This window comes from Cyprinus carpio, chromosome B12, assembly GCF_018340385.1.
Source record: "Cyprinus carpio isolate SPL01 chromosome B12, ASM1834038v1, whole genome shotgun sequence".
NCBI lineage: Eukaryota > Metazoa > Chordata > Actinopteri > Cypriniformes > Cyprinidae > Cyprinus > Cyprinus carpio.
In genome coordinates, this window is record NC_056608.1 from 22,057,482 (window position 1) to 22,201,660 (window position 144,179).

At 34.8% G+C, this 144,179-nt stretch overlaps 1 protein-coding gene and 1 long non-coding RNA gene across 3 annotated transcripts; one reads left to right on the plus strand and one right to left on the minus strand.

Moving 5' to 3' along the window:
- The first annotated feature begins 24,631 nt into the window (after positions 1–24,631).
- LOC122139279 (transcription elongation regulator 1-like protein) lies at positions 24,632–105,717 on the plus strand. 2 transcript variants are annotated; one of them, XR_006156176.1, is made up of 15 exons: positions 24,632–25,183; positions 26,083–26,415; positions 30,886–31,032; positions 31,624–31,804; positions 49,011–49,187; positions 89,544–89,669; positions 93,666–93,748; positions 94,881–94,969; positions 97,156–97,307; positions 98,919–98,994; positions 100,240–100,348; positions 100,564–100,653; positions 100,992–101,110; positions 103,086–103,681; positions 104,871–105,717. XR_006156176.1 is itself a non-coding variant. In XM_042735970.1 (14 exons), exons 2-14 carry the CDS (start codon positions 26,152–26,154, stop codon positions 103,240–103,242), a joined length of 1,770 nt encoding a protein of 589 aa, XP_042591904.1. In that variant the 5' UTR covers positions 24,632–25,183; positions 26,083–26,151; the 3' UTR covers positions 103,243–103,811. The 2 variants fall into 2 exon arrangements, 1 of the variants encoding a protein (XP_042591904.1); XM_042735970.1 differs by lacking the exon at positions 104,871–105,717 and having other exon boundaries at positions 103,086–103,811.
- A 32,294-nt stretch (positions 105,718–138,011) lies between these two features.
- Positions 138,012–139,412, minus strand: LOC122139092. Its single transcript, XR_006155987.1, has 3 exons — positions 138,899–139,412; positions 138,405–138,465; positions 138,012–138,072 (listed from the first exon to the last, which is right to left on the minus strand). It is a non-coding gene; the product is annotated as an uncharacterized LOC122139092 (long non-coding RNA).
- Positions 139,413–144,179: the final 4,767 nt, after the last annotated feature.

Here is a 144,179-nt window from a genome sequence, read left to right on the forward strand (position 1 = left end):
CTGGGAGACCAGCCAAAGCAGCCAATCAGCTTAGGCTGGTTTTAGCTGTTTTTTTTTCTTCTTTTCAGTAGGCAGTTTTTAAGCTTTGCTATGGAAATAGACATCTTAAAAACACCTTAAGTCTCACTGTATAAAAGTTTACACACCCTCAATGAAAGTCTATACGATTTTAGGTGGTTTTGATAGTCTGGTTTACGAAAACCGTAAGTCGGATCAGTTATCAGAAAAGATATAGCACACTGAGTCAGACCAGTCTGAAGGTCTGACCCAAGTTTGGTGGTTGTAGCTTGAAAGCTATAGAAGGAGGTAGTGTTTACATTTTGGAATATTAATACGTTTAAATAGTAGATCAGTAAGTTGGCTTTCTCAATAAAAAAAAGAGAACCAAAGACAGAAATCTGATACTGAAGTTGAAGCAGATACTGAATTTCTGTCAGATTAGTCCAGATTGTTTCTGACATGAGTGTTGGCAAATGCAGAGCCAATGTTCAGCACTATTTGATTAAAAATAAATAAACTGTATAATTAAAGTACCTCTATTATGGGTAATGAATGGTTCATATTTTGGTTTTGGGAGTCCCCAACAACAGGTTGACATGCATGCAAGGTCAAAAAAACACTTTCATTGTCTTATAATATATTTTTAATATTTACAATTTTTTCTTCACTTGCTCAACGACTCCCAAACCATTCTCAACGATTCTCAACCATTCTCTTGGGTTTCTTTTTGAAAACGACTCGTGTCAATGATTCATAGTCAACTCTTTCTTTTGACAATTACTTTATACACGGTGCACTTTCAGATTTAAAACTTTGCAGGATGTTTTCATTCACTTAGAGCAGTATAACCAAAAATCCATATTATGGGTAAAAAACATGCCCATATGAAACTAAAAATGTCCCTGAAAATAAACTCCAGGGTGGCAAGTCGTCCCTCCATAAAAAGTCAATTTCTAACACTGACTTAAACAGCCAGCTGCTCACTTCTGGCAAAGACCCATAAACAATCGACTGTTTCTCATGTCTGTTTATGTGAGAAAATGGTTTAACACTACAGGGGACAATTCTTGGCTCAAAATATATCAAAATATCAAAATAAAAAAAGACAAAACATTCTGGGCTAATTGTTAATCAGTAAGCTTGTTTACACAAAAAAAAAATGAAACTAAGAAAAAATAAAAATAAGCAATGAAGTAAAATACTCATTAACCATTTGCAAAGGGTTTGTTATTGATGAATGGGGCAGTGCCAAATACCTTAGACGTGATGACAAACTCACAACCCATAAGTCGTTATTTCAATATTTGATAATAATTGAAGTTTATTTAGAGAGAAGTCATAAAAGCACCACTGGACAAAAACAGTCACCAAACAGTGGAAAAATTTCATTAAACATTATGCACTTCTGTCAAAAAGTTCAAAAGTTTGGGGTTTATGTTTTTTTTGCAGATTTGACATTGGTTATTAAAACCCACAATCTTTGATATTTAACAGTTCAAGTAAATAGTTGCTGTGCTTACCTGACTGGAAAGTAGCTGCCATCTGGCTTAGCCAAGATGGCCACCAGTTGCACTGACTTCCCTTTGAGGGACTTTTTTTTATTATTTAAAAACTTGACATGACTGGAATTCACTCATGCCTTTGCCAAATACCCGCACTTGCGGTCTTTGCACTTGACCACATTTCCTGTATTTGGCCCAACTGTTTAACTAAGGATGAAGACCACAAGTGTGTGTATAACGTTTCATTACCTAATGGGACACACTTATAGTGTTGTAAAAATGCAAGTGTTTACGTAGTTTCATTTGGATTTTAAATACTTTTATTATATTTAAAATCAACTTCTAAATGTCTGATTTCAGTTCCCTGACCTACATGCACTGGCAAAATTTAATTTGTGGTGCTTCTACTTAAGTGATAAAAAGCTGTTGCAAATGTTGTACAAAATAAATATCATCACTTCTCATCTTTGCACCAAAAAAAAAAAAACATGCAACACTTAGTTTTTCTATCAAATTATAAGAAATATCTAATTGTTATATTAATATTTAACTTACCCTGTAAAGGTTTCCCTGACCTCTCGTGAGATCTTGGCAAAAAGTCTCACAATTTATTCCAAAACATGATGCATGATGGGATACACTAAGCATCGAATAGCGCTCCAGAGGTACTGCAGGCACTCTCAAGAGGCCAAGACTGCAAGTGTTGTTTAAAATTTTGAATGCAAATCCATTGATCATACATTTAAGTGTACCAACCTCAGAATTACTGGTATGTTTTGGTCCCTAAACTACAGGTTTATAAGTGAATTTAAATTACTAACAGATAAACAGATTGTGTTGATTCATAATTGTGATGTCTTGTTTAATTAGCCATAGTTTAAATCGACAACATAAACACATTATTCACTCAGAATGGCATGGCATGTGACACACCTCAACATCTGCGGAAGTACAGCACATAGATATATTGAACATAATTATATTAGAAGAGGCATACTGAATGTTTTTGCAGCATTTTTCCAGAAAGGCAGCTTGTTTGTTAGTTAAGTCTTCTTACACACAAACAGCATGACTATTGATCCTCAGAATTACACAGGCAGGATATGATGTAGTAGTTTTAAGGTTTTCTATTAGTAAAACTCTGCTCTTATGTTATGCTAATACTGAATAGAGATTGATATGTGAATGTTAGTGTGCTCATGGCTATGGTGTCAATATTATTACTGTTTTTTAAGTTCTGTGTATACAGTATGTATGTATGCATGTGTAGACATATTAAACAATCAAAAATGTAGAATCATCACAATACTGATCTACTGTAAGTCTCACAGTTGTTAGCGGCTTGTGTTTGAGTCACTGAGAAGAATTGACTTTCGTTTCGTTGAGGAATCGGTCTTTAGTGATCATGCTGTATGTTTTTGATTCACTTTAAATAATAGATTCATTAGAGCGATTCTTTCCGGAATCATTCTACAGTGGTTGTGCTGTATGTTTTTGATTCACTTTAAAGAACCAACACTTAAGAGTCATTTGGTCGAGAAGTGAACTAAACTCTTTGCACTATATGGTTTTGATTCACTAAAAATAAGCATCTCATAAATGTCACTTATTTAAGAGTCAGATTGGTTCAGCTGTACGTTTTTGATTCACTGAAAAGAATCGGCTCCTATAGGGACCTATTTGTAACTTAACAGATGCAATGAATGAATCGTTCATGAATGATTGACCACTAAGAGCCATTCTGATTGCGCTTGTCTCTTTAATGCTCTATGTTCCTGAGCAAAATAGTCCAGAAAACTCAAGAGTATTTTAAGGTACATTCACACAACAACTGCTGTATATACTACAAAAATGGAATAATTTTTCCTTTGCATTTTTGAAAAGTTTTGCATACAGATAACAATGTTGTCAAAATGATCCCCATTCACACAGATCCACAAAAACAACTAAAAAACATTGTATTATGCATGCCAAGCCAGTTGTTGGTGGTCACTTTGTAAAGAAACTAGCGCATGCCTATAGATTAAACATGTAGGCTACTGTATGCTTGACATCACCATTTCCACTGATTTGCGCATTCACAAACCATTAATGTCATTTGCAAAGTGTCTGCTGGTTTTTGCACATTAGAATCTAAGTAGATGCATTAGATTCATGAATGCTGAGCATCTGGACTGTGTTTGCATACTGTATAAAGCGTAGGCTAGAAATGACTTAGGCCTATGCATATTCTCACAAAGTATATTCTTACTTGGAGTTTGTTTATTAAAGTTAAAAAAGGTGATTAAAGTTTAATCAAGAATGTCACGTAAGTTGGGGTCCCTAGGAGCAGGATTTAGAAATATGGATCAATATGAATTGCACTTGAGCCCTGAGAATTGTGGGAGAAGAGGAGATAGAGTGTGTGGTAATGCTAGGGGTGTATTTTGCCCACGGATGTGGGTAGACCAGAGATATCATTATAGGATTATTAGCTCTCTAGACACAAAAACACACACATTTCCCATGGGTCATCTATAAAGGCAATGTTCAAATGCTGTATTCCACTGTGCAGCACTTCTTTTCCTAATTTCACCGAAACGATAATGTGAAAGGCAAGAAAAAAACATTAGCAAAGTTAATTACATGGTGTCTGGAAAATTGTGAAAAGTAATAATTATATGCACATCCATCTGGACAGGTGCTTGACACAGATTTTCAGCTTATAGGAAGATTTAAAAACCTGCCCACTGACAATCTGCATCTCAGAGTCTCTGAGGGACTGAAATATTGTTCGTTCACATCAACAGGATGTTTGAGCATGTCTTTGTTTCATTCCAAATGTCTTAGCTAAAGAAGAACTGGAGCGTATACAGTCTTAGACTGGGAGACAACAGGTGAATTTGTGGATTAGAATGCAGGAGGTGCATAGAGACCTTCTCAAACCCGCTCTCTTTCTCTCCCTTTGTCTCTACTTCAATCTTCCATATTGCTGCTGCCCTCCAGCAATGCTCACAGCGACACTGCTTGAGGTGCACCACATCTGAATTTCTGTTGGAACATGAGTATATATTGAGTAGGACTGTGAATGATTTTATATAAGTGGCTTTACAAGTGAATACATGTATTATTTGGAATTATTATGAGGAATTTATGCAAGGATAGTGTTATTCTCTTTTATGTTAACATGTTATGTTGAGAGTCATAAAACTGCTATACTATTGCTTTCTCACATGAAAAGTTGTCTGAATCAGGAGAGAAATACAAACAGATCAAGCACTGTTTACAAGCCCAAACAGCCCAAAGCAGCTCCAAACAAGTATGTCAGATGATTTTAATGTGAGAGGACAACAGACGATTGATTTTATTTATTTTTTTTCCACTGGAATCTTAGTATGGATTACAGACTTTTATTTTGGCTAGAAGTGACTCAAAGTTAAAACCACCTTAATGATGGATTTGATTCTTACCAACACACAGCTTTTCACTTCACAAGATTTTAATTGATGGACTGGAGTCATGTGGATTATTTGTGAATTAATGTGATGTTTTTATCAGCTTTTTTGGACTCTCTGACGGCACCCATTCACTACAGAGGATCCTTTAGTAAGCAAGTGATGTAATGCAAAATTTCTCCAAATCTGTTTAGATTAATAAACAAACTCATCTTCATCTTGGTTGGCCAGAGGGTGAATAAATTTTAATTTTGGAGGGAACTATTCCTTTAAGTGCGTTGATGTTAATCCATATGGAGTACTATTTTCACATTTAAAAAAAAACAATTACTCGTTTACTAATTACAGATTATTAAATCAATAAATCAATCATTTGATGAATTACTGCTTTGATTATCTTTTTTATGTCATTGGACAGTTCATCATCAGTCGCAATAATTAAAAACGATTTACAGTTTTTACTTTATTTTCTGGGAAATGCGACCCTGCTATATTGTGATTACATTTGTTGAAAGAGCAGTGTGTATATGCGCAAACAGAAGTAATTTTATCTAAATAAGGACTGTAGATGCGGTTGACAGGGATATTTGTGCAGAAGGAGCTTTTGAAATATTGTTGAAATATCTGTCAACAGAATGTGTTGGAAGATATGACACACGTCAGAGTCCTAAGCAACAGTTAGAAGGTTTTTGAACCATCTCCCTAAAAATAAAAGGACTGCTGCGGTAGTTTAAGATGTTGAGATGCACTTAGTTTGAAAAAAAACGTACACAGCTGAGATTAGCCAACAGCTACTTTAAACTGCAAGTGAAGACTCTGTCTGCTTAAACTGCAAATGACCTCCTGAGGTTCCAGCAGATGAAGAAAAGGTCCGGTACCTCTGAAAGTAGCGCTCTGGATGTTAACAGGAGTTGGCATTTCAGGCCAAGACTCGCTCTTCCCTCGGCACCGACTGACATAAATGTGATTTCACAGCAGGTTTAAGCTACACTCCAGAACAGAACCAGTAATAATATTATTCCTCATGCACTCTCTTTTTGTCATTGAGAAGGTTCATCCATGGACTGCATGATTTTGTTAATTCATGCTTTTCCTTGATTTTGGTCCAGGAATTAGTGAGGCAACAGAAAGCTCTACTGTAATTATAGTGCTACAAGGCAGCGCTTTATTCATCAAACATTATTCCAAACTTCCACAACTAATTCAGCCAGAACTGCTTCATGTACAGACTTTGTAATCCTGAGAAATTTAAAGTTTAAATTATCCTAGAATGTTTCCTACTCAAATCAATCCATCAGTTATGTCAGTATCTCTATAATGAATTGTGATTGGTCTAGGATCTACGGCTTGGATGCTAAAGCATGATTGTTGTTTTCATTTTTGCATCTGTTTAACCATATCTGCCTTTGTGCTGCATAGACGATGCTGTGTTGTTTTCTAGTGGCTTTTTTGACAAAAATCAACACATATGAGTGTCATGAAATTGCATTTCGTTTATGCACAGCCAAAACTTAAAAATGTATCTAGCACTTTAAAGCTATTCTTTGCTTCAAGCGATGCAAATTTAGCTTTATTTGTGTTAAAGTGTATGTGTTGAAGCCTAGACTGTAAAACTTAGTGGAATGCGAAACAAAAAAGGTGTTTTTGGTGCCAAAGCAAAAAATAACGAGTCACAAGATAGTTTACTTGCGACATGTTCGCTGAACATCTCACAGCGCTCTTACACAGGTAAATAATTGAGAAAGCCAGAGGCAAATCACTCCAATCAAGGTGCACTCAGCTATAAAATGCAATATTAGCTATTCTTATATTGTTGATTTCTACATCACAGGTTTAATCACACAATAGAACGGTACTCTCATATTTCATTGCTGATCTTCTCACATGAATCAGTTTGGTTTTACTGTGATGAGTTCCATCATTCTTTTCACAGCTGTGTTACTTCTTGTCAAGACCAGCAGATATTTCTGAAAACATTTATAAATCCAGATAATATGACAGAATAAATGTTATTATTACTCTCTGTCACCCAAATTGTTAAGATATTTTGTGAGATCTTCAGAACACTTCTTTCATTTTAAAGTATTTTTAATAGAAATTCTCATTAGTAGATCATAATAAAATAAAATAATGTTTTTTTTCTTATTATTTTCAGTTTGTCATTGATATAAATTGAATATCAGAATTGTCAATGTTTATAATAGATATTTGGTTTTATTTGTTGATATTATAGGGATCAATTGATACAGATTTTTTTAAAAGGTTGATAATATCGATAGTTGAGTAGCAAGTTATAAATAATACAATTTGATGGAAAAGTTTCAAATTATGTATGTACTATGTTATTATGTATGTACTAATACATGATAATTAAATATATAGAAGAAACTATGCAGGTTCCATCCAGTTGTGGGTGAATGTTGAAGTGTTTAATGCAAAATTATTGCTTGTACTTGTACTTTTTACAGTCATGTAGCTTTTCTTGTGGCTTTTTTCCCCAGTACTGAAGAATCATCAAGCACAATTTCTAAATGTCTTTATTATTGCCTCCAAACCTGCAAGTACTGTATGTTCTGCAGCATCAGGCCCGTTTTCCTTAGATACATCATTTTCCTCACAGACCCTGCCAGGAGCCAATGTCTATAAGCATTTTCAGCTGTTGTTATGTGAAGCTTTTTCCTCAAAATTGACCGCACGGATTTGCCAGTAACGCTGCTACGAGTCATCTCAAACATCCTTTTGATGTGAGTCTCATCCGAAACATCAGCTCTCGGAGTTAATTCCAATCTTTGAAGGTGGCGTGCACTTCAAAGAGAGGGAATTGAAACAGGAAGTGCAAGGGAAGTCTTTCTTTACAGGCAGAAAAAAACGGAAAAGGTAATGGAGACCCAGGGTGTGAGCAACATAGTTTAGCAATATAGTTTAAGCATTCTTTGTCAATGTAAATACATTAGGTGGTACTTATTTTCATGCAATATCATAGACTAGTTTTGTGACAGGAAGGTGGTTGTTCTCAATTCTTCAGTATGATCAGGATCAACAAGACTGATCCGTGATTCACAGGAGTGAGTTTCGCTCGGCCTGGTGGGAGGAGGCTAGGAATTTTGATTTGGCAGGTTATTTTGATGTTATTGGCCGGAGACGTGTTGAACACAAAGAGCTTTTGGAAGTGTCTGCAGGAGAGAGCCGTGATGGGGACGGGGAGACTCTCACTGATGTAAGATTTAATATGACATGACACAAGAACAGAATGTGAGTTCTTCTTTCATCACCTGCCTGTGGTCTTCTGTCCATTTAAACGATGAGGAGCATGAAATAGCAACCGCACTCAAGAAATATTTAGGCATAGATTTAAGATTTATGTATTTGAATTACATATAAAATGTCCATCCATTTGGAATATACACTCTTAACCTAAAATAATAAACTTGTGATCTGCTAAACTTATTTTTTTCCTCCATCTTTGTTACACTTGTGGTGTTCCCAGTAAAAAATGACCGGCCCTCAAATATCGCTAGACTTTATTAATACCAAATATTGGATTTTTTATTTATTTATTTATTTATTTATTTTTGTTTTTTTTTTTTTTTTGAGTTGGTTTTGTATTTATTTGTTTATTTATTTTTATTTTTTTTTAATCCACAAATATTATTATTATTTTATTTTATTATTTTTTTTATTTTATATATTTTTATTTATTTTTTACACAAAAAACAATCACTAGTAGAAATACCACCCAAACATGTAGAAATATAAATAAAGGAAAACTAGTTGACAAAAAGATTGAATCCAAAACTTAATCCATAATATAGCTATTTGAAATATAAATAATAAGATATCTACAAGCAATTTAAAAAGGCCAGACAATTTTGACCAGAAACTTAGGTAAAGGATTTTCAGCACAAGGTTAAATTATTAAATCATATTTTCATAATTAATTTATCAGACCAATGTAAAATCATTGGCAGAAAAAAATAATATTACTGATAAAAAAAAAAAAAAAAAAAAAAAAATCTAACACGTTTCAAGATTTCAAATATTTGTATTTTTTTATGTATTTATTTATTTATTTATTACTTTTTTAAATATTTAATTACAATTACATGTGGACACCTTTTAAACTTTTACTCTATTTAATTGTTTCACAATTAAATAAATAATAAATGTTTTACATAGAATTTGTACTTTTTTTTTTTTTGCTTTTTTTTATTTATTCTGTTGTTCTTTTGTTTTTTTTTTTTTTTATAATCCATCTTGCTCACTTTTCAGTTGTCACAAAACAATTTTTAACAACTTAATATTTTTTTCATTATTTATTTTTATTTACTTAATTTTATTTATTTGCATAAAGTTGAGCTCTGCTTAACTATGTTCCATCACCGCTGGTTTTTGTCGCTCGTATTGCAGGCCTGGAAACCACCAGATCGAACTGAAAAGGATACTTTTGTACTTTCACTAAAATATTTTTAGTGGTGTCCTTTGATTGATTATAAATTTTGACATATCTGCACTATAAGTACACCCCTGCATTAATGTGAGCAAGTGTTAAGCAGGCAGAAGGGAGTCCACACCACAGTAATGCATATTAACTTGACGTCCTAAGCTCGACTAGTGTTTCTCAGTTGTGCTCCAGGGATCCTCCCCAGTGCCAAACATCTCAGACATGTCCAACGTTTAACAAACCTAATTAAACATATTGGCTCATTAGTATAGGCTCCATGAGCTGAACCGTGTGCTTCAGATTTGTAGGACAGCTAAAATATGCAGTGCTGGGGGGCTGCTTGGAGCAGAATTGAAAAATGTTCAAATATAAAATTATAAAAAAAAAAAAATAAAAAAAAATAATTTACTCACCCTCATCGTATAGTAACAAAAAAGATTTTAGAACTAGAGTGAAAGTGTAGATGTCAGCGAATAACTTTTTAGTCTTCCTCATGCAAATCTGTCTTTAGTACATGTAGGAATATTGCATTTGATGAGCAGCAAGAAATAATTTTGATACAGCACCCCCAGTCTCTTTTACTGTATGGAAAAGTGCCTTTGTTTTTCAGTGAATGAAGGCATACATATTTAGAGTGACCTAAATGGGGTGATATTATATTATTATTTTTTTTATTTTATTGTATTTATTTGTATATTTAATTTTTATTTTCAAAATTATTTTTTTTTTTGTATTATGTTTTGTTGTAAAGTAAAATTTTTCAAAATAAACAAAGTCTAAATTGTGAGAGAAAAAGCTACTTTTTTTTTAATAACATGGTGGAAACCTTTTAAATTGTGTAACTGTCCCTAAAAATCAAATCCCCTGCAAATATAAATATTCCAGTCTGGGTTGTCTGGTTTCTGTCTGCAATCAAATGCAAATTTACTTAAAATCATGGAGTGATAGCAGCACCTCTTTGCTTCTGCCTGTAATAATCTCAGCTCCCTGACACTCATCTGAGCTCTTGATGAGGACTGATTTAGCATAATGCTATTTAACAGCACATCATTCCATTGATTGACTGTCATTATGTGCTAAACTGTGACCCACTTACCTGAAAAGTAGGGCATCCCTCAGTTTTTTGACACAATGAGGTAAAACTGCATTTTAATCATACACACTAGTAGTTTTATTCTAAAATAATGCACATATTTTTAGCTGGATCTAATAATGCAATAAACGTAATAAAAAAGTGACTGATAAACAAGCAGACTGGCAGTGATTTGAAGCAACAGAGCGACAGTTTTCCCCATGACATGAGTGACTGCATTTATTGCCATAAATGCTGACATGTCCAGCAAAGCGACACCAGTGAGAAAAGTGCAACTTTATGCAATACATACATCTATTTTGTGGTCATATTTTAAAAACTATAGCAGCCAATAATACTAGGGCATCAAATGGTAAGACTGCACACTATGATCAACAATACAGCATAATGGTGTTGTTTGCATGAACGAGGCTTAAGAAGGTAGTTTACATAATCGGATAATATTCTCTTCCTCCGCTAAATTGGTTTTAAGGAAGCCGGATCTCTATCCTGAACTCCAGGTACCTTTTGAATCATAAATAGCTGATTCTGACAATTCACGGGCCCCAACTCTCCAACCCCTGGGCAGTTTAACTAGCACAAATGCTTCAGTGGGCAAGACTTCAGGAGCAAGTTTTCTGATCCTTTCTGCCCTCGCTCACCGGCTTCCTTCGACTTTAACAGCTGTAGCAGCATCTTTTAAACACACAGTGGGGATTTAGATCAAAGTGCATGTTATCGCTGTCAGGCAGAGCCGTGTGCTGTCGGTGCGCCGTGTGACCAGTGGACAGGGCGCAGCTTTGAGTTTTGCTCCTCTGCGGTCAGTCAAATGTGTCACTTTGACTGGAGCTGCCCGGGAAATAGCACCGATATTCCCACTATCTGCGAGACTTTCAGCTCAGCACCACCTGAAGAGCTATTTAAAGATGAAAATCCTCCGATTCTTCCTGGCTGAGCGCAAAAATTTCAGAGGAGGCCTTTGAAATGCATTTCATGTTTTTTTTCTGTCTTCTTCCTCACATCTGGGATTGGCAAGAACTTTAATTTCTGATAACTATGCCTTCATGAAAGCATGGTAATGAGATGTAAATGAGCAATCTAATTATCAACTGTTTTTCATTTCAATTCTTAAGTGCCCTTGATTGAATTTCTTCCTAACCTGAAAAAAACTCACCTGATTTTAACACTTTACTAATAAACCACATTTTAATTTACTTTTGCTAGTGTGTTTAGAATGATAATGTACAATGTAGAAATTATTTAGATATAAGGCAGAGATAGACAGACAGATAGACAGATAGACAGACAGACAGACAGACAGACAGACAGACAGACAGATAGATAGATAGATAGATAGATAGATAGATAGATAGATAGATAGACAGACAGACAGATATTATAAGGTATATTAGTTATTTAATTATAAGGAATTTAGCGGGTCTGGTCCCACAGATGACCTGACAGGCGTGTGGACAAAACTACATTTCCCATAATTCTCTGTGCAAGCCAAGAAGGGTAAAACAGTTGCTTCAGTAATGAAGCTTCAGTAACATATGCACCCCGCCCCCCATCATTTCACTAGCTTTTCGACAAGAAGTATAAAAAGATAAAGATATATGAAACTGTCTAAAATGGCAATTTTATTCCAGCCAAATATGACTTCTGAACTCTTAAGTAGAAATTTCCCCGTAGGAGCTCTTGAAGGGTTGACAGTCCTGTGCTAAGTGAAAACTGCACATATACACCGCTGATATCTTTTGCTAGTAATTGGGAATACATTGACAGAGTGCAGTGAAAATATCCAAGTAAGATATGCCACATTTCAAAATGAAGTCAAGAATCTGAAGCATCTATGATACGCTAATTGCCTGTAAAGAGAAAGGAAGACATCAACCACGCATAACAAGCTAACACGGCAAGAGGAGCCAGTTTGCTAACAACCGTATAATGAAAAAAATCTAATATTTTACCACATAAGCTTGAAAACCATGTACATTCTGTATTTCCAAGGTGACTTTATTTTCAAATCTAGATACTTTGTTCATTACATTCATCATGTCAGTAGCCAAGCATTATAAATGATACTCGTCTGCCATCTTTGAAAGATTAAATGCAACATTATTCACAGTCTGGAACATTTTGAAAGTGCGAGCTAAGCAGAGCAGCCTGTGATATACTCACTAAACATTTTGGAAGTATGTTTTGAGACTAAAACTTAGAGTGCTACCAAGGGATTGTGGCAATGAAACAAAATAAGGAAGGCAATTATGTACTTTCCGAACAAAAAGACTGCACTGACTTCAACAAAAAACAACAGCAGTGGCATATTGTTCTTGCTTTAGCTCTGTTGAGTTTTATTTGATCTGAGTCAAGTATAAACGGCTCTCAGTTCTTCTGATTATAGAGATGTTGAAGAATCAGTCTGCGACATGTCTCGCGTTGCCTTTCAGAAACACTCGAGGGGGTTCGCTGCTATGACAGCTCAGTGTTGCTATTGAAAGTAAATAAAGATCCTTTATTTGCTCAAGTCAAAAAAATCTGTCTAATCTAAAGCAGCAAGGACTTTTGTGTTTATTGGTAACTGTTATGCTGAATCTCACCAGGTAGATCTTCCAGAGGGTTCATATGTATATTTTATGAAGTAAATCATTAATGCCTTTTATCAAAACATCTGTATTATCTCTCTGCAAACTCTAATTAGGCAAAACTGAGCTGAGTAAACCAAAATTAGTTTCCAGGTATTAGAACAGTAATCTCTCAAACTGCCAAGTGTCTCTTTTCGCATGATGCTGTTGCCAGACTGGGTTGATTTTCATTAAAATGTGAATTGTGAGTGGGTAGACAAAATCTGGGCTGGTTTGCCATTTTAAAAATATATAATGTATTCCTTTGCTTAACCCTATGAAGCCTACTGCATCATGTCTGATGCACAAATTTCTAAGGCCTCTAAAACTTTGCAGAAAAACCTGTTGTACACAATCTGCTACATGCCTTCTGTCATCTCGTTGATAGTTTGTACTTTTTTAGCAGGTAGCAACCTTTATGTTATGGAACACAGGTCTTTTTGCAGTGAAATCTAATTTTTATTGTAAACAATCACTTTTATATAGTAATATTTTTTGTAATTTTTTTTGTGGTAGATAACTTTTTGTTATGGAACGTTATTTGTGTTAGTTGAACCCCACAATAAAAAAAAGATTATTGATGGATTATTGTCTACTTTATTTATCCTAACATTTAAATATCACCGCTATGACATTTATTGGGAGATAATAGAGTGACAGCTGATATTTATATACATTTTGCATAAGCATGCACAAGTAGTCTACTTATAAAGTGCTCACTGATTTACATTACAGGCTATCAGAATGTCATCTTACTTTTTGGCACCAAACTGCATATTTTTGCTCAGTCGTGCCTCTGAAAAAAAGGTGTTTTTTATTTCTGTCCCTCAATTATTGTAATTCAGTAGTCCATAAGATTGGTGCACCTAAGCATTCGCCAGTAGTCTGCTATTGTGTTATTTGGTGCTATAGCTCTAATTTTAAAATAATGGCATGGATTTTATGTACTGTATATAACCTGAACAGCCAGATGCATTTACATAATTCATCATAGACATGAATATCTGTAAATATATACCCATATTGGTTTTCTATGAACCGCAGAGCATCTCAGTATAATAAAACCAGCAAATTACAATATCTGTAATGAATTACAGTATGTGAATATGGCCTGTGTGTCTTATAATACCTGCTGCTCTTTTGACGTGACCTGGTCATTGACCATTACTGTATGTCTCTCACTAAAAGTACAGGCAAATATTTCTCTCTGTGTTCTGACACTTACATCATAGATTAACATTCAATTCTATTCAGTTTCATTTGTGTCTCTCATTTAATGGTACAGTGCAAGTAGAAGTTTATTGCAGTTTGTTATTGTTAGCACTTAAGTGCAAGTAGCAATGTATTATTAAAATAATATTGCTTAAAAATGCTGTCTGCAGCAAAATAGCATTTGGAACAGACCTGCATCCCCTAAATACTCAGGTTAACCAATTCCACACTAGCAAGAGTGCTGTTGTTTTGAATATCGCAGTGTTTGTGAGGGTAATGTCCCTTTTTTAAGTATTTTTTTATTACACATTTCTATGGAAAACTTTATGCTGATTAGTCAACCATGGAATTCAGTAAATGAACATAACAGTAATTTTCCAGACTGCTTGTTTTGTAAATTGCATTTTTCTTCTAAAAGTGGAAGTTAAGATAATATTTAAATAAAAACAAGTTGAAAAACTTACATTTCCCTCAAAATTGTCCAGATAGTTTGTATATTTATTCTCCATCAAGTTGTTTTTGTTGAAATTCGAACTCATCTGAGTTTAAATATTATGTGTGTTGGTGATTTCATATGAATTTAATACAAAGTGACTTTGCATTGAAAAAATGTATGATTTGTTAATAAAACGTCAACATGAAGGTCAACGCCTAAATGTAACCCTTTGGGACCATAGTGACATTTTACCCAATTCTTTTCATTTTCTTTCTAAACCTTTTCATATGTGACAGATTGTACAACTTTATAATAATATTCATAATAAGTTAGTTAATAAGTAAAGGTCTTATAAACGACTACAAAAAGTGGGTTAAAAAAGGGAAAAAAGCTGATAACACTCCCACCCACATAAAGACTCAAGCTTTCAGCTGTCCATTGAATAACATTAGTCCCTTTTGAAGTTTTTTCTTTCATTTTTCCTCTCTGAGTAATCCCATTACCTCTTTAAAGTGTGTACATTATGATAGAGTTGGGCTTGAAGCATAACAAATGGTGTTGTCGCAATAACAGTAGATCAAAATTCATAGTAAATAAAGAGAACAGTTTTGCTATTGAATCGGTGACAGTTTTAAAAGTAATAGCTGTGTTTGTTTACATTACCGTTTTTCTTCCCACATGTGTTTATTTTCAATTCTTTCCATCATAATTTCGTTACTCTTGTCAGCTAGAACATAAAGCTGTTTGAGTTGCTTCCGGGATATATAAAAATGTCACGTATATTGAAAGTAATGTGCGGCACTGTTGGAAAGCCGTCCATCGATGTGCAGATTCGTCATTCGAATGCTGAATGCTAATATAAGAGGCAGGACAAAGGCATTATCGTTTTCCTAGAAGATTAAAGCAGTGTCTCTTCAGAAAGTGGGCCACAGGCTCTCTAAGAGAGCATCATCGATCTCCAGAGTTGAGCTTGGCTGGTTCCTCCGTTCAGCTGAAGAGGCTCATCACAGGCTCATTCTTACCAGGTCTTCTGATGCCTTGATGCTGGGTGCACAGGGACAGAGAGTCGGTAAAAAGCCTGGAATTTAGTATTCAGCATCAGCAGCATTCGCCTGAAAGAGCAGGCAGTGAAGAGATGAGCCGGAATGGGATTGGATTATTTCAGAAGCATTTTTATGGCACAGAAATTGAATTTGCCTTGCCCAAGAGCTCATGAGACATTAGATGCAGGCAGTCATCAGCTGAATATTATTATGAGTTTAGAACAGAGACGGCTAATGGGAAGCTAGTGGCTGCCAAAGGAAGAGCGCAAAACTGCGCATAGCCAATTATCTCATTAAACTAGCCTGCTTATTAAAGCAAAACATGGGCGAAACCATGTGTGTTGGTGCCGTCTGCATTATACCTGATCACCTCTGTGCTTTCTGGATTAAGATCTGGGACTGGCTCCAAAGCTTCTTGTTTGTTTCTGCAAATATGTAAGGCAGGACATCTCATTCCAGATTGATTTTCTCTAGTATAACAAGTCCTGATTCCATTCAATTACATACAGCAGAGAAATGATGGATCTGATACATGATTGAGAGCAAGGCTAAGATTATAGATGTAGACCAGAGGGTCACGATTCGACTGATTTGTCCCTGCTAAAAGATCCTGGAATAACATAATTATGTGGGCAAAACATTGATAGACATTCAAAATTAGCCATGTATATTCTGAATAAATTCTGATTTATTTTTTTCTTAAATAATTTATATTTTTATTTAGTGAGGGTGCATCAGATTGATCAAAAATGACAGTAATGGCAATTATAAAATTACAAAAGATTTCTATTTCACATAAATCTGGTTGTTTTCATCAAAATAATCCTGAAATAAATATATAATTTAAAATAATAAATGCTTCTTAACATTGCTGAAAAATCAGCTTTGCCATTACAGGAATTACGTTTTAAATTTAGAAAAATAGAACAGTTATTTTAAATGGCAATAATCTTATAATCTTTCACAACATTACTGTGTTTACTGTATTTTTCATAAACAAATGCACCCTATAGGTGAGCTTAATAGGCGCATATATATATATATATATATATATATGTGATTTTAAAACAACCATGTGTGTGTGTGTGTGTGTGTGTGTGTGGTGGGATGACCTAAAGAGGTCAGCAGTAACTAGGCGAAAGGGGCCATGAGGTGACTTTGATAAACAGGCACATTTTTATTCAGTTGGGTCAAAAATATTAAAACATCACATCACCAATCTTTGATGCAAATACCCACATGAGAAAACAAATCAAAATAAATAAGAAACAACAAAAAGAAAACCAACTATAGTTGGCCACAGGTTACCTAGAAAGTGAAGACAGAAGTGGCACAAGAGCAAAAGTGTTCTCACAGCAGTCAAGCTCACAGCAATCACACTGCAAACCTACAGAAAAAACAAAGATAAAGTGATCAAACCACCACACAATCTCAGCCACCTCACTGCCGCCATCCACACAGTGAGGGCAACTCAGTGGCCACCACTGGGTTAAGAAACCAAAACTGAACCTACAAAAGAAAAAAAAAAGAAACAACTTAATTAACAGTGGGCAATGCAGGTGACACAAACAAGTCAGCATTGCAACACAATCACTATTAACCAATTTTCTTTGGGGCCCAATCTCTCCTCTGACACTTTAGGTCCCAAATTCCCCAAAAAAAAAACAAAAAAAAAAAACAGTAAACGGTAACCGTGCATCCCTCTATCATCCACTATTTTCAAATGGGATGGTCAGGCAACCATCAGTCAGGCAATAATCCAGCCACAACACTCCTTAATCGGTACATCATATGTTCAGTTCTCAACGAAGCTCCGGCAGTATTTAATGTAACTGCTTATCTGCTGCCATTCATTTGAAGTGCTATATCATTCTTTTCAAAGTTCTTAATCCGCCACGGCATTCCCGAAATCAAGAGAGGAAGCGATAGAGCAAACAAGCTTCACTACTTCCTTATATAATGCTGGGGCTGCTGGGACTTGTAGTGCCCAAACCATGGTACCATTACATTACATTTTGTTAAACCTTTATTACTTAATAATGCTTATTATTATTATTAATTTTTATATCAGTTTTAGTTTTAGTTCAGTTTTATTTTTTATTTTTTTACAGTTAATAAGTTTTAGTGCTTCAACTTAAACTTATTTCATTTAGTTGCCAAGCCAATTTTTTTTTTATTTTTTTTTATTTTTTTTACCTAATATATTTTTTTTTTTTCAGCTTTATTTTAAGTAACACAATGTTTAATATTTTTAGTTCATAGTTCATAATGCGTAAAATTGTTAATTGTGAGAATAGTTTTTGCATCATTTCCTGCATAGGCCAATTGCTTTGATATTTTGCCATCTAATGCTTTAATATTCAGACATTTTTAAGTGTCCAAATGCTTCGGGCCACTGTATACAATTTACAATGTGGAACATTTATATATCTCTCTTTCATTTCATAGCCCTGACAGCATTAGCAATGAAGCATCAAAGTGTCTTTTGATTATGGCTAAGATCAGAAAGGAAATGTAGGTCGTTTATAATAACTGCAAACCCATAGTTTTGCTTTTGGGTCTTTTTTTTGTCTAAATGGAGCATTAGCAGACGTTCCTCGGCTCCTGCATGGCAGGTTAAGCAGATGCCTGCTTCTTTAGATGAAGTGTGACAGAACCTGAGCGAAAGGTAGGAGCTGATTTGATCTGAGGCTTTATGAGACCCTTGGGGGCTGAATCTACCCTGCCAATTCCAGTAACAGGCCTCCCGTATGACCACTATCACAGATGTGCCAGGGTCCACAGGGTATCATGGGTAATTGTAAGTGAAATAGAGCAAGCTGGCTTCATGATGGAGTAGCCCTTGACTCCACCGTGTGCAAGATAGAGTTTAGAGATGGAACGCTGAAGGAAGAAAGGAACAATTCTCTTGATTTAAGTTATCAAAGCTGACAGGTATGTGGGACAACAGTCCAATACATGTGTCATTTGTGGTCTGTCTCAAACTCATATTGTACAACACAATTAATTACTGTGAGAAACATTCATCAGTCTAAAGTTTTCAAATGATATCTTTATCACACACACCATCCAACATAGCATTTGTTCGGGCATGGTGTTTGTTTGTTTATTTAACTCTAGACAACACGTTAACATTTGGGTCCAGTAGGTGTTTTATTTAGTTTATTTTTTATTTATTTATTATTTTGGGGGGTTAAGAAATTAATGCTTTTATTCAGCAATGATGCATTAATTAAATTGATCAAGTAACAGAAAAATGTATAATGTTAAAAGATTTCCATTTCAAATAAATGTTGTATTAATGCTTTTATTCAGCAATGATGCATTAATTAAATTGTTGATGTATAGATAGATAGATAGATAGATAGATAGATAGATAGATAGATACTGTAGATAGATAGATTTAAGCTGCTAAGCTGATTAGTGTATATTTTATTAGTTATATCAGAGCTAACCGACTTTGATAAATATAAAAATCATGCTGGTTTATTTGGGGAATGCACATAAAATACATGCACATAGTTACCCTTCTGACTTTAATAATTACACAGAATCATAATTTCCTCGCTTTCATTATAGCATGGGCTTAAATCCCCCCTTTGTTTCCCACTCCTAATGGATGCATTTATCAAACCTGTCTTTCCACATGGCAAAGGTGTCACCTAGCCTTCAGAGTCAAGGACCACTCAGAGTCGACCGGAGTCCTGAACACAATGGGTAATGTAGTTATGGGTCGGTGTGCGGGCAAAGCCACCTACCTACCTTCCCCAAATAAAGTCAGGCTGTAATTTGTCCAAAGTGGCAAGGGATACGGAAAAGCACTGAAGCAGTTATCTGCACAAAACACATTTACACACAACTATCCTCTTTTATGTTTAATTGCCCAAAAAAACATTTTTTACCTCACAAAAACAAACACTGACTGCTACAAACATGCTTGGAAAGGAATTTGTCATGATCATCTGCAAAACTCTGAGACATGATAATGCAAGTATAATAAAATGTAAAATGCTTTCTTATGAGGTCAACAAATTCACAACAGTTAATCAGAGTCACAAACACGCCATGTATTCCCTTACGAAAAATAAGTTTATTCAATTGTACTATTAGTATACTTCTTTTAAACTAAAAATAGTATGCTTTTAGTTTACTTTTTATGTACTTCTCAGAAATGGGCTTTATGTACTCTTTATGTTCTTCTCAGAAATATATTTAAAATGACATTTAAGTATACTTGACTTATACTTACAAAAAGTCTAAATATATTTGAACTATACTTGTGTTCCTAGAATCTGTATTTTCATTGTTATACGGTAGAGGGCGCTAGTACACATCTTCTGTACAGAATTTACAAGAAAACACAAGTGAAGAAGAAAAAGAAACAACAGATACTAACACATGTAACATGATCATCTGACATGAAACAGCATCAAAACTGTAACTTTATGGAATAAAATGTCTACCGATCAAGAGGTACTAATTACAGTAAAGCTTTGGGGTGTTGATCGACTCCATCTACATTTTGATTATCATTCTGAACCCAGTTCATAGTCTTTTTTTCTGCTTTTGTTCAAAATGTTATTTCTTTCTTTCTTTCTTTCTTTCTTTCTTTCTTTCTTTCTTTCTTTCTTTCTTTCTTTCTTTCTTTTTTTTTTAAATGAAACTTACCCACATTAAAGTGTTTAAAAAAAGAATTCATGAAGCTAGAATAAAATGTTTTTGTTTACAAGCAGATACCCTGTTCTTTCTTTGGATGTTCAGATATTCATATAACAATATATATATACAAATTAAAACCTAAATAGGGGCATAGTAGTATACTTAAAGTATGATGTAAAGTTCACTTAAAGAAAACTTATGAGTATACTTGCAGTATAAAACTACTAAACTAGTAGTTTACTGAGACTATACTTCAAAGTGAAGTTTAATTAGTAAACTGTCAGTATACCTATAAGTTCACTTAGTATAATTGCAGTACAAATTACAAACATAGAGGTAAACTAGTTGTGTACTCAAAGTTTGCTACTGTTATACTTAAAGTATACTTAAAGGTATACTTTTATATACTAGAAAGTGGGCCAATTTAGTCCCAAGGAGTATTGAAACAGTACACTTACAAGTATACTACTAGAACACTGATATTTGTATACTTGCTATATAAAGTATACTTAAAAATATAATTGAACTTTACTTAAGTATACTTAATAAAATAAACTCGAAGTATACTACTTTTTGGTAAGGGTTAGAATGTCCTTAAACAAGCTTTATTCAAGGACAAAATGGAGAGAAATGGACTACCATTGACACTTGGTGTGAAACGCACACACACACACACAGTTATATTGGATCGTGTGGTGTTTAGGTGCAGTGTTTTAAGGTGTCAAACACGCTGTCATTGGCAGAGCGAGAGAGCGGAGGGAAGCTGTCCCTAAAGGAATCACATCCTGTCTGCGTGTCACACCAAACTGCTGTTCAACCACCTGTACTTTGCAAGCAGGAGGAAAAAAAAAATGTCTAAAGGAAATCTAATTTTCTGCTACTTGAAGATGCTGTTTGATGGATTAATGGTCAAACACAATTTATATTTAACAGAAAAGTTTCAAAGTTTCAAAAGATCGCAAAAGTGCTGTCATGTTTACATTCTGTGTCCTGTTACTGCTTACCTTACTTTTTAAAGTCGTATTCATAAGTTTAAGTAAGATTTTTAAGATATTTGAAAGAAGTCTCTTATGCACACCAAAGCATAGTAAAAAAAAATAATATTGTGAAATATTGCTACAATTTAAAATACCCATTTTCTATTTGAATATATTTTAAAATGTAATTTATTCCTGTGACGCAAAGCTAAATTTTCAGCATCATTACTCCAGTCTTCAGTGTCACACGATCCTGCAGAAATCATTCTAATATGCTGATTTGCTGCTCAAAGAACATTATTAAAGTTGAAACAGATTTGCTATGTTTTGTCACTATGTCACTGTTTTCATCCTAGAAGTCAGATGATTCTTCCTGCACAATCAACACTTTCCTGAAGAGGAGAAGCGGTACATCAATTTTCCAGTGTCTGCGGCAGCTATGATATGAACAACCACTTTTGTGATACAGCACCAGTGAAGGGGAATATTCCAACGCCGGAATCTGGCAGAACAACAAACAGGCTGAGCAGAGGGAAAACCTCTAACTGGTTCCCAAGTGATGTCTAATAGAGGTTTGTGGATAATCAGAGAGCACATGTAAATGACCAGGTTCAGGAAGAGTGGTATCCTCTTTAACATCCTGTTTACCTCAACCAAAGAAAAAGTTCAGGCAAGACTTATTTTGAGACTTATTATTGTTATTGATCCAATAACATATTGGAGAAGTGTTGGGAAACCTGTTCGAATACAGTTATTTTGCCAATTCCTGTTGGTGGCGTGGATGGCGTAGAAATCACACACTTTAGATTTTATTTTTACACATTTTTGTGCAATCAGTAGCAAGATTTTTTTTTGTGTGTGTGTCATTTTATTAATATGTGCACTAAACACATAAGCATTCTCATGAGTATGTTTCGCTGTGCATTAAAGAATCTTAAATTATACAAGAGTATGTAATTGTGTCCAGGCCAGGCCATAAATACACCAGAATGACCCTGTAATTAACCTCGCCATGTGTTCTGTCTTAGCATAATCATTCCTCCAGCTGTGAGGGCATTACCATTCATGTTTTCTCTAAAACAAATAGCCCAAAGCATTTCAATGTCAAGGCAATATGTTTCAATAGTCTTGCGGGCCCTTACCAAGCCAGTTCCTCTGGGTAAGACACCATTTACAATGGATCGTGTCTCTTTTTAATACTATTAAAATATAAATGAATGTCCATGCGTTTATAATTTTGTTATCTGCCTCTGCTGTTGCTCATGTAACCAAGGTGGTGATTGTGGCACCCGCTTTTTGAATATTATTGTAATGCTCAAAATATTCTGACACGCTTTCCTCACGCTCACAGAATCTAAAGTAAGACCGGCCTCAGGCATTAGACACACTGTGTGATTGAGGGTAAGGTTTTAACCAATCAGAAATGGTTGGAAAATTTCATTTCTGCATCCAGATTTTCCCTTCAGAGAAATAGCGGGGGATGATCCAAACAACTCCTACGGCAGACCCCAAAACTGGAATATCACAACAGAACAGCCCCAGTCAAATAATCTCTATCGCCACAGCACTGGCAGGGCCATATTCTGTGCTGCGGACAGCTGCGGGTATCCAACCAATCTAGGAGGACGAATGAAAAGGGCAACAGTCTTTAATTACGAGCGCAGATCCATTTTTACAAGGAAATGAAACAGAACCGCTGGAGAGCCTGTGGTGTGAGACCACACAGCTATGAAAATCAAGATCTTTGTTGGAGAAAATTAAGAAGTCTTGGCCTAAGGGTTCCCCCAATTTCAAGTCAGATTGTTGAGTTCTCACTTACTCCAAGAACTCGAGAACCTACCCTAGTTAGAAATTGATTTGGACCACTTATCACCATAAATGAAAAATAATTCACAAAAGCACCATGAAGAACTGGACTTTAGGCAGAGCCCATGGTTGTGCTGTGTGTTGTATTCAATTTTCTTTATAATTACCTTCTTAATATTCACATTCTACCGGTGAGTCAAACAATCAACATTATATAAACATAACATTAAAACTTAAAATATTTAACATATATGACAAATATGTATAAATAGACCTACACTAAATACTCTCAACATGTGGGCCTCATGCCATTAAAGCTTAAAAATGGAGCTCTGAGCTCAATAATCTCTGAAATAATTGGGCGTTTACACAAACACTTACTGTAATCAACATCATCACATCTACATCCTCTTAAACATCATAGAACATTATTTCACACGTATTAACAGATAATTAACCTTTACCTGAAACACACAAAACCCAGGGTTATGTGCATACTTCAGGGACACAGTGGTTTGGTTCATGGATTATACACTGTGGGAACCAGTCCCCATCCCTGTGCCACTACACCATTTCACACTAGACTCCAAACTAAGACTGGGATGTCAAATCCACTTGAGATATCATTTTTGTTTGCACACACACTGCATTTTGTGACATTCACGGGAGTCTGGGTTGATCCACTCACCAGGAGACGCCCAGTTGTGGGCAAAAGAGAGGGAGAAAAACAACTTTGAATAACCTCAATTTTCCTCTAAATGGCTGTTCAGACATCCCCCCTGGCGGTATAAGAAAAATATGATGACTTGTGCTTCAAAGTCACCATTGAGTATTGATTGATTGTTAAGGAAAAAAGAAAAGAAAAGCTCTTTGACTCTGAAGCCCTTCATTGACCAAAGCAATATTCAAATGTAGACGAAGATATTTCCTGCTGTAATGATGACAAGGCTGCGTGTGTTATGGCTTTTATGACCAGAAGCAGTAACAATAGATTAAAATAAATAACCATGTTTCAAAAAGTTTACAGCTATATATTCATATATATATATATATATATATATATTATATATATATCTGTCACTTTTTATATATATATATATATATATATAGCCTATATGAATTATTATAATTCTCGGACCTAATCACAAACTGGCAAATTATTTAAGTTGTATAATTTATTTGAATGTTAGCTTCAAAATCTCATGAACTTTTCAGATATTTGACTGTTGCCCATTTTAAATAAGTTTAAATAAAACCATAGGGTTCCAAAACAGAACACGAGAGTTAAAAAGAAAACTTCCATAGGTTTTAAACAAAGTAAATCGTGTCACTTTTAACAGATTAAAACAATTGTCACAATATTCTGATCATCCCAGTTTATCAGAGTGCGAGGTGTGCGTCTTTGCGCGTCCTGACGCACTGTGTTGTGCTGCGCACGGCGCCATCAGATCCGCTCAGAAAGCAAATGCACCCGGTCTGGACTGCCAGGAGGACTTTCAGCAGAGCAGAAACACAGTCGAATCTGATCATCATCGAGGATTGTCTACAGAACATACACAAGTTCTACAAGCATGAATGAGAAACAGAGGATTATAATGTAATGAGGGGTGATTTTGCGATGCTTTACGAGGCACCACTGTGGGAGGCTGAAGAATCATCGGCTTGACAGTGAACAGATTTCCACGAGATTCCCACGGAGCTCTTGTGAGCGAGATGAACAACCCGCTGGTGTGATCGTGCACATGGAAAGCGCGATCCACGGCGCGTGAACGCACGCACGGAGATCCGTGTATTCTTTGCGCTTTGGACACTTTGGACACCTTTCTTACCGGATATTCTAAGAAATCTTTGTCTGTAGATACGTTTTCATATTTAACTTATCTGTTTGTATTTCGCGTCTTTTATTTATTTCCAGCGAAACACTAACAGACAAATTATGATGAACTAAAGGGATTTTTCAAACCCCTCATAATATAGGTGAGTTTGCATGTAATGCTTGGTGCATCTTTAAATAAATAAAGAAATAAATAAATGAATAAATAAACGCCAGAATAACTTTTTTTTTCTGTTTAAGTTACACAGAAAAGCTCTTGATAAGCTCTGTTTAAGTCCATGCATGTGCTGCAGAATTTTAGGAGGGGGGTGGGGGTCTGTTTATTAGATTTCTATTGGCTTTTTATCAGAATCTGATTTCCGTGACAGCAGTTTAATGTTTAGGATTATTTTTGGAGAAAACAGGCAAGTCATGTGGTGATGTTTGAGTTCTGCTTATGTGGTTAATATAATTTATGCATATGCGTTTTTGTGCTTTTGTGATGTGCTTAAATATGCATAACTTTCCGAGACTTTTGGACAGTGCATTAGAAAAAAACTCTCTCTCTCTTTTTTTTTTTTTTTTTTTTGGCAGTTTCATAGGCGCACTCATGTTGGTTTATTTTAGTGAACGAGCCAGAATAACTTTTCCATTTAATTTAATTTAATATAATATAATTTTTTTTTTTTTGATAGCGCGTTGCATCCACCTGTTTTAGCCCATGCGCATGCATGTGCTGCAGAATTTGGGAGGGGAGTCTGTTTATTATGTTTCAGTGGGCATGTGTTTTATTCATATTCTGAATCTCAAATGAGGCCTACCCTAACAATATTGTCTGTGCCCAATGCACACATTCGCTTATACAGACTCTTACGGGGTTCTGTGAGTTTTTGCCATGCATTTAAATAATGCATGCGGAGTATGTGCTAAATTATGAACACAACTGACTTCTGGACAGTGGACCAGTATGATAAAGCTGTCTATTTTTATCGCTGGGGTGCGGATAAATGTGCGCTATTTATTTATCTGTCTGGTTTTTTTTTCTTTTTTTTTTTTTCTCCAGTGTCACTGCACGGACAGCTTTCTTGGTATCCATCCATCCTTCTTTTGAGCTATATAGGATGCAGCAGTAATGATCCCGGTCCAGCGCGTTAAAGCTCAGCCTCAGCTGTGGCACGTGAGCGCCGAAGCTCCTCCGTGGCTCTGGATGGTCCCGAACACCTCCGGAATGTGTAGGGTGGGTTCTGCTCCTCCCGTGCTCATCTCCTCTCGCCCTCCTCCGGTGATTCAGACGGTCTCGGGATGGCAGATGTCCTGCGATCCGTTTGTGCCTGTGATGCGCGCTGCCGCCGCGGAACCCGCGACCATCAGTCAGTTCAGTCTGCCCAGTGTTCAGGTAATAGGGCTTGAAATAAAAAGCCTTGCTTTCTCTACTGAACATTTTATAATAAACTGAGTTGATACAGTACATATATAATAGTAACAATAATGAATATGATAATACAGATAGCAATATGTAGAATATAGACTGGATGTTCAGTCCCCCATGTTTTTGGAGACCATCATTACTTTTCAAAGACCTATGCCTTCTATTATTAATCTGAATCAAAATTTCAGAATTTATGTAGATGTTTGATATGATGTACATGACAAAAAGAAAGTAAATGTATAATAAATCACATGGATCAGAAATATTTGCTTCAATCAAATCAAATGAAAAATGAACTCATAGGGCCACTATGACTTTGTTGAAAAGATTTGTCTTAAAAGTTTTTGACTTTTACTCCGTTGCTGCAGGGTTAGGCTTTAGGACCTCTACGGAGTTACATGATGCCAATAAAACATAGCCTACCTGTACTTTATGCCTTTAATTTAAGTTCTGGCTGCAGATGTCTTGAAAAGTAATGAATTATTACTGGAGATTTTACCTGAATGTAATGTTTAGATACAGTATTATTCAACTTATTACAACACATTACAAGTGAATGTCAGTACTGAAATTGCTAATGAACAAATATTGCATGAGCTCTCATTAAAAGCATTAAGATACCATCTTAATGCATTAAACACACCAAGTACGATTTTCTTTTTCAGTGTTTATGTGATGACGTGTGATTTCGTATTTGAACCAGGAATATGGGCTAAAAACTGAAGGGCTCATGCTTATTTTTAAATAGCCAGAAGCCTTTAGTTTGCATCACACCTGTGATTAATGATTTGCTACTTGCTGTTGAGATCTCAGAGAGAGAAACATTCTCATTCCAGAAAGTATTTTATTGGGGGAAATAAAGAAAATGTATACAGCCCTGTGGAAAAAGATGAGTCATACATATTTGTGGTCAATTTTCAAAGAAAAGACTATCAATTTTATATTTTTGTTAACTTGTAAGAGAGCATTTAGAAGCTCTCAGAGGAAACAAACAGACTGAAATCCACAAAACTTCCTTTTTGATCTTAGTTTGTTACTGCTGTCTTCACATGCTGTCTGAAATTTCTTATTTCCCACTTCTGAAGTCATAATTATAAGTTTATCATGTTCAAGGGCTTTCTTGTTGGAAAGAATATGAATCGTGGAGGACAATAGGTATATTGTTTGCCAATTGGGGGAATTCCAAAGGGAATTTGGGAAATCTCATTAAAGCCAAATGTATTAAACATATTTAATATCCAATGGATTTTTTTTTTTTTTTTTTAATCATCCCATTCACTGACAAACATATAAACATTACCCACTCTACTGTATACTTCACATCTATTTTCGGTAAAATAAGTGTTGTTTTTGCTGTATAAAATACAAACAAAATGCATCAAATGGTTATTTATATATAATATACATGACTGTAATGGCAAGAAAAATCAGTGAATATGTTGTAGGAAAAATTAACAAAATGTAAGTCACTAGAGCAATAGTTCTTGTAGTAAAAGTTTATGGTTCACCCAATTCACATGGGAAACTGGTATTTACGATTATTACAATAGCATGTAAAGGCAGCATAAATGGCTCTCTTTTTGGCCAAAGGTCGGAGGTCATATGCCACAAATTAGTGTGTGTATGCGGTGAGTAATATTTTGCTATCTTAATCTACTTACTTTTCCTTTTTATACTTTTTTTTTTTTTTGGTCAAAAACATTACTTTTCTGTGGTATTAGTGATCCTATAGTAATTTTTGCATCAAAAGGATGTGCAGCTACCATTTGTGCAGTAAATATAAATATACTGTAAATCACTGCTTTAAAAGTAGTGTTTTCCAATCACTGGCACAAAATGAAAAATCATCATCTGAGCATTTTGACTTGCTGTGGTAATGAATTAGTCAAGGTGCCTTATTAATGAAATGATTCGAGGTCTTGATTAAATCTTGAAACAGTAGTTGTTTAAAAAAAAAAAAAAAATTATGGACTTGCAGCTGCTAGAATATATATGCCTAGTAATATGGCCATGAAGGACTGAAATGTGCAGGACAATATTTGTTTTTAATAACGTTTAATCACTTTTGGTGAACTGATGCCACCCTTAAAGCAGAAAATCTAAATTCCGTGCATTACCTCCCTTCATCTCCACTGCTTCACCACTAGAGGCGCTGTGCTCAAGATGACCCTCACATCCACAGTTGCTTCCCTCTCACGACTCAAACTCAGCGTGACATTTAATCTGTGTTCTGGGCAGAGGCATGATCACCACTGCTCCACAGCCCTGGCATTGAGAACTTTCACATCATTAAAGTGCCGTTCAGAGGAGGTGGCAAGCATGAACTCAGTCGCACTGTACTGGAACCAGAGAGAGAGAGAGAGAGAGAGAGAGAGTGAGACAGTGGGAGGAAAGAGTATATTATTTAAACAGAGACTTTGAGTTGCAGACAGCCTTCAGAAGCCTTTGATTGACTGCTGCTGCAGAGAGGCATTGACGCAGAGCAGAGCGTGATAGAGCAGGATGATATGTTGAACGCAGAAGAATACAGCATTATGTGCAGAGAACTTTCCTAGCTTCAAAGTTAACATGTAATAATGTCCACAAGCCATTTTTGCTTGTAATATGATGTGTTTTGAAGTGATACTTATCAAAGTACTGTATGAAAGGTGATTTGGATCAGGAATGGGTATTAAAAGGCCAGTTTTGATTTCATATTGAAATAATTGTTGTGTGTTTAAACTGAGTTTGAAGGGCAGCCAAAAATAACAGTATCCAACAATGAAGATAATCTTGAATGCATGGCCTTCAGATCAGCACATTTCACATTCTTGAAGATAAAAGTTGGCTGTCAAAGTGCCTTGTTTTACACAAAAAAGTTCAACAAATAACTTTCAGTTCTTTAGAAAAACATCTATAAACTGGTGATTCAGTAAACCCAAACACCAATAGTCTTGCACTCATAAGAATAAAGTTCCCAAAAGTTTTTATTTTTTTATTTTAATTTTTTTTGCCATATTGCCAAATAGTCTCACCTGTGATCCCATTATTATTATTATTATTATTATTATCATAATTATTATTATTATTATTATTTTATTATTATTATTATTATTATTTTTTTTTATTATTATTATTATTATTATCTTATCACTGTCTGAAAATGATCAATTAATGCAGTTTTTTTTTTTTTGGGGGGGGGGGGGCTTGGTGTTATTTTAAAATTTCTTTACCTCTAAAAGTACCATATTTTTATGTAAAATATGCTTATTTTTATGTCATATTTAATATTTCTCATACTTCAGTTAAATAATAATAATAAAAAAAAAAAACTTCCCAGTAAGTTCAGACAGCCAAAACCTAAAATTTTGGTGAGTTTGGTGACATCTGGTGACATATGATGGTATAAAAATATAAAAATTTAAAAAGTATCAATAGCCACTAGAGTATATGGCTCTAGTACTCAATGGCTGCATATAGGCTGAAATCTATAAACCATTGTTGTAACGAACTTAACCTCTTAAGTTTTAGATTTTTATTATAGTTAGTTGTGTGTGTTTAATTAAAAAAAAAAAATTTTGTTTTGTGTGAGTGTATAAAGATGCCAAAATATGCTTACAGGCAAATCTGACCATGCTATAAGGAAAAGAAAAAGCAGGAGACAGACTAATCATTTATTAAAAATAAAAAAAAAGTACAATGGAACCAAATGGTGCCAAACAGGTAAGAATAAAAAATAAACCTAACAAGTAGCATGTTCCAGACATTACATTTTCATCAGCAAATCGTGCAGTAGGTCTTTGATCTGACTTTGAAGTATGTGTGTGTGTGTGTGTGTGTGTGTGTGTGTGTGTGTGTGTGTGTGTGTGTGTGTGTGTGTGTGTGTGTGTGTGTGTATATGTGCGTGCACAGTGGCTCAGTGGCACACAGACACCCACACCCACACACACACACACACACACACACACACACACACACACACACAAAACCATTTTTTCTTAGTACAAAGTACATTTTAAAATTTTTTTTAGAACCTTTAACAAAAAAAAACTTTTTTTGGATTTGAAAGGTTCCATGGATTTTAAAGGTTCTTCGTGGAACCACTGATGCCGGCAAATGAAGTCAATTTCCCAATCATCCCACAGTAAAGAACCACTAACAAGAGGTTTAGCGGTTTCTCTGTTCCAGAAAAGTCTGCTGCCATAAATGTTATGAGGAAAACCGAGAGGAAAAATGTTTTGTGCTGATACTTGGGGATTTATCATTTATTCTGTTGCAATTGGTGAAGAACAGCAAGTGTTATTCCAAAAAGACTTCCAAAACAAAAATGACCAAAGTGATTTCTTAACAGCTTTCATTCCAGCCAGGCCTGATTCAGTTCTTCACTTCTTCGTAATGAGATGGACCAGAATAGATTTCAGCAGTAATTTGTTCTTCTCTTCTGCTTGGCTGTTCCAGTGGGAGATCCCGTCCAGGCCTCATGTGTTGGGTTTCCAACCTTCTGCAAGTGTGGATCTACTTCCAGTGTTTCCTCATGTATACCGGAGAGTCCTGCCTCCACATTACGGCAAGGGCTGGGTGGAGAAACGTGTGCCTGACTACAAGGTAAAAAGAAGCATTCATGGTATTTGATTATATTTGGTAAATCTCACAAAACCTGCCAAGAATGCCATATTTCACCTCAAAATCAAAAGAAAAAAGTAATTATTAGCCTAGTTTGATAAGTGATGTTATTTTTTATGATAATTCAGAATGTTTTCTCCCAATTTTCTGTCATTACTGATGCAAAAATAAATAAATAAATAAATAAATAAATACATAGTATTTATATATAAAGTATTTATAAAATGCATAGTTTTTGTATGTAACATAATACAATATAATATACTGTAATATGATTTGGGTCAAAAGTGTAATTATAAATGTAATTACAAAAATTTATTACGGATGTAATTACATATAGGTATTTTTAAAAATATAAGTACAATGTAAAAAACATGTATGTACACAATAAGTGCATTGTATGATTCATTTGAATGTAGGTACATATTAGTTAAGGCCACCTTATATGTGGGACCATGCAGTGCGTATTTAATGTAAAACTCATATCTGCTCTTGGACATGTGAGAACATCTGTTCTGGGGAAACGCCATTTTTTCACCATTCTGTAACTGATTTCTCTTTTCTCATTTGCAGTTTTATCTAAACAACACCTTAGCTCTTGAGACCACCTGGATCAGTCCAGAGGAAATGGGAATTTTCCAGCATCAGGAAAAGCCACTGCTGCGGACAAATCAAACAGCGTTGAGCATATGTAGGCCAGCTGCAGCCTCCAGGAATATCCACACTCTACTTTTGACACCCAGGCGCGTTTCAGGTAGGAGGGAGAATTTATGATCCCAGCACCCATTTTCCTATACCTTTGTGATTCTGGCTTGCTGTTTGGCTAACATTCATCAGAGGGCTTTATTATAAAGATTCTTTCTGTTTTCTGTTTACTTCCTTGGATTTTTTAGGTTTTTGTTTTTGTTGATTTTGTTTGGCTCATTGGCTTCTTTTTAAACAGCTTTTCCTTTGTAACTTTAATCTTCTTATTTAACTTGATATAACAATATCAGAGGATTGTCAGCCTAGATTTTACAGAGCGAATTACTGAAGCGCAGCTGTCTGTGTGTTTGTGTGTGGGAAGAGAGGGGGTTTGATTTGTGCTTATGAAATGAAGCCAAAATTAGTTCAAATTTCAGCCCTTTTTCAATCATAGTGTGGTTTAATCAACTAGAGCGTGCACTGAAGTCTGCTTAAGAGGGTGTAATGAAGACCCATAATGAGTATGCAGTACAAACTAATTATGCTATTTGATTCTGGTAATCTGACTAATGTATACTACACGCTTTATATACCATGCGTCTTAGGGTCATTCCTGTTTTGCAGAATCTTTTGAACTCTGAACCTTTGAAATATTTAATAATGCATGTGTTTAAACTAAAGTGTTTCTATAAATGAGTGTAGCTGACCCTTTTATCCCTCTGTGACTGTTAGTATGCATTATAAATAAGTTTTCAGACATTTCCAGAGTGCAGACTTTGCAAAAAAATGCACTTACACATGATTTCATACATTTAATAACATGCTGACCAAAAAATGCAGAGAATGGAAATATAGAACTAAAGTTCATTGAACTCAGTGATTGACCAGCACAATCCAATTCTAACTATTTTACATTTTGGTGGCTTGGAATTTGAATTCTTATGAGTTTGTACGATTTCATTCATCATTCGTTTTACACCCCAGTGGTGTTTTGTTTAGGGGTGGACCTTGATGCTTAGACTGACAAACCCTGAACTAAGCGAGAAGCAGCATTTACATAATTCACAAAGATGGTGACGAGTATAGCGTGAAAAAAAGTTTATAATGTCATAAATGAAGATGCTTGGATTTGCATTAAAACCATTTTTAATGCAAATATGAGCATTTTCTGTTTATGAATTCTATTTTGGCCAGAACTTGCATAAAAAACATAAGGTGTCCTTGTTCAATCATGGCGCCACCTTTTGGTGTACATGTAACAATAACGTGATTTACTTGAATGCATTGAGTTTGGAATGGAAATTTCAACTCTGGTATTCGGACCAACAACTCTCAGTTGTTTATAATCAAAGAAATAGAGATGTATGATTGGGACAGGAATCTGCATAAACAGGTTAGCAGTCTGATAAACCCCAACCTCAACAAGAAGCAGCATTTATGCAATTCGCAAAGATGATGATGAATGACGAGTGCGATATTAAGTTTATAGTATGTTATGCTATAATGGTATATGCTTTAACAAACTATTTATTGCAAATGCATTTTATGTTCATGCCTGTTGTTTTTGCCATTATTTTTAAATTAAATTTAATTTAATTTAATTTACTTAATTTACTTAACTTAACTTAACTTAACTTAACTTAACTTAAATATTTTACATAATAATAACAACAAACCATTATGTGATTAATGAAATCTGAAGTTGGAAAAAAAATATATATTCAAGCTTGTTTCCATGGAGCTTACTTTACTGACTGGATAGTTATCCAGTCTTGAAAAGACCAAGTGTAAATACCCTTCAAGATGCAATCAATACATATGAGCAGAATCCAAAGTGGTTTAAAACAAGGCTGTAAGCTTAGATTTACACCAAATAAACTTTGTTCTTTACAAAAGAAAAATCATCATGCAAAAGTTTGGGAGCTCCGCAATTCAAAAATGAGCGAGCAGTGGCACGGGAATACTGAATCAGATCCATTTTTTGGAGATGCATTTATGTTGCAAAGTGTAAAATCTACACACCCAGCAATCCAATCAATCAAAGCGCATGAAGTGACCCCTTAAAATATAAAATTTACCCACAGTGAACAAGTTAAATTGAAAACAGACCAGGGATTCAGATGCAGCTGAGCGGTGTATCATATAGTGCTGCATTTAATTCCAAACACTCTTGCCCTCCAACAGAGTGCCAGTGTGCTACACCTGTGCTCTTCCCTGATCATAAGTCTTTAGCTGCAGACACTTTCAGGTAAGCAGTGATGAATTAGATTGCAGATGCACTCATGTGCCATTCAAAGATTAGTCCTTGAGAGATGAAAAGTTCACTCCTGTAGAGGGTTTTCTGTCTTTCAGATGGCAAAGTCTATAATGAGAGGAAGTGAATGGAATATCTTAGCAGGACAGATCCTGCACAAGCTCTCTGAGACTGAGGCTGAACTGACGATAAAGATTTGACCTTTGCTACTACGCCTTTACATGTTTAACACTTCAAGTGTGCTTTAGAAAAGTGTCAAGGTTTGAAAAGTATTAATAAAGAAAATAGATATTCTGAACAATGTAAATGTTCTCCTGGTATGCTTCAGTTCGTCTCGACTTCTGAAATATAATCAACATCACTTGAAAAACTACTTGCTGTTAACAATTTTCACAACTTAATGCCCATACAATTATTTAGCAAATGAATGTTACTATATAAGAATATATGAATGCAGATTCAAATTAGATGAAATTATATTTGTATTATATATTTTATAATGTATTTATAAATGTTTAGTGGTCTGTTTGGACAGGATTTATTATGCAAATGGTGCAAATAATAATAATAATAAAATTTTATTGTATTTATTAATTTTATGATGTATTTAAAAAAATAAATATTATTTTTCATATTTTTATTACATTTTATAATATTATTATATAACTATATGGTTATTTATAAATATTTTTAAAATTAAGACGTTGATTTTGAGGTTGAATATTATATTTAAAAAGAATGTTATGTAAGACTTATAAAAAATAAAAATACAACAACAACAGCAATAATAATAATAATAATAATAATAATAATAATAATAATAAATGCATATATAATTATGACAGAAATTAATTGTAAATATTTTTAAATCATGGTATTGAGATTTTTAGGATAAATATTACAAATATTTTAAAAGAGGGTTATATAACCAGAAAAAAGTAAACAAATATTTTTCAGTAGACATGCAATGATTATTCATTATATATGAAAGCTTAACATTATTTATCAGACATATTTCAATTTAATGTATTTTAATTCAGCTTATAAGACTGCAGTTAGAGTCCAATCTAAAGATGTCATATTCTGTTGTGTCTTCTTGTAAGAATGTAATTCGCTCAAGGTTGTCATGATGTTCTCCAGCAGTTGTCTCAGGGTAAGTTAAACTGTTTGAAAAGAGTTTTCTCTCTAAACGCTGTCTCATTTTCTCTGTCTCCGAGCAGCTCAAATTTGTATTGCCATTTGCGGACCGTAATTAAATTAGGTTAAGAAATTGTACATCAATGTTACCTTTGTGCTGTAAATGTGCCTTTGATGCATTAACTTGCAGTTTAGGTAGAAAGCTCATTTGGGGAGAAGAACTATTGAGTAGTATGTGTGTCTTTAGTCCACCCAGTTATGTCCAATATACATTATAGATCCTGTTTTTTAAGTTCTATGAAGTTAAAAAATAAAATAAGTTAAAACAGAGGCTATGAGAGATTTTATCCTGACAGTATGAGAGAGACTATACAGTATATCTGTGTGTGTGTGTGTGTGTGTGTGTGTGTGTGTGTGTGTGTGTGTATAGAGGGGGGTGAGTCATGGTCAATATACTTTTTTAACACTGAATCACACTGGTGCATCTCGAATAGCAACTGAGCTTTGAAAAATGGTCTCTTTCTATAGCCGATGACAGCTGTTAGACATACTGTATACCTCCCTGAATAATCTCTCGCTCAAGTTCAGACTCTTTTCACAGGCGAAGCAGTAACCCAGTTTGAGTATCTCCAACCTGGAATGTATATGTCTGTACCCTACAGTAACGTTATAAAGATATAAAGCCATAGAAAATGCTGATTTAAAGGTTTCCTTCAGGTCAGAGAGATGAATCATACTTTTGACTGGAATCAGATCCAGACTCTAGCTCAGCATTAGAACTGTCTTCAAATTCAGTTATCAAACTTCAAAATCAGTCAAAATGAATTTGAAACCTACTTTACTATACTATAATATATGTCCATATATGTGTCGTCATTGCATGTTTTGAAGGAGCAATGTACAAATGTAAAAATTCTGTCCATTTTTGTGAGGAGCATACCAAAAATAAGTCATTATTCACTGAAGATATCTCAAATCTTACTCTTTATTTTGTTTATTTAGAATCATAATGGGTTAATGCATTCAACAACTGGTGTCAATCTTCGATGATTTTCAATTTAATTAGGGACACAAACATGATTTAAGAGCTTCCATAGAGCAAAAGATTATCAGATGATCAAAAAAAATTAAAAAAATAAATAAATAATAATAATAATAAATAACATATGGAATATCCATATGCATAAAATGGAATTTTGATATGAAAGAAAAAATGTTAATAATAATTGTTGTAATAATAATAATAATAATAATAATAATAATAATAATAAAACATTATTTTGCACTACAGTTCAAAAGTTTGGGATTGGTGAGATTTTTATTTAATATTTTTAAACTATATATACTTATGCACACCAAGATTGCATTTATTTGATTTAAAAAAAAAAAGAAGTAAAAATAGCATTATTTTGAAATATTATTATAATTCAAAATAACTGTTTTCTATTGGAACATATTTTAAAATACAACTTACTGAATTTTCAGCATCATTACTCCAGTCTTCAGTGTCACATGATCCTTAAGAAATCATTCTATTATGCTGATTTGTTGCTCAAGAAACATGATTTGTTGTTTTTTTTTTTTTTTTTTTAGCAGTTGTGCTTCTTTATATTTTTGCTTTAAGTTTGCAACATGACGCGCTAGACAAGAAATCATGAATCTCTACACGTGAGCAGGTATTGGAGCTTCTGTGTAATGTGCGCTTAACCTAAACAATTGAGGTTTATGTGGTTTTGAGGTATAAAGGAAATATTATGATGGAAATAACAGATGTGGCTGTGGAAGTAAAGTCTACTGCCATCTGTCAAACACTTCTGCGGTTTGTGGTTGCGTCTGTACGCTTCATAAAACAAAAATCATATCTCTACACCCCATAACCCAAAAAGCACCAGGAGTCTGTTTCTGTGGCTGAAAAATGTTGAGATGGGAGGAAATTACTTGTTTCTCTTGCATATATCGATGCAAATCAGTTTGTTGTGACTGATGTTTTTGCAATGTATCTGGAGCATCTTATTTAGAGCCATGCCTACTGGGTTAAAAATTGAGGTATATATTTAAAGTAAGATTTATGATTAATGTTTCACTCTTGCATGCTATGAAGGTCACGAATGAATGATGAATGAAACAAATTAATTTTTTTATTTTTTTTTATTGGATGTATGTATTTATTGTGAGCCCATAAACTATTATTGTATGTTCAGGAATAGGTTATGAACATCTACATGGAGTTTGACAGGCAGTGTGTGACTGAAATGTATGGAAACTTGTTTCCACTACAGGATGAAAAAAAAAAAGGTAATCGTGAGTTTGTGTGTGTGTGTTTCCACCACAATAAAAATAAAAAACATAACTGCAAATTTTACGTCCCTCAATTCTGACTTTTTTTCCTCTGACTGAGTTTTTTCTTACTTTTTCCTCTGAATTCTGAGTTTACTTCATTCTTACCTTTTCTCTGATTTCTGAGTTAAAATTTCTCAATTCTTACTTTTTCTCAGAATTCTGGGTTTACAGTACATCTCGCATTACTGACTTTTTTTAATCAGAATTCTAAGTTTACAATTTGCAAATTCTGACTTTTAAACTCAGAATTCAGTTTACATCGCAATTCTTACTTTTTCTCAGAATTATGACAAGTCTGAATTGTGAGATATAAACTCAGAATTGTGAGAAATGATTACAATTACCAATCTATAGAACTGCTAAAAAATTGCACTGGGCCCTCAAAACTGTTTTTAAATATGCAAAACTTTCCTTTTATAACTCTTTTGGGGCATTAAATAAGCATTGACTCCGTCTGTTGCCTGTCTTTTTCTTTAGGCCACTGGCAAGTTGCCTGAGAATTTAAAAGTTGATCTTTGATCTGGAGAATTACAAAATCTTCTTGATATTTGTCTTCACCTTTGATGAGCTTATCTCGACATGAAGGTGAATGGATCAAACCATTTTTTGAACACACCTCAGTTACAAAGCGATAGTTATTCACCCTCAGCACAGCAAAGCTTTGGGGAAAATCTGAACTTCAGAAGTTAGATGTCTGTGTCCGGGAATCAGCTGTGGAATTGTATTGAGAGTTGTTCTTACAAAGTCATCCTCACGGGCTCGAGCCGTTGATGAGCGTTAGCCGAGGCAGTAATTGGTGCCAGAGGGTGTGCGGGGTTCTCACAATCGAACAGTGTGAGGAAGTCCAATTTATGTCCTCGTAGTCACACTTCCTTACCGCAGGGAGAAGGAAGTTCTTGACATCTGCAAACACATCCAAACAGGTCAGCAGCAGTTTAAGAGCTTTTTCCCCTCAGGTAACAGCTTACTTTATTAGGGGCGCTAGATATTCTCAAGATAAATTGATGCGGCGCTCACAGCATTTGCCTGTCTAAAAAAAGGACTGTGTTGTTCCTGTCGTAGTGCTGATGTCTGTCATACTGTGGTGTTTTCCTCAAATTTCTCGATTTTAATAAGCCTGCTTCTACAGTCTTAGCATCACATCACGCCCACAGTTCTTTAACAGATCGGCTGATGCATGTTTCATATAAAACTGCTTAATACAATTCATTCGGAAGTTACAATCTGCTGTCTGGTACTGGGTTGATATGCATGCTCTGAAGAAGAACTAATCACTGGATTTACCAAAGTTATATTGGCACATATTCTTTTTTAAAGATACTTAACTGCAAGTAGAAATATAATATCCAAAAGCAGAACTGTACATTATGCTATTACTATTCAGATATAATCATGCTGAACTTGCTCATTATGATTCTCTTCAGACACACCTGAAAGAGACAGTTGGCAGAAAGTTCACCTGAAAAAAGATAATTGGTAGACTTTTCAAATCAAATTTCACCTGAAGGAGACAATTAGCTAAATTGTCACCTTTCACACTAGAGTGACCACCTGGCAATAGATCTATTGCGGGACAGTAGATGTGATTTTGTGGGACACATGTGAGACAGTTTTTTTTAGACATTTACTATACTGGTAAATACTGATTTACAGTGCAGGGCTGCCAACTCTCACGCATTTGGTGGGAAAATCACCCAATTGACACTTTTCAAACCCTCTCACACTCACACCACATGTCCTCAGTTAAAACTTTAATAATAGGATATTGGTGAAACAGATTTGGTAAACGCTCTAGTGCACATTTGTGTTTGCGCTCTGGAAAGCACCAAAAGATTCTGTTTACAACCTGTTTTCGTAGCATTGAGCCCAGTCTTTACTAAAAGAACATTTTCTCTTTTTTGTTGCCATTACGACGCCTTGTAATTTACAGAATTATCCAGAACATGGGCAAGTTTGTTTTCTGACAGGGAACACAGGGAATCACCTGCTCCATATTTTGATTGAATGCCATCACAGCCTTTTAGTGACCGTATTTACTCATTTCTTTTCAGTTATAGGTGAAACTATGCTGTAAAAAGAATAAATTAAAAGCTTTCTTAAAAAGGCAATATAATGCATGCGTGCTTTTTTGATATGACAATTAAAAACCAACAGACTGATGAAAATGCAGGACATTTTCTCAATATGCGACTTGTGGGACAAGGAGGGAAGGTGCTGTTCAGTATAACATAAAGCGGGACGGGTGGTCCCTAATTAAAAAAAGAGATGAATAGCAGATTGTTCCCTTAAAATCCACCTGAAAGAGACAGTTGGCAGATTTTTCACCTGAAAATTCACTTGAAAGAGACCATTGGCCAAGGCACATTATTCTTTCCTGTAGCTCAAACTATACAGCTTGGTGCTAACAACTCCAAAGTAATGGGTTCGATTCCCAGGGGGTTGCATGAACTTAATTTAAAGTTTTTAACCTGACTTGTTCAAAATGTAATCAAAACAAAGTCCAATTTGGATAAAAGCATCTGCCTAATGTATAAACGTAGAAGATGACACTTCACTCTTTAACACCTCTTGTGGGTTATGAACTTCAGTCTGACGTTTTTGTTTGAGGTTTAAGATATTGGTTTAATTTATTGTACAATTTGCTTGCACACTTGTTATTGGAGGGAAACAGGTATTTGCCATATGCTGTTCTACAGATGTAGCTTTTGATTTGCATGTCATATTAATTATAGGTTTTTTAATAATATTCTTTTTTTTTTTTTTTTTCAATAATCTAAAAGCAAATTAAAATGAATTTAGATAAGATTATGTTCTGAAAATGACTGGTGAAGCTGCAAGCCTGAAAACTCCAACATTGAATCGTAGCATAATGAAAACAGTGCAAATCAATATCTGAAGCAAATAATTTCCTGAGATTCAGGCATTTTTCATCCACCCAACACAGAATCTGCCGCCAGCCATGCATTCCAGGTCCAGCATTAATAATGTGTGCTCTACAGTGTTTACATCTAACCAAAGGAAATAAGAAATATGTTCAGTACAAAACAGAAGGTGTTATAGCTCAGATGTATATTTCCATCTTCAGTACAGAATCATCCCTCAGGGCCAACTCCACCAAACTCCACCTTCTGAAGGTTTACATCTCTGTTCAGCGGAGTAAGCTATGTATCGATCCATATCCTGCTGGCTGTCGTGTACCGATGAACCAATATTTTACTGATTTATTTGTCGTATGTTCGTCCTTTTTGATTTATATTAGTGTTAAAATCAATAAGTACAGGTACCGTGCCTTTCAAAAGTATTCAATCCCATACCATTATAACAAAGCAAAAACAGAACTGTCACAACTTTGTACATTTTTAAAAATTAAAAACTGAATTAATTACATTGCATAAGTATTCAAACCCTTAACTCAGTACTTAGCTAAAGCACCTTTACAGCCTCAGCATTTGGCAATTATCTGTCATTCTTCACTTCACCTCTTCACCTCTCAAGCTCTGTCAGGTCGGATGGGTGCAGGTGCATATTTTTAAGTTTCTCCAGAAATATTTGATTGGGTTCAAGCTCAGGCTGTGGCTGGGCAACTCAAGGACATTCACAGTTGTCTATAAGCCACTCTTGCTGTCATGGTCCTGTTGGAAGGTGGACATTCTGCCCAGTCTGAGGTTCTGAATACTCTGGACTGGGTTTTCATTAAGGCTATCTCAATATTTTGGTGCACTGGGCTTTTCTTCTTCTCTGACGAGTCACTCAGTCCCTGTCACTAAAAAAAACAGTCCCACAGCATGAGGCTGCGACCAGCACACTTTACTGTTGGGATGGTACTCTGCAGGTGATAAGCAGAGCTGGTTTCCTTCAAACATGATGTTTGAAATTGAGGTTCATTAGACCATAGAATCTTGTTTCTCACAGTCTGAGGGTCCTTTTTTTGGACCTCAGGGTCAATATTTCAACAATGACATGTAATATACTGTATGAGAAAATATATTTTCACTTGTATGAGGATTTTATTGTATTATTCTAATTAACAATTAAATGTATAAAAATGTATAAAAAATGTATGAAATTAAATTTTTATTAAAATAATAAAATTAATTATAAATCTATATACAGACCAGTCTGAGTCACTAACCTAAGATTTGATGGCTGTTTTGTGATTGTTTTTGATTGATTCATCAAAAAGAACTGCCTAAAAAAGGCAGTTTTTTTTTTTTTTTTTTGTGCAACCAAGATAAAGATGATTTTTCTGTTTCAAAACTGTCTGTATTATTTCGCAGTGGCCAGTCTTTTCTTATTTATTTTGCTGAATCACTGTAGAGATTCAGTATATGTGCACAGCACTGCTGAATAATGGTGCAGGAAACATTGAAATTTACATGAAAATTATTTGGTTCCTGTATTTGTATTTATTTATTTATTTATTTTAACTTAAACTCAGCAATCAGTCCAAACATAATATGTTTTGTAGCAATTCATGAATATACAATTGGAAATTTTAAAAATGGCTTCAAATAAAAGTGATTGAGGTGACCAGACTAGTCCAGGCTTTATTTCAGCTCGCTCACGGTCATTCATTTATCATCTAATGGGTGGAAGCATTGAAATACTTCCTTAGGGCTTCCCGAAAAGGACTCGTTCTGTTGTGTGCATTTTCAGGATCTACAGTGTGGTTTCTAGGCCAAAAAGTCATTTTTACTTTAACCCACTATTCCTCTGCTTCACAGACCTGCTCCGAAATCTCATTTTTCATCTTCATGAATTTTAGCCTGGTCTTATTGACAGGACCTAATGGAACGTGAAAAGTCACTCTGGTTGCCTTGTCAAGAAATACGCAGCTTCTGGAAAATAGAGTTTAAAAGTTGAGCAGGCGATTTAGAAGTGCGCAGTGAAGCGTTTTGGCCCACCTTGAATTGATCACGCCGAAGCTCTCGTGGGAGCTTTAATGAGGCTTTAAACACCTTCACATGGAATGTTTCATGCTTTCATTTTGTGCCACAGTGAGATTCATAACCAAGACTTTAAATTTGAGAAATACTTCGATCTCATTAGAGATAAAGGCTGAAATCAATAACACGCCATCCATGCTAGCACATCAAAACATGTAGAAAACAGAACAAAACTCTGTTTACTTTAGCTGTGCCAGAAGAATCCACCGCAGTGCAACAGTCACACGCTCCTTCACATATGACTACAGCTAGTTCAAACAGAATTCTTCCCATTTGAAATAAGAAACATTGATTTGTCTGACACACTTTCACTGCAGACTATGTGTGCATACTAATTATACACTGTGGAACTTTATTGGTATATTTCAGGATGTGAATGAAAGAATGATTGTGAATGAAAAAAAATGTCTGCTAAAGAGTTTTTAGGTCATTTTAAAGGGCAGAGTCTGTTGAGCAGTGTCTGAAGCAAACCCATAGGAACTGAATTGATAGTTTGCTCTTGTATAGTTTAAGAGACATAATGGAGCTCATAATGTTGTTTAATTTAAGTATATCAACAGATGTAGATGTTTAACTTAAAAATACTTGGAAGTAAAATTACACACAGATGGGACTAGTGTTGATACATACAAAATAATTTAATGAGAAATGGTTGAGTTTTGACTTTTGATTGCACACTTGTGACCCTAATGTGAGAGATGTTATGTTATTGAGCTTTTATATGAGATGCATTTGAGTTTATTTATTTATTTGGGTCTTTCTCTCAAAAGAATCCACAAGCGAGGCTCATTAGAAATACGTGACTGCCTACGTACATTTCTGAAAAACCTGAAATGTGTTCCTCTGGGTAAATTTTGATGCATTTTTCAGGTGACATGACATGACTTTTTCTCCATTGCACAAAGTCACATATTTCCAATGAGCCTGGCTTGAGAATCCAACCTGGCTTCTGGTCACTACATATCAAAACGGTTTCATTTGGCCTGATATTTATATGCCATAAGTCACTATTTGAATGCATATAATTCACAAAATCCATGCAATAACTTTCATTGATTGAAAATGTATATGCAGAGCACGCAGCAATACTCTTGCCCTCCATTAAGACAAACATATGTTTCTATTTGTATGCGGTTTATATTTCATTGATTCCTTCCTGGGTTTTAATTTTAAAGATCCCAAAAGCATCCACAGTGCCAATTTTTTTTTTTTTTAAGTTTGTGAAATCAGTAGGTTTTAGTCCCATGGAATAACATTTGTTAGTTATATTAGCATTAAGTATTTATTTATTTATTTGTTTGTTTAAGTAGTTTTTCGTTTTAGTTTTGTATTTGGGTGGAACAACATAAGGATTAGTGTGAAAACCAGGTTTGCCATCTGGGATTTTTAAGCCTCTATGTTAATGAAAAGGTTAAAACACACAGAAAGAGCTGATGAAACTGTCAGAGCTCAGAGGAAACAGTGGAGCTTTAATAACATATGAGCAGAGTTAGATGATGGTTATTAGATTTCCTAGTATTACTGGTATTAGAACTGTAGTCAGTGGTAAAAGACAGAAATGAACACATGTTGGATTTGTATAGTTAATGGCTCATTGAAAGTCATTTCAGAGGCAGATAAAGTTATTAGCTTTAACAGGCAAACATTATTTTTATTCTAACATGGGCAGATTAACTGTACAAATTATGATCAAGAATAGTTGACCCAAAAATGAGCATTCGGTCTTTATTTTTCTCATCCTTGTCTTTTAAATTCTGATTTTCTGTAGCGACTAGAGACTCATAAAAGTTGAAAAGATCTGGTTGTTCTTTTTCCATGTAATTACAGTGAATGGAGGCTACTTTTAAAAGGATGTCAAAGCAAAAAAATCTGGTGATTTTACATCCAGACAGGTTCAGAAACACACAAGTTAAGAGTGAGTAAATGACAGATTTTCATGTTTTGGTGAACTAGTAAGTAAATGGTGCATTTTGATTTCATGTTGACTTTAAAACCATGTTTACTAAAATTGTTGTGCTTCCACCAAACTTCTTACTCAACTAACTTTATAAATGACTGTTGAAAGCCTCTTCTTCAGGCAGCTACCGTCGATCCACTTTTACTCTGAAAAGAGGTGCTCAGCCTTATTATCTGGCCTTTGTGTTGCAGGAGGAGTCCGGGGAGACAGATAGTATAATTCAGCAAAATAAGATGTTTTCAGGGAGAGGGTATGAAGCAGGTGGTTTGTTAACCAGTTAAATGAGAGAACAGTGGGAGGACAGTATAGTGGGAGAGACAGAGACTCCAACACTGAGCTTCTTTGTGAATCAAGATGATGGCAGTGTAGTCTGAAGCACACATAAGTGGCCGAAAGTCTCATAAGTGCAATCACTCGCCATTTCAGCTCCGCAGCAGGACGGACAGTTCTAGAGCGCTGAAGGCTCCTGCTACATTTACCCTTGTCTTGGCCTGAATCTTTCTGCTCAATTTCTCTAAAACAAGACCCCCTGAGAGAGATGGGAGAGATTGCTAGAAACATGTCACACTCAGACATGAACACACACACAAATATAAAAGGGTGTTTCTGCAATTTTGGCCCTGTGGACTTTTAGAAAATAAGCTCTCTTAAAAGTTTGTGGGTTTTTCTCAAAACACTTTTTACACTCGCACTAGTTTATTTAATTTGTCTACTGACAAATTCCAATGTATACATCCATAACAGGAGTATTCTGTCTTTTTTCTGCTACTGTGTAATTTCTCCACAGTGTTATTTTATGCTTATTTATATACTACTTTAGTATTTATTAATATTCTGAATTATCTTACATTTTTATATTTCAGTTTTTATTTTCATTTTAGTGTAAGTTTAGTTAAGTTTTAGTAATTTTGTTTGTTTATACATATAGAATTTCTATTTAGCTGTAATTTATTTTAATTTCAGTGATTGTAATAATCCAACTTCAACTTTTGCCACGGCAACATTTCATCCAATATTTATATTTAATAATATTTCAGCTGTTTTTCAGGTATTTCAATTAACAGAAGCATTTTTTTTTAATAATGATTTATTTAATAATATCACCACCATTTCCACCAAATCCATAATTATGTATACATAATGCTATGTTGGAAATTAAATTTGAAATATTTAATTTTAATTTGGATTTTTTTATTCATTTCATTATGTGTCCTATATTTTCACGTGATTTTGCATATTTTGATCTTTAATCTTTTTATTGTCTTGTTGCATGCTCCTTGTAGTTGTTGTACTTGTGGAAAGTTCATATAAATATGTATTCACAAAAATATTAAAATAATATTAATATTAAATATAAAAAAAATGTTGTTTGTTTTTCACATTTGTTTAGATTTTCATGTTTTATAAATATAGGCCTACTAATTAATATGTTAGATGACAGATATAAAATGCTACTATTTAAATATTACAGTATTTGAAGTATCTGGGACAAGGGTTAAACCATTATATCTAAAGGCTCATATTTCATATATAATAAAATAAATATAATAAAAATGAAAACAAGGTAAAAAGTTTCCATTTTAGATTTAATGCAGCATTCCTGTGACAAACAAACAAACAAAAAAAAAAACTTTCACATTTCTGGGACAATTCGTACTGTAGCTTGAAGGATCTCTATAGATATACTGTATATTATCATGGGGAGTTGTCAAAACAATCATTGGCTGTGGTTCAAACATTACTTGTGAAAGCATAAATTATAAGGACTTGTTTTGGGCAGGTTTGAGGACACTTAAAGGAGCACAGCAATAATTGCTCCCCTGGAGACTGGAAAAAAAAAATGGCCTCATTCCTGCAGCCTTTGGCCACCGCAGTATTTATAGTGTCTCTCCCTCTTTGTTAAGGCGGAACCCAGCACCAAAATAAAGAACGATGTTTTTGTTATATATATATCTTGAGTGCATTTTCTGAACACCTTGTTACTTTTGAGGATTTAACTCTGTTGAAGTCACATGGCGTGCTGGGCTTTCAAGATTAGCTCCCGGTGGATGTATAATTCAAGGTTTCTATTTCATGTCATGTCTGCAGAGAGCATCTCTTGATGAATGATGCATTGTTTATGTGATCTGTGCACCTGTCACTTCATCTCCAGCGGCTAGGTGTTTAAGTGAAGCGGTTAGATCCACATTTATCACTACTATCAAGCTAAAAGGTTAGTAGAGTTTAATCCACAGTCCCCATACCCTTTGCTTGGGCTGTCAGATGACTGAGTATTCCTTCCCCCCAACCCTATGTTGTTTTTTCGCCTTCTAAAGCGTTCTCGCAGTATGGGAGAGTCGATGTGCTGGAGCCGTTCCATATGATATATTCCCCAGTGGCCTGATTTCCAGTCCGGTACATGTGCATGCTAACTGCTCTGGTTGGCTCTGATCCGCCCACTCAGTACCATTAGATGAAGTGTTTCAGCTGCGCAGCGTGGAAGAATCACCCAGCCTGCTTACTCCAAAGATCTCTTCAAGGTTTCGTTAAATAGCATTTCCCTCGCTCAGGGAAGGCAGGAGCTGAAGTCAGTGGAGATGAGATGAGCACATGTGTGTTAGCTCACCCAGTTGACTAATAATGGATCATCATCATGGTTTTGACAACATAGTGATGTTTGGAACATTTAGAGCATGACTATTACCAGCTTTGAGCTGCCTTATTTTGACTAGATATGGATATTTATCATGGTTTTGACAACATAGTGATGTTTGGAACATGCAATAACAAGAAAAAAAAAAAAAAATATATATATATATACTGAAATATACTGTATATATATATATACTATATTGCATAGCTCATATATATTATATATATATATATATATCTAATATAACTCTATATATATAAGGCGTTTTACCTATATATATACAAAATTTAGTGTATACTTTTATGAGTAAATATACTACTTATCCCAAGAAGCTTTGCAAATGGAAATAACTGTCAATCCAAAATTATTGACCATTAGTCATTATAATATAAAATACAATATATTTGTTGTTTATTGCTAAATATTCAAACAAATACATACACAATTTGCGGTGTGGCAAAACACAGTTCCATTATCTACAAGCTTTACGGGACTGTCATGACTGAATATAGTTTCTGTTTCCACACACAAGCTCTTTATAGAATTATGCATAGTTTTGATTTTAGATCTTTCAATCAAAAATCCATATGGTTTTGATTTTAGATCTTTCAATCAAAAATCCATATGCTGAAAAACTAATTTGATGTAGAAACAATTTTCACTCTGAAATTACTAAATTTTCATATATTATTACAAATTTTGGGTTTTCATGAGCTGTATGCCAACAATCAAGTAGAAGGACCTGTATTATTACAAACCTCAAGTAACACATTGATTTAACTTGAAATATTGAAATATTTTTATTAACAGTGTAGTTATTAAAACTAGGTTTTGGTTGTGTTTTGTGTAGGATATAAGGAGGTGGGGGCTTTGATTTCCAGCAAGTGCATCCTGATAAAACACATAACTGGAATGCCATGTAACTTCATCCACATTACATTCATGTATGTGCTGCAAACTATATCTGTCAAAAGCATAAATGCATTTTTGCTTGCAGGGTGTTCATAACATTACTCAGTTACAAACCACATCTTTTCTAATGTGCCTATTGTGCAGTTATAGAGTTTGTCTTGTTCATGCACTCACATAAAGTAGATATTAGTATTTGTGAGGGATTGTATGTTCAGATTTGATAAGGCTTTCAACACTTCGATGAAAAACAAAGGCAAAAGCTCATGAAAATGTTTGGCAGCCAATTAAACCCCAGAACAAAGACAGGCCTGCTCAGAGTATCCAGTGGGAAGAATACACATACTTTATGTTCAAATCTCCAATAATGCACATCATGGAATTATCTCTATTTATAGGACTCTTTATTGTAATTTTTTTTAATTCTTCTACATATGTAACACTGTAGAGTTTGAAGCCAAAATTGACCCTATTAAATTTCTTACAGTAGCATGTTATGTTTTTTAGGCAGATTATAGATTATAATGATTAAAAATGATTGAAGTCACTTCAATATACCTAACATTAACACCTCTAAAACATTTTGCATATAATGTCAGCGTTAGAGGTTGTGATAATCATTTCTTCCCTATTATGATGTATATTTTCAAGTGAAGCTGTTTTTTTTTAATGAGAAAAAAATGTATTGCGGGATTTGATTTTGTCCATTGGGGACTGAATGGATTGTTATTTGTTAATTGCTGTGCTCTCATATGATTATGCTGTGGTATCATTTGATTGAGTTTATGAGGGCACATGAATTAAAAATAGTAGTTATGTGCACAGATAAATCATAAACATTGCATTATTCCATAAAAAAAAAAAAAAAAATTAATTTAATGGTAACTTTAAATAGTCAGCATGATAGAATAAAAAATCCACACAGACTTACAGTACTGAATTTACTAAGACCATTTTCCCATCCTAGTTTAAGAGCAGCCATCAAAATAAATATTTCTGAGCGCATTTCGTTAGAAAATTTCCACCAGAAAATACTGTTAGGTATTATTCTGCAAAGCACAGTAATGCACTTCTTTTATCAATCTTTATTTCTCTTTTCAGGTTGTCCCGTGTCCATTAAGCGAGTAGGAAGTTCTAAACGGATCGCTCTGGCAGCAGCAGCCATGATGGCGATGGATTCTGACGTGACACAGGGACCATCTGTCTCTTCTGCTCACCCTCTCCACCTGCTCTCGCTCTCACCCATCAAGATTCCCTTTCTGACAGCACCTCACGCAGGTAGGAGTGCAAAAGAAAATGCTTTCATTAGTGTCCTTGTGCTCATGAAAAAAAATCCCCAGTGGTCACCTATCAAACGCTGCCGCTGTCCCAAAGGATTCTATCCTAGCTGCGGTTTTGGGGAGTAACTAAATAAAAGTAGCAACCCTTTAACACAATTATGTTTTGCAGTGACAGAAGCTTGGCTGTTTTCAAAATTGTGAAGCTTTTCTAGTAACATGGTGTGATATAACGGTACAATGGTACGATTGCAAATATGTTATTGCTTTTATACAACAGTTCAAGATGTTAAATGGATAGTTCACCCAAAAATCTATACGCTGTCATTATGTACTCTCCAGGCTGTTTCAAATCTGTATAATTATGATGATCAGTGAAACATAAAATACAATTTTTGAAGAATGTTTTTGAAGACAGTTTTGGTTCCCTCTGACTTCCATTGTATTTAATGCAAGTCAGTCGAAATCAAAATGGTTTGGTTACCAGCATTCTTAAAAATGTCTTTTTGTTTTTTCCTTGTGGAGAAAAAGAAATGCATACAGTAAGCAATAACAGAATTCATTTTTATTTTTTTATTTTTGAATGGATCATCCCTTTAATATTGAGTGATTTTAGTTAGATTTTTTTTTCCTAAATAGAAATTATTTATATAAGAACAATCAGTAGTGGTGTTACTGAATGAATTAGTGTTGTTGAATAAATCAGGTAAGTAAATGATTCAATGAATCACTGGTTTGTGGTCCATTAAGGCACAATTTATGGTGTGGTAGTACAGTATGTCCCAAAACGTACCTACTTTTCTGCTACAAACTCAAAAGCATGTACTTTTTCTTCGCAAAAAAGAGTACATTCATGCATTTAGGGAAGACAATAAGTATGTGAATAGTCAACCTGAAAAAAAAAATCAGTGATGATGAACAAATCACACAATGATTCGATGACTCACTCATAAGGTAGCTTGTTCAGATCCTGATTGAATGAGTGTGTCTTAATGAATTAGATGCATGAATTATTCAATTACTCACTAACTGTCACTTGTTTTGTTACTGTATGAATCACTGAGTTAATGATTCAGTGACTCATTCTTAAAGATTGAGTCAGTTCTTTAATTCCTGAGCATTATTCAGTGTTGTTGACCGACTCAGGTGAGTGAATAATTCAATGACTTACTTGTAAGGACACATGCTTTGTAGCTGAATTGAATCAAGGATTCAGTCACTTTCTGCAACCTACTGTGACATAATGATTAGACCAACAGAAAGAATCACAAAGAGAACATGATTTTATTATTATTATTATTTGATTAATGTACTCATGATTGTGCATGAACCAAACATTACATATTTGTTTTGGTGCGCACTAGACTGTCTTGACTAAATCATACCAGTAAATCTCTTTCCTCATCATTGCTTTTTTTCTTCTGGCTCAGGTTTAAACCAACCTGCTTTGTGTTGTTTTGTCTGACCCACTTGGTATGATTCTTGGATTCATAATGAGGGCCTGCTTTCTCACAAAGCTTCTGATGTCCTAATTGGTGAATTGTAATTGCAAATGCCTTTCGTTATGCAAATATCACAGTTTTTTAGTCAGGGGTTGTCAGAAATAGTCTGCATATTGTCTTTTTCCATCACTTTAAACTCAGCACGCATGAAAAGCAAGGTTTTACAGCGCATTTCGGTAAAAATGAGTTAGTGTGTTTGTGTACAGTGCTTTGATGCAGAGTTTTAGAGGAAATTTGAGGGTTTTATGGTTGTCGGTTTGGACTTCCCCAAGCAATTACAAGAAATGTTGCTGCTTGAGCACCCATCTTCTTGCTGAGTTTGTTTTGTTGTTCTTACTATAGCTTTCACATTTCTCTGAAAGAAGTAAGAGTTTCACTTTGCTGAAGTGGACAGGTTTAAATCAAGGGTCAGTGCATAATGACTGAACTTAATGCAAGTACGGCCGTTCGTTTGGTGAAACAGACAGAGCATATCCTTTTTATTTTCCTGTCTTTCTTTTTCTCACTTTCTCTGCCTTCATGCATATTGATGAACTGTTTCCTTTCTTTGTTGTTCAGTGAACTTCTTCAGTCCCTCTTGCGGGTGGATTGCCTGAGGTGAAAAACCATGCGTGTGTGTCAATAAGATCGTGTTCATGAGTCTGAGTGCAGATCTATATATTTTATGACCAAATGTACTGTTGTACTCTTGTACTGTATGTGGGTGTGAGGGATGAATTCTCTGCTGTGAATCAATAGGAAATGCGGCTGTGGTTGTCAACATGCCCTGTATGGATGACAGGAATCCTCCCCTGGAATTACTTCCTTTTAGCCAGGCCTCCAAAGCAACATTAAAGCAAACAGGCCAGCAAACCCCAAAGGGCTTTTAATTTAGCTCTAATGATGTATATGCATGTTTGTCTGATGCTGTGGTAACTGGATCACTCTTCACGTCTAGTCCACGCAGAATCAGCCCAATGCATTTGAACTGTACTGATGCTATAATTTATTCTGATTGCAATCTAATAGTTAAGGCAGGAATGATCGTCGTACAGTTTGTGTGAGAGGAGATAATGCAGGTTTATTTCTCTCTCTGGATGCAGGGTTTACAGATTCTTTAACTTATGTAAGACACAGAAGGGAGCTTTTTTCAATGACCTAAAATCCAGCTGAAATACCACTGCACTGTGATCATTTTTATATTATCAAATCTCATGTATCATGTATTATATATAATGTTATATAAATAATATGTACAGTTATTTTACAATGTCTATGACTGGCTATATAGTATGCAAATGTAAAAAAGCATGTGCTCTATAAAATATTTATAAACATATGTAAAACAGATTTTTTTTTTATGTTACACGTTTGTAATGAATTTGAAAGTTTATCATTCATTTTAAATTCATATATTTGAGCCACGATTCAGCCACATTGCAGATGTCTTGCTGTCTACAGCCTACATGGGTAGCTGACTTTTAAGTTAGCATCTTAATGGAAATGGAAACTCAAGTTTGTGTCTTCTTGGTACTTTGGTATCTTTTTTAAATGATATGATTTGGATTATTACAAAATCTGAAGTGAATTGAGCCGGATAGTGACACCAACATGCAAAATCGACACGGTTATTAAACTGAATTGAAACAACTTTGAACTGACTTGAAGTCAATAATGGCACTATTATCTGTACTCATTTCATAACTGATGAACATTGACACATTATTGAACTGAATTTAAACATGATTATCTTCTGTAGAACTGCTTTACAGCTAAAATGTGATGTTTTATAATTGATACATTTTTAAAACATTTACAACATTATTTTACTGTTTATTAATGTGAAGCTCCTCTGAAACAATCTGTACTGCTACAGTATATGAATAAATATGAAATTTTTTTTTTTTAAACATTTTCACAAACTAATGATGCATAAAATTTCACAGCACATTTAAATACAGTCAATTTTTAGTCACAATGAGATGAATTTTAGTAATACTTTTTAATTCTGAATAAATTATAAGTATATATACATCAAACGATTTCTCTCACTTTGTCTGGCAACTAAAATGCATTTATTTCCATCCTAGATGGCAAGCGCAGTGCATGCTTTTCATGCAACGCTACCTTTGGAAGCCAAATGGAAGGTATTTTAGAATAATTATGCTGCCTACCTTTTGGAACAACCTTAATGACAGGAGCATGTTTATGATGCCTTAAGATGTTGCCTATGTATGCAGCTCACTAGGTTTTGAAACAGAGCCAACAAGGAGTTTTGTGGATGCTGAAATATGTCGTAATAGATGCATGATTTAAAAAGCAGATGTTGACATTACATTAATGCACATGAGTTGAGTTTGGTCTCTTATTTGTGTTTATCATGGCCTCAGTCAGTGCCAACGCTGTGGGGAGTCTTGAATTGGCTGTACCAATGAAGGCGGCTTTGAGCTCCCTTCAAATGCCTGAATTATAGGAGTCCTACACATCTGTGCTGAGAGATTAGGCTTTCAACCAATGCCCTGAATGTGACGCCATTGTTGCCAAACCAATTTTTTCCCTGCAAGTAAATGATAGAGGAATAGTATTGTATGACCAAAATCATGTATCACAGTGTGAAAGTTTTCATGCAGGATAACAGCATCAGCATGAAGTTGAGTAAATGGAGACAGAAATATTTCTGTGTTTGTGTCAGAGGCTTTTTGTCTATTTATGTCGAGATGTTACACAATAAGTTGAACTAATATGTTGTCTGCCAAATTCCCAAAGCTCATGATGTCTAGATGCCTTGTACTGATGTGGGAGAAGTTGTTTTTGGCTCAGACATAAAGATGTGCTTCTGCAGTGCTAAAAATGAAAAGAAACAAAACTGCAAATATCTGAGACATAATTACAGCACATTACGTCATAAACAGCTGTGATCAAAATTGTTCATACCCTAGGTAAATATGATCAAAATAGGCTTTGAAAATAGATCTACATTGTTAATCTTTTTGATCTTTCATTTAAAAAATAATAATAATAATAAAATAAAATAAATAAAAAAATTATAATAAAAAAAAAATCTAACCTTTCATTGGAAAACAAGAATTTAAAATGGCAGGAAAATCTATTTTTTTAATAATTATTTTCGTCTAATACACATTGGTCTCAATACCTTTTTATTTAATATGAAGCAGCACAATTTTTTTCAAAATTGTTTATAATCAGAAATGTTTCTTGAGCAGCAAATCAGAATATTAGAATGATTTCCGAATGATCACGTAATAATTGAAAATAGTTATTTGAAATTAAGATTGTTTGTATTGTTTAATGTTTATTGAGTATTAAATGATAATATTTTTTTTGGTTTTTAATTTTTTAATATATAATAATGTTCTTTTAAAAACTTTTAAACGGTGATGTAATTCTGTCTCTGACTTAGAAATGTGGATGGAGTTTTGAGTTTGTGTTATGCAAATCCACTCGTGGAGTTTTTATGACTTATACAAGGTGTGAACCACCAAAAGCCAAAGGTCGAAATTTAAACAAGCTGGGCTGCTGAATGAGGGGACAATTATGCAAATTACATTATGTCTGATAACAGCAGCATTAGTAGGTCATGATTTACATAAGAAGTGTATTCACTGCTTGGGCACAGAGATAACACTTTAGAGATTAATTTGGAGTTTTCTGAGAACTCTGATAAACACCTTCACTGATAAATCATTACTGTGAACGACAGAGATAGAGTGGAGGAGTCTATGCTCTCTCTCTCTCTCTCTCTCTCTCTCTCTCTCTCTCTCTCTCTCTCTCTCTCTCTCTCTTTCTCTTGAGAAGTTGATTTCCTAATTACAAACTTATCTCAGAACAGTAGTGGGTCAGTCCAGAGGGTCAAGATGGTTAAATACCACAACTTACAACATTCTGCGGACAAAACGTGTTGACATTTTATATATACGTATACGTATATTAGGGGTGTTATGGTTCACAGAATTCACAGTTGGGTTCGATACAACAGTTCGGTACGTTTTACGTCGCAATATTGGAAATATTTCTGTTTTAAACCTGGACATGTAAAGACATTTTGAATGTCTTAATCTCACTCAATTCATTATGCAGAAAGTGAAAGTAAAAACGGAGTGACGGAGTAATGACAGAGCTTTCGGCATCTGACACCACATATTCTATTAGAGACGACAAGAGACGAATCTACTTCATTACGGTAGGCTATATGACTAACTGTTTTAATTTATTCCATTAATATTTCTCTTGTGGCCCATACATAGTGCAAAAAAACAACAACAAAAAAAAAAACATTGAGAAGAAACGTATTTCGTGTTAAACTGGTTGTTTTTGAAAGTCGGTGCTTGAAAAAAATATTTCTCTAAAAGATTTTATTAATGACTGCAGTGTTAATATTTTAATTGTAAATATGTTGAATATAGGCTTATAATTCATTGTATAATAGACCTGTTTTAAAAACATTTTAATTGAGGAGTAAATAGCCTAATCTTTTGTTATCCTAGCTGCGCAACAATTATGCGGTAATTATTGCGGGGCAAATTACTTGTATATTCATTTAATAATAAAAGTAACTTCATAATATTAATAGACCTAATAAAAAAAAAATAAAAAAAAATAATGTAATAATAATAATAATAATAATATTGCCAATAATAATAATAATATCTAATAATATTTATAGGTCATAATAATAGGCATATACAGTATATATATGCAGAAATACGTTCTATTCTATTCTACAACGGGGCTGTTTCAATGCTCTTTTTATTTTGAATCTGATTAGTTCAATTGTCGGTTTGATGGACCATTCTAAGGTGCAATTGTGCAGTTATTTTCATGGAATGCATGGCTAAAGTTTTACAATTACATAAATTTCCATATCACTTTACCATAAAGAAATAATTTTTCAGTTATTTAAAAGGTCCGTCCAGCAAAATAACTATAAAAAATCCATAACAGTATAACTGATCAAGCCAACATTTACACTAATAAGGAACCTTTTGTGCATATAAAAAGAGTTTCTATACTAATCTTAAAAGGTTCTTCAAGGATCTCAAAGTGTGACATGGACTTGTTTTTTTGGATAAGAGCATGCTGCTAAATGAATAAATACATATCACATATGTTTAAGCAGTGCAAATGTTATTAGAAAAAATTGTTTCTTGAGCAGCAAATCATGATTGCATATTGCAATGATATATTTCTGAAGGCTCTATGTGACATATGAATAATGATCCTATATATAATTCAGCAAATGATTTATCACCATCACAGCAATAATGTAACATTCAAAATATACATAAAAAATAGAGAAAGTTTAAATTGCCCTATATATATACCTGGTAATGGCTTCTGCTCAGCCGCAGCATTTGCAAAGCTTCTTTCTTGGATAAGTAGTATATTTACTCATAAAAGTATACACTACATTTGTGTATATATATATATAATATTATATATATATATAGCTCTCAGCTCTCTCTCAACTCTCCTCACATGTTTAGTTGTATAGTGTAGATCTTGTATTTCTGTTGTTCAAGCTGATAAGGTCAGCCTTAAAGCTTTAAAGGTCACCGGAGAGTGATAAAGAGTGAGAGAGATGGGGATGATTAAAGTGGAGAGGTCTCTAGCAGAGCTTTCATTAATATTACGCACTCAGACTGGACTAAGAGAGAGTCACTAATGACTCCGAGGACGCTCGCTATGAATTTGCTACCACATTTAGATGAGCGCTTTGCCCCCTGGAAATTCCCTGCATGGAGTCCTGATTTAGCAAATCTATCAGGCTTGCATGACACCTTTAAAATTGCTTTAATGTTAAATACTCCCTGCTGTTCCAGATACATGCAGATAGACTACAATAAGACAATTATAGGTTGATTCCAATAATAATAATAATAAACTAATATTATTATTGTTGTTGTTATTATTATTACTAGTAGTTGTATATTAAAATGCATTTGTTCTCAATAAAATAATGTGTAGTAGTGGTAGTAGTAGTAAAAAATAAACAGATGATAACAAAGATGATAAACAAAACGTAGTTACTACTAATATTTTATTTCTAATTAAATTATCAGTAGTAATAGTAAAATTATATATTGCTATAGTGATAGCAAGTGAAGTGATAGTGAAGCAAGGGTGGCTGTGTATTGATTGATTTATTTTTGTTCTTATTATAGACATCATTTTAAATTACTAAAGTGTATTTATATATTTTTTTAATTAATATTGTTTATTATACTTTTATTATATTTTTTATTGAACAATAATGTGGCATTAGCATGATTCTGATGCTTGTATGCTACAAGGCTCCAGTATACTGTTGTCTATCGAATTATATATTGTTAGTATATCTGAGATATTTTTTATCCCAGTCTGCCTATGACATCTTTGAATAGGAATGCTAAGGGTGCAAAGGAGTTTTAGTGTTTTTTTTTCTATTGTTTGTTTGTTTGTTTTTTTCCAGATTATTGACAGCGTGAGCATCACTCACCAGCAGACTGAGATGAGATGAGGTGCAAATGGCACATTTGAATGTGTGCCAGTCAGTTTTTCACTGTGAATAACAGATCGTTCGGTTGTAATTTCGGTATTTTGGCATCACACACGCTCACGGCTACATTACCTTTAATTTATTTCTGAGCAACTGCACATTTGTGTCAGCGGTGGCTGAACTCAACACGTTTTGTGTTTTATTAATAATTGAAGTGATTGCACTGCTAATGTGATTCACTTGAATGAACATAGACAGATAAACTATTGAATCCTTTACACAAATTCAGGATGTTCTTTTTTAGACAATCATGACTAGAAATAGTACACTAGTAATTATCCAAGCCCTGGTTTGCCGTCCTATTAAAAGCCAGCGTCTGATGTGTTTGCAGACTCTTTTCACGAGATGTATGCCACTGAGCCTTTGATATATGAAATCTTCATCATTAGCTACATTCGGCTTGCCAAGCAGGAGTCATTCTTATTCCAGAGCAGTGCCTGTACTGCAAAAAGACTAGTTAGTATAACTATCAGTACTGTGATAGTGTGATTATGTGATAGTCTTCTGTTCATATAAAGCCTGTTTAGCAGTTCTGAAATTGTCACAAAGCTGTTTTTGCACTGATGCCATGAATATGAATCATCTTATCCTCCAATTTGCATCCAAAATAATGAAATTAGATTAAATTTACTTTCATGTGTGAAGTTTTAATTTACTGCATTATCCAAAGGAATAGACATTCCTGCATGGTTAATATTTAAACCATTTAAAAAAAAAAAAAATCTACTTTAATTTTCAAGCAAAAAGAACTATATTGACATAAAACAAGTCATTTTTTTTAAAGTGCCTTTTATTTATTTATTTTAATTTTTATCTATTCATTTATTTTTTTATTCAGTTTTAGTCATTTTCTACTTCAACTTTAACTTGTTTTATTTCAGTTAGTTGCCAAGGCAATATTTCTATTCCATTTAAGTCTAAATTTTCCATTTAATGTTTAATTTATACGTCCACTGAGGTATGAGGTATGAAAGGCCAAACAATGTGCATTTTTTTTTTTCTGCAGAAAATGTCAGTTTATTTTTTGATAATGCCTGCTTTATTTTTGCATCCAAAATAATCAAATGAGAAATTAAGTTTTAATTCACTGGATTATCCAAAAAATAGGCATTCTTACTTGGTTATTTAATATTTAAACTTTTTTCAAATCTAATGTCAAAGAATATCTCAGCAAAAATAACTATATTGTTATAGAATTACTTTATTTTATTTTATTTTAGACATTTTGGCTTTTGTATTTCTTTTCTATTCATATTTTATTTTTAATTCAGTTTTAGTTGTAGTCATTTCAATACTTCAGCTTGGCTATTTAATGTTTAAACAATTTTTTTTGGATTCAATTTTCAAGCAAAACTAATTATATTGTCATAAAATGACTCCCACAGTGGTATCAGATTTTGGTCATTTAGGTGTTTGGATCTTCTAAATGGCTGGTCATCATGGTGGATGATATGTTATTTTCTAAGCAGCATCAGATTGTCTTCCAACAGAGCCGATAATTACCATTTTCTCTGAAGGAATATTTTATTGCTTAATTGACGATTCGAGAAAGCCCTCCTGTAGATCACTGGGACATTGATTCTCACATTGTTATGCTGAACAGTTGGAGACTTTACAGATTTACTATCTGCAAACCAGTTTCCCATAGCACCTAGAATTACTCACCAACACCAAAATCAATTTAGCCTGTCAAGTTCCCCACTTCTCTGAGCCACCGAATAAAACTCTTATCGTTTTTCTGTTCCTACTGTCTCCCCGTTTTAATGTGGGGTCATATCTTATCAGGATAGATGCCCCCACAATTTCTAAAATGAGTGAACTCCACCAGTATCCTATATTGTTTGGATGGAGAAAAGAAAGCTATTACTAGTGGCTCCTGGACGGCTGAAAGAGTTCTGAACTCTTCTTCAAGACTTCTGAAGAGGGTCACTCCTTTCCTCTGTATCTGTCCCTTTGTAAGCCTCCACATTAAAATTCCCTTTCAAATTTTTATCATCAAAAGGTAGGGAAAAAACTCTCAAGTCTTTATTCTGTGCTTTTGTTTTGGTTGTTTGTGTGGGTGGGTGTGTGTTTTATGTGTGTGGTTTATTTATTTCTGCCCTCTGTTTAGCTTTTCACCCGAGTTCCTCGCGGAATATACTCAAGTCCGCTTCAAGGAGAGTCTTGAGTACACTGCGTCACGGCCCATAGGAAAGTAAAATCAAGAATGATGTTTCTTTAATAGCTCAATAGTTCATTCTAGACAGCAATGAGTCTCCTGATTAGGTCTCCTGATATATTTTTTTTTTTTTTTTTCAGAAGAGATCTCATTATAGTCCGCAATCAAAAGTCAAATATTTCAATATATATATATTGTTTTGTTTTGTTTGATTGTGAGTTGTTCGAAAATGCCTCCTTTATTTTTGTTATATGCATATGTTAAATACAGTAGAACAGAATTGTTGTATTATTTATATACTAGTTATTAATATGCTTTTATTTTTTGTTTTCAATTTTATTTCAAGTTTTAGTAATTTTCTGTGCCCTTGTTATTTTATATTAAATATTTTATTTCAGTTTTAGTTTTAGCCATTTTTGCACTTTAATTTAAACAAATTTTATTTCAGCTAGTTGCCAAGGCAATACTTCTCATTTTCATTTAAGATCCAGTTTTTCATATAATAATATAAGTCCTCCGAGGTATGAAAGATCACTTTTTTTTTCTTTTCTGCAGGGATTTTTGTGATGTGTATATCATAAAGTGAGCATTTTCATTTTATTATTTATGTACTGTTATAGTATTTGTAATTTTATTCTTTTTTTTTATTTTTATTTAGATTTTATTTTAAAATCAAAATATAAGATTTATTCATTCATTCATTCATTCATTCATTTACTTTTTTTCTGGTAGTTGCTAAGGCAATATTTCTAATTTACGTTTTTCGTGAAATGTATATATTTTATTTGATTTCAGCTTTATTTATTAACATAAATGAGTTTTAATAGTTTTAATTAATGATAACAGCACTGTAGTAAATTCCAATCTGTGACCACATTGATGATTTGAGATTGACTCAAAAACAATTTTTATTCAAGCCTGTGAGTAACAGAACATTTTAGGATTACAAAAAAGTTGTGAGAGAAAGTTCAACATTCATGAGAAACTTTTGACAGACATTGACTTTTTTTTAGGTCAGTAATCAAATGTAAGTAAATTTGTAAAGAAAAATCAGATTTACTTTCTGCAATCGAAGCACGGGAGACAAACCATTGACTAAAGTATTTTCAAATGCTACTTTTGAAATTCAGCAAACAGAAAAAAGAAAAACTTTTTTTGGTTTTTTAAGTATATATATGCATTTATGATATATTCTGTGTTCATATTCTAAAGGCAGAATCATGAATAAAAACAAGCAGGCACAGAAAGAGGTGGAGTTAATAGCAGAGTAGATGTTATATTCAGAAACGGACCTTTATCTTTACATAATGTGTATGTCATAGTCTAGATTCAGCAGTATATCATTTTATTCAAATAAAGCACCATAAAACACTACTGTGATCAAGTACAAGTGTTGAATAATGTATTAAATGACTGCCATACTCTAGAACGAACTGACACACATGGCTTTGGAGGCTTGAGTTCTCACTAGGAGTCATTGCTGATGGTGAATATGAAATCTCATGCAACCAAAAATCATCTGTAATCAGATTACTGTCATTTAAATCAGGCTGGTTTTTTCCTCACATCATTAGCTTCAACCCTCACCCTAGTTCTGTGCAATTAAGTGCGGAGCTGAAGGCAGACTAATTATATTAATTTTAATTATGTAATATGTCCTCATGATTATATTTCAATATTTGTTTCAGTGTACTAAGCAGACTGGGTGAGCTGATTATGACAGACAGGACACTTGGTGTGGCAGTCTCTGCAGAAAAGGCCATCTTGAATTTTCATGCTGGTTTATGTAGGTTAGCACTGGTTTGTTGAACCAGAACCAAATTTGAATAGTTAAAGTAGGGATTTAATTAGGATTTTTGAAATCTGGTGGTGATTCTGGTGCCCTTGGCAAGACTCAGTGGCATTCAAATTAGGAGTGTCATTCTGGGTCATTCTTACAGAGACTTTTTTGCAATACTACACATAAAATGTCCTTACAGCTGACAGATATCACCGAAATAAGTGTCCTGAGAAATCACACCTGTCTCTGTGACAGCACCAGACTCTGGTAACAGCAAAAAGATGAGTCAGGGGAACAGCCCACGCTTTTTAACCAATCAGAAACTCTTTTTGCCTGTTGAGTCATTTTGTCCTTTGGAGCATCTGATATCTGACATGTCAGTTATCAGACCTGTGAAAGTTAGTAAAGTGGCACAAGTTGAGAATACGATTAATTATTTGGAGACAAACAGACTGGGGACTGTCGCTAAAAGTTAATGCTCTATCGTGCTGGAAATATGCCTTACACCAAACCCAACCCTAAACCTACTCAATAGTGTTAACAAATGCAAAAATTATATTAAAAAGCATTTGTTGATGCAACCGTGCCATTTGAACTTCCTTATATGCAGATTTGAACTGTTTTGTTGATCCGTAGTTACACGGGATTCAGTATATATTATAGTCCAAATTTTAAATACAGCTCTGTTCTATGCAATATGTAACTGCTTGTGTTTCTATCCACCAAGGTCGAAAGCAAGCAGTGTCCATCAAATCCTTTTTATGCTCTTCTTTTTTAGGCTCCTGCAGTTTCTCCATGAATAGCAACACTCATTCATATGTAGTTTGGTCCCAAGAGTCAGTTTGCCGTTTTTATTTTGTCTGTTTTTAGAAGCTATTTCCTCTCAGCCTTGTGAATGGAGCAGCCAGCAGTGACGCGCCAATATCCCTCTGATGTTTAATTCACGGGGCAGTCAGATACAAAGTGCTGAGATAGTGCTCCCACTGAATTCTGTTTTGATACCAAATTTATCAAAGCATTTCTGGCAGGCCTATTGTAAGTCTCTGAAATGCCGGTGAAGTCCTGCAGCCCTCATAAATGGATATTCAGCGGTATGCACAGAAACAGCTGTATTACACGTCTTTGTGTGTTATGCATCTGATTGATCTGTTCTACAGAGGTCTATATGCAGAGCCACAGAAGACTGGTGTTGTTCTGAAGAGATAGGCTTTTGTGGGCTCTGACAAACAGCACTATGTATATCTGCTTCTGAACCCACACCAACCCCAGCGCTCTGTATCACACAGGATGTCCTGATTTCTATCTGCTCGCTGTGAGTACTTCTTTAGTTGGTCAGGTGAATGACAGCTCTGCTATTTTCTGAAGCGACAGCTGTTTTTTGACCTGTGCTGGGAAGAGCTAGTTTTTTTCCACAGTTAAGTGTGAATGGAAGAACAATAGAGAGACACGAGGAGAATCACAGCTAAACAAAGAGGCTTTTCACTGATACGTCATGCGTGACACACGCTGGAGTGCGTGAAAAGAGTGCGTTGGGTCACGGTGCAGAAATGCCGTCCCAGGTGCATTATGAAAAGGTCATCTGCAAATCTGCATTCGTGTGGTGGGAAACAACCTCGACTGACCTTTTGCTTTGAAAGGAGCAGAGGTTAGCATGCAGTCTCATTGCTACAATATGTCTGTACTAGCTTGAATAGCTTGTGGATTTTATGATTCATTGATTCATGTGGTTATGGCACTTTTTTGAGAATACCTAGATATATACCTTTCTAAGTTTAGGATAAGATTTTTAAAATATATTTATTTGATCAAAAATACAGTACAAACAGTATTATGAAATATTACATTTGGTTACTGATGCAAAGCTGAATTTCCAGCATCATTACCAGTCTTCAGTGTCAAAATATTCTTCAAAAAATCATTCTAACATGCTGATTTTGTGCTAAATGAATGAATGAATAAACGAACGAACAAACAAACAAATAAATAAATACTTTTGAACAGGGTTCTTAATATTTGGTGGAAACTTGTGATACATTTTATTTTATTTTTCAGGATTTTTGATGAATAGAAAGTTCAAAATAATCATATATTTAAAGGGGTCATATGACGTTGCTAAAAAGAACATTATATTGTGTTTTGGTGTAATGCAATGTGTTTATGCGGTTTAAGGTTAAAAAAACATGTTTTCCACACAATGTACATTATTGTTGCTCCTCTATGCCCCGCCTTTCTGAAACCCGTCAATTTTTACAAAGCTCATTGTTCTGAAAAGCGAGGTGTACGCTGATTGTCCAGCTATCCAGTGCGTTCAACCGTCTCGGCTCGACGAGACAAAACCAATAAAACCCATTACAAAAGAGGCATTTGTTGCATCCAGTGGAGACATAATTACTGATTATAATGACTTATACTGTGTTTTTTATGCGTTGCCTTGCGTATCGCGCTGCGTAAACATAAAACCATGTCTGCATTTGTGATTGGAGAAATGACAAACAACAAGCGCTACTCTACACTGCTCAAAACTCGCTTTTGAATCATCAGTGGCAAATTCTTTAAATATAAAAAAAAAACGTACATACAGGCTGTGAGTCAGAAGCGCCAGACTGTCGATGCAAAGTTTGAATTGCCCCACTTTATAGAAACTTTGTGCCACAGACGCATTGTAGGCTACTGTTTTAGGAAACAGTCCTCTGTAAAATGTGCTGGCAAAGTTTGAATTGCCCCACTTTATAGAAACTTTACAGTGTTGTAAATAAAACTTAACCACTGATTTCTAGTTGTGTCCTCTTTTTGAAGGCCAAACAAAGTAGTTTCGCTTTCATAACGAAACACACAGCATCTCCACAACATGACGGCGGCGGCGGCAACAATACTACAGTGAGAATCAAAGTTACACCTTCTTTCATTTCATTTGGGCGGCGTTATGCAAATCTTCCCACACAGTGACATTGACATGTGGGGGTGTGTTTAAATGAGGAGTTTTAGGAGGGCGTGGACGAGTCTTAACTTTTATAAAGAATATCTTGTTTGGTTTGAGACTTTAGTCTTTGCAACTTTAGGGATCTTATCTATGCATTAGAATTTGTCCTTAAAATAAAGTGTTAGCAACATTCTAAATGTCTTTACTGGCACTTTTAATATAATGTGTGAATAAATATTTGTTTATTAGAAATAATTGTTTATTAGAAATTAAAAAAAACTCTTACTGATTGCTGATGTCTGGATATACATGTGTATATATTCACTTATATTTTTATATATTCAAGTCATTTTAATTCAACATAACATAACTTCTATTTTCTGAATGAATCTACAGTATGTTTGTGAATTAATTAGTTGAGTCAGTGTATGATTCGTTGTCTTATACAGAGTCATTTAATTGTTTCATTCCTGAATGAATCAGTGCTTTTGAATGAATCAATTGAATTTAGTGACTGACTCATGACTGACTGTTGCTTCAAATAATGTAAAAAAAATATATAATTTTCATCCTTGCTTTTTTAAACTTGCCAAAAATAAACATTCTGTCATTTCTCACTTTGTATGCTGTTATATATTTTTTGTGTGGAAGAATCTCCACACAGTTCTTTTCACAGCGGCCGCAGCTGTCAAACTCCAAAAAGGACCAACTCTATAAAATCTTCATAAAAGCAGCCAGATGACTCATGCACTATATTCTAAGTCTTCAGAAGTCATTCAATAGCTTTGTGCGAAGAACAGGCCAAAATGTAGGTCATCATATTTTGAAAATCTTTCCAAACAGAATATTATTTCAAGTGAACCATTTCTTTAATGTTGGAACTCAAAGTATAGCAATAGATTGACAAACCAGCTTAGAGCAGAATAAACTTTTATGTTAGTTCAGACCGGTTTATTCTGGTTACTGCTGGCAAGGCTATTTAGGAAGCTTGACATCTACCAAACCACAACCTACGATCATGACCAGAATGACATGCTTTTAAATGTACAGTACAGCCTGTCACTACATATTAAATTGTATTATGTACAGTTCTGTCATGACAACTCTCGGACGGCTTGGCATGGTAATGTACATGACAATGTTAATGTATTTGGTCTTGACAGAATAGATCTGCTACGCTGCTGTACCGAGACTTGCTACTGCCAATACATCCACTACATGCTGCTGTGAGCATGTAAGAAATATTGCTGCTGCAACTATAACATACATGAAATAACCCCATAGGATACATGAATCACCTCGAAGCAGATCTATACAGGTGGAGCTGGGGAAGGTGGAGGGTTTCTGAAGCAAGCTGCAACTGCTACGGCAAGCTCTAGTCATACATTTGAATGTTGAGCAGCGAGCTCATTGGCTACCAATACAGGAGAGAACCAATCAACTGTGCCATGTGATAATGATGTCATTAGGTCAGACTGACTTCATGTCAGAACTCTGTATTTAGATTATAGTGCTCTACTTCCAACCCTGTTTCAAAAACATGGCTCACAGTGGACTCTATACAGCCTCCAGCCAAACCCACCAACTCGTTTTATCCATTTTTCTAGGCCGAGCTCATTCCGTCCCCCACATGGGCACGCTCCTGAATCTCTCAATCAAACCCAGGTCTGATAGTCCCTCCGTTAGCCCAACTGCAGATGGATGACTAGAGCCACAGTGCCAGCCATTGGTCTGTGATGGAGTTTGAATAATTTAATGGTTGGTTTAAGGTCAGGCTGGACTGGGGATTAGGGCTTACTGTTGCATATAATAGGGCCACTGTTGCATTATATTATTGAATATTGCAGAATCTTCCTTTTGTACCAGTGCCAGCGCTGGGTTGATTTAGCACAGATGCTATAATTCAGACAAAACGCTCAGGATTTTAGAGCGGGTTAGTGTTAGCATTAGGCTGTGGAACAGTGCCATGAAATAAAAGCTCAGGGGGCTCATGTGGCACAGCAGATGTGCTCAGTTGAAGAACCCAGCGAAAGTTCAAAATTCTGAAGGTTGCTGCTGAATGAGACTTTTGGAGGATGAATGAGATTACCGTGACTTTTAGTTTCATGCTATAAAGACATGGGATAAGTCTGGAATGGCATGCTGCCATACTACAATATGATGCAAAGTACACTTTGTTAAATACTGTATCCCATAATGCAGTGTACCAGAATTCACCTTGCATTTGGTGATCAAATACTTTTTAGTCATTATTTAATGTACAATGCAAAAATTTAAGGGCTGGTTTTGCTGACAGCTTGTGCCAGCGCAGCCCATCTTTTGATATTAAAATACCAATGTCAGGATTTACTAAAGACGGCTAGTGACAAATTAGTGCTGAAAAAGCCTTGAACAGTTATTTTTGTGCCTGACCTTATTGAATATGCATTTGTAGGAGATTCCCTTTCAGACACAACATTTATGGGAGGGGCATATTCAAATGAATCACGAAACTCAATTTACTAATATTTGCGCTCGTCAAATTACTTGTATTTGTTCCATTATTTAATGCCCCCAAAAATCATGTCGTAAACTATTTTGTGCTTGAAATGGCTGCCATTGTTGTTGCTAGGAGGAGGCACTGCAGAGAAAAGAGAGCGTGTGGTAGAGGAGAGAGGATTTATTTATTTTTTTTCCCACACGTATTAATTTATTTGGAATGCCAGAAGAACACATTATCCAAACATATTGTTTGCCATGCCAGGTTATTTTTTAATTTGCTCCAGGAATTAAAAGATGTCTTTGAACCCTCAACTAGGAGTTACGCAATAACAGGTCTATCAAAACTTCGGATTCTTTTCAATGTACCGTGGCTTCTTTATTTCTTTATTCTTTATTTGCGATTACAGTAATTTGTGCTGTGCTTCGTATATTGTGTTGGTCGTTATGTAAATGAGATGTTGTGTCTGTGTTCTTTAATTTGCGTGTTGTTAGTAAATCACACACAGAAATTTCCATGCCCATAGGTGCTGTTTTGGAATTGCGCTCTTGCACTAATTTGCTGTTTAGTAAAACTGGCCCTAAATGCTTACCCTGTGTCCAAATATGCCTACTTCCATACTATATAGTAGGCAAAAAACAGTTATGAACATAACACAGTAGGTGAAAAGTATCTGGATGACTTACTAATTCCAGCAAGATTCTGAAATGTGCATTTGATGGACACTTTACAGTCCCATGAGGCCATGGGACAGGATTTGTGAATGGCAGTGAAGCAATGCAACTGACACTGGTAGGTCACATGACAGTCACAAAATGCCAGATGCGTGGGACAGGATTTGTGAATGGCAGTGAATTTTTAACAGTCACAAATGTAGTGCTTTTTTTTTTTTTTTAATTTTTTAAAAGTAAGTTTGAAAGTTTTGTAGTATTGGTGTTTTGCATGCTATTTTTAGAATGCAGTACACTAGTATTCCATTTCAAGCATAGCTAAGGACTGACTTCACCACACTAAAGCCAATGTAAATATGTGTGAGTATGTGAGTGCATAATTGGCATACAGCCCTCAAGTAAACTCAATTAAAATACATGTTTTATCAGATGTTGCTGCATTATGTAAGATGAAGAGTGAGAACTCATGTAAAAATACAAAGTACAGTCTCAGAGACAGATACAGTGTGATCAAGATCTTCTTAAAGGAATAGATCACCTAAAAATATAATTCTGATGTGATTTACTCAAACCATTTATATATGTATTTCTTCTGTGGAACACAGAAGGAACATTTGGTCTAATCCTCACACAAAGCCATTATATGGCTTCGGGTGACTTGGTATTTATTACATTTAGGAGAATATTCTATTTAAAAAATAAAAAAAATAAAAAACATGTTATATTTTATTTATAATATATTTTTTTTTAATATTTTTTTGTTGTTATGTTATTTTATTTAACTTAATTCTTATTATTGTGATGCAAGGATGTGTTTAAATCAGAAAAAAAAAAACCTTTGCATTACAATAACACTTTTTTTGTCATTACAGTAATAAAAAAAAATAGTTGATGCAATACAAAGAAAGTCACATGTAGATGATTAAATGATAACAGAATTTTAAGTTTTGGGTGAACTATATCTTTAAGAAAATCAATGTTTGTGTGTATGTAAAATCAATTCTTTCCTACATCTTGTCCTGTTAATGTAATATAAGAAATACGTGTCTTCTGCCAAATAAGTTTATAACTAAAATGGCCTTGTTCCTGCAACATAGCACTCTTCTGTAGACCTCAGGTAAATAAATAATTATATTGTAAAATGTTTTTTTTTTTTTGATGCAGTCAACAGAAATGCAGGCCTTTTAATGGCAAATCCATCGCCACATGTGGGAATAATCCTCCTGTGGTCTTAAACCTGGTTATAAAATTTTAATTGCGCTGATCCAAACATCTTTATCATGCCATTGTTTGTTTAGATGGGAAGCTGATTACTAGCTGAGGACTGAGTGTGGGGAAATTAGTAGGCACTAGGGGCTCTGTGCACAGATTGCACTCCATATATTGAAGATGTGCTGCACGCTTTCATTGCAGACAGTTCAGGCATCTCTGGCTCATTTTTCATGTCATTATTTTCATACAATGTAGTGTCACTTCCAAGAGAGCAGAACTTATTCTGTGTCATTGCATTCTCTCTACAAAGCATTGGGTACAGAACACCAAAGAATCACTAGAGGTAGAAAAGCAGGAGGCACTGAAGGACAGTGTGAATTGGATGTATTTTAGTAAGCAGAGAGCAGAGCTTTTTTGAGTGAATGAATCAAAGTAGAGATGGACTATTATGCTTAATTATGCCATCTCTCTCTCTCTCTCTCTCTTTCTTTCTCTCTCTCTCTCTTATCTGATGTAGTGAAACAGCATATTCTATGAGAAATATATATATATTGCACTGTTTTCTGTGAATAACTTTTGAAAGATGCATTAAAAACAAAGGACAGTGCATTAATAATAAAGGAAGAATAAGGGAATAAATAGGGGTGTTTTTCATTTCATGTTAATCATAATCCCAGTTTGCAATAGTTCTAACGTTTACAACTAAGTGTTAAAAAACTAAAACTATCCCCTGAGAAAATACATTATATGGCCACCTGTCAGCCTGCCTAAAAATGACAGGTAATTAAGGCAGAGGAAGTCATTCGTATCTATCTCAGTTCCTTCTCTTCTCCTCCAGATCTAGATTACAGTGTGACTGTGTTTGACGGACACTCCCACACTCAGAAGTCTAGATGCGAACTGCAGGCATGTGTTTTTTTTTTTTTTTTTTTCACTGATTTCAGATATTGCATTTCAGGAATGGATAAGGATCCTTTCTGAGTGAAAAGCCATTCGACAGGCTGACACTAGCTTGAAGCTGATCTGTTTTCTGCTCAGGACCACTGCCAGCATCACATGAAAACCTATAAGAGACACAGAAAGAGAGAGGAATCGAGAGACAGTGATAGCAGGAGGTTGAAAGAGGACAGATTTGAATAATTTGTTATTGTAAAAGAGATTCTAAATTTGCTCTGAAGCGAAGGCAGCGTGACGTTGAATTGCAAAGCCAAAGCCTTTTCCTTGTTTTTAGAGCTAAATTTCAGCGAGCCTTGACCTGGTACAGACTTTTCAGGCTGGGACAAAAGAAAGGACTGTATCACAGCTGAGCTTTCCGATATAAGAAATGGATTTGTGCTAGAATCTCTTTGATACAGTGGCTCTCTTAAGAAGACAAATGAGAGGAGATTAATGAAATGTCGCTGCATAATGTCCTGAATTGATGCAACTAGTTGACACTAGTGTCATGGTTTTATTCAGACCTTCTCTGGGCTCTTTTCAAATGGAAATGCATATGCATCTGTTCTGCCTCTTCTCCATCATCTGTAACAAAAGCTGGGTCTCTGCATTAGAGTGACTAAAGCTTCCTATTTCAGTCATTAATATAACACTTTAACTAACTCAATCAAACAGACATCCCCCAGACTTCACCTGTTGTGCTCTCCAGAAGGCAGCCGCTAGCAAATGTGAGCAGAGAAACCCTAACGCCTATTAGCCTAGTGGCTCTGACAAAACTCTTTTGTTTGGACCCCAAATCAACACACCTGAGGCAGTTGCTTCAGTAATTAGATGAAGCTAGAATGACGGATTAAGGTTTGTAAGGCCAGGATCAAAATGAAAACATTTAGTCAAAGGGATGCTCTGGAAATCAGGTTTGGAAACTGCAACTTTTCTCATGAACAGCAAAGACTGCTTTAAAAGTGTTTTTGTCAGGTTGCAAGCTATCATAATTTAAAGCAGTCAAAGAGCTAGTTGTCATGTTATTCCCCAAGAAATTGCTAGTAAAATTCACTATAAAATACAAAGAAACAGCAAGTAACATTAAATTAAATGGGAAATTTTGATGGGAAAAGACTGTAGTATCTTTCTTTTAAAATGTACTCTAATGATCTTTGTTATATTTACAACAAGAACTAAAAGTGGAATATTATTATGATGTAAAATTACATTTTAAAATATATTAGAATGGTTATTTAATCATGTGATGCATGATGCATTTTATATAAAATCGTACTATTCTAAAGTTTGGGGTTCCTACTTTTGTAATACTTTTATTCAGAAAGGATGAATAAAATAAATCAAAAGTGTCAGTTATGGCAAAGACAATAATGTCACAAAATATTTATGTTTCAAATAAATGCTGTTCTTTTAAATGTTCAATTTAATAATAATAATTAAAAAAAATCCTGAAAATAAAAATGTTTTCACAAAAATATAAAGCAGCACAACATTGATTATAATATGAAATGTTTGTTGAACAACCAATCTGCATATCAGAATGATTTCTGAAGGATCATGTGACACTAATAATGCTGAAAATTCAGCTTTGTATCACAGGAATAAATTTCATTTTAAAATGTATTCAAATATAAAACAGTTATTTTAAATTGTAATAATATTTAGATTTTACTGTATTTTTTTGATCAAATAAATGCGCCCTTTGCATGAAAAAGATCTTACCATCCCCAAAAACTTTTGAACAGTATTGTATTTATATAAAATATGGCTATGCTTATGATGCCTTAAAATACTGTCTACGTAAGCAGCTGACTAGGTTTTGGAACAGAGCTGTTGTCTGTCTTTTCTCATCCCTTGATTCCACTTCTGCCTCTCTTAGATTCCACAGAGGCCCGCAGCAGAAAGTTCCTGCTTTATTTTTAATGAATCCTGGCTCAAAGTTGCACTCCTGTACTCTCACCATGAAGTCTGTTTCCCTCGTAGCTCTTGAAACCTCCCACATTTACCTCAGTGCTACATAAACTCTCTCTCACTGTATCTTGACCTCTCTCTCCATCCTACATATCTTCATACATATTATTAGACCTCATTTTCCAACAGTCTCTCTCTCTCTCTGTACTCTACTGTAAATTATCACACTCTCTCCTCAAGCTGCTCATCTCTCTGCTCTCCTTCACTTCGCTACTTTCATGACAGAAGCATCTCTGGTTGAAATGTGAGAAGATTACTCCCCATAGAAGGCTTCTAAAACAAAACTGCTTTTCTCTCCAGTTAAATTTTAAGATTGTTTTGCAAAAGAATTGTGATGATAATGTTTGAGCAGTGTGTTTTTGGTGTCCAATCATGTTGTTGTTGCAAAGAGTCTGGACTTTATATAGTATACATAGGATTCCATCCTTCTAGGTAAAGCATTTGGACCGACAACACAATATATACAACAATTCAATAAACAAGAAAACATTGAGTTACTTACATTTAATTTCCAGTTACTTTGTCCATTTAGCTCCACCAACAGAAACATTTTGGTAAAAGTGAGATGAACCTATGTGGGTCTCAGAAAAACACAAAGTAGTGACTTTCTTGAAAGAATGAATCAGTGGCTTTGAATGAATCAATTGAGTAAATGACTCAGCGAATCACTCATAAAAAAGACCCATTTGTTTTGTTCCTAAGTGGATCATTATCAAAAGAATCATTTAAAAAAAGAAAACGTTTATTTTAAATTGTAATACTATTTCACAGTATTACCCTTTCTGCTGTATTTTTTGATCAAATAAATGCAACCTTAGGGAGCATAATTTGCTTCTGTATATAATGTACTGTAAAGATTTTAGAGTTTATTTTATTACAGTATTCTGTCTTTCCAGCTAAATCAAGTCAAACCCAAATATTGACTTATGAAACAGTCAGTTTTGCCACATTGAAAAGTCTGTATATAGTAAACAGAAGAGGTGGAATCACATTTTTTTTTTTTTTTTTTCACAGGCCTTGTGTATAATTGTTTCAAAGTCAGAAAGTCAAAATACACCCACACTATTTGTGAGAAAATGACTATGTGTACAATGTACTTGACATTTATGCAAATTATTCTATATCACATCCAGTGTCTAAATAGCACCTGTCACCGCAAACATCACACTCCCACATAGAGTTGTTTTATGCGCATCAGATGCTGTATTTATAGGCTTCCTAAATCCTGACTCGTACTGAACACATCTTATTCCGGCCAAGATACACCCACAACAAGAGGCCGTCTGTTGACATGTAAAGTGACCAAGCACTATTCATTTCCATGTGTTATTTAGGGACAGGGTAAGAAAAAGAACTGTTCACTGAAAGATTCTTCAGGAACCAAAAATGTTTTTTTTTTTTTTTTTTTTATGGATCACAGTGGATACAATATATGCATATGTATAAGGAGTTTTTCTGTCTGTTCTGCATCTAAACACTTTCTGAAACACATACATACACTTCCTTGTTCTTTCTGATGTGTGTGAGTTCATGAGTTTGAGTCAAGCATGTTAATGTAAGGCTCAAGGCAGGTTGAACAGTGAGGCTGATGCAAAGTAATTAGGCCTTCAGAGATGTCAATTAGGCCTTTAGAGAAATCAAGACTTCAGTCTGAGGCTTCACCTGGTCACTGCTTGAAAGAGGCTGGGTGTAAATCAGCTCGAAACCTTTTTCAGCATGTGTGTCAGGTAGATTCAAAGAGGCATTAATGTGTCAAGCTAAATCTATTTGCTAATAGTCACTGGGACGGTCATACACATCACAAAGGCTTTACATCATAACCAAATGTGACATGCATGTATGGAATGAGAACAGAGAGCTGTGGGGAGATTTTCAGTGAATAACCTACATAAAATTACAGCATTTTCCTCACACAAATCTATTATATGATCTTGGAATATAGTGCATGAATCATATGAACTGCTTTTATGCTGCTTTTATGGTGTCTTCTGGCTGTTTTCTGTGATTACAAACTGGCATATGGAATAAAGCTCTATGAAGTTTCTCTTGGAGTTTTTGGAGTTATACTGTTTGTAGCCTGTTTTTACCACGAAAAAGAAAGAAAGAAAGAAAGAAAGAAAGATAGATAGATAGAAAGAGAAAGAAATAAAGACAAAAAAGAAAGAACAAAGAAAGAAAAAGAGAGAAATAAAGGCAAGAAAGAAAGAAAGAAAGAAAAAGAAAAAGAAAAAGAAAAAGAAAGAAAGGTAATTGCTACTTTTTATTTCACAATTACATTTTTTACTTGCAGTTCAGAGAAAATTGCAGGATATAAATTTGGAATTGTGAGAAAAAAGTCTGAATTCTGACATCAGTATAAATTAATATAATGTTAAATAATGATACAAAAAAAGTTGCATGCAATGTTCAAATAAGTACAAGCTATACAGAGAAAGATGAAAGAAAAGAGAAAAAAAGTGACGAAAGAGGTGAGTTTTCAGCTATCGCTTGAAAAAGTCAGGGAATCAGCATTCTGGATAGGGGTTGGAAGATCATTCCATCAGCCAGGAACGGTAAACAAAAATGTTCTGGAAAGGGATTTGGTGCCTCTTTGTGATGGTACCATGAGGCATCTCTCACTAGTGGATATCAGACTTCTGGAGGGGATGGAGGCTGTTTTATATGCAAGCATCAGTGTCTTTAACTTGATGCGAGCCGTAACCGGCAGCCAGTGCAAGGAAATAAAGAGCAGTGTGACATGGGCTTAAGCTTCTTAAAGACCGTTGTGCCGCTGCATTCTGAATCATTTGTTTTGACTGTGCATGATGGACGTCCAGCCAGAAGAGCATTGCAGTAGTCCAGTCTAGAAATTAAAAGGGCCTGGACAAGAAGTTGTGCAGCATGCTCCATTAGGAAGGGCCTGATCTTTCTGATGTTGTGCAATGCAGACCTGCAACATCTAGCAGTTTTTGCAATCTGGTCTTTGAAAGTCAGCTGGTCATCAAAAATCAAATCTTTGCCAGATTGAGCTGTAGGTGATGTTCTTTCATCCATGCAGCCTGAGATCCTTGCAGCTACTGTTGGATCATCTGGTTGAAATGAGAGATAGAGCTGTGTGTCATCAGCATAGAGAGCTGTGTGTCATCAGCATAGCAATGGTAGGAGAAACCATATGCCTGTATGATGGGTCCCAGTGATGTAGTTTATATGGAGAAGAGGAGGGGTCCAAGAACTGATCCCTGAGGAACCCCAGTGTCCAGTTGATGTGCTTTAGATATCTCCCCACCCTGAAAGACCTTCCAGTGAGATAGGAATCAAACCAGCGAAGTGGAATCCCTGTGATGCCTAGTGATGAGAGGGTGGACAGGAGGATCTGATGATTCACCATGTCAAAAGCAGCAGATAGATCCAGCAAAATAAGAACTGATGAGTTGGAATCTGATTTTGCAATCCGCAGGGCTTGAGTGACTGGCAGTAGCGCAGTCTCAGTTGAATGGCCACTCTTAAAGCCTGACTGGTTAGGATCCAGTTGGTTGTTCTGTGTAAGAAATAATAATATGTGGTTTAAAACAACTAATTCGGGTGTTTTTGCTATGTAAGGAAGGAGAGAGACAGGTGTGTAGCTATCTGTAAGTGAAGTGTTTAATGTAGGTTTTTTGAGCAGTGGGGCTACCCAAGCCTGGTTGAATGCAATGGGGAAATGCCTGTGAGAAGAGATGTGTTAATGATGTGTGTGAGTGATGGTAAAAGTATAGGGGAAATTGCTTGGAGAAGGTGTGAGGGGATTGGGTCTAGTGGGCATGTTGTAGGATAGCTGGAGAGGAGAAGTTTGGATACTTCTGCCTCAGTGAGGGAACAGAAGGAGAAGGGGGAAGTTTTAGGCGTGGATGCGGTTGGTTTGAGTTCGTATGTGTGTGGAGCTGAGAACTGACTACTGTTTTGGTGAATTATTCAATTAGAATATTTTATTTAATATTTTGTTCCTCATTTTTAAGCTGTTTTGGATTAAAAAGTCTGCTTAATGCATAAATATAAGTAGTATAATATTATAATATTTTAACATAATAGTGGCATTATGTAAAGTGACTCATTTAAAATTAAGTTGTTGTTGTTGTTTAATAATACTGCACCAGTCTTCCTAATTGAATAATTATTGTTTGTTTCTCTGGGTCATTCATTTCTTTTTTTAATTACTAAAATTCTATAAATATTTTCAGAAAGTCTCCTCCATGGGAGTTCAGTTTAAATAATTGTTTTTTCTTCAAATTAAAAGTTTTAGGACCAATGTCAGCATTCCTCCGTCAGGCTGCCTACAGGAGGAAATTAATGAGCATATCAGAATGAGCTTTGGCATATTTATGGATCTCACAGGCCTGACAGATGGAGAGACGGGAGATGTTTGGAGAGTCCGTTATGTATTGTGCTTATCCTGCCTGCAAACAGAGAAAGACAACAGGATCTGGATGGATCAAATACACTGGTACTGTTATTATAGATCAGCGAGTTTGGTGTGAAATGGGCAAATATTTAGGATGGAGGAAATAGAAAAATCTGTTGCCTTCACACTCTGAATTCTCATACCAGTTTCATGTCAAATGACTCTCAGTTCTAATTGTGTATAAGAAATGGATTTTTAATACCTAATTTTTTATCTACCCCAGTTTCATCCGATTTACATTCACGTCTAACATACTGAGCATTATTACCCATCCTAGAGCTCTGGTAAAAGATGTGTCATCTTAATAAAAGTTGCTTTTCAAGAAGCTTGTGCAGTACAGGGTGCTCAAGGACTAGATACTGAGGACTATTGATTACAAAGGTACAGCATCTGCCTACCAATAATGCAAATCTTGCTCTATAGACAAGGCATTGCTAAGAGAATTGATATTGCTTTATCAGATGGAATATTGTGGCACTTTGAGCATTAAGAACAGCACATTGGGATTTGTATAATAGACTTACCATAGTGTTAAAGATCCTTTGAATTCAAAATGTGTATTTTTGTCAGTGTATTAGACCTGAGGTTGTCTTTATATTAGTGTACTATTAAAAGTTGTCAAAAATGGCATTTTAGTTTTTAGTATATATATATATATATATATATATATATATATATATATATATATTGTCAAATATATATATATATACACACACACATACACATATCACAATATATTGCTTCACAGATATATCACTTTTGCCGCTCAGAAATATTCACGCAATCATGCTGCACATATCAGAAGTTCAGTGCTCCAGCACAACATGCGTACCAGGGTCAGGGCCGGCTAAACAAAGCACGCCCGAGCGATCACACTAGTCAGACGAACCGGGCTTTGGGGGTCAAACGCGCTCAGGCATGGTTAAGATTGCCTAATGTGAGTACACACTTATTCTCCCACATCCCGCACCCCGCACACACGAGTCTCCACCTAAACACACCCGCACTCGCCCATCAAGTGTTGTCCCGCGCCGCACTCTGCTGCATTGGGTCCCACGATCATGCAGGTCTCTACTCGGAAGGTGTCTGACTCTGAGCATTACTTGTTTTTCTGTTACAAACTATAAAATATTTACTGTAAAAACGTTAATGCCCTGTCAGTGGCAAATAGCTTTGGTTTTATATTTAATTTGATTACATTAAAGTTGAGAATTACAATAAATATTTTAACTGCTACTAAAAGGAATACTGCTGTAAAAAAGCACCTTATTTGTTGAAAGTGTTTGCAAACCAAATGTTATTGCACTTTTGTTTATATAGCAGTACTTTAAATGAAAAATGATTCACAATACACTACTTTTTAATTCATTATTGAATTTTGTGCATAACAATGTGATTAATCTCAATAAATCACAGAAAAAAAATATGCGATTAAGCACAAAAAAAAAATATTATCATTGCCCAGAACTAATAAATAATTGCAATTAATCACATCCAAAATCCAAAGTTTTTATTTATTTAATATATGTGTGTGCACTGTGTATATTCATTATGTATATAATCGTATGCACTGCATCATATTTGTCAATAGTCAACTGAATGAAATTTAAGGGGACATACAGATCTGGGGGCGGGGCCAGTGCATTAACTGCCTTAAAATATTTTAATTGCATTAATTTTTCATAACGAATTAATTAAGTTAATGCGTTAAATTGCCCTGATATTATATATCATATATATATATTAATATATATATTTTCATATATATATAATAAAGAACCTTTGCATTGCAAGACATATTAGAGTGGTTACTAGTGTTGGGCCGATAGACCATGGCATCGTCCATCGCCGATGGCTGATAGACATCACGTTGTTGAGCCGGTGTTCTGATAAATGGTGAGATCTGACTGCTGACATCCTTGTTGATACTGGAACAACATTCCAATCAACCAATCAGAATAGAAATATAACTTCAGGAAATATCTGTTTTAGGATTACAATCAGGGTTAGGTGCTTCACTCTTAATAATCAGCTATCATTTCCCACTGATTTAGGAATAAATTATGGGTGGGTTAGGTTTAGGGGAAGGGATTGGGTTAAGTCTATATTTTTGGACAATAATGTTGATCCAGGATCATCAAAAGATGCTGATACAGGAACATGTCTTACTTGGCAAAATCACAGCGACCTCTGACAAATAATGCTACCTATAAGATTATGCTACCAACACTGTATTTATCCTACTGTAAGGATAGGTTTAGGGTTGGGGTAGGTGTACATGTTAATAAATCCTCAGACCTTATTAATGTCATGCTGGAAGCAAAATCTGATCTGTAGCTATCTTATTATGCTATCATCTGTTTAATGGGTAGCACAAATCGACACAACAAGTAGCAAATCATAGTTCACAACTGTGACATGAACTAACATCTATTGGCTATTTTAAAAAGAAAACTGTTCCAATCAAGCCATTCCAAGGAGTTTTGAAGTTTGAGATGATGACCTAGCACTCTGTTAGAAGTATACATGTCTATGATCTGAAAGAGTATGTCAGTATTGCCAGTATCTTGCACGCTGGCACTACAACAGTTGTACACATAAATGGAGGATGTTTGTTTTCTCAACATGTCAACCTTACAAAGTATTACATCATGAAATTGTCCTGATCACAGTCTCTTTGATTTAATTTTCCACTCATCTCTGAGAACGGTACTTCAGACGCTCTTCAGGATGTCTCTCTCACTCAGTCTTTGTTCCCACTTAAGTGGAATATGTGTTTAGAATCAAGGCCAGCGTTGCAGACAACAGCATCAGTACTAACTCAGTAGTGTGTCCATTTAACCTCTGTGTCCGTCACTAAATGGCTAACACTTATGAAATTTTCTGCAAAGTACTTGTGAATCCTTGAGTGTCCAGTTGAGCATCCAGTTGAGTGAGTAGAAACCCAACAAAGTAAAATGTGTTTCAAGTGTCAGTTCATGCTTAAAGGACTGGCTTAGATCAACTGGAACGAAATCGAACTTCTATGCAGTTCAAGGTTGGTCTGGCTGATGGATCCTTAAAAAAAAAAATGTTAACCAGCAAAAACTTTGCTGCCTCACTGACTTAAAAGGCAGCATTTTTGGACACCGTTTAAGAAGCTGATTTCTGTGCAAGACTGTTTTCACCACAGAATAAAAAAAGGTAATTGCAACTTATCTGTTTGTTTCTTGCAATTCTGCTGTTTTTCCCTTTTTTTCCCCTTACAATTTTAAGTTTATCTTGCAATTCTGACTTTTTTAAATCAGAATTCTGAGTCTTACAATTCTATGTTCTGCTTTCACCACAGAATAAAAAATAATTGCGAATTTTAACATCATAACTGAATTTTTTTCTCAGTATCTCACAGTTCTGACATTTGTTCTCAGAATTGCAAGTTTATATCTTGCAACTGACTTATTTTGCAGAATTGCAAGATATAAACTAGCTGCATTTATCTGTATTCAGCATTGTTTTTGTTTTTTTCTTCACCAGTTGAGAACAACTGATTTAGATCTTTAGACACTGAATTGAATTCAGACATGACTTTATTGAAAAAAAGAAAAAAAAAAAGAGAAACAGTTCACTAGTATATTTCACAGTTAACTACAAATAAATGGCAAGTTACAGTGTTGATGCCTTCCTACTTCTGTAAAATGCAACTTTTAACATACACAGCAAAGTACATTTTTATTTAGTCATTTAGGTGGGCTTGTAATTCTATTACCCATAAATGCTGCAGGAACGTAGATGTCCAGGAGCAAGATTGAACACCTGTCCAAAGATCCTAAGTGACCTTTAAAGCAGGAGATGTTCTTCACAGATGGAAAATGGCTGGCATTTAGTATAATTGACTTACTTCACTCTTGTAATCTCTATTGATCCAGCACTTCCAAGGGACAGGAGTACATCCATGTCCTCTTATCTAGATCTCAAATTAAATCCAAATTCATTAGTAAGACAAACAGAACAGGGCACATAACGAAGAGCAAGCAAACAGCCATATCACAGAAATGACTTTGCAGGAAAGTCTTTGCTGCCTATTTTTTGATCTTTTATACCACATGGTGCTCTTCTCTAACAAAACATGCTGTAATGTAATAATTTATATAAAAATGTGTAGTCCTGACCACATAATGAGAACTCACTTGGCATGAACATTTTCCATCCATGTTTCTCTTGTACTTCTTTGCCTCTTTCGACACAACAATTTAGGAAACAATCAGAGATTGCCTCCTCTAAGATGTCTGGGCTAAACTCTAATTGTTCCAGGATTTCCCAGAAGTTAAACCTCTTTACAGTCACAAAGACTGGGGATCATTGTGGGAGTTGCGAGCGTCAGTATTTGAATTGTGTCAGAGCTTCTGGGGTTTTCTAAGCACCCTGTGCCATTGTTTGTCCACGTCTGTAAAATCGAATACATGAAGATTGTATCAAGAAAACAAAAAACAAACAAACATAAATTAAAAAAATATATTATCATATAACCACCCAAAATATTTAAGAAACGCTATCATGCACCATTAAATTTATGCAGTGTGTAGTTGGGCCAGAGCTGGAAGTGTTATTTTCAATGCAGAGCAGCCTGGGTTCAATTCCCATGCTGGAATAAATGTTTTTTTCCCCCCCCTTTTTTAATAAATCAAGTAAAATTGCAAATATATGCCAGTGGAAGTATTAACAGAAGCAGGATCTCATTTGGTTTAATTTTAGTTAGTTACTTGATTAACAACCTGAAAGCAGTGATGAACACATTTTCAAAGACTACTTTAGACAGTTTCTTCGGGCGTATGCGCCTGGCCCGAAGTTAAGTTCCGGTCTGTGTTTGTTTATCAGTCTGGCTATGGCACCGTCTACAAATGCAGTTTAAGTTAAGGTGATGAGTAGACTGAAGTTGGGCTCAGGTGGTTGTGCTGTGTGATGTCAAAACTGACCGATTTTCCAAAAGGCTTCGTTGAATAAACATGAGCACGTACTGCACGTTTAAAAATCAAAACGAGGCGTGGGTGTTTTTATATCACTGTATTTTTCTGAAGGAAGACTATCTTTAATTAGTCTATTAAATTTTCAATGTCATTTTCATTTCATCTTGCATGTTATATGCAGCTCAGCGCTGCTTTGTGTACAGCAGTTACCGGGGAAACCTCTGTTTCTCCCGCTTTAAAGCACCTCCTGCTGGTAGAGAATGATTTGCATTTTCAGTTAGTCTGATTTAAGCAGCAAACATATTTTGCCCGTTAAGAAAAATAATCTACTCTAGAGGGACTATTTAGCTGTTGTTACTGATTCTACTTGGAAGTCTTCTGGAAGTTAAGTTAGGGACACAAAAGAGCGCATGCACAGTAACGTTTTGTTGTTGTTGTTGTTGTTGTTGTTGTTGTCGTTGAAACCATCTATTACTACAAGAAGTACTTGTAGGTCTATGGATAAAATTGACATTGTGACCAGTATACTGTATGTATGTATTAATTTTCTAATGTTTTTGAAAGGAATTTCCTTTGCTCACTCCAACGCTGCATTTATTTAACTTTTATTATTATTATTAGTATTAGTATTATTATTATTATTATTAATGATTTGAACAAATAAAATGTTCTTTATCATTATAGTAATATAAGTGTATGAACAATCATAAGTTGAATTTTCTAACATGTGTGTGTGTGTGTGTGTATTTAATCTGACTACTGTATTGGAATTTTCAACCAATGTTTTGACTTTTAAATTGTCTTTTGAAGTGTTGAGCTTCCTTGTTTCTAAAGTCTGAGCTAGTTTGCCCATTATTGCCCCAGAAGTGAAGTGTCCTAATGACACTTGAACTTTTGTTCTAGTGGGTTATCAGAATCAAGCAGTAGGTATTGATTTGTGTTTCTTGCAGACTTCGATGTCCAGCATCCTGCCCTCTTTTATTTAAACTGCTGAGTCCAAAAAGGCCAATTTGTCTCTTGCGCATCCTCCCATATACACTTTATGTATCTGTCGCTTAGCTGATGCAGTCTGAACTGGTTTGCACTCCTTTGTTTGATCTCAACCAAGGTAGCATCCATCTCTCTGAACCAATACATCGATGAGCCCATAACCAAAGGGATCACCCCCCACCCCCCCCAAAAAAAAAGTGTATTAATGTGTATTATGTAAGTAAAATAGTTTTGGATTGGCATTAGGGTGAGTAAATGATGTAAGAATTTTCCTTTTTGGTTGAACTGTCTTTTTAGGAGCCCTGCCAATGGAAAAATTGATTTAATTTTTTTTGGAATTTTGAATTAGAACTTTTGTTAATATGAAATTCAAATATCAATATTCAAACTGCCTGAATTTTGTTGAGTTTGAGTTCCTCACTATTCCTGTCTCTGTGGGGTTGTGCAGTCCTGCTGATCCGTGTAATTTCCAAATTAATGTCACGCTTCTGAGGTTTTTTGTTTACCTGATCCTTAGACGGATCTGTTTGGGGAGATTAGCAAGGTCAGGGGTGGCAACCTTGACGCGACAGGTCTGATTGTCCTCCCACAATGCACTGCTGAGCCGTGACATCCTTCAAAAACAATGAACGGCAGATGAGTATCAGAAGGCATAGGTCGACAAGTCTGTGTACATGTGCGTTGATGTGCTTGTGATTGTATAAAACAGTATTTCAGTCAGTTTTCCCAAATATAGAAAAAAGACTGATTAAAGTGCCACTCGATGGGAAAATGACACTGAGAGATATCGAGCGCAGGCCATGCCGGAGTGCTGCGATGACGAGAGCTTGTGAAATTGTGTTGTCACTTTTAGATGACAGGACGATATTACAAACAGGAACTCATCTTCAAAGTTTTGGAGACATGACAGCCTAAAAGGGGTAAGAGCCTCACTTTTGGCCCCCATGACAAACTAGATATTTGGATCCAGGATTGACAGTATAGGTTGCATGGCCACAACTTCAAAGAGCACACATCTGAGAAGTCTTCAGAAGCTGTATCTGATAGCGTATATCAATTTCATGGATATTATAACTGGGATTAGTTTTGGCAACAATAATGAATGCAATAATACTTCAGAGTGAAACCCATTATCCAATCAAAGGATCATAGGCTGATGTTGTAAAATATAAAATTCATTTTGTTTTTAGCGGGCTTACACCCAGATAACCTAAATCTCTCAGGCACTAAACTCCAACCCACACTGGGCTTTTCATAATTATTCCCAGAATTAATTAAAGGAAGAGTTTAAGCACAGCTTTTAACATTCAACTCATCTCTCCCAAAACACTCTCGCCCTTGGGCCACTGCGTTTAGCTCGCAAGAGGGAGTTCTTGATGCCTCCACAAAGGGAGCCTTCGGTTCGGTTGCGTCTTAAGGCCAAACGGAGTCTCCGGAGTTGAAATGCTCGCGATTCTTGGCAGATGCGCCACACGTCTTCGCTCATTGATTCTGATGTGCGTTTGATGTGCCGTGGGACTCAACTAGGTCACATTTTATTCCTTTGTTTCTTTGATACGAGATGTTTTGGCAGGGCGAGGTTTGAAATGGAAGGAAGAGGCAGCCAGTGCTCGGAGACTCAGAGTTCGTCGTAAATAATATGACTCATAAAATGGATTATGAAGCACAGAGTTTTGAAGCCGTAGGTTTAATTATCTCACTTCATGTGATATTATTACACATTATACATGAATAAAAGCAGCATCATTGTTCCCTAGAGTTTGAGAAAGCGAGAGGCAGAAAGGTGATTTATATGGTTTATTGCTGTGCAGCACATCAATACTTATTAAAACCGCACTGGTATCAGAGTTAGAAGTTCAAATGACCCAAAAGGTATTTTGAGTCCAGAAAACTATAAACTCAAGTAGCTTGAGATGTCTTTTCATTTGCTGTTGGGGAAAACAATTGGACCATTGAGAGATTTGGTTTATTCAAAATAATTTTAATTGATTCAGACTGAATTTTCTCTATACAGAAAGTTTCTGTATAGAAATGGCTTTTAATATCTAACTTTGGGAACTACCGTTCAAAAGTGTGGGGTCAGTATGATTGACTGATTAAATCTTTTTTTTTTTAATTTATTAATTATACCCTTTTTCAGCAAGGATGCATTAAAGTGATCCAAACTGAAAGTAAAATCTTTTATATTATAATGAAAGATGCTGACAATCAAGCTTTGCCATTATATGAATAAAATACATTATACAATATATATATATATATATAACTGTGTGTATATATATATATATATATATTTACATTTACATTTAGTCATTTAGCTGACGCTTTTATCCAAAGCGACTTACAAATGAGGACAATGGAAGCAATCAAAAACAACAAAAGAGCAATGATATATAAGTGGTATAACAAGTCTCAGTTAGCCTAAACACAGTATACGTAGCAAGGGCTTTTAAATAATATAATAAATAAAAAGAAAACAAATAGAATAGAAAAAGAATAGAGCAAGCTAGTGTTAGAGGTCTTTTTTATAATTGTATAATAAATGAAAAGAAAATAGATAGAATACAAAAAGATTAGAAAGGTAGTTAGATTTTTTTTTTTTTTTTAATAGAATTAGAATAGTGAGTGAAAAAGTTAGAGGGTCAAATAAAGATGGAAGAGATGTGTTTTTTAAGCCGATTCTTGAAGATGGCTAAGGACTCAGCTGCTCGGATTGAGTTGGGCAGGTATATATATATATATATATATATATATATATATATATCGAGAGAGAGAGAGAGAGAGAGAGAGAGAGAGAGAGAGAGAGAGAGAGAGAGAGAGAGAGCGAGAGCGAGAGAGAGGTAGGGTTTATGAAAATCATTGTGTGCTCTTTTCATTTTCATTTTTCCTGAAAGAGATGATTATAGGAAATTTTGTCTGCTAATGTTTATCATTATATTTTAACATGTTGCTGATTTGTTCACACATTTACTGTCAGTACACTGTATGAAGAAATAATGTGAGAAAATTATATTTGCTCACAGCTCCGATATTGCAGTTCACACAAGATTCTGGGTCCTGGATGATGAAACTACTTTTAGAGATTTTACTCTGATTTCAAGACGCTTGTGGTTTTAGTTCAGGTCTGTACATCTTTTTTTTTTCTTTTCTTTTTTTTTTCTTTTCTGTAGTAGTAGTTAAATAGATTTCAGACAGATATTGCCAAAAAAATAAATAAATAAACTAAATTAAATTACTGCCTAAAATCTGAAAGTGAGTGCTATGATTAATGTGTAAATGAAATGCTAATGTAATGCTACAAATGTGTTGTTTTTCAATAAATTTCATAACATGATGATTATTTACCTTGACTTACAATAATATAATGCATGGTATTTCCTTTATAACTTGAGTCAAATTTGTTCGCTCATTTTCAAGATAATTAGTTAGCTCCTTCATGGTAGTGATCTTGTTTAAAGGGCTGGTGATGTGATAAAAGGTCCATAAAAATTGACCAACTACCCAGCTCTGAATGAATATAATCAGAAGTTACAGAAGCGTGTCTGATGGTAAGGCCAGTGAATCGTCTCGGTGAGCAGATACCATCAGGTAAGGGGCTTCAGTCAAGGTCCAGTGTCAGCAGCAGCAATACATTCTCATTCATAATGAAGAGGCTGTTCTGCTTCCCAAATAAATAAACATTTATTATTCTCTTGGTCACATGAGCATGACAGGAATTGTAAATTGATACAAATTACTGGGATACACAATGGGTGCATTACAGTTCACCTCTTTCTTTATGATTAATGCATCTAATAAAAGACGTGGCCTGCTCATAAATAGATTATGCTAATATTTTGAAATGTATACAAAAGCCTGTGTGTAACTCATAGGAAGTCTGGAAGCCGGCATTGTTACAGATCTTCACTGCAATAAGATGAATGCTTTTCACACGTTATTTTGGCAGTCACTCACAGCATGGGTGAGACTATCTGTACTTTTCCTCTTTCTGAAGGCATCTTTTGCAAGAAGATATTCTCAGAGAGTTGCATAAAGAATCGCAGAATCTCACAAGATGGATTCTGAGGATCTCTTCTTATAAGCTGTGCAATTGCTGGGTTATCTATTTATTCCCTTTGAATAATCAGCTATTGTTTTTGTGTGGTTAAACAAAAAACATAAATCACTACATCTATGACTAGTAGAAGGGAGGAAATGTTTAGACTCTTAGAACTTAGTAAGCTGCCTACATATGCAATTTATTGCTTAATGTTGCCTTATAAAACACATTCTTTAAGCACATACTAAGATAGAATTGTAAGTATTTTTTGAGGAGACGTCATTCCCATAATGCAAAGCAGTGGTTATGTATTTTTTTTTTTATTTATTTTTTTCTGTAGGACAACCCAGAAGTTAGTTTCACCCTGATTTCCTTAGCAAAAAGCCAACAGGATGTGTGCATCGGCTTTTGGATTATTCCAGAAAAGAAGCTCTGTGACCAATAAAAGTTATGATTCTTGTATGTTTTGTTCATCATTTGTTCACAACAACATATGAAATTTGAAGCCTAAATACATCGCCGGAAGTAAAAAACGAAACATTGGCTATAAACAAACTACTCCATGGTCACATGACTTCAGAATCACCACCATACAGCTTTTCTTTTTTCTTTTTTTTTTTTTTTTTTGTATGTGTTGGTTGGTTTGTTTTGGTTGGGTTTGTTTGAATGAATGTATGTAGCGGATGAGTTTTTTTGTTCAATGAGATGATGTTTAATGTCTCTGACAACCTCAGTAGTCCCATTCAGCCACTTAACCTTCCTTTTTCAAGACATTAAAAAAGTTGGCTATTACTGGAGCATTTTATATCCAAGAATAAAATATGAACCTTAGACCTTATTTCAAGCATTTAACCAAATCCCCATTCAAAAATCCCATTGGCTTTGGGGCGAAAATATTGCACCGTAAGGCAGCACACATATTTTTTTACAAGTCTACAAATGTATCTAAGGTCATTCAACGCAGTTTTGCCCACTATTTGTGTGAACTGTGTATTTTATGCATCATTAGCTTAGCAACATGCTAATGCCAAACTCTATTTGGAATCAATTATGAGTCAAGTCTCCCATGCAGAATTACTGCCTATGTAGAACGCTCAAAATCTGTCATTCATGAGGTTTAATTTCTATTTGAATGCTGCCTATACAAAACCAAACACCAAACCAAATAATGAACAGCGAGCAGCAGAATGCACAGTTTTAGACCTTGTGTTTTAACCTCAAACATTCACCACGCATCACGTCGACTGTAAAGGTCTCCTCTGTCTCTCACCCCTAGCAACCATTTGTCTCATACAGGTCATTCCGAAAGCTTTCACTGCCTCTGTCTGATGCCTTCATAACAACAGATTACAGATAATGTCCTCTTGTCACCCTCTATCCCATCAGTCCTGACATCAAAACATATCAAAGTCTCTTAACCTTCCCAAGAGTAATATCAACCGATCGACCCTGTTTTGATTAGCTCGGTTCCGGGGCGAAGATGGGTTTATACAGGACGCCTCTAAACCTTTATGAGCAAATTCATCCTTTTTTATCCTCAAAGTGAAGAAGAAAAAAAAGGTGTTTATTAAAGGGGCAGCTCACCCAAAAATGAAAATTGAGATTGTTTGCTCAAGCTCATGTCATAATTTAGCCATGGGAAAAGTGGTACTAGAGCAGAGACAGCGAACGCTACGTTCTCGTTGTTGATTTTGGTAGCTTTAATCAGTTTTCAGGTTTTTGATCATGTGTTTTTAATTATTTAATGACTAAGCTGGAAGATGTCTTTTTACTGAATCTCATCTTTTTATATGTAAGACAAGCAGCTAATTCAAGATTGATGAGATATGTGTGAGACGCGTCCTCAAAGAGTGCGGGCTTCACAACATATGAAACTTTGAGTGAAATACATGAAAACTAATGCCTAGTAACCTAGAGACAAGCCAGATATCATAAGGTGTAGTAATGATCTATATCTGCCCAAGGTTATCAATCCAGCATCTCTCTTTCTCTCTCTCTATGTGTGTGTGTGTGTGTGTGTGTGTGTGTGTGTGTGTGTGTGTGTTTTTTGTTTTTTTTTGTGTGTGTGTGTGTGTTTGCAAGAAAAGGCGTATTGTTTCAACGAACAGATGCAAATCATGAGTTCATGCATCATTAAATGTTTTAATGAGCAGATCTCATCATCTCCCTCTTCATTTAACTCCCATAATGCACAATACATCTTTTCAAAAAAGTAACTGACAGGACACAACAGTGACTGATATTCTTTTATAATGAACTGAGGTTCGAAAGGCAGAAATAATAACAAATGCAATGATTTAACCTCACATTTAAAGTTAGATTTTGAAGAGAACTTCAGCATTTTATATAGATAATTTTTAATAAATATTTAGATTTTGAAGAGAACTTTAGCATTTTATATGATATATATATATATATATATATATATATATATATATATATATTAGTTTCTCTGATTTAGATAAATTTGCATTATATTTTTGTCTAGCTGCAAATAATACATATATTCAATACATATTTTCAATATAAAAAAACAAAAACAAACAAACAATATATATAACCACAGAGTCAGAATTTATTAATACACAGAATTTATTAATACTATAATATAAACACACATTTATTAATAAAAACAATACTAGTATCTCAATGGTACTAAAATAACACTGTCTATGACTGAATTATTGTTTTTTTTGTATATTTTATTGTTTTTATATTGTATTATTTTAGTTTTTAAGTTGAATTTATTTCAATTTACATCGTTTAACGTCAATTTTATTTATTTTATTTTATTTTTTTGGCTTAAAAGGGCAACAACAGAAAGAGAAAGGGCAATGTCATTTATAATCCAGAAAGCTTGATAACTTCAGCCGTTTTCGTGAAGCAGAACATCACAAATGCTTTAAAAATGCATCTGCTTTCTGCGCTCATGGAAATGGCACATACATATTCAACCTGACAATCTGTCAACCCCTCTGGATTTCAGCAAAGCCCAGCCCAGAGCTGAAGCCAAATGTAATTAACCTTTATGAACAAGCAGAGTCTGTTGAGCAGAATTCGGACAGACGCTAGAAAATTAAAGGTTAAATATGGCCCGGTTGATGAGAAAAAGCCTCAAGCCTCTTCCAGCATTTTCAGTGTTTAACCATTCAGGCGAACTTTTGATTGAAGCTTTGATCAGTTTAATAAGTTTAGAGAGGAAAATTAAATGCTCTTTTGATTCTCAATGATGAAAGCAACATTTATGTCGATCTAGGGAATTATTTTGCTGATTGTCCTCCTGCAGGTTTGTTTATGCGGGTTTGAGATTTGGGAATTTAATCCATAGCCTTACTGGCTTGTGGAAAATGGATAGCCAGACTGATTTGTACTGCATAATGTGTGTGTATTTTGCAATGTGTCCTTGGCATCATCTCTAATAGCATTACTTGTCACAGTTTGTCACAGTTAATAAGAAAGAACATGGTTTAATGCAATCCCTGCTGTAAAAAGAAAGAGAGAGAGAGAGAGAGAGAGAGAGAGAGAGAGAGAGAGAGAGAGAGAGAGAAGCTTATTTCAGCTTAAGCTGGTCCAGTTATATATATATATATGTATATATATATATATATATATATATATATATATATATATATATATATATATATATATATATACACACAAACACACAGACACACACACACAATCACCAAATTTTTATGGATTAAAATTCAGTTTAATATGTAATTATGTGTTTTTATATATATGTAGGTATTTTTGATTTTTTGGTTTTAATTTATTCTTCTATGTTCTCTTTGTGTCATACAGGAACACGGAGAAGCTGGGAAGGCTTGCTGGGACCCGTCTTGCCCTCTCGGATCACAGCAGTAACATCACTCACTGCTCCTGGAGTGACCCTACTTACTGGAAACTGGAAAAAGCAGAGATCAACAGGTGAGATACCACACATAAAATATAATACGATCTTAAGTAGCATTCTCTTTTGCCATGTATGGCAACATTATTTCATTAGCATTCATAGGTATTTGTACACTACCATTCAAAAGTTTAAGGTCAAAGAATATTGAAAAAAATAAATAAATCACGGTTTCACAAAAATATTAAACAACAAAACTGTTTCCAACATTAATGATATTAAGAAACCGTCCCTGAGCAGCAAATCATACAATGATTTCTGAAGGACCATGTGACATTGAAGACTGGAGCAAATTTCTGGAGCATCACAGGAATAAATTTCATTTGATAATATTTTAAATTGTACTGTAGAAATATTTCACCATATTACTGTTGCAGCCATGGTGTATATTTATATTTTATTTAAAAATACCTATGTAAAGAAACAAGATCAACTGGTTGAGAAGCAAGTTTTAAACATTATTCTTCCTTTCCATTATTAATGGACAGAGCCATCATATTTTTATAAAAAAGAACAACATCTTGTGGAGGAGGATTTATTTTTAATTATTATTCTAAAGGAGAATTGCTGGTAAACGGGGGGTAAATGGTAAACTTAAGAGGCAGTTTGAGCGAACCACACCATGGATGCGAGTCTTACCTGAGGAGGTGATTTCGCTGTATTTGGTCGGGGTAATGCGGACAGTAGATCCATCAGAAATCGAAGCTGAAGGAACTCCACTGATCGTAATAAAGTAGTGCTGCCTCCCAAATAATTTTTTCCTGCCATTCATGGTCGCGATTATTACATCACATCCAAACTACACACCACACCAACGCACCTAATCACACACACATTCGCGATTCGCTCTAAGTGAACGAACGTATTACTACTTCATTTCATTTTCCTTTTATGTGACTTTTGTTGGTCAAGAGTAAAGAATTAACTAATCCTGTTTTTTTTTTTTTTTCTTTTATTAGTGTTTTATTTAGAAGAGAATGCTTGTTTATTTGACTCATGTGTCGTGAAAACTCAGTTCCTTTAGTTATGTTTGTATGAAACCTTGTCGTTTTGAAATTGTTGTTTTTTTTTATTTACTTATTTTTTGTTCACCTGTGTTTATATGGGTCTGATGTGTTTCCAGAATTTGTATCCAAATAGAAAGTTTTTGTTTTAAATATACTGTACGTGTGCTATGTATATTTATTATGCATATATAAATACGCACACATGCATGTATATTTTTAAAAAACATGTTATTTTTATGTATTAAATATATTTATTTATAATAGAAATTTTATTAATATAAATATACACATGTAAATACATGTAAATATTTTCAATATATATGCTGCATGTGTGTGTATTTATATATACGTAATACATATACACAGAACACACACATATATTATGCAAACAAAAACTTTTATTTTGGAGGTGATTAATCGCGATTAATCGTTTGACAGCACTAGAATAAAGAAACTTCTTTTTTTTTTTTTTTTTTTTCTTGAAAGCATCATTTTATTCCAGCCCTGGACATTTTTATTTAATATAGTTATTATTGTGGCATCTCTGAAGTGAGTAATTGTTTTTGAAATTGCATCTTTTTTTTCTTTCTTTTTTTCTTGATTTATTCGACAAGTTTGTTGCGAAAAATATATAAAAATAACAACCCTGCAGGCACTTCTAAAGGAGGCTTTAATTAAAGGATATCTGCTATATAGCCTTTCACATTTATTACTGATAAGTCAGAAAGGGATCATAGAGAAAAGGATGAAAAGCATTCTTCACTTGCTTTTCCAGTCATCATGAAATTGATTGCATTTTATACAAGACAGATCTGAGTCTGCACACTCTAGCTAAACAGATTTAACTTGTCCAGCAATGTTCAACCATCATATTCCTTCCTTCTGCATTATGGTGTAGTTCTACATTCCCTGTGTGACACATATTTTGGACAGCAGCCTTGTGTTTATCACAGCATAAACAGCTTGTGATTCAACTAGTCGCCACACAGATATTCCTCTCCATTGTCTTCCGTCTATGTAAGACCTCAGAGTGGAAGCGTGCCATGGAAGTGTCTGCACTGACAGAAACAGATGAATGGTTTGTGTAGGCGTGGATGAAAGGTTTCCCATCAACGCTTCCAGCTCTGTGATGATGACTGATATAAATCAAACAGAATCTTCATTCAGTCTTTATTGCAAAGCAGTTGCTTCTTGTTACACAAAGAGTTGCTATGGGGCCAGAACAGTTTTATCCAAGTTTAATCAGGATGTGTCAGTGCTAGTTGTTTTATAAGTGATCTATTACTAGCTGTTCCCCTCATGCCCCCTTTAACAGTATACATATACTGTACTCATGTTCAAGAGCTTTTTTGAAGAAGAACCTGGATCAAGTTTGTTGACACACTTTGGTATCGGCTTGTCTGAAAGTTTAAATTAACATTTAAAAGCTTGAAGTTTGGAGGTTATACTTAATCTGAAAATGCCAGACAGGCCAAATAAAAAGTCAAATCTTATTAGACTACTTCAGACCCTATTAGACCTAATCAGACCACTAAACCACAAAAAGACCACTAGACCTTTAAAAGACATGAGTTTCTTTTTTTTTTTTTTCTCAGCATGGTTCAACATGTTGGTAGATATTGGTACAAGTTGCTAGCATAGCATGTTTTATTATGTTGTTAACATATTTTAGCATGTTTGTAGCATATTTTAACTAGTTTTAACACATTGTTTGCATGTTTTCACAAATTGTTCACATTGTTAACATCCTAACACATTGCTAGCATGTTTCCAGGACGAGTTAACATGTTTTAACAAGTTGATAGCGCAGCATGTTTTATCATCTTGTTAGCATATCTTAGCATGATTGTAGCATATTTTAACAAGTTGCTAGCATTTTGTAACACATAGTTTGCATGTTTTAGCAAATTGTTCACATTGTTAACATCCTAACACATTGCTAGCATGTTTCCAGCATGATTTAGCACGTTTAACATGGTGTAGCAAGCATGTTTTAACAAGTTGGTAACATGTTTTAGTTCTTGCTAGCATGTTTTGACATACAATGAATGTAACTGGTAGTTTACAGTGCTAAGAAGCAAGTCTATATGACTGGTGCACTATATTCAAGTCCTCTGAAATCATTTGGCTACTTTGTGTGAGAAAAAAACTGAAATGTATATTCAAGTTAACCACTTGTATTTCCTGTCAGAATTAATTGTTTGCATGCCTTGTGTTTAACCTTACAGTATACTGTATATAGAATCAAGGCAACCTTCAGCAAACCTCATTCACACCTTTGAGCAAGAGCTTTTCTCCCTGATGTTTCTTTGTTGTTTTATCCAAAGCTGCTGAATTCAGTGTGCAGCCTGTTTGAGTTTAATTCCATGCAGGACAAAAGATCAAGCAGCGCATTTGATTTCCACTCCACCTTATGCTTGCCACATCTAATTTCATACCTTTCCATGGAGATAAAGTGAAAATTATTTTGGGCTAGACTGAGTTTGAGTGTGTTCAAACTATTGAAAGTGACTGACGGCGTAGTGCATAATGGTTTCTACCATTACTGACAGCCTCAGTGTGTTCTTTTCTTATTGATTCTCCTGCCAGTGGTTAGGTGGTTGTTATTAGAAGGTTTTACTCTTATCAACTGATGTACAGAATGTGTTACAGTGTCTTTTGATAACTTGTGATGTTGCTTGTAATGTGATTTATATATATATGTGTTATTGTGTATTTTTGTAAATTGTGTTTTTGATTGTATTTTGATTACTTGTGATGTTGTCAACTGATGTACAGAATGTGTTACAGTGTCTTTTGATAACTTGTGATGTTTCTTTTTGTTTGGTTTTTTTGTATAATGATTTTTTGAAACAATTTTCACTCAGAAATTGCTAGTAAATATTAGTAGATAGATTAGTAGATGAAGTGAACATGGGAATTTACTGTTGATGAGGCGCTGATTTCTTGAAGAAACAATGTGGATTTTGGCATTGGGGGATATTGAGCATTTATCTCTGTCCTCAGATAAGATTTTGGAATTGAAGAAGCCATCCTGCACAGACGCCTTAGTGCTCCGCCGTAATCCAAACCCAGAGGCTAAAACTGAGGTTTGTAATCCTTATCATTCTCTCATTAGCTGTATTTGATTCTTAAAACCATTTTATAGGCAACATTGACATAATTGCCATCGACATACTGTTCATTCATTGCCAGACCTTGGTCTTCGTGAAAATTATTCTGGATTGTCTTAGAGGCAGGAAGAATATCGAACTGATTTGTGGAAAAGGTCAGACTATGGGCACAATCAGATTTGGAGTCCAATTAAGATTGAGTTAATAATCGCTTTTGTTGAAGAGCGCTGTACCACAGTGTCCCCATAGGTGACCGCTTTTAAAATCTTCTCAGCCAGATTAATTAGCGAAATTCCCCTAGAACGGTAATTCATTTGACCGTTAAGAGTGTTTCAAGCCTGCTGCCCGACTTTATGCAGAGAATCAGTAATCTGCATTATTCGGTCATGCAGGGACTGGATAATTGGTTGTTTTCTGAGTGTGTGTTCAAGGCTGAACACATCTACATCATTTATCAGATTGATAATCAACACTATATTTGATTATTAGCCTTGTAACCTGTGTTTGGGGTGAGATAATTGAGGTTCACTTTGCCTGCATGATTACAGAGTAGAAAAAAACATATGTGCTGTTTTAAAGCCTCGCTATCTGCTGCTGAACCAAACTGAGTGATTCGATTTCAGATGTGATTTGGAATGATCTGCATTCACAGTATTTCTATGATTAAAATATGATACTCAAATAAATATTAAAATACATACATCATACAATTAATTTTTTTTAATTGTTCTATTATCAGTATTATTTTAGCATTATTTATACAGTATTTTATGAATATTTTTTAGATTTCTAGTTTTTATTTTTAAGTTAAAAATCATGATTTTTTTTTTTTTTATGTAATCATGTTTTTATTCTGTTTTATTGTGTTAGCTGTAATTTTTAGTTATTTTTTAAGCTAATCAAAATAACTCAACTGTAGTTTGATTAAAATTAATTGGAATGCACGATGAAAAAACATGATTTATGAGAATGGTTAAAAACGTAGTTATCAGATTTTGCAAATGAACTCTTCATATTTCTATTTAATATTTCAGTTTTAGTAATTTAATATTTAATACTTCTCTCTCTATTTGTGTATATATATGTCAAGCTGTGTATTTGTGTGCAGGATGGGGCTTTTAAAGTCAGTATGGACGAGGACAGCTCACTCAAAGACAAGCGGCCAGTTGCATCTTCGCCTATACCTGGATCACCATGGTAACTACCCGTTTTGTTTGTGCAGTTATGATTGTATGGCTCGCCATCAGTTTGATGCATCTATATTGACTCTCTGCATGCAAGATAATGACCAATCGATCGTGTTCTCGCAGTTGTCTCTGTGTCAACCTACACTTTCAAATGCCACTGTTGTAAGTGCGCTGTTGTCTACTGTGTTTGGGAATGCTTTAATAGCCAATTTGTTCTTCTATAGTGACAAAGATGTTTGTTTTATCTCCTCTCATTCTGTCATAAATGTCAGCAGCTTTAGCACCATTTAAATGATGCATGCCGCTTTATAACTGTTTGATGACAGTAATACATGCTTGAATAAAATACAGCAGTGCACATGGCAAACCTCCAGCGCTAAACGGATGCACTGACACCCAATCGAAAAAATGCATTAGGACGACGTGTTATGCAAGACTTCCATTTTTCTCTGCCAAAGCAGTGTGGGCTTTTCTTCACTGCAAACAAACACTCACACACACACATTTTTGAAACCCAGGAGGTGTCATGGCTGATCGTGTTCAGCTTTTGTTGACTCACACAAACTGGCTTTACTGGTAAATGCATTTAACATGTGGTTGATGACACCAGAACCGGAGCTGGTGTGTGATTATCCAGATATGAAAGCTCATATGAGATCTCTTTAGTGTCTCAAATGTGTCAAAAATGAGATTGAATGGAGGACAAACTGAGATTATTGCTGAAGTTTTCAACTTGTCAGATATTTATTTTATTTATAGTTGAAGATGAGACTTCGATAATATCTCAAATTATATCAGGACAGATCATTTGGTTCAAACGTACAGATTTGTTTTTCTTTTTTTTCAATTCTGATGCATTTGGGCGTAGTTAATTTATAAATGTCTATTTTCTTTAGTTATCTAATTCTGTAGATTGCATGGGAAACCTTGAAATATTAGTTATATCAGTTTTAGAAATAAAATAACAGCTATTTGCCAATAAAATAAGAGTCCAATAATATATGTAAGAGCCATTTTTTTCATGAACGAGACTACACTGGTGGTGGAGCTGTATGTTTTTGATTCACTTTAGAGAATCAGTTCATATGAGATTTTTGCTCATGAACGGGATTACATATACACATTCTGTATGTTTTGATCGTGAGTCATTCTGCACAGGCTGTGCTATGTGTATTTATTCCCTAAAAAGTACCAGTTCATAAGAGTCATCACAAATCAAACTGGTAACGTTGATGTATGTTTTTGTTTCAATATGGTGAACATATGAGTCACTGGTTTATGAATTAGATTACGCTGGTTGTTCTGTATTTATTTTTTTGGTTAATTTAAAAAGTATAAGTTCATAGGAAGCCGGGATGAAAGAAGGGCATAAGAAAGTATTTTAGCATGAAACAAAAACTGCACTAATTTGCGTCTTCTAAGCCATAAAAGAACAACCTCTGAGCAATAAAATGGTCCTTTGGGTAGAGCTCTCGCTTCAAAAGTTAATTTTATAGCTATTGTTTTATATGGAGGTTGCATAGAAATGATTTAAATCTCTGCAATATTAATGGAAAGACAAATGAAGCATGTGTCTAGTGCTAACCATATGTTTGCACTATGAATAACTGCAGATGAGCAGAGCCGGTGCTCTGTTTCAAAGATTTTTTAATATCATTGGGTCAGTTTTATGGTACAGGAAGGCACTGCCGATCTCCCTGATGCGATGGAGTTGCAAAATGAATTGTCAGGATTGGTTTGTCATGGTTGGCATGAGGTTGTATCAAATTACCTCACAGACTACTGCAGAATCCATGAATACTTTATCCGACATGCCCTGAATGAAGCCTGAAATGGGTCTTAAATTATCACTGTAAGGTAAGAATATCTAGTGCGGAACATCTGAGAAATTGGTCGCATTTGGATTTGTGACATAAAACTTAAATGTTTAATAGGCTTGCAGATACTTGATGCTGGACATATTGTGGATTTATCCATTTGACAATCTTGTGAACCTGCTGAAGACTGATTACGGAAAAATAGCAAGTGAAGACAAAAATGCATCAGAATCAGAAGATCAAATTCAGACCATCTGGTCTTAGTTGTGACCCAGAATCCTCTCTCTGGGTCACTTTGGTGCTGCTGGGACTGTTTTTCGTCATCAGGATTTTTTAGTCACATCCTGTTGGATTGTGTTTCTCTCTTTCTCTTCTGTAGGTGTGTAGTGTGGACAGGTGACGACAGGGTGTTTTTCTTCAATCCCACCATGCATTTGTCAGTATGGGAGAAACCAATTGATCTGAAAGACCGTGGAGACCTCAATCGAATCATCGAGGACCCGCCACATAAACGCAAGAAAGACTCTTCAGGTAAGATTTTGGCTGGAAAAAATAGACCATTCAGGCATATTTAACACTCTGTTAAACATACCATACGATTCGGGACAATTTTAGATGCCATTTAGGATGAATAGTCTACAAATTGGTATGCAGGCAATGTGTTTTCTGACCCATTTAATGGCAAAATTATTAATAAATGAAATCCAGATGGCACAAAGTGAAACAGAATTTAATTAACATCAAAAATTCAGTGAGTATGAATTATAATTGAAACATCATCGTATTTAGACAAAAACTGTTATACAAGATTCAGTAAATGTGTTAACTGCTAAAAAAAAAAAAACTAAAAAAAAGTGATGCCACAAAATATATTTTATCTCATTTCTAAATCAGTCTCATCTAAACATATCAACCTGTGATTTCACTGCATATTCCATGAACCTGACATAAGATAAGAGTTCATTCATTCATTCACTGAAAGAGTCTCTAATGCTCACAAAGGCTGCATTTATTTGACTGAAAATACAGTAAAAACAGTAATAACGTGTAATGTTTTTACAATTCAAATAACTGCTTTCTATTTTGTTTGTAAAAATAAAAAATGCAAATACAAATATAAACCAGAATAAATGTATAATTAGTTACTGTGATGGCAAAACTCAATTTTCGGCAGTCTTTAGTGTCACGTGATCTTTCAGAAATCATTCTAATATGCTGCTTTTCTGCTCAAGAAACATTTATTGTTTATTAGGAATGTTGAAAACAGTTGTGCTGCTTAACATTTTTGTGGAAATAATTATTTTCAAGATTATTTGATGAAGAGAGAACAGCATTTTTTTTGTGAATAGAAATCTTTTGTAACATTATAAATGTCTTTACTGTCACTTTTGATCCCTTTTATGCAACCTTGCTGAATAAAAGTATTCATTTCTTTCAAAAAAATAAAAAATAAGAATGTACTTACCCAAAACTTTTGAACAGTAGCATAATACTAATGAGATCAGGTTGGCGAGCTCTACTGTAGCCTCAAGGTAAAACTCATTTATGTTCAGATTAAGTTGCTGAATCAGTGAAGTTTAACTCACGACTCTGTGATATGAAATACAGGAGCAGAGTCTGTATAAAGGGATGAAGCTGACTGAAAGTTTAATCCTCACAGTGTGATAATGATGCTCAAGCAAAAGTTTTAATACACCCACCAACTACAGAACTGGTGTTCTCATGGATTAACTAAAAGCAGTAATCCAATGAAGCGGCTCTGCAAATATTGAATTAGTCTGGATCTGGTCTGAAAGTTATTATACGGTTGGCTTGATTTCCCAGTAGGCTTTTCATCTTTATTGATTTAGTTTTATTGCCATTTTGTGGAGATTATCTATTGATGACCTTAATCTATCCAGCATCTATAATTTAAATACGTCCGTTCGAGAAAAATTGTTCTTATTGTACTTCTTGGATTAACAACCTGGCATGAGCCGGGTATATCAATACAGATCAGCTGGAGATGTGTGCATAAATAAAACTTTACAAGCTTCTTGCATATTTTTAATAATATATCACTCATTTCTTTTAATAATGTGTTAAATCCAAGTATAGTGTAGGACATATACTGATCTACAGCATGATTTGTTCCATCAACAGACGATGGCTCAAATGCTGATGCTGATGATGACGATGATGATGAAGAGGAACATAGTTTAAAGACCAAACGCTATAAGTAAGTAGGGTCGAGCCATGTAAAATATAACAGCGGATCTGAGTCTGTTTTAATTGATGAGGAGGATCTTGCATCAGATGTGTTGTGTGTCACTCACCTTAATAATCGCAGCTCAACAGGAAGTCTCTGGTTTTTGGCGGGCAACATCTGCACTCACAGCTTAATGTGAATTTCTCAATCTGTCTTTCTTGGAGATGATTTAAATTGAAAAGTCGGATGTTTGAAGTACACCCAAATGTCTGCGTTGAGACAAAGAAACATTTTTCATTCCAAGAAAAATGTAAAGAGATTTTATGTTGCATATTTAACTTCCAACAGTTTGGATGTTGTTTTTTTTTTTTTTTTTTTTTTTTCTTTTTTTTTTCTTGAGGTTAATACTGGTTGGCTGATATGTTTTTTTATTTTATTTTATTTTTTTATTATTATTGTTATTATTTTTTAATACTCAATAAAAAAGTAATTAAAAATTTAGTTTTAAAAATAGGAAAAAAAATCATACATAGTCACAATTTCCGTTTGTCTTCAAAACTTCAAGCATTTAATCATAAGCCTTTAGATCAAAAAGTTCTGAGGATCAAAGTGTGTCCAGACTTTGCAGTGTATGATAAAAATGAATGATAGCAAAAGAGGCACAGTCAGAATTGCTAAATGACATGAATATTTAATTTACACAATATTTACTGCAAAATATTTGAAGCTAATTGTGTGAGTTATCCATTAACAAGTCTTTGGTAAACACTTCTGTTAATCGGTGAAGTGTGCTTATCGGGATAGTTTGGGCAGAATCAATGCACTATAAAAATTATGTTTTAAAGTTGAAACAAATATTATAAGAAAATACTTGCTAATTGCCATTTCTTTGTTTGTGAAATTAAAGGTGCAGTAAAAGCGATTTCTGAGAAATGCTGTTGAAAGTTAATCGGACCGTGCACCAAACCACACTTGTAGCCAATCAGCTGTAAAGAGAGTGTCCACTTATGATGGGGGAATTACGTGCGTTGTGTACCATGTTCATGAATCTGGGGGCTATCTATCCTATCTTTTTGGGTGGGGGGGGGGGGGGGGCATTTGTTATGGTGATTTCAAATATCAACAGTGTCTCAGAAATCACTTACTGCATCTTTAACTGTAAAAATGCCATTATTTTCTGAGTGAAAATTTTTCTACACCAAATTTTTACTTTGTATTGGAGAAAATATTAATAGAATTACACATCAAAGCTGTTTTATTTCCATTCCTTTGAAGACTGGACCATCCTGTTGAGTGTGAAGGAAAAAATGGATCATCTCTTCGGATGGTTTTGCCACTGGAGCACCGGATCGGCCACTTCAGAGACATGCTTCTGGAAAGAGGGGTGAGAAATCCAGGGACGATAATGAAACTTCAGCCTTAAAGAAATAAATGAGATCAAAGTTAATCAAGTTATTCAGCCAAAAGTTACAATTCTGCTATATTTGACCCACAAAAAAAATCCTACAGACTTTGCATATTTGCACACACTGTGAATCTTAAAATGAAGTGGTGTAATTATTCTGGATGAGCATCATTCACCCTGTGTGTTTTGAACAGGTGTCTGCGTTCTCCACCTGGGAGAAAGAACTGCACAAAATTGTATTTGATCCACGGTACCTGCTGCTAAGTCCAGAAGAACGAAAGCAGGTACGACACAAAGGTTTCACATCAGCCTCAATCAACATCAAACAGTAATAAAACTTCAAACTTCATTAACTCTGTATTTCCACAGACCTACTGTGGTTTTGAAAGTACTAGTAGATGGTGGTAAGACTTAATGTCTTACATTAAGGTAACTGTATACTGTATATCACATCATTGGGGATTCATACATCGAAAATTAATTATATATATATATATATATATATATATATATATATATATATATATATATATATATATATATATATATATATATATATATTGCAGTTAAAAAAAATGTTATCAAATAATTGACATTTATTTTATTATTTATTTGCCCTCAGATTTATGATCAGTTTGTCAAAGCAAGAATGAAAGAGGAGCACAAAGAGAAAAAGTGCAAACTCCAGCAAGCGAAAGAAGAGTACAGAAAACTGCTAGAGGAATCAAAAGTCACATCCAGGTGAGCTTATGAAATAATTGTGTATGCTTTTGCTGATGCATTAATAAAACCCGTCTGTAGAGCGGATTATTTATTCAGCAAAGGTGTTAATAACTGATGGTCTTTGCAGTTTGGGTCCTCGTTTCTTTGAGTTTGTGTATTTGATGATAACCTTGTTTCTTGTTAAAGGTCTCACACAGAAGTAAATTCAAACACACCACAGGGATTAACACTCAGCTTGAAGTTTCCTCTTTGCAGGTTGAACAGAGAACTTCTTTCATTTACTGTTCTTTACCTGATTAATTTATGGTGAAAGGAGCTGAAGAGACGTGAATTGGTGCGCTATTATTAACACATTCACAGCTCCAGTCCTTGAAACAAAACAACACATTTTTAAGAAGTGATCATCTTAAATCACTGAGTAGATGGAAATATGATATAGATGTATATGTTTGCATTAACTCTTTCCCCCACCACTGATGGAACTTTCCAGCTGTCATTGTTTTCTCTGTTATATGGTAGGAGGTGCTATTACACCTCTTTTTTTCAATCAATTTTATTTGTAGGTGTCTTTTATGACACTCAGGGTCTTCTAACAAATCTCTCTATAACTTCAATGTAACAACAGCAAACAAGGCAAACTATAAAATAAAAGGAAACACTAAGAATAAGGCCGGCTGGTCTTCTGAAAGAGTACTGCATATCAGCAGAAACAAGCGATGGCGTATGTAAGCAGATGCATGTGTAAAATAACGCGATGATCAAACATTAAACAGCATCAAAACTGCCTAACATTACATAATAAAATGTTGTCTCAGGAAGTGGTCTAGGTCTGTGCAAACTGGAAACAATCTAGTCCATCTATGTTCTTAATCTGATCCGGATGTAGTCTGCTTGCCAAGCTCACTCTAAGCGGGACTTGAACTGGTGTTTTTGGTATGCGAGGTGGGAAAAACAAAGGAAGCTAAAGATCACAGCCTAACTGCACAGCTCTTACTAGCTGGCCTTCGTTATACTCACCCGCCAATATCTGGGTCACAGCACCAATGTAACTCAACCATTTGCTCAGAGTGGGACTTGAATTGGTGTTTCTGGCATGTGAGGCGGTCGCACTAACAAGGACACTAAAGACCGCATCCTCTAGCGTCAGATACTAGTTCACCTCTTGAGATCAGGGGAGTGAGTTTCTCCTTCACAGATCTTACTAGCTGATCTCTGCTACAATCCCCTAAACCTCACTCCCATTTGGGTCATGGCACCAATGTAACCTGCCTGCTCGCTCCGAGTGGGACTTGATCCGGAATTTCCAGCAATGGAGGTGGGCTCGCTAACAAGGATGCTAATGACTGAATCCTCTAGCGAACATGGGCTGCTAGTGCACCTTGTGAGATCAGTGGAGTGAGGTTTACCTGCACAGCTGCACAGGTTATACTCACCCCCCTATATCCGGGTCATGGCACCAATGTAACCCACACGTTCGCTCTGGGGTGTGTTTTCCAAAGGCATCGTTAGATAACTATTATTGCAAGGTCCATTGAACTCCATGGGTATCGATGGAACTTGCAGCCATAGATGCTTTTGGGAAACGCACCCCTGAGCAGAACTCGAACCGGAGTTTCCAGCATGTGAGCCAGACACATTAACAGGCTTAGCCTAGAAAAATCATAGCAACATTCTAGCAACCAGTTTGCAATCCCCAAGAAAAATATTTTAGTTCAGATTTCAGGAGATAAAAAAAAATGCATCAAAATGACGAATGTTTCTTTGTGATATTGTGCTTTGCTGCTTTATTGCTCTGGCCAGGTTCACGTGTTTTCACCTGTACTTCAGACTAAAGACCTGCAGGATCTCCTCTATAGAGAAGACTTTTAAAGTCTAGCCATGAAAACAACCGCAATCAGACCTCTTAAGCTGAACAATAGTGGATCATCACACTGATGACATAAAACATCTCATGACTGTCAAGGATCTCATTCTGATGTTCTCTTTTTCGTAGGTCGACGTTCAAAGAATTTTCAGAAAAGTACGGAAAAGATCCACGATTCAAACAGGTTCTGAAGAGGAAAGACCAGGAGCTGTTTTTCACCCAGTTCATCAACGTGTTAAAGAAGCGGGACAAGGAGAACAGAATTCGTCTGAAGAAGATGAGATGAGTGTTTGCAGACAGGGCTGTGAACTTAGTTCCTGTGACTGTTTATCACAGTTTATACCGTGATACCATCTGCCCACATGTCTGACCAAACCACAAGGGCAGTTTGCTTTTCAATGACTTGACTTTTGAACAAACGAACAAAGGCAAAACCAACTGAGTATAAGCAGCAGTTTGGAAATGAAGTCTGTATATCTGAATGTGTTTCATATTGAAGCTCTTAAACTCCGGTTTGAGTATTACAAGTTTCCTAAATCACAACACTGAATACAAATACAGAGTTTGACTCGTTGGAAGTATCTAAAGCCATTGACCTGTGCACACAGGTGGAAAATGATTTTTATATTAATTGTACATAAGTGTTGACTTGCCTGGCGCTGTGCTAAAAGTGACCCATTTTGTCAGAGTGTGACACAGGTTCTCCACAGCATCTGTGAGAATTGGTAAGTGGTGTTGTGTATCGATATAATTTTTTAAATGCCGTCTAACGGTTTGTTGTACAGTCTTAAAAATAAAGGTGCTTTAAAAGGTTCTTCACAGCGATGCCATAGAAGAACCATTTTTGGTTCCACAAAGAACCATTCAGTCAAAGGTTCTTTAAAAAATCTCTTTCTTTTTATAATCTGAAGAACCTTCTTTCAACACAAAGATCCTTTTGTGAAACAGAAAGGTTCTTAAGATGTTAAAGGTTCTTTATGGAACCATTTAGACAAAAATGTTCTTCTATGGCATCGTGAAGCACCTTTATTTTTAAGTGTGATTACATCTGTAATGATATCGTAAAAATTAAAGTGATACTTTTTACTGAAAATTCATGTACAGTTCTGTGAAGTGTTGTAGTACTTCACCCAAAATTAACATTTGCTGAAAGTTTACTAACCCTGAGGCCATCCAAGATGTACCGTAGATTAGTTTCTTCATCCAAACATCCAAACTATGGGTCCTCTGTAGTGAATGGGTGCCGTCAGAATGAGAGTTCAAACAGCTGATAAAAACATCACAATAATCCACTAGTAATGCCCAATTTTTTCAAATCTGTTTTGATGAAACTCATCTACATGTTGGATGGCCTGAGGGTGAATACATTTTCATTTTTGGGTGAACTATCTCTTTAAATCAGTGCAAGTGGATTTGGTTTACAGTAAATGAGAAATTTAATTGAAAGGAATGTTTAGACATGTTTGGCTACATCCAATTCATGTAGCTATTTGTAAGTATGAAAAAAAAAGATTTTATTTCATTTAATATGGTTGAAATCCAATTTTACATTCTTCTGTCAGCTTTTTATACACATCAAAAACCTTATGCAGGGCTCAACAATATAGAGTTTTTCCAAAAAGGTTCCAGTTATTTCTCTGTACTGATCTTAAACATAAAACCATTAAAATTATTTTAGTTGCAAAATAAGATGTGACCTTTTTATCTTCTAAATACTAAATTCAATTCTAAATTCTAAATTCAAGATCAATTGTGAGATATAAAAAAGGTCAAAAGTGCTAGATATAAACTAACAAGTCAGAGGAAAAAAAGCCAGAGTTGCAAGATGTAAACTTGGAATTGCTAGAAAGAAATAGGAATTGTGAGACAAGAGGTCATAATATATTTTTTATTTATTTTTGTATTTTGTGGCAGGTGGGGAAAAAAAACAACAGAATTTGATGTAAACTGCAAAATGCAAACTTGAACCTGCAAGAAGAAGAAGAAAAAAAAATTCTCATTTTAAATCTCACGTACGTATACATATACGTATGTTATCATGTTGACATTTTTCACAGTGTTAAATTATTATTTTTTTAATTAAATAAAAAAGTCATTTTTACTGTAATACCTCAGTTAAGAGCTTTCAATCTGCAAACATTTTATTCATAATCATTTTTGTTGATATTCAAATAAGTTGTATTGTGGAAGAGTAAAAAAAAAGTGATTTTCAAATAAACAAATTTCTGATTATACATGTATTAAACATGACTCTAGCAAATGCTCACACAATCTTCCAGGCCACAGAAAACATTAACGGTTCCTTCATTAACTTTGACACACCAGAAGAAATGCAGGCTTAATATTCAATATCATGTGTTCCTAGATGTTTCAGACAAAATTAGAATTTGATGTGCCTAATTAATTGTTGATAAATATTTGTTGCAGTGCACACATTTGTCACATTAACAAAAACTATTTCTCAGGCATCAAATTTAAAACATGATCACTCTTTTGTATACACACTCTTGTTTGGATTGCCATGTTCATACTGTTTTTGGAAAGGACATTGGGTGTCTTCAGTGAAGCACTTTGGTTTAACGTTGTGGCCTGTTTTCAGCTGTATTGCTTGCAAACACAAAGCTCAAATAACCAACAACAAAGACTGTGTTTCAATAGCAGCACCATTATTACTTTAACACCAGAGACAATAAGACAAAAAAGGCTGAATATGTAATCAACATGATACTAAGGCTGAAAATAAACTTGCATTTTTTTTTTTTTTGCCATAGCCCACTGATTATTTGAAACCCTTTTCACAGTCATGCACTAGAGATGCTGGAGAGACATCTTCATATATTTAGTCATTGTTCAGCCTGTCTTGGATAGATGTGGTCAAGGGAATCAAGAGACCAATGACGTCTGCAGCTGTCCAGATCCACAAAAATGGGAACCAACAGCCAGCAGGGTACAAGTCATGACATTTAACAGTGAATTAGAGTGGACACATGTTGAAAAACAGTTATAGGGATATTTACCCTGAAATGATAATTCATTCAAAACTGTATGACTTCAGAAGACTTAAATGAACTTGGATTTGTATGGACTCCATTTATTGTGCACTTTGTCAGTGTCACAGTTACAGACGATTCTTAAGAAAACACTTATGTGTTCCACAGAATAAATAACAGCATACAGTTACAAAACGAGGGTAAGTAAATAATGATGGTAATTAAATTTTGGGGTCAGCTGTTAATATAGGCTCATTAATAACCTGAAAGAAAACCGCAATGACTCACACTTTGTTTCAGCTTTAATCAAAGTCTGAAGGAAGAAACAACACTCAATTGTCAAGAACACTGACAGTGAAGAATGAAAAATACATACATTCAATTACCTTGTCCAGTCATCTTTTAGAGCCTGTTTATTGACTTTGTATAATAAAATAGCAAATAAAAAAAAAAAAATAAATACCACAACAACTACTGAAACACAACAGATCTTAATAGGCATACAGTGGTACTTCTGGAGTAGGAGAATAACACTTAATTTTAACTTCCTGCAGAAATAACAATACACCTACAGCATTTTAACACTTTTTAACAGTCTCTTATTTTAGTCTAATTAGCACTAGTTTTAAACAACATCTGTAAGCACACACACACACACAGACACAAGAATATACACACAGAGAGATGAATGAAGCATCTATACTTGTTTATGTTTAAATTGTTATATTATTTAACAATATTACTATTATTATTCTATTTTTGATCAAATAAATGCAAACTTGGTAAGCATACGAGACAACTTCTCCTTTTTTTTTTTTTTTTTCTTGAAAATGTCACATTGCCAAAATGGCCTTTAATGTATAGGCTTTGTTTTATTTATGCAAAAATATTTATTTTAATTATGACAAGTACAGTTGGTTCAATCTCACATGCGCTGTCAAAAATGCCACTAAGAAACTGGTATTCCCATTAAAATATCATCAACCATCCACATTCACAATGAATCAGAAAATGATTTCCTCTCAAATCGTGTCAAATCAAAAAGTGTCGACCTCATGAGAAAATCCACTTATAAACTTCCACCAAATAAATGTATTTCTCTCTTGCAGCCATGCAGACATGGGGAATGATGGAGAATTTGGCTACTGGCATTGAGGTCCAGTGCTCGTTTACTGGGTGACAGAGCCGGAGTGTGTTCACGCCGTCAGCAGTGCCACATTCCCTCTGCGCCTCACACAGGCTGATTGAACCGACTCACTGGTGAGGAAAAGTCAACAGCCCTTCTCCATCAGTGTCACCTCAATGAAACACAGCTATAAATAAGCACAGGGACAGCAGACAGTGTGCTGGCAAACTGTTTTATGGGGGAGTAAACTCCATTATGGCTCCACGGGACATCCATACTCTCTGGCTTCATCCCAAGCATGCGTCTACTCCTATCCATTAATGAAACTGCAGGTGACTCTGGTGCAGGATCAGGGAGGGAAAGTTCAGGGTGAGAGATCACTATACAGTACCCGACCAGACTGAAAGGGCATTGCTGTAGAAGTTTAATTTCCCTCGCTCTTGAATTAAAAGTGTTTGATTTACTAACATTTAAAACACCATTGATGGAAAACAGCTGCAAAATCAGATTTTTCTGAAAGCATCATATTACAACCTTGAGCACTTTAACATTCACAGATCAACACCTATTTAGTATGGAAAGAGGTTAGCCAATCATAACATAGGCCATTTGTATATTTAAGTCTTACAAAAGTAGCAAACAGGGTCTGAAAGTGGGAGAAACATACTGTAAGTTTCAAAAGTGGAGATTATGGCCTCTTGAAGTCATTAAATGCTCAACACAAAAATCATTAAACAGCATTTACTAAGTTGTATCATGAAGAATCAAAGTTCCCTTGATCTTTTCGAGTTAAAAGAGTTCATTGTACCAAGAAGAAATAGTGTAACTTTCAAAACTCAAAACTTTATCCTGCAGTGAAAAAGACTGTTTGAAACTAAGCTGTAAAAATGGCTCACTCAGCCAATAGATATCAACATATAAAGTCATGGTTAAACTATATAATGAAGTCTTTACAAAGAGGCTATCAGTGTAGGATGGAAAATTATAAATCTATTGCATATTGCATCAAACACCAAACCTGGTGCCTGAAAATATCTAATTTAACATGCAAAGAGAGTATAGCAGCAGCTACAAATGGCCTATTTAATTCTGCGGGTGAGAAAGAGGATGGGAAATGATCATAAAAATCTAAAGAATGACTTACTAACTGAAATATAAATATAAATGAAAATCAATGTTATGTTCCCTACTTTGTATAAACATCCTTTGAGGTCAAACACAAACCAAACAATTCTGCTTTAGAATAAATCAATTGTGTGGCTCAGTGGAGGAAATGCATAGTCAGGAGGTAAATTAGACGTGGCATCGTCTGTGACCCGTCTGGAGTGCTGACGCAAGCAAATATCTCTTGAAAACAGAGGAAAATTAGCTCTTTAGAATCATACCCATACAGAAAAGGAGGAAAGGACCGAAGAAGAGGTTCAAATGAGAGTATGTCGGTTTGAGCGAGCGCAGGTGCAACACTGTTGTTGTAATGCATCACAATCAATATTGATCCAGATGCGGAAATCAGACATCTAAACTAACCGATGACAGGAATTCTGGAAATGCAGACATTATTTTTCAATTTGCCACTTTTACATTAAAATGGAAACGATGCTAACAGGAAAAAAAAATAAATCGAAAGCTTTTCTATTTTTCATCTGTTTTAAAGTTAATCCAGTTGCTTAGAAACACAACAGCACACCTCCTCTTCAACAAGCATTTTTGAGATATCATGGAAGGAATAGTTCACCTAAAAAAGAAAATTTGGTGGAAATGTGTTAGGGTTAAGTCAATTTTAGATGATATTTTTTCTTCATAAGAATGGGGGTGTAGCGTTTGAAGCTTTTTGTTGTGCGATATATTGCCCCAGAAATAATAGCAATAAGCGATATTTTTGTCACTTAAGACCATTTTATGCCACTGAATATATAATCATAATATAACAGCATAATAATGCAAGAAGGCCTAAACACTTTCAAATGACAACAAACTTTTAATTCTTAAGAACATTTAGATCATGAAAATTAAGTATCAAAATATTAGATACCTTAAAATACTTTAATAAATAGTAAATAAACATTTTCTAACAAAAAGTGCAAAGTAACAAGTACAAAAAAGAAAAATGCACAAATAAATTGTATGGTGATTTTTTCATCTACACATTTTTCCCTGACCTTCTTTTCTCTGTAAATTAAGGGTGAAAAACACAATCCCTACTTAGCAGTCAGATGTCCGTATGCACAAAGGCACAGATCCCTAAACATGGACAATAGGGATAACACAAAAGGAACAGAAAGTCCATGACTGTGACTTTTAACAAGCACCTCATGACTACAACATGTTATGTACGAGAAGCTGCAAAAGTCACAGGCACAAGTGGAATGCAGAAAAACATAGTGACAGTGAATTTTATGTAAATATATTGGGCAATATATTGCATCACCAGAAATTATTGAGGTCATATATTGATTATTGTGACAGGCCTATGAACAGATTTGGAGAAATGTAACATTATCACTTGCTCACTTAAGGATCCTCAGTAGTGAATGGGTGCCATCAGAAAGAGAGTCCAAACAGCTGATAAAAACATCATACTAATCTACAACTAATCAACATGTCTCCAGTCCATCAATTAATGTCTTAAGTAAAAAGCTGCATGTTTATAATAAACAAATCCATCATTAAGACATGTTAAACTTCAAAGAAGTCCTGTATCTATAATATTGCCTTCTCCAGTCAAAATGCCAAAAGTGAAAACAGTCCAAAAAAGTTCTAAACAAATATGCCAGTGGATTTTGTTCCATTCTGATGGCATACATTCACTGCAGAGGATCCAGTGGTGAGCAAGTGATGTCATGCTAAACAACAAACTCATCTACACCTTGGATGGCCAGAGGGTGAGTCGTGAACTATTCCTTTCATATCCATTATACATGTGATGTATTATTCACCTTTGCTTATTAGTAAGCACTAATGAAAAAGTGGTGATGCAATATTTTTGAGCAATAATGATGCTTTCTACAAGGACCACTAAAAATAAACATCTTTGAATCCTAAGATTGTGAAATTCTGAATAAAATAATGAGATTTAAAAAAAAGAACAAAAGAAAACTCAAATCCACAATGTTAACTTGAATATAAATGCATTCATTATAGTGAGAAATTCACACATTCAGAAAAATGTAACCAAGTTGGTACTGTATACATGTGGTGATCCCAAAACTATTATCCATGCAATATTCATGAGAGCGCAGTATTGCTTGCTTGTTAGTGGCTGTTGGAGAATCATCCTGCTTTGGCCAGCAGGTGTGTTTAGGCTGTGGACCCCCTGGTGCCGCTCCTTCCACTAAACAAACTCTTTGAAGTTTTGGTGTGCGAGTTCCCTTGTTTGTTATAAAAGTCCACACAACTTAAAGAGAATGAAGACAACATGTGTCCCTCAGTGTTATCTGATGTGCTCTTTCTACCAAGGGGGTTTGTATTTCAACATATGTTGTGCTGTTGTGTTATAATACCTAATATTTTTCTTGTATCTTATTGCATGTGGAGAACTGAAGTCGTTCGCACCAGCATGGCATTTCTGGCCTTTTTTAGTTTGATAATTCATGGTTTTCAACTCTGAACCACATCAGCCATCATTATCTGTATATATACAGTACAGACCAAAAGTTTGGAAACATTACTATTTTTAATGTTTTTGAAAGAAGTTTCTTCTGCTCATCAAGCCTGCATTTATTTGATCAAAAATACAGAAAAAAATGTAATATTGTGATATATTATTACAATTTAAAATAATTGTTTTTTTAATTTATTATACTTTAAATTATCATTTATTTCTGTGATGCAAAGCTGAATTTTTAGGATCATTCTCACATGATCCTTTAGAAATCATTCTAATATGATGATTCATTATCAAAGTTGGAAACAGTTCTGCTGCTATATATCTTAATAAGAACATGTGATACTTTTTTACGATACTTTGATGAATAAAAAAGAAAAAAAAAGAAGCTATGTTTTTAAAATATAAATATTTTGTAATAACAATATACACTACTGGTCAGTAATTTGGGGTCAGTAATTTTTTTTTTTCTTTCTTTTTTTTAACATAAAATCAATACTTTTATTCAGCAAGGATGTGTTAAGTTGATAAAAAAGTGATAGTAAAGAAAATATATTATTAGAATATATATTATTAGAATTTTTTTTTTTTATTTTGAATAAATGCAGTTCTTTTTAACCTTTTATTCATCAAATATATTAGACAGTAGAACTGTTTCCAACACTCATAATAAATCAGAATATTAGAATGATTTCTAAATGATCATGTGATAGACTGGATGTTACATGTGACACTGAAGGCTGGAGTAATGATGCTGAAAATTCAGCTTTGCATCACAGGAATAAATTATTTTTTTAAAGTATATTCAAATAGAAAACTATTATTTTAAGTTGTAATAATATTTCACAATATTATTGTTTTTTTCTGTATTTTTGATCAAATAAATGCAGGCTTGATGAGCAGAAGAGACTTCTTTCAAAAACATTAAAAATAGTAATGTTTCCAAACTTTTGGTCTGTACTGTATATAGTATAAGTTATATTTAGCCAAACAAAATATGAAAATATTGAAAAGGACAGATACACATGAAAGACATAAAAACTACCACATGCAGCGATGCTGTATATGCAAAGCTGCTAAAAAACTGTGGATTTCAATGTTTCATTCCTAGTTTCATTCCTCCCAGTTCGAACATTTGCTTCTAGAAATGTCTGATTGATTGTGAGCAAATGCATCTGCACCTGTGGCCATTTTTGTGAAGCATCTGATGTCTGATATAGCTAGCATTTATGCCAATCCCTGTCACAAAAAGCTCCAGTTTATCCCTGTGGCTCCATGAATCCATGAATTCTAACGTGCAAATACAGCTCTGCTCTCTTCAGATGCTCTGCCATGCCGAAAAGGCTTTGTATACAATATATATATATATATATATATATATATATATATATATATACTGTTTATATAACTGTTTATATTTTTTTTTTTTATATATATATACACACACACACACACATACATACTACATGCAGACAGTCTTACAGCTCAGTTCTTCAAATCAAAACAGATTTGTGTGTTAACTGGATATTAAAGATGTCAATTATGCTCCTTCATCATACACTCTAAATATTTTAACATCACATTAAACAATCCAAACTGCTCGTACTGTGTTTCCAAATTCTGATAAATCTTTAGCAAGCTGCTGTTTGATAGAGCAGACTCTGTTAGGGCTAATTTCAGTTTGCTCAATGCTAATTAGTGGACATTCAGTAATCAATATCAGAGAGAATACAGATGGTATCGAATGAACAGCAAGCACTGTGATGTCAATAGGTTTCTAAAGATAACACATCCCAAGCAATAATTCTGCATTAAAGCCTTATAATCATATCTTAAAATTAGGCAGGGTGCACAGGATGATGCACTATGCATGACTTATATTCAATGATAACAGTGGAAAAAAAAAAAGAGCTTTTTTTTTTTTTTTTTTTTTTTTTGCAACTAAACCAAAAACACTTAACTTTCCTTAAATGGCAATAGCTTTTTGTAATAACCTAAAGAGAGCCCTCAGTTCTTACTGGGGTTTTGGGATGCCACAAATATATAACTGGCATGGAAAGAGGCAGCTCATACCTCACTCATTAATGATGTTCATAAGCATTTATGTTGTGCATTACTAAATGCATTTCCCTCAGTTTAGCCGGCGGGTTTAACTAGACAGTATCTAACCGTTCTAATACAGGGAACATTTAGAATGTAAAATATTTTCATAGATGATTATTTTGTTGCATTTATATCTGAATATTTACAACAGTCTAAAGAATCCAAACTCCCGGCCTTAATGCGCCTCGTTATACAGAGATAAATTAAAAACCTGCGACTTAATGTCCCTTAAAATGAAGAGGCTTTGTGGGGCTGACTGCTGGTATTATTCTAGCTGACAGTGCATTGGTCATTTAGCAGACTGCGCTTCTGCTGTTTCGTGTCTGTGTGCAGCTCTTGCCAGATGCCAATTCATCATCCAACTATTTGCATATGCAGAGCAAGCAAGACAATCTGTCCCAGACCATTTTATAGTTGTAGCGTTAATGGCGAAACGCAGCCGCTAATGAAACACTGTTCAATCTAATTTTAATAGTTCAAGAAAGAAGTCCAAATGAGACAATAGTGCACTTCATGGGGCAGTAGTCAGCACATGTGCTCCTAATCCAATACCCTTCTCCTGTTTAATACATTTCTGTCATTTGAGGCTAAACACGGAAGTTGCATGCCCCCAGTTGTCCTGAATGATTTTTCACTTTCTTCTGCCTTTTTTTTGAGACCCAGTGGGAGTCTATGGTAGACCATAGATATGCATGGTGCAATGTGAAGTTTGGCACATTGATTGAACCCTTCAGTCCAGAAGCATTATTTTTCATGCAGAGTACTTATATAATCATTTATGTACTGGCCCAGTGTGTGTGTGCTGTTTAAAGCTCAAGTAAACGCACTGTGTCATTCTCTCAGTAAAGCACATATAGTACGTAAGCTGACAAAAACATTCATAAACCATTTGTTTTTCTATTGTTGCTCACCGTATTCCAGTCCTATGGGCGAATCAACCACTATATTTGCTGTCTACTGTCTGCAAAGTCTATCTACAGTCTGTAATGGTCCATAAAACATCCCAATTCACCAAAGAACATTTCCAAGCAGCAATTGCCCAAGATACATAAATGACATACCATGGACGAAGAGATACACAATGGATCAATGGACAGCAGCCCCTCTTTGCCGACAAATGGACAGTCAGGAAGCTGTTAGACAGCTGGAAAATCACTGGAGATTGAGTGAGAAAGAATCCCGGCAAGCACTATAGGCTAACACTTACTGGAGATTCATAAATGCACTGTTACGTATGTGCTTGCCAGAACAAGACAATAATGTACAATAATATATAGTGGGATCCAGTCGTGTATAAAGTACCTAAAAGCCATACCCATGGCTTAAAACCATGTTTATGTTTATAAGCAACTGAAAAAAACCACAAAAGTCAGGGCATGTCAAAACTTCTCCAGGCCCCCAAAACCCCAGAGGGTTAAGTAAAAGTACAGATATCTTACCAGAAAATGACTTTGATAGAAGCTGAAGTCACCGTTTAGAATATTACTTGAGTAAAAGTCTTAAAGTATTTGATATTTATTGTACTTAAGTACGAAAAGTATATATATTTTTTAATCTTAAACATACTTACATACAAACATATTGAAAGTAAAAGTACAAGTAAATGCAAAATAGAAAAGAAGCAAATAAATATATATAAAAATGTTCATACTCAGCCTGAGTAGCAAGATTGTGTTCAATTTTTATTCTGTCTTCCATTTTGTTTTTGAGTAAGAATAAGAAGCACTTTATCCTGTACTCGGTGTCTTTCATTCCAACATAAAACATTTTTGGAATCTGCATTTGAAATAGCATTTAGATGTATTTACACAGTTTATGTATCTCAGAGAGGACATGGATGCATTTAAACTGAAATAAAACGTTGAATACTGATATTTGAAATCATTTAAAACATAAAAGAAATAGTCGAAATGTGAAATTAAAACCTCCAGTAGGTGACAGCAAGTGACTGTCAGTGAGTGAGTCGATGAGATTCAACAGATTCATTCTAACGGCTGATTGATTCAGAAACATTCAGAAACAAAAATACTTTTGACTGTGTTAATTAGTGAATCACTGAATCATTTATTCAACAATTTTTTTTTCAAAAAGTTGATTTTTTCAATAAGTAAACACCATAATAAGTTTAAATAAGTTTATTTAAAATAAGTTTAAACCATGGTTTTTCCATGCATGTTGTTATTCTTCAGGTGGCTTATTGCCATTATAAAAATTGTGGTAACAACTAACAATCTTTGGGGAAATTGTTGTTTTACAGTAATTGTACACATTATTATAAAATTGCACAGCCTGCATCTTGATAAGTAAAGAGAAAAATCTGCAGATTTGGCCAAAAAAAAAAAAAATCTGCAGACAAAAGCCAAATATTACCTAATACGACTTGCATGTAGACTGTACGATGATGACACCTATTGACTCATAGGCCATGACTCACGTTTCTATAGAAGAATAAAACGTCATTAGCATGCGCTAGTGGTAAACAAAAAGAGCATAATGAAACACATTTTGACAGTTGTAGTTTTTATGTGTGCTGAAAAATTGTGGGAGTGGCGAAAGTGGAAGAAATAAGAGCTTGAGGTAAGCAGTTTTATGTTTTCATGTTGTATTTTTACTGGTTGGTCAGTAATCGTGGGTCGTAACTGCAAACATATTGTGCGATGAACATGCTGAATTTCTGACACTACTAGAAAATTATCGTAGGCTATCTTTGGTTGCATCTTTGAACCTCTCTCACTTTCATCACAGAAATCGCCACGATTGTTTCACAATGACTTTTGTCTGGGACAGCCGGAAATCGTGCAGTGTGTTGGGCTTAAGGGATAAAACAAGATGACTTCATCTTACAAATGGTTGTCAAAAGCAAAAATTATATGAAATGCACATCACAGTGACATGCTAGAGCAAAAGAGACAACATTTTGGAATCAACTCCTCAAAATGAGTAAGAAGCAAATATTGGATTTCATTCAGCAAATATGATGCAGGGCCGCACAATCAGCATTTCCCAATAACTTATAAATGTGGCTTAGACAATCAGAGTTAAGAGCCAAAACTTACCAAGTTAATCTATTAAAAAAGCAACAGGCCACTTGAGTGTATGAGTTATCATAAGAAAAATCAATCTGATTCGAGTGGAAGGAATTCCATGCCAGAACTTTGTTTCTTAATCTAATGCACATTTTAAATCCCTCAAGTGAATACTAGAGACATTCTAAGCATTTCAGACCTACACTTTCATATCAGACAGCAGCTCTTTTGACAAATTGTTTTGTGTGCCGTTTATGATTCATATGACTAAACTCATTTCTCATCTGAAATTCCACGTGTGCTTTCTGTAGAGAAAATTGTACTGTTATTTCCCCACAAGGCACTAAAATATTTGTCTGCAGCAATTTGTGTAGATACATCAGCAAATCACATACTGAGTTTTGAGAAATGAGTGGGGTTAGACAAAGGTTGCGCTCACATAAGCCACCCGACCGCATGTTGTCTGGTAATCTAACAGAAGAACAAAGTTTGGATTTAAAAACAAAACCTCATTGCTGCCTTTAAACGTGTAATCCTCACTCTTCCCTTCTGCATGCCTGTGTGAGGTAAAAAGCTCTGTGGCTTCTCTGAATATCTTAGCTGTGGTCTGTAATGACCAATCTGGCAGGGTGGCAAATGGTTCCCTGACTCTTGAAATATTCACCAAATCCCCAATTAGAGCTTTGTGTCACCTCTCCCATTTGTCAGTGCCTCATTTGGCTGAGGTTTCGCTCTCTCTAGCAGAAGATGTGCCACTTTCGATGACTAATTAATCAAATCTTGGCACTTTTTCAGGCAGAAAGGAAAAGTAATCTTCTGTCTATAGGGAATGCGTATAAAATGTTTATTCCATACGCTACTTTAATCTATCATTTACAGGTGATTCGCACAAGGACGAGGCTGACCATACGCTGCTTTCTCAAGGGGCTCATTAAGAACTAAAACAAAGAGCTTGTATCATTTATTTAAATATTTATCCGCAGTATTTACTAGAAAATGCAACATATCTATGTTCCAGAAAAGCCTTTTTTTAGGACACACTTTGAATTAAATTAGTATATAAAGTCTGAGACCACTAGTGAAAATACTTTTATTATTTTTTTATTTTATTTTATTCTTTATTTTTGATTCATTGCAAATTAATTTTTATGTTTTTGAAATAAGTTTTCTAATGCTCACCATTTTCTCAGCATTCATTTGATCAAAAATACAGTAAAACCAGTAAAATTGTGAAATGTACCAATTTAAAACAACATTTTTGAAAACTGTGTTTGATTTTTGATGAGTAAAAACTTCAAAATAACATTTTGTTTGAAATATAACTCTTTTGCAGGATTATAAATGTTTTACACACTTCTGATAAACTGAATGCATCCTTGTTAAATAAAAGTACTAATTTATAAAAAAAAAAAAAAACTAATTTATAAAAAAAAAATGACAACTTTTTGACAGTTATAATGTAGTTTTTATTTAAGTTGTGTTAAGGTTATTTTTTGCAGTTTTTTTAGAGTTATTTCATTATGCGTATTTGCTTTTGAGTGCAGACTTCACAAGCATTTTGGATTTGCATGGAAGTTCGCTCTGTGACGCTCTATCAAATATTCACTTCAACCATGACATGTCCTACATTGACTTGTGTGCGTTCCACCTAGAAGATAAACTGAGCAAAATGGAAAAGCATATATCCGATTGCTACAGGTTTCATTTAGAGCTCTTTGATCATGGCAAGGTGCTGGGATTGTGAATATTGAATGAGGCACCTGGGAGTCAATCAGCTGTCACATAATTACTGCATCTAAATTCTGGTGCCTCAACATATACAGCTACTTGTAAGTGGTCGCTCTTCTAAAGCAACATGCCACCCAAAGATTTTAATCTTAAAATGCAGACGTGATAAAGATTTGTCTTTTTTTAATGTTAAAATGCAATATTTACAACTGTAGGAATTTAAATGGGCTGCAAAATAACAAGCAGTAAAATAAACAGATCGTGCAGTCCCGTGAGATTATTGACTGCTCATTCAATATGCAAAACAACTATTTTATCATTGCATAACTAAGTTTATTTTTAGCCATGTGTCTGCACCTCTTTCTTTTCAATGCCACATTAGCGAAAGCAGTGAGTCAGATTTATTGCTGAGAAAAAGCATTAGAAAATAGTCAGTTAAGTGCATAATGAGCACTAGTACGCCATGTTTATGCTGCTGACTAAATGACTGACACTGCAGCAGAGAGAGTTTAACACTGTATAGTTCTGAAATTACTAACTCAGCATTTAAAAAGCCATTCATCTGAAAATGAAGTTTGTGTCATTGTTTTATTGTGGATATCTTCATGGATCTCCTTTCCATACAAGGTAAAATAATATTTTTGGGTGAAATGCATTGCTAATGGCTATTGAAAATGTTTTAAAATGCAAACTGACAGCATTCAAAGCGTATAGTGTTCGAGTCTCATTGGCAAGTAATCATTCTGCCTTCATTCACCTCACTGACCAAGTTTAGAGGACTAAACAGAGCTACATTAGTCATGGGTTGGATATGACATCCCAAGATTGATAGTTTAAGGAACTAGTGGAATGGTTTTCATCTCAGCAAAATTGCCATGTTGTAGCAATTCATGTCAGAGGCATAAAGCAAAATGCATTTCCTTTGTGGCATAGAGATTCAATAGTAATTACCAGCACAGCAACAAGAGGGTAAAATGTGTTGCATATTGTTTGACGTGAAGGAAAATGTGGTCAGTCAGAAGAGGAAAAATGCAGTTACATTTATCACAGAGCTTTTGGAAGCTCACTGCCAAATGCCAACACATATATTCACACAAAGCAGTCATCAACAGATAATAAAAAGCTTTTCATAAAAGCAGTGTGAAAGAATGAAAGCCATTCAATAGTGCTAGAAATGATTGAGACATCTATAAGTGTTTTCTAAAGCTTGACTATAAGGCCAAAATGAGTAACTAAGTGAGAAATTACTCACGACTGATAACCACGCAAGAAAAAAAATCTGTGAATGTAGCAGAACATGACAACTTCCATTTACTGTTCTCTCTTTGATTTCACAAGCTGCTAAAGCAAATTCTGCTATTAAATATGAGTTTTCATACTGTGAATCTGAGGATCTTTATACATTTCTAATCAGGTACAAACTTGTATGAGGCTGTTTTTGAACAAAGATGAACAAGAATCTAGGAGATGGATGGAAATATGACTGCTGGATGCAGGCTGCAAGGTTCTGGACAGAATGGTGCAGAAAATAATTAAGCCTTTTTCAGCTAGACTGCTTCAGAGGATGCTTGGCAGATTTCAATATGGGGCCCTGCAGGAGAAATATGGAAATGAATCCAAAGAGGAACCGTGCTGAAGGAAGCAGGGAATTTAAATCAACCTGCAATGATCTAGGATACATACATCATTGAGGGAAGAAATCACGCTACCACCAAGAAATGATGTCTCACACAATACGTGCCAAGAGCTTTTTTTGTCACGTAATCCAGACTGTCAAACCTCAGTGAGATGTTGATTATTATATAAAAAAAAAGAAGAAGAAAAAAAAAAAAATATATATATATATATATACTTTTTTTTTAGATGACAATGTACAACATTAAAGGAATAGTCCGGAAACAATGAAAATATTGCATGTTCACACACCTGCATGTCATTCCAAACACAAAAGATCAGAATATGAAGAATGTAGTTTTTTTTTTCTTCTATGCAATTACAGTGAATAAAGCTTTCAAGCTCCAAAAAGGATATAAAAGCACCATTTCAAAAAAGGTCATCCACAAGACGCGTGCACTATATTTCAATACTTCCAAAGCCATACGATAGATTTATACAAAGAACAAAATTGAACTGAAATTGAATTCTTCTCTTCCAGTGAGCTGTTTTGTCCATTTTTTTGAATGAATCATTCAGACTAGTGAAATGAAATCAGTTTGCTCATTTAGGTGGATATCAAGCTATTGTGGATGTCAACATTTTTGGTGACTAATGACTTCAATTATGGACTTTCTCATTATAAAAGCAGTCATATGACTTGTATTGAACACGTTTACAATAGTTTTGTTATGCTTATGTGACCTTTTTAAAGTTTAAAAGCTCTAGGCCTAGTTGTCATTAACTGTAACTGCATGTGAGAAAAAAAAGTACCTTCATAAAAAAAAAATAATAATAATAATAATACATTTGTTTTTCAACTCAGAGAAAAAAAAAAAAAAACATGTGGGTTTGGGTTGACATGAGGGTGAGAAAATGTCAAAATGTTCATTTTTGAGTGAAATATTTCTTTAATGCTTTCATGAAATCTGACCTCCATGGTCCTCGCGTCTTCTCCATGTTTCTCCTTTTTTCACCCTTGATGTTTCTTGCACCCCATGTTGTGATTCTCTAACTCTGGAAGGGAAATGTACAACATCAAAAAGGTTTGACACTTGACAGATCTTCTCATTTCATTCTTCAATGAATTTGTGGCATTTCTCCATGCTGAGGCACTTCTGACAGACAGACAGTTTCTTGGCATCAAACTCACAGCGCCAACATCTCAGCCTTGAGCAGAGAGGATTGTTTAAGAAGTGACTGTTTAAAGTTAAAAACAACTTAATGATTATTTTTTCTTATAAACACAGCTTTTCACTTCAAAAGATGTTAACTGATGGATTGGAGTCGTGTGGATTACTAATGAATTATTGTGTTTTTATCAGCTTTTCAGTTTTGAAAATGTTTTGGGTGAACTATTCCTTTAAAATAGCAAGAAAAATCATGTTTTCCATAATATAAGAGAGTGTGTTGTTTACATTCGCAGAAACAGAACAGTCCTTCAACCACATATTTATGATCAGTGAATAAAATTTGTTATTCTGCATATGCAATGCCTCCTTATTGCTCTCTTGCCTTGTTTTCTTGCACTGCAGCATGTTCTATCAGGGGAATTGATGTTTTGAATTTACTAATGGCCGAATCAATGTCTAACATCCAACAAGGCCTACTTGATTTACATGCATGAAAGAAAAATAACCTTATAACCGCTCATGCTCAGTGTCATTATGTTCTCATATCTTTCAAATCACCTACTAGATGACAAATGATTAGAGACAAAAAAAAAAAAAAAAATGGCACCACCAAGGGATTTTATCATTAGTATTGATTCATACAAATATATACCTAGACAATCTAGAAGATAAAATATTCCTTTGTTCAACTATAAGCCACCAGAAGGTCATGCACTAATAGCTGAATGTGCCCAGAAGTCAAATCAGTAATAATTTTAATAATGGTAATTTTAGATGACTTTTCGGATGTATTTAATATTAATAATATTAATAATAATAATAATAATAATAATTATAATAATAATAATAATAATAATAATAAAACTTTATAATTTATAAAACCAAAAACTTATTTAATATTTTCTCTAAACTTTCTTGGATGCTAAGACAGGCACCTGCAATTCTGGCCAAATTAAAGATACGATGTGTGTGAATTTGCACCTGTTATAATTTAAGCATCATTAACAAACCCTTGTGTTTAATAATAATAATAAAAAAGACTGATTAGTGAAATGAAAGAATGATTTAATAAAACATCAGAAAGATTAGTAATTGTCTCTAATTGGCCTGTTTAGCTAAGCCCTCAAAACACTTCTTATTCAGTGGTAGAGTAGGCTATTGCATGATTTGAAGATTATATTTAGTAGTTTACACGTTGCATAAACGTTTGCAATTAGTTTTTAAAAGGTAACATTACATTCTTAAGGGCTCTTCGCTTACATTTCTTTTCAGGAGCTTAAAATACATTTAGAAAAACCTTCTGATCAATGACAGGAATTAATCTTCCTAATATAAGGTAATATCTGACTCCTTATAGAGTTTTTTTTTTTTTTTTTTCACCTTTGTAATGCCTCTAACTTTATTAAATATGTCATCTTTTGTGCCAAAAAAAAAAAAAAAAAAAACACTGAATTTGTTCAAAAATGCAGATTCATTCATAAAGGAAACAGCGATGTGTGTGCTTGGACATGTGCAGCGGACCAGCTGAGACTTTGTTTGAAACTATTTTCGTTGACGAAATAGAGTACAGCCAGACAATAGTGTTACTAAACTGTAAGTCACTTCATATTAACTTGTATAAAAAAAAAATAAAAAAAATGTATAAAACTGTTGTAAATTCAATTTCACATTTGCAAACTCCTTTACAATCATTAAAAAGCTCACTCGTCTTAGTTCATCGCGATCTCACAACAAACTGCACCCCCCACCCCTCCCCACCCTCCCAACCATAATTATGCCTTAAAAACTGACCAGAAGAATGAATTTCTGTAGACAGTATAGCAAATAAACAATAAATTTGCACATAACTTACACTGATGCCTCATATGTCTTGATGCTTCTATGACTTGTTAGGTTTTCCGTCTGTATTACAGATTGTATCAGCTAGTTATGTTCCTCTAATTTGATTGACTAAGTGGCGTTTCAAGAGTCTTAATATATAGTTCAACAGCACAAGAACCTTTAATTTTTGGCTTGTCTGTTTTTAGACAAACTATCAATGTCACCTCAACATTAGCTGTAAGGATTTTTACATTCAATCTGTTTACAAGTAACATAGTTCCACCAGTAGGTGGTGAAAAGTGTCTTTATGAGTGAGTAATTCAACCGACTCTTTAAATACACTGATTCATTACAGAACGAGTGTCTGTAAGTGACTCGCTGAATCATTCGCTCGCCCGATTCGTTCAAACACAATGATTCAGGAGCGCCTCGAACGCTAGGCTTCTTTGAAACTATTTAGTGAGTGAGGGTGGTGAAAAAAATATGTGAAATTACTGGTCAAATTTTGTCTGAAACATAAGTTAACTGATTGTTTATTGAATTGCAGCATCACTCAGGATGAATTGATGCTGACATTCGGTAAACAAACAGCACTCTTGCTCCTGTGATATTGCTTAAACAACACCTCTGAGGTTGACAAAAGATAATAAACTCTGTTTGTCCTCCCTGCCTCCTCAGCGTCATGACCTTGCTCAGCTCTGTGCTCTTGGGCTCATTGGCCACTTTCATTTGTAACAGATCTTGCCAAGACCAGTCTGGCAGCTGTGGGGGCATTATGGGAAATGTTCCATCACTTGCTCTGTGTCTGAGAGCAAAAGGTCACTCGCAAGAACAGAGTTGGCACTTTGGGGACAGGTGGTTATTATGACGAAGTTGTAAAGTATGAAGGACTTTAAAGTGTGTTTCTGAAATAAAGAAAACATTTTTTTAGAAAAAAATATAAAAATAAAGTAGAATAAAATGTAATAATAGGCCTAATATTAATGTGAAATATTATTACAATTTAAAATAACTGTTTTCAAATTTAAAATTTAATTTAATCCTGTGATAACATGGATGAACTGTTTTTTTTTTCATCATCAGTGTCACATGATCTGCTACATTTTCTATTATTATCCATGTTTAAAACAGTTTTTTTTTTTATTTGTTTTTTTTGTTTTTTTTTTTTTTTTTTTTTGTTTTTTTGTTTTATGATGTTGATATGAGTATAAGTTTCTTTTGAATGGTAATGTGTATGATACTGCATTGAAATTAATGTGATTATTTGGGGTTAGTTGCTAAATTTGTGTTGGACAAATTAAGTTTCTGTTGTATGACTGCGATACATTTCTTTGCAATTCATTACATTTTTGTTCCCACCAGATTTGCATAACACCCCCCAAATATATACGCTAGAAAGAAGGCATAACTTCATTCTTGCTGTAGTATTATTGCCGCCACCGCCATGTCGTGGAGACGCTTTGTGTTTCCAAATATGGTAAGGGGTGTAACATTTCCGTCACACGCTTGAGGTCTTCAGCCAATCACAATGCACTGGATAGCTGGCCAATCAGAGCACACCACGCTTTTCAGAGCGATGAGCCTTGTAAAAATCAACACGTTTCAGAAAGGCGGGGCAGAGAGGAGCAGCAATAATGTAAAGTATATGGAAAAATAATGTGTTTTTTGAAACTGAAACTGTGTAAACATATTGCATTAGACCAAATACACAAAATAATGTTCTTTTTAGCATCGTCATATGACCCCTTTAAATTCCAAATTCGCATAGCTGTTTACATTAGATTTGCAACAGTACTAAATATACAATTCATAATTTTTCCAAAACAGAAAAAAACTGTTAAATACCTGAACACTAAATTACAGCTCTTAAGATGTTTTGGGAAGTTCACAGTGCAAAGTCTTCAGTCTGAAACTCCAAAACAAGCATCATTTTTCTCCTCAGTCTTCGGGTATATCCCCTGGACAATTCATGATGCTTCAGTCTAGATGATTAATGTTGCTGTTCTCTCATCTTTAACTCCAGAGCAAGACCAGCTTTGGACTAATGGCAGTCAGCCTAGGCATACTGATTACTAGGAGAAGAGAACTAAATAGCACTTCCTAATTACCTGCTCAAGGAAAGGCAGATCATTGGCACCATTGTTACACTGGCTTGCCCAGATTGCTCTTTTCAGGACGGCATGACAGATAACAGAAATGGTGTGACCTGCACAGAGAGACTCACTGAATGATATTTCCTGGGGTTACTGAATTTGAATTCCTGCTTAATGTGCTCTACTTTTTTTTGCTAAAGACAAAGGGGGATTCACTAAGATTGAATTGTGCCCATTTTATTTTGCACCCAATTCACTAATGGATTTATGCAAATTAAGGCACAATTCTCCATCTTAACAACAAAATTATAGTGAGCATTGCCCATCACACAACCTTTCTTAGTTCCCTGCATGGGTGGTGATGTTTACTATAGTGTTTGGGACAAAGGAGTTTTAATTTGGCACTCATTTTCAAACTGAGAAGATCAGAAACAAAACAATTGTGAAGTTTGTTCGTTTGTATTGGGGACAGCTTGTTTGTGAGGAGACTGCCACATAATATTACAGTTCAGAACAATTGGAAATCTAATCAGAGATGAGGCAATTAGCTTTCTTCTGACAATATTCTGTGAAGTTTGTTTGTCCAGCTATTAGCCTTGTACTCACGTTCATTAGCATTTTAATGTTCGAACCTTAAAGTGGTTTCATCCCACATGTTTAAAAGCTGATTTTTTGATGTTAAAAAGTTATTTTGTTCTACAGTAGGTTGATATGCAAAGTAAACCTATAAAGAAGCTGTAAGTTGGGCAGCACACCAGAACATCACAACAATGGCATCTGTTTGGCTAAACAAAAGCAGTGAGTTGGGGAAAACTTCATTATAAGTGAAAACACTCATAATTATCTTGCTAGTGGTGCAGAAATTACACACTTCAGCTTTAAGCAACTCTGGGATGTAAACATTTCTGACTCCAGATACTGAGAACAAACAACACGTGCATCTTTCAAATCAAGTTTTAAAAGACCACAGCTGCCAGATCTCATGTACAAAGCTGCATTCTGTCCAGTAGAACATAATGACTCTAACCCACACAAGCCAATATGATAATACACACTTTCTCTTTGATTCTTTCACTGTGTGAACAGAGAGACGGAGCGTGCTGATAAGACGTTTGGCAAAGACATAGTATGTTTTCCTGCTTGGTGTCAGTCTCGGTTTCAGATCGGGATGATTCATTCTGAGCTCTTCACTTTAATTACAAATTACCTGCAGCATAAACCTTCACTACCAACAAAATTAACTATTTACTACCTGACTGCCACAGGCATGTAGTTAGCAAAGACAGCCCATACTTCTGCAGGGACAGTCTGAGTCTCACAGATGTTCCCTGTCACAGTCACCAAACTAGCAAAGACTTCTAGGTGCATTGCAAGATGACCTTCAGACAAAGTTAGAGGGATGAACAGAGAGAAAGAATGCTGACTTGCTCTGGAGACAGTAAAGAAAATATAGGTTTCTCAGCCATTTTTATCATCTAATATCATTAATTTTTAACAAACATCGTATGTTTTCATGGTGTTTACTTCACTACTATAAACCCAGCTGGATAGGGGTCTTGGATAAACATTCACAGTGGGCTTGTATTGCCCAAGGGCTCTAAAATTCCATCATTACTTCTTAGAGGAATAGTTCACCCACAAATTGGCATCATTTACTCACCATCATGATGTTCCAAGGTTGTGCACGACTTGCTTTCTTCTGCAGAACATAAAAGGAAAGTCAATATAATGAAGTTGAAATGGGGATCCTTGGTATCGAGCTCCAAAAGCTCCAAAAAATATCAAAAGCATAATCTACTTGTGGACTAAATTCTTCTGAAATCATAAGAGATTTGTGTGATAAAAAGTTATGGATGCATATACATTATGTCCTTGGTGTATTACATTTAAAAGTTAAAAGAGGCAGAACACACACACAGTTTAGAAGTGTTTGCATGTAGAAATGTATGGCAAAAATATATGCTGGTAGAGGGCAAATTTTTTTTTAAGAAATTGTATAAACCTCTTACATATAAACACCATCCGGCAGCCTCAGGTGTCCACTTTTTTAAAATGTCAACTCAGCTAAACTGCTTTGCAGTGCACAGCAGTTGTTTGTTCCATAAAAGGTGCTATTTAATAAAAGAAGCAGGTTTTTAATAAGTAACCTTTTTGTGGATTTCAGAAAGCATGCAAAGCAACAGCGTGATCTTTGTGTCTAACAAGAAGTTTAGTGTCAGGCAAGAACTTATATGTTCTCTCTTTTATTTTGTCATTGTCAAAGCAATTGTTGACATTACATGAGAACAACAACCTTGCATATCCATATTGCATAGATTGATATAACATTTATTACTGCCGGACTGAGAGTTTCAACACATTATATATTTGCTTTGTTTCTCTGGATAAGAGGGAAATTCAAATATGCATCCAGCTGGGAATCTCTGATAGAGCTCTTAGCCATCTGTGTACTGACCCTTTCCTCAAATTTGTGTTAATGGAAATGTCTTTCATTGTCCTTGAGCGAAGACAGATGTTTTTGGTCACTGTAGATTGCACTGCATCAAACACTATTTATAATGCACTATTCTGCATATAATAATTGATAAATTATTGAAAAATGAAAATTAAATGTAAAAAAAAAATAAAAATAACATTGTTAAAAAAAAATTATAAAATAGAAGTTCATGCATGCTCTACTGTTTGAGCTACAAGAATGCTCCAGAATATGCATAATATTAAACGAAACCTATAGAAAGATTATAATATAATATAATATAATATAATATAATATAATATAATATAATATAATATAATATAATATAATATAATATAATATAGGTAATAGTATACCTACAAGGACACATAATTTATTTATTTATAAATTGCATTATTCTGTAGAAGGATATGAAGCCCACACAATATAGTTTTGTCTTGTGTATTTTAGTGATGGTCTTGTTAGGAAATGCTCTGTTTACTTGCACATCTTTGAAAATGTTATGAACAGCTTTTGTTTCCTGTGTGGCAGTCACGCTGTAGACAATTGGTCTGAATGAAATATTTAATTGAAATATCAGTTTGGATTACGTCTCATCGCTAAAGGTTGAAAAACCGACAAAACCATAGTGCACGATATGGTCCTCCAATCCAATTTCTCAATTCGAATTGTAATTCCATCTCTGCTTTAGAAGGACAATTTGCTCATGCTAGTGCATTAGCATATTTGCACTCTCACACCGCCTGCGGCAAATGTTATTTGATCTAATCTGATTTGTGCAGATGCCCATATAAATAAGCCAAAAGACACAAACCCTCCGGCAAAATATCTCCATTCAGCTTGTAATAAACTCATCCCTCTGTAATAGATCTTACTGTTGCTCAGGTTGTTTGGGTGACATTGGCCGCAAGATAAACCGGGATCATAATATACAGAGAACATCAGGTGGAGATGTAGCTGTTACTCTGCAAAAACACTATAATGTTTATTGCAGCACAGTGAATACATACTTATGGAATGGAATGTTGCAGGCGACCATGCTTATTTGAAGTCCCACTAAAAGTTAAATTAAAAATATGATCTTGCAGAAATGTTAAGTGCTACTGATAGCACTTGAATTACTAAATAAAATAGTGTTCCAAGAGTCCTGGGGCCAGTTGCATAGCCATTATGTTAAGACTGTGTCTTCAGAACTTGTCGGACCAAATAGCAGTTAGCCAAAAGACAATCATCTTACTTTTAATTATCAAATTAGACCAATCTAAGTTTTTATTCAACTGACTTAAAGTTTTCCAAGTCTAATAGAAAACATTTTGATGACTAACGCAGAGCTTTTTTCTGTGAATGTGCAAGACTGCTAAAGTAACAAAGTGCACTTTATGAACTGTTTACATGCAATGTTCTGAAATGTCACACTCTGTGTTTTGCCTACTGTTACTGAAGGTTCTTTGCCTACCGGAGAGGCAGCGACACAACAGTTCTCCGCTGTTTAATTTCTCCTTTTTGTCATTGATGCAGCTTGGCTTCTCAGATTACTAGGCTCATTGTTTGTACAAGATGTAATTATTGATCTGCAGGCAATCTGTTTGGCCTTGAAGGTTTTTTCAGCTCTTGTCTGAGCCCAGCTGTTGCTCTCTTCCCGTGTGGTTAACAAGTGGACTTCAGGTTTTTAAAAACTAGAGGCAAATTGGTTTAGATTACTAATTAGCAGTTATATAGTGGATAATGATTTGTGAGGAGATTTTATGGTTGTATAATAAAGGCGATTTTATGATTTATTGTATAAACCCACATTGTTGCTCTCAAATAAACTTCAGATAGTTACGTGCTAAATAAAGGGCAGTGCTAATCCTCAAAATTCGCTCTACCGAAAAAGATCTGCAGTGTTGAAGTCATTTGTTTGTGCAGCTTATTTCCCATGATGCTCAGCACACAAGAGCAAGCATATTGAACCAGCTTGTGTCCCTAAATAAATCCATGGACAGCACCTCAGAAAACACTATAATTACCTTTGAATGAAGACGCTATTATTAGCTCCGAGTGTATAGAAGATAAAACTGATAGCATCCAGAAACTGATAGCAGGAGAAAATCCCATTGAAAGCATTTACACTGGCACAGATGTGCTCGTTTTCACATTGACAATATTTCTATTCAATGGGACCTAAACAGCATTGTGTAATGAGGTTCATAAAACCAGTGGACTGTTTAGTTGAAAACCGCCTCACGCTTCTTCATACATCCGGCTGAACAGCTGCAATTCATATGAATTTATACTGCACAAGCAGCCAAACCAGTGCCTGCCACTGTTTATTCCCACCATCCTCAGTCAGATCTCTCTGAGGTGGAGAAAACAGACTGTTTATGAGCTGTTGGTAAACTCACTGCTTTACACTGAAGCTCCTTATATTAATATCATAAATATATATCAATTCAATCTCGACTCAGCTTGTGTTGAAAGTGTTGATTCTCTTGGGAAGACCAATTCATTTTTGTCCACTGCAGAGGACATTTATTTTTAGGGAGGTTCTCGGCCATATGCACAGTTTTTCAGAGATACCAAATGTTCATAGCTACCAAACTTTATTTGCTTGTGTAACGACTTGCTTTTTAAAAATTAAACCCCAATTAAAATTGAAAATAAAATAAAATAACTAATAATAATTTGTAAGCACCCATTTGTAAGCACCAAGAAGAAAAAGAAGAAGAAGAGAGGTTGAGTTGCTTCTGCATGTCAGGTTTAATAATTAAATAAATAAATACTCAATATGGTTAGTTGTTTATATGGTCTATGTCTGGGAGAAATATCACACCTGCAGAGGTTTAACTGCATATCCCAGGTGTCTTTGCTGGGTATCAACAGCATTACACATTTCTGGACCTTGTTCCTGCACACTGGCTCTCTAAAACCATGGCATCACTTTCACATTACTAATTCTTTCTTCTAGATGTTATTTCCATCTCTTTAGCACCTACATGTCACATGTCTTTCTGCTTTCTCCAGTAAACTGCCTTTTAAATCCGACCTACATCTAGCGGGCAGCTAGTTGGTGGTTTTATCTTCACCAGCATGAGCTGCAGGCTGTGCTTGACTTAAATTATTCATTGTTTTGGACCAACTATGTCTTTCTGTTACAAATATAAACACATGCCTGCTGTATGTAATTGATTTTGGAATAAAGTCAACACATCTCTCCTATCTTGGCCTCACTCAGATGGCTACTAGTGGGTTTCAGGATAAAATATAAGGTTCTGTTGTACTGTATGTGTTCAAGGCAGTGCATAGAATGGCTCCTGCTTATGTGTCAGAGCTGATTACTTTCCGACAGTCAACTAGGTCTTTAAGATCAACAAATAAGTTGTTTCTTATTGTCTCACAAACTCATTTAAAGCTGAAAGGGGATCAGGCCTTTGCTGTTGCAGGTCCAGAGCTTTGGAATAGCCTACCATCTGAGATTAGAGAGATTACATCCATAAATGTTTTCAAAGCTGGGGTTAAAAACGATTTCTTGTCATTAGCTTTCAAGGAGTTTTTATTTGGATTGTTTGTGTTTTATGTATGTAGCTGTTGAATGTACAGCACTTTGGTCTGCAGGTGCATTTTCTAAAGTGCTTTATAAATAAAAGGAATGAATGAATGAATGAATGAGTAATCATTATTTACAGGCCATTTAGAAGAAACAAGCAGATTTTAATGTGTCTCTAAAAACCTAACTGTTTTAATAAGCTTTAATTCCTTAAAAAATACATTTTAAAATGTAATCATTTGCTTACAAAATAGCTGTCATTAAACACTACAATTCTTTTGAATTGAGTCAACCACCAAGCAATATGTCAATTTTAAATGCTTATTGTTAGTTAAAAATGATTGCGAAAAATCAAAAGCTGTCTATAGAGCAATGCACTGCAGAACATCTGGTCGTGTCTCACTGTGATTCTGTGTGCTCGATGTGTTATTTGTCATGCTGTGATTGATGGGCTGCTAGTTTGAGTGTCTTGATTAATATTCTGCTCACACTCTCCAGCTATGGTGTGTTATGTCACAAACTGGGAGTTTGGTCAGTAGGGGACAAAAGGCCAGGTGATATGTCAGGTCCCAGCAGATAGAAATCTAATACCTATAAAGTATTTTTAACCCAGTTCATCGGCAAAACCCAACGACTGGAACAAGTGGTTAATCAAAGTGTTTGAAATGATATGTCCAAACATCATTGAATCATTCACTCAAATAATAAAATAAAATAAAAAAAAACAACAACATTGATTTATTCAGGAAACAACACAACAGGGAGGGCACATTTTATAAAAAGAAAAATCACAATTGCTTACCTCTAGTAAAAATAAAGAAACTGTTAAAAATCAAATAAAATATATAAACAAACTATATATTAGTGGTTTTGTGCTGATAAAAAGTCAAGAGTATTTGAATAAATCAGAGTATGCCAGCTCAAGACTGACAAATGGGTTTCTGTTAAAGACAATAAAAACTCACAAGATTTATATTTGGGTTTCTGTTAAAGACAATAAAAACTCAGCTTACATATATATATATATATATATATATATATATATATATATATATATATATATATATATATATATTTAAAGACAATTATATATATTGGCTTAACTAGAAATAATTATCCAGTCATATGTAACTGTACTCAATGGGATTCACCATTGAATATGCCAAGCTATCCTAGAATTATGAGTTCCATTGTTTCATTACCACTCCACTGAATTGTGTATATTACATTTCCTCTCTGTGTGGAAGTCTCTTATGAAATCACTGACATGACATGAATAAATGTTTTTGCAGTTGGTTATACAACAAAGGTTTTCACAAGGTTCCGATTTATTTCTTATTTTGAAACAGATTGTAATGTTAACTTGCAGTGAGTTATTGGTTTTTTTAAACAGGTTTGGTCTAGTTAGTGGTCTGTTTCTTGTTTTGATAGGCTTTGTAGGGTGTTATGGTGCATGCTGATTGTTATTGTATGTTCGGATGTATGTTGATGAAGTTACCAATGGAGTACCAGCAGGGGCGATCGTATTCCCAATGCCAACAACTGCACCTGAACCAAGGACCAGCGATATAGCGCATTAGAAGATGGATTTTAGATGACTTCAAGACACATACAGGTACCGTCTCGTAAAATACTACAACGTTCCGTGTTTATGAATGAAGATATTAATTAAAAATTTGCCTATAGTGGGAAAGGGATCATGTAAAAAAGGCCACGCCTTTACCATATTTTTATTGTAGTAACTGTCACTCGACCATGTCATGTGTAGTCAATGCACAGTAACCACAAAATATAACTAAATATGCCTCTCTTACCATAACAGTAGGTTTTTTTTTTTTTCTTTTTTTTTTTCTGTGGTATTTGTAGTTAAAGCACAGTAACCTTAATACTTAATTATAGGTTTACCTCAGTAACCAGAGTTTTACTGTGGTATTTTCTAGTTAAAGCACAATACCTCAATAACGTTACTTACTATGGGTTTACTACAGTGACTGTACTTTCAATGTGTTTTTTGTAGTTAAAGCCAGTAAGCTCAATACTTACTTTGGGTTTACCTAGTAACCATAGTTTTAATGTGATATTTGTAGTTATTACACAGCTCTGGGGAATACTTGATTCTGATTGGTCAGTCACAACATTCCGAGGTATATTATCCCTGGATAACAACCTGTAAAAGCTAATAACACAGGCTCATCCGGGTAACAGCAGTCGGCTCTGTACTCTTGCTTGAACAGTTTTTTCTTGGTGGAAGCTTTGCATTTGTTTAACTAATAAAATATTAAAACTCGATTCAAAATGGTGTACAATTGTTTAATTATGTCATCCTGGTATCGCGGACTCTCTCTCGTTTCATACAAACGCAGCTGCTGCCATTTTGCTGCGACTGTTTTGTACTGATCTTGATCTTGAAGCTGATCTTGAAGAAGCTGCCAAGGAGGCTGAACAAGTCCTTCAAAGGTTCAACCCTTCACAGGTAATGTTGAACACATCTGATTTGCTTTAATGAACACATCCTTATATTATGTGTTGATAAAATCTTTCGTTATAGTCCTTCCTCCCAAATATTTTGGTCATAGATAATTTTTAACAAACTGTCTTAACATGCATATATGTTTCTTTAACTTTGGTTTACATACCCCACGGTCCCATCAGGAAGAATTATGTCATCCTGGTACCCTCAGAACAATCAAAAAAGTGTCATGTTGAAGTATTAATAATTAATACAATTTACCAAGTCAACAAATTCATTTGATATTGGACAACCATACTCATACAAAACAAATCAGATCTTCAATTAATTTGGCCAAATCATATCACTTAAAACTGTTCACACCAAGAACAACAAAATATAATAGTAAACAGGTGTGGATGCTAAAATATTTACTGTTATACACGCTGTAGCTACAGTATTGTTGTCTGCTGTTTGTTGTTGTCAATGGTTTTATTGTTTATCATGTGATAAATTCTCTTTGGTCCTGTCTTGGAGGATTTCTCACAGATTACTTTAGTCCTTCTCAATCAGCTCTCTACAATATCAGTCCATCCAAAACTTCCACATCTCTCTCTCTGTCTCTCGTGTGACACATCTGCTCTCAGCCCTTCACTGCCAGCTTCCAGTCTTAGCATGTCTACTTGTTTTAATTTCTCCTTTACAGTCAACACTCCCACTCCCATCTCTACTGTGAGCATTCCTGTCACTATATATATATATATATATATATATATATATATATATATATATATATATATATATATATATATATATATATATATATATATTCTTGATGAAAATTATAATTGTCTAAAAACATATAGTTGTTAACCAATTTAATCGGTACTTTATTTAGTCACAATAGAAGCAAACAATGATTACAGGAGAATAATAGTTGTAGAATACTGAAATATTGTTCTTAATCATTTTTTGCCTACTTGTTCATTAAAGGGAAGAAAATAATATATTTTCAACTGGAGCCTCAAAACTCACAGTTTGTAAAATATTATTTGGCATCTTATGACATTTTCTGTAAACAAATTCTCTTTTTATTGGATTTATTTACTGGTCTATTTGTGAAGTTGAAATGCTAGACATTTCTCACAATAACTTACTATACTAAAGGCTCCCTCCTACTGCAAGGCAATGAAGCAAGCCTGGACTCATTTGAGGAGATTTCCCCTCTGCTGAAAGCCACAGTAGAGAAGGAGAGAAACTGCACAAACTCCGAGGAGGAAGGCCCAGTGAATCCTTTACCTTCACCACTTTACCATCCGAACATCAACTGAGAGACAGTTTAGCCCTACACTGAATTCAGAGAACACACTCAGGCCAAACTCTCAGACACACACAACACAAACATTTACATCCAGGCAGAAGCGGTTTTTGGCAAGTTGCCCGGGGCGGCATTTTTTCATGATACATGGGGGGGCCGCACGAGCAGTTAAAAAAAAAAAAATTATAAACCTCTTTGCTGTCGCCCTTCTATTATCTATCATTTCACTGTGTGGCACCCCTGCAGTTCCCCTATGGATCTCTCCCAAGTGGAACGGACCGGGGTGGGGGGGTCACACCTCGACTTTCTTCCAAATAATGCACATTCCATTCATAGTATTATAAATACAGGCCTATAGTTCCTGCACATTTTAGTTTTTTTTGAATTGTGTGAAATGGCTAATAAAAATAGGTAATACAAAGCGATTATGTGGTCACCAAAGTGAATTGGTTTAGTCTTGACTTCTGGTCGTGAGTGACAGTGTTGGGGGGATGGGAAATCTGTTGATTGCCGAGTGCCAAATAAACACAGAGATGGACAGGAAAAGGTCAAAGCCATCAGGTGCCCAATTTAGAAAAGAAAAGAAAAGAAGAAGAGGAGAAACGAGCAAAAGATAAAGGCATGCAACTATGTTCCCACTGTATGATTCTTACTGTATCCATGTCATGAATGAAGGGCTAATGTTAATTGGTGGGTATAACTCTTAAGTTTGTTAGCTTTTTTGCTATGATGCCTGCTATGCTTATACAACAATAATTCAGTTTTAACTCAACAAACACGAGATCTAATTTTGCTTTGCAACAAAACAGTTACAAGTTCAGTTATTCATTATTTCCATCAGTTGGGTAAACGTTAGGCCCTGTATTATATCCAACAGAATTTTCAAATCTGTGTAATTATAATTTAAATCGGACTACTTTTCGAATTGTATTTCATAAAACAGCATCTCAGACATTATGTCAAAACGTTATGGGGTTTCAGATCAAAAAATGACTTTCTGTTACAGAACAGGGCATTGATTTCATACATGTCCACTGTAGAGGACATCAGGACTTAAATCATGTTTATCAGGCATTTTGGGAGACACAACTAGTGAATATGGAAATAAATTATACATCAATATTCCTATGAAATATTAGATATTTACAGTCAACACTCCCACTCCCATCTCTACTGTGAGCATTCCTTAAATGCATCAAAAGATGAAAAATGTTTTGACTCAGACTGCAAAACATTAAGAAAACAACTTTGGTTTACATACCCCATTACATACAACGCTGACATAAGAACTGAATACTGTTCAAAATTAAAATAATACAAAGACACAATCAGAGCAAAAAAGAAACATCATCTGACCAAAAGTTTACAAGAAATATAAAATTCTATAAATCATAATCAGTTCTAGGATATGTGGAATAATCTGGAAACAACTAAACCACTAGACTTGCCAATACAAGATGGAAACATTTGGATAAAACATTATGCAAATTTATATAAAGAAATCCCTCCAAAACAACTCTTTAACAATTCTGATCAAATCAAAGTCTACACACTTATGAAAACACACACACACACAAAAAAAAAAATAATTAAACACTCGACTTCCCAATTACACACGAATTGATGAAAAAACTCAAAAGCCAAACATTTTTAAAAAATGGTGTATACGTTTATTATAGACGCTGCTAACTTAATATAATTATGACACCTATTTCCACACATTTGAATGGTGTTGTCTCAACTTAATTTAGGCAAATTGAACCCAAGAGCAAAATTCATCTTGAACCAACAAGATAAAATCATTTTCATTTGAATCATATTTTGGAATTTATCTGTAAACTATTTAATCTTGTTGAGCCAATTAATCTTAATCACTTAATTTAGAAAACCAGAAATATTTTGTTAACTACTACTGTTAAGTTAATTGTACAACTTTATTTACTTTAAACGAATATTTAATGACCGACATGTCTAGCAAAATGTAATTTAATGCACAAATAAAATGTTCTCAAAGTGAATATCACAAGTTTTTCTTTATTCTTTATTTTTCCAGTGAAAAAAACAAAATATCATCCAAGAAAGATGAACAATATTGATATTTCAATGGGCAGGCCACAGCTACTACCTTCTTGCATCAAGATTTAGTCTTTTGAGAACACACTCCAGCATCTTGTTCTTGAGGGCTTGTACCTTCGGTAAAAGTTTTTGTCCATCCAAGTTTAAAGAACCCTTTCTGGATGACCTCAAATGTAGCTTTGAGTTTCTCGTGGGTAGCTGAGGTTCAAGGCATAAGTAAGTCCAAACAGCATGGCCACTGATACAGCTACATTCTTCAAAGAGCAGAGAACCTCAGTCCCTTCAATCACGATACCAACGTCCACAGGCTTATCCCCTGGTTTGGTGTCCTTCGGATCGGACGATGTAGATCCCCCTTACCATCTGCTCTATGGCTTCTTTGGCATTCACCCAGTCACAATCCTGTGCAAAACAAATAAAATGTGTTTCATTTGTAGAACAACAATCTTTAATAATGACAGTAAACATTAGGGGAGCAACGGTTCAAAATGCTCACAGTTCGGTTCGTATCACGGTTTTAGGGTCACGGTTTCAGTACGGTTTGGTACGTGCTATGTTCAGGGAAAATAGGACTACTGTCAAATAAAAATTAAGAAAATAAAAACAAATAATCAAACTACAAGCAACATTACAAATAAATACAGTAGAGCAAAGATTCAAATAAAATAAACAGTGCTTTTCAGTTTTTTTTTCAGGTATCTAACAGTTTGTGTAGTTTTTTTAGCTACAGAAAATGGATAGAGTAATCAAATATAAATAAACATTTGTTATTTGTTGTTTGATTTAACATTAAAAACACAGGCAGCAGGAATAGTTTTTTTCACGATCCAGTACATACTGTTACACATGCGATGTCTTTCTCGACTAATATACGTTCACTTAAGACATATCAGACTATGTTTGCTAGGATACTTGCCAAGATGGGCATGTTGCCATAATTTTTGTATGAATTTGGCCGCTGAAGCACAAGACTTGAAAGAGAACTCAGTATTTGCACACAGTCTGAAAAAAGCATGTGCGCACTTCGGATGAGCGCACACAAATCTTCTCACAGTTCTCTTTCGTGTCTTCCTTCTGAATGTTTAAGTTAACAAGGCTTTAATGAGTTTAGTTTAAACAAAGATAGCAACGGCGTACATGACTGGACATACTCACCCTCATGTCATGCTGTAAGACTTTCGTTCATCTTTGGATCACAAATGAAGATCTTTTTGATGAATTCTGAAAGCTTTCTGTCCCTCCATAAACAGCTATGCAACTGAGACTTTGACACTTCAAAAAGTTCATAAAGAGATCATAAAACTACCTACTTCTGTCATTACTACATGAATCGAGCAGTTTAGTCCAAATTTTCTGAGACTCCATCGCTTGATGAAGAGATTTAATTTAGGATTTACTCGCATAGAAACATCAATCCAAAAGCAGAAGCTCAACCAAAAATAACCAACGCTTGAGAACAAACCTCTTCGGAAGTTTTAAACGTGCTGTGTAACACACACGAATGAACCTCATTCTCCGCAATAAACTTCTACACATTTGAGCTTCCGGAAGAGGTTTGTTCTTGCACGTCATCCAGGTCCGGTTGAGCTTCTATATGTTTGCTGATCAATGTTTATATGTGAATAAAAGCCTAAATTAAATCAGTTCATCATATAAAGCGATAGAGTCTCTTCAGAAAATTTGGTCTAAAGAGCTCAATTCATATGGATTAGTTTTACGATCTCTTTATGAACTTTATAACACAAAGTTGCAATTGTGCTGCTGTCTATGAAGGGACAGAATGCTGTCAGATTTTATCAATAAGATCTTCATTTGTGTTCTGAAGATGAATGAAGGTTTTACAGGTGTGGAACAACATGAAGGTGAGTAATTAATGACATGATTTTCATTTTTGGCTGAACTAACCCTTTAAGATCATTACTTAATACAACTTACCACGTGAAAAAGTAGACTAAAACCCAAGCATGGGATGCTGTTTATTGCTCTTGTAAAACCTGTAAAATAAAAATTATATATATAAAAAATCATTTTTACATAAATTTGCAGTGTTCTCATCTTTACCTGTCCAGAGAAATCACCTACAGAATGCTCAGCAGCAGTCGCCTGAATGAAATGGCTAAAATTATAACTGAAACAATCTAGTAAAATAACTATCAATTGTATGAAATCAGAAAATTACATTATACATTTTCTAATTTGGTTATCAAAACATTAGGTATGTCCAAGCACACACTAATAAAACACTTTAAACTTTCCTTTATTTTATTACAGTTATAATGAGCTAATTTTCTAAACCTATTTAAGAAAATTTCTTGATACAACTTACCATGTGAAAAAGTAGACTAAAACCCAAGCATGTGATGCGGTTAATTAAACTCTTGTAAAACCTGTAAAATAAAAAAAATATATATAGAAAAAAAAAACATGAGATGTAGGGCATTCAATTAAACGATGACTGTGTTATTATTTCCAAATAATGTTTAGTGTCGCTACATAAACATTTCTGAAGAAAACAGGCCATCCTGCTCTACCGATGAAACCGAAGCTGATTAATGTGCAACATGCATTATAACTGAAATCAACAGAAAATGTGAATGCTGCCCCGGAAGACAAATTTCAAGCATTATATTTCACACAAGCAAAGATTAATTTGTGTCTTTAAATCATGCTTTAAATACATCTCATTTAATTACAGCAACTGTAACAATAATTACAACAGACAACACAGTGATAAGTTTAAAGTATAAATATCACGTTTAAGATCATAACTATAAAGCATTATGGTTTTGAACACGTAACAGGAGTGAGGGAATGACTTACAGTCACAGTATTTATCATCGCGTGCATCCGCTTGACCATCGTCACGTGACATGGGCCTAGCGCGCATGTGCTCTATACTGTATTCCACACCGCCTGGTTGCTTGTTGATTTACATCAAGCATATAATTGTATTTACATTGACATCATTGTTTGTTAATTTGTTTTTACATTAATTGGCAGTGTTCTCGTCTTTACTCGTACAGAAACATCACCTACAGCACGCTCAACAGTCGCCCGAATGAAATACCCATCTAAATTATACGTTAACTGAAACAATCTAGCAAAATAACGCTTACAGCATGAGTTAGAACGAAGCGACTACCGCATTAATGTTTAATTATGTACATACATGCAGGCGTTTATATCGATTTACTATGTTTCATCGAGTATGAACATGTGACTAAGAGTAGTTCAGATATTCCAATAAGCGGTCAAATATCCGCTTAATGTCGAATTCTGACTGATTTAAATACGTTTTTACTCTCTATTCGCACAATGCAAACAAAGATGATAAACGACTTTTGAACTTACCGATTCTACAGCATTCCCATAGACTGGACTCCACCACGTTGATGGCGCCCGCGGTAACTGAAGAGGTCACGTGGAGTTCCTGTCATCAGCGCATGCGCAAAAGTAGTAGTTTGACTCAAATCATTCTTTTTCGTTGTTTCGACAGAAATTAATTGAGCTCTTTTAAGGTTGTATGGATTTAGTTCAGGCTGATTTAAAATAATTGTGTACATCCCTTAAAGTGATTAATTTTATTTGTTTCAAAATGCTCTATTTATTTTGATCTAACAACACCCAGATTTCATTTTTTTGAGTGTTATAATTGTGTACATCCCTTAAACTTGTTATTTTTATTTGTTTCAAAATTGGGCTTCAGACAGCTGTTCTCAAATTACTCAGCCTTGTACGTAGTTCAGGCTGTTTACCTGGACCCAAGGACTTATTACCCCAATTCACAAGAGTGGAGACAAATTGGAACCTAATAATTTCAGAGGCATTTGTGTGAGGAGTAATCTGGGGCATAGCAGTATTTTAAACAATAGAATAGTAAACTTCCTTAACGAACACAGTGTCCTGAGCCCTAGTCAGATTGGCTTTCTTCCTAAATATACAACTACTGACCACATTTATACCCTACACACCCTAATCAATAAACACGTCAAACCGACTAAATACGGAAAATATTTGCATGCCTTGTCGATTTAAAAAAAGCATTTGATTTTATTTGGCATGACGAATTATATTACACACATTTACAAGTTGATGTAGGGGGTAAAGTTTATGCCATTATTAAATCAGTGTATTCAAACAACAAATGTGCAATATGAATTAGCAATAAACATACAGAATTCTTCACCCAGAAAAGAGGAGTGCTTCAGGGCTGTATCCTGAGTCCAACACTGTTTAACATTTACATTAATGTATTAGCGGTGCAGTTTGAACAGTCTACAACCCCTGGACTTACTCTACAAGACAAAAACATCAAACTTTTGCTGTACGCAGGTGATCTGGTGCTTCTGTCATCTACCCCACGGGGACTACAGCAGCATCTGGACCTGCTGGAGAACCACAGCCAGAACTGGGCCCTGGCAGTAAATCTCAAAAAGACCAACATTATGGTCTTTCAGAAAAAGCCCAGATGTTAGAAACACAGATAACAGTTCAGTCTAGGCAGCACCGCCCTAGAACACACGATGCAGTACACTTACCTCGGCCTGATCATCGCTGCATCGGGGAGTTTCAGTCTGGCAGTGAATGCTCTCAAAGATAAAGCTTGAAGAGCTCTATGTGCCATTAAGAGAAAGTTCCAAAATATTGAATTACCAATTCCAATTTGGTGTAAAATATTTGATAGTCTAATTCAGCCCATAGCGCCATATGGAAGTGAGGTATGGGGCCCACTCAATGATCAGAGCTACACTAGATGGGACAGACATCCAACAGAAGCCCTACACAAAGAATTCTGCAAAATGATTCTAAAATTACAAAGGAGAACACCCAATAATACATGCAGAGCAGAATTAGGCCGATTCCCATTGATCATTAATATACAAAAAAAGATCCCTCAAATTCTGGATGCATCTAAAATCAAGTCCCACAGAATCGCTACATTTTAAAGCGCTACAAACCCAAGAACTGAACCCAAAAAAAAGTCCTCTAAGTCAGCTGGTTCTGTGCTATATTGTTAGTCTTTGGTCCATGTGCTGTTGTTGGCATTGGGGAAACAATCAGGAACTTGCCTTTGAGTCTAAAGTTTGAGTGAAAGACTTTCAAGAAAAAAAAAAATACTGTCTGATTTTTTGGGTTGACGCGAAGAAAGAAAGAAGAAAGATTAACTGAATTCTTGCTGAATGATTTTAATCTCTGCCAAAATATGACGGGATAATCAAAAGAATCTTCAAAGCCACTCTAAATGAAAAAGGCCCCCCTCACAGGGGTTTTCTGATGGACAGAATAATTGGACTTCAGTTTGATGAGTTTAAACAGTCCAAGAGAAGATTCTGACTTGGTAATTGACCATTAGATCAACAGGAGATGAAGATGAGGAGGAGATCTGTCTGATGGTCTGCATGCACTCAAACAATCACACTATCAACAGTTATTGGCTAGATAAAATTAGACAAATATTTTGCAGGGAATTTATGCACATTACATTTTCAATAACATCACGGAAGGTTATTGGTAATGACATGTAAAAGCTGCAATATAACAAAAACCCATCCAGATGGAACATTAAATGAAATGGAAACTCTTAGTATCATTCACCTTCATTTGCATTCAAGGTTGTAAACTGAATTATTCATGAACTCAGAGGGGTATAGAGGTCTCATCAAGATGCTTTGATTCAAAAACATTTTACACCATTATCCATTAAAGCATCACATGGGAATATTGCACAACTTAGAAGCCTATAAGTACACTTTTAAAAGCACAGATGCTTATGTGTTGTCAATATTAATCTGGCTGGTTTAAAGTTGTATTCCTTGTTATACTGTATATACATATATATATATATATTTGTTTTTATGTTTTTTTTTTTTTTTTATATATATATATATAGCCTTATATATGCCTACTTAACCAAGCATTTTTTTTAAGTAATTTTAAAATTATTTAAAAACAAAAACTTCCCCAAAATAAATGTCGACAAAGGTGTCGTGAATGTAATTTTCTTATATGTTCTTATATGGAAGTTTTCCAAAAACCCAATCTTTAAAAATCCCATTAAAATTGGATTATCTCTTGTTCTTTCATGATGGGGATACAAAAAAGCAATTTTAGATTTGTGGTTTCTATTATTTTATATTATGCATATACACCAGAGAACATGCCAAATATTGCTTCTAGATGTAATGTCTCCCATATCCATTTTCACAAAACAAAAATAAAACAACTAAATTGGTTCAATAATCTAGCCCATTGAACGTAATGGAACATTCTTTGGAGAAGCTAATTAAATCCAATTGCAATCATTATAGATGATAAATGTCATGGCAGTTACAACAAGTGGACTCCTGCCACTGCTTGCTCTGTGGAGCTCTTAATGCCCTTCCCATAATGCAATGGCTTGGAAAGGTGTTTGCCTTTCCAAATAATGGGAAACGTTTTTTTTTTTTTTTTTTTTTTTTTATGATGTTTTATTAGAAAGGTTTGGGAGGAGAGCGTCAGATACTTAGCCTAATCAACACCGGTGGAGCACAATCAAGTTAATCAACACCACAGTATAAATACAGCTGACTTACCTCTGTCCATTGACAGTTTATCAGCATCCCTCCTCCACCCCATCTCCACACTTCGAGTTCATTATACAACTATACGGGGAGGGGGGTAATCTAGGTTCGGGCCATGCCAAATACGCATTATCATACTTCAGCTAATTATATGTAAGCATGAACTCATGAAGTGTTCTTTTCTAGAGTGTGTTTATGAGCATGTTTGTGAGTTTGCATATTAGGTGGTTGAATCCAAACAGATGCATGCTACGAAAACCCCCTGGAAACTATTAAATGTATATTCTGTCATTATTTACTCACTTTTAAGTCAATAAAAACTTCTATGCTTGTATTTTTGACAGTGGGACACAAAAGGGTGAGTAAATTTAGATTTTTGGCAAAATTGTTCTTTTAGCAAAATGTCTTTAAGTAGATAGCAGGATTCATCTACTCTGCATTAATACTCTATTCAGTATTAAATTCATTGTGGATCTGTTAAGCACCTATCAACCATCCAATGATTAATGGGCTCTATTACTGAACAAAATAGGGAGAAACTAAATATATTAAACAGCATTTCATCCTGCATCTACATAGCATATACTGCATACTATTCTGTACAACAAAAAACTATATGTTACAAAGCATTTTAAACTGTAGTATGCTGAATGGATGCTACATATGGCCTAAAAAACTCCTGCTTTGCCATTGAGATGAAATTAGAGTTTCAGATCAGTGCGCATCATCTGACACAGACAACAAACTTTGTCAGCAAAGTTTAAGACAGTTCTAACATCTTTCCTCTGACAGTTTCATCTCGGTTGTGTGTAGTGACGTGTGAAGAGATTTAGATGCCAGCTAAACGCACCATCAGGGCACTGCTGAAATTGTCCGGATGAGCAGCAAAACTTCTTACACAAAAAATAAATCCTGGTCACAAAAAATCCCTTCAAGTAAAAAAAAAAATAAAAAAAATAAAATAAATAAAAAATCTTAGTCTCAGCTTCAGACAGCAATCAACATTATATATACATTTTTTTTAGGCATTTTTTTTTATAAGATATAAGTAATTTTTTATATATTTTTTATTTTTTGAATTATGGAATAATTATTTTTTTGTTTATGTAAAATTGACTAAACCGAATGAAAATGCCATATTATTAAATACTGACTAAACTAAGGACATTTGATTAAATTAAAAGACCAACAAAACTGTGAAAAAGCAACAGCAATATGATAAGTATCATTAAGACATTAAAAGATTAATAATAAAAATGATTATTTTACCAAGTAGCATAATTCATTAGCCTAACTAAAGGCTGTTTACAGTTGGGACACAGAAAGAATATATAATGTGAGTTCACAGGTGGGCAGGTTTCAGACGTGGCTCCTCCAGTCAGCATTCAGAGCCTGATCTTTCTGTTTTATAAAAGTAATCGAACCAAAGGGACTCAGTGTGCTCCATGTCTCAGTCTCTAAACCTCCAGCTCTCTATATTTTCTGGGCAGCGTGCCGGTTTTGAATGGCACTTCAGGGGAGCTGAACCCCATCTGTATCAC

Excerpts from the sequence above, each read along its gene's own strand:
- LOC122139279 (XM_042735970.1), top strand. The coding sequence starts at position 26,152 with ATGATCCCGGTCCAGCGCGTTAAAGCTCAGCCTCAGCTGTGGCACGTG. Across the intron at positions 26,416-30,885 it reads TCAGTCTGCCCAGTGTTCAG|TGGGAGATCCCGTCCAGGCC; the intron begins GTAATAGGGCTT and ends TGGCTGTTCCAG. Across the intron at positions 100,349-100,563 it reads ACATGCTTCTGGAAAGAGGG|GTGTCTGCGTTCTCCACCTG; the intron begins GTGAGAAATCCA and ends TGTTTTGAACAG.